The sequence below is a fragment of the Ammospiza nelsoni genome, chromosome 26 (assembly GCF_027579445.1).
Source record: "Ammospiza nelsoni isolate bAmmNel1 chromosome 26, bAmmNel1.pri, whole genome shotgun sequence".
Classification (NCBI taxonomy): Eukaryota; Metazoa; Chordata; class Aves; order Passeriformes; family Passerellidae; genus Ammospiza; species Ammospiza nelsoni.
Window position 1 is genome coordinate 6,102,382 of NC_080658.1, and position 141,647 is coordinate 6,244,028.

The 141,647-nt window shown below is 47.2% G+C and overlaps 2 protein-coding genes and 1 long non-coding RNA gene across 11 annotated transcripts; all 3 read left to right on the forward strand.

Annotated features, from left to right (window-relative positions):
* The first annotated feature begins 19,240 nt into the window (after positions 1-19,240).
* Positions 19,241-62,265, forward strand: TLK2 (tousled like kinase 2). 6 transcript variants are annotated; one of them, XM_059489128.1, is made up of 23 exons: positions 19,241-19,671; positions 21,494-21,582; positions 23,323-23,388; positions 30,024-30,095; positions 32,485-32,554; positions 33,557-33,600; positions 34,693-34,788; positions 37,381-37,548; positions 38,109-38,204; positions 41,001-41,093; positions 42,633-42,743; positions 43,858-43,994; positions 45,367-45,519; positions 49,379-49,445; positions 51,307-51,404; positions 51,782-51,863; positions 53,524-53,615; positions 54,659-54,748; positions 55,225-55,394; positions 56,814-56,952; positions 58,014-58,125; positions 59,035-59,142; positions 59,618-62,265. In XM_059489128.1, exons 2-23 carry the CDS (start codon positions 21,502-21,504, stop codon positions 59,789-59,791), a joined length of 2,319 nt encoding a protein of 772 aa, XP_059345111.1. In that variant the 5' UTR covers positions 19,241-19,671; positions 21,494-21,501; the 3' UTR covers positions 59,792-62,265. The 6 variants fall into 6 exon arrangements, with proteins under 6 accessions (XP_059345111.1, XP_059345115.1, XP_059345113.1 ...); XM_059489132.1 differs by lacking the exon at positions 30,024-30,095; XM_059489130.1 differs by lacking the exon at positions 23,323-23,388 and having other exon boundaries at positions 21,497-21,582.
* Positions 62,266-68,860: 6,595 nt separating this feature from the next.
* On the forward strand, positions 68,861-97,708 carry MRC2 (mannose receptor C type 2). Of its 3 annotated transcripts, none has more exons than XM_059489317.1 (30): positions 68,861-69,036; positions 79,832-80,230; positions 80,506-80,679; positions 80,866-81,030; positions 81,203-81,316; positions 82,005-82,148; positions 82,655-82,843; positions 83,606-83,760; positions 84,033-84,140; positions 86,480-86,595; positions 86,725-86,873; positions 86,990-87,207; positions 87,428-87,570; positions 87,990-88,092; positions 88,181-88,319; positions 88,569-88,604; positions 89,098-89,258; positions 89,575-89,642; positions 89,900-90,000; positions 90,097-90,242; positions 90,653-90,767; positions 90,845-91,008; positions 91,223-91,331; positions 91,782-92,020; positions 92,107-92,275; positions 92,437-92,586; positions 92,863-92,982; positions 93,467-93,646; positions 94,057-94,083; positions 94,929-97,708. In XM_059489317.1, exons 1-30 carry the CDS (start codon positions 68,922-68,924, stop codon positions 95,147-95,149), a joined length of 4,437 nt encoding a protein of 1,478 aa, XP_059345300.1. In that variant the 5' UTR covers positions 68,861-68,921; the 3' UTR covers positions 95,150-97,708. The 3 variants fall into 3 exon arrangements, with proteins under 3 accessions (XP_059345300.1, XP_059345301.1, XP_059345299.1); XM_059489318.1 differs by lacking the exon at positions 68,861-69,036 and adding an exon at positions 77,688-77,722; XM_059489316.1 differs by lacking the exon at positions 68,861-69,036 and having other exon boundaries at positions 79,513-80,230.
* Positions 97,709-121,953: 24,245 nt separating this feature from the next.
* LOC132084331 (uncharacterized) lies at positions 121,954-127,292 on the forward strand. Of its 2 annotated transcripts, none has more exons than XR_009420053.1 (4): positions 121,954-123,178; positions 124,191-124,360; positions 124,966-125,331; positions 125,436-127,292. It is a non-coding gene; the product is annotated as an uncharacterized LOC132084331 (long non-coding RNA). The 2 variants fall into 2 exon arrangements; XR_009420052.1 differs by having other exon boundaries at positions 124,194-124,360.
* Positions 127,293-141,647: the final 14,355 nt, after the last annotated feature.

Here is a 141,647-nt window from a genome sequence, read left to right on the forward strand (position 1 = left end):
GGTAAGCATAACTGTTCTAACACATGTAAAGGGTCTTTAACAAACCATCAAAACAGAGCAGCAAAAGGTTGAAATTTGCTAGCAATTATTACAAGGTACACAGATTAATCAGGATCCCATCTCCAGCTTTGTCGGTTTTCTAGTGCTTGAGCACAGTGTGCAAAGGCAGCTTCTGGGGTCAGTTGTCGAAGCAAATGTGGGTAGGGGTTTCCTCTGAGTAAGTCAAATAAAGGGTGTAAAAGTTCTGTAGATAGACCCAAAACAGGATGCAACCAATTCAAGGAACCTAGGAGTTTCTGGAATTCATTTAAAGTTAGGGTGTCTTTAACACTGATGGTCTGTTGAGTAATTTTCCACCCCAGATAATACCACGGGGACTCATGTTGCACCTTTCAAGTCCCACAATGAGTCCTGCATTTTTAATTGCCTGCATGACAGCTACCTGGATAGAACATAAGATGGATTGATTGTGAGCTGCAAGTAAAATCTCATCCATATAATATATATGGATGCAGCTAGAAATTTACAATGGACAGGCTGTAGGGCAAGATTGACTACCCTTTGGCATGTAGTTGTACTGTTACATGTGCTTTGTGGCAACGTGGTCTGTTGAAAGAGAAGGAAGCCAACCCACCTTGTCGTTGATGAGCATTGACTTCAATTTATTGATTAAATCAGCCACTTTATATAACAGTGTTAATTAACTTCATGCATATTGCAAAATCCAAGCTCACGATAGGTTAACAGAGAAAACTCTAACCCCTCCTTTTGTTTTACCACACCCATGATTGTTTATTGAAAACAGGACCAGCGTTCTCACTGTGATATGAAAGGTTCCCAAAACTTCCATATCTGTTCTCAGAGTAGCTATCTTTTCCCAGAGAGCCCAAGGACAGAGTGTTTTGCCTGTTATGGGAAGACTGTCTGAGAACCTTATTGTTTATAAAGTGGTGCTTGAGAGAGCCTAATTGTTTATAGAATCAAGCCTGGGAAGTGCTTTACAACTACCTTTTACTTTTCCCTCTGCTGTATACCTTCATGGCCTCTTTCTTTAAGCCATGCTAGAACCAGACTCTCCACAGTGGTCCAGTGAAATCTCTTCTTTCTGCATGATTCAAGGTAGGGACAGAAGAGGCAAACCAATGTGCATCACCAGGATGCAAAGGGATGGTGAAAAACCAGTCTTTTAGGTCTAAAATTAATGTGGGCCAGTTGAGGGGAATCATTGTGGGTGATGGAAGCCCAGGCTGCAGAGCCCCTATAGGTTCAAAAGCTGCATTTACTGCCTGTAGATCCGCCAGTAATCGCCACTTGCCATTTTACTTAGGTATACAGAATATAGGGGCATTCCAAAAAGATGGGCAGATATTGCTTAAGGACAATTGCTCTTCCACAAGCTGTTTTTAATTTAGTAGCCGTTCCTTTTGTAGGGGCCATTGGTTGATCCACACAGGGTCTTCAGTCTGCCATGTGAGTTTACATATGTCCAGTATTTGATTTTGGAATGGTTGATCAATGGCCCCTATGAAAAGAGGTTCTCCCGTGAGGTTGAGTCTATTTGTATGATTGTTCCAAATTGTCCCAGAACATCTCTTTCCCCTAGTGTGGATGGTATAGAGGCAATGAATGGGGCAATCCAGGCAGTTTGCCTATCAGAGACAAGGACAAGTTGAAGGTGAGCACTTGGTCTGGGGCGCTGCATTCCTCCTACCCCAGTTAGGGTCAATATGGGGCTGATTGTGGGCCAATTACTAGGCCATTCATGGCTTTTAATAATAGAGACATCAACTCCAATATCAACAAGCCCTTTAAAATTTTTGCCATCTATACTGCAAATCAAGGTTGGCTGAGCTGTTGTAATAGAGCTTGTCCAGAAAACCTGTGGCTGACCTGTGCTACCAAAGTTATTTGTGCCTTGTTTACCCTTGCCACTAGGGGTTTTGTTGGAAAGGGGAATAAGTTGTGCTATATATTCACCTGCAGGTATAAAGAAGGGTGGCACAGGAGTCCATAGCATAATTTGTATTTCTCCTTCATAATCCAAATCAATAACTCCACGTAGTACAAAAAGTTCCAGTTTAGTGGCAGAGGCTATTACAAAGCATGGATGTTATTACCAAGGGCTCCCCACACTCCAGTAGGAACTAAGTGCACTGAAGATATCATAAGAGTTACTAATTCTCTGGAGGCAAGGTCCAGCCCTACACTTCCTGTGGTTGCAGGCAGGAGCTTGCTTGTCAAATGTTTTGCCTTGGATTTTTTTAATTTTCTGGGGTGTGCAGACCCGTCCCCTGCCAGAAGCTTTCTGGCTGTGTAGCTTTCCCTTTTACAGGGTACTGGGAGTGGCATTCAGCAGCCTAATGCTTCCCTCTTCCACACTGAGGACATTCTCTAGGCGGTATTTTTATCCCGTCCCTTTGTTGAGGGCAATCCTTTTTAAAATGACCCATTGAACTGCATTTAAAACAACCCCCTGCCAGCGTGTCCAAAATCTGGAAGTGTGTGGCTAAAGCTGCTGCTTGAGGGTTAGTATTATAAGCAGTAGTTCCCACATTTTGGCATGTTCTAACCATATCTGCTATGTCACAAGTATGCGAGTTGCGAGCAGCGAGCAATGCCTTTCTTAGGCATATCTTCATGAACAAAGAATATCTTCGTTCACATTTGTGAAAGCAAACTGCCGCAACAGAATAACTCTGGCTTCATTATTATCAACTTGCCAGGAGAGCGTGGCTTGTAGTCTGTCCAGAAGCTACACAAACGACTCCTCCAGACCTGTAAAATCTTAACAAATGACATGTTGGAATTGATACCTGTCCCTGGGAGTCACCGCAGTGCTTGCAAAGCTAGGTGGGTGATGATATCATACACATCACACGGGTAGCCTGCCTGTGCTGTAGGGACTGCGAAAGCACCCTCCCTGGTCAGCTGCAATGACAATTGGTGGATTTCTGTCTCACAGCGTTTCCGCCTGGGGTTTCCTCTGAGTAAGTCAAATAAAGCTGTTGTACACAGCTCTCAGTAATTGGTTAGCCAGACTGCAAACTGCGCCTCTGTTAGAATAATTTTCATTATGCTTTTTTAGTCATTAGGTATGAGGACAAACACAGTCCTCATAGACTCTAGTAGCTTAGGTCATGATGGGAAGATATGCCACTTTCTTTTACTAGTGTCCTCAGTTCTCTAATTACTTTATAGTCTAGCTCTTGGTATGCCGGTGTTCTTTCAACACATATTACTGGGCAGGCTATAACAACCGCCAAGTCACCCTCCTTCATGGCGGCTTCCCTGCATTTCTGCCAGTGCTGGACTACTGCGTCACCATTTTGGGCAGGGAAAGAGCCTGCACCCATGTGTGGCACCGGAACTCCACACTGAGGCGATCAACTACACAAGGATTTCCATCAGGGTAAGGCAATGCCATGAGGCTTGGGTTAATCTGGGGGTAAGGCAATTCTGCAGAGTATGGGTTAACCTCAGGGTTGTGTACGGGATCTGGTGGCGCTGAGGGTTCAGGGAAATTAATTTCTGAAGCCGATATAATGGCTGCCATTCACACAATTTACTTTAATGGCCACCATGATTGTCCCCCATGTGGCCAGGTGCCCACAAGTTTCAACATAGCGGCCTTTGGTAGTATCAAAAGGTCTCTGCCCCACCACGTGCCGGTCTGATGAAAGGGGTCCGTTAAAGGGAAAGTCTTTAACATGACGAGACACCCAGTCCAGCAGGATGCTCAGTTTCGCATCAGCCATATTAATAGATTGCTGATGTAGGAGCCGCCATACCTGGTCCAAGCTCCTGCTTTGTTCCAGGGATATTCCACCTCCCATATTCTTTCCTCGGGTATGACGTTGAGTCTCGATCGTGGGGGTCAGTCGGCATGCGTGCCAGAATGGCCGTGCCCTACCTCTGCCGCAGGCAAGCAGGATCACAGTTCAGCCACTGGCTGGGATCCAGACCACCAGAAACGGCCGATAAATGTGGACCCAACGCCAAAGGATCGGGGCAAAGGAAAAAAGGAAGGACTCTGCTTGCTCCTTCGAGCTGCTTTATTTTTTTCCCATGCAGAAGCGGTGCCAGGGTGGCGCCACGTGGAATCAGCAGTGCAGCACAGGAGTTGTTCTTTCCCGCGGCAGGAGCAGCGCCGAAGCGTGGCAGGTGACACAATACTCGTGGGCAATGGCAGCGGTGCATGGCGGCGGCCACGGCAGTGATCTCTCCCACGGCAGGAGCAGCGCAGCTGATGCCACACGGGTGTTCTTCGTTCTCGCAGCAGAGAGCGGTGCTGGCTGCAGAGAGCTGCCCCATGAGGGTGCTGGCAGAGCACAGGTGGAGCGTGGAACCCACACGGCTCAAAGAGGGTGCAGTGGCAAAGAGTGGGGAAACAGAGACAAACAATGTCTTTTATTGGGGGGGGGGGGTGGAATCCTGGGAGGGGACTGTCTGCCTAGCTAGGAGGGGTCTGAGGGGACAAATGTAAACATAGCCTAGAGCAGGAAAGTCACAGACCAATGGCAGAAAGGAAAATTGTAACTGACAGCAAATTCTCTAGGTAAAGGGCTGTAACAAGTCGACAGACAATCTACAGGGCAGGATTTTTGAGGATAAACAGAGAAAAAATCTGGAATTATTATAACTGCCACAGCAAGACAGGCTGCAAACAACCCCAGACAGAGATGAAACATACTCCTCAAACCCCTACTGCTATAGGCAGGGAGAGACCAAATATCTTCAAACCCCCACTGCCACACAGGTATACTCACCTATGCTAGGTGAGGTGCATGCACCTTTGATTCTTGAATTCTTTCCCAAACTTTCCTGGATCCTTTTCACTGGATCCCTCCCAGACTCTTCCCAGCCGGCCCATCCCTTGACCCAGTGGGACCTGCTACCAGAGCAATAACACACACCCTGCACTGCTTTAAAGGTCCTGATTCAGGCCAGCCATTCGGTAGCAATGGGGAACAAAGTGACACGGACCCCCTTATGCATCCGAAGCAGATTGCTTTATGGTAGAAATCGCCCTTTTTCATACCTTTAATCTCCACCTGACATAACTGAAACCAAACCGAGGCCTAACAGAACTTAACAGAAAGAGGGCACCCATTGGCTGGCTCAGCTGCAGCGCTGCTGTCCACACATCCTATCACCCAATCAGCTTCCTGTGCATACACTGTCCACACATTCCTTCAGCCAGTCAGTTTCCTGCTCATACACTATCCACGTGTTCTTTCACCCAATCAGCTTCCTGGGCATACACTGCCCATGCGTTCCTCCAGCCAATCACAACCTCACTCTGAGCTGTCACTCAACTGACTCTCCTCGCTCATAGCTGCCTCTCACCCCTCCCACCGGTCCGGCCTGCAGCTGTGCCTTTCCCACAGGGCCTTGTGGTGAGCATAACCTGAGCAACTTCAGCAGTTTAAGAGTCACAACCTCATATCCCACAAAAAACCTCATGTGCTTGTGTGAGCCTGGGCCACCCTTAGGGAACTACAGTTTTCTCCTGTTAAAGTCTCTCTAGTGCCTGCCCTTTAGTTGAAGAAGAAAAAGCCTTGGCTGATATCTCTTGCCTTATTTTAGTACATGAAGCATCAAGATGTGTTACATGTGTCCTGCTGGCTGAAGCACAGTTCCCCTGTATTTTGTTTGCCAGACACTTGTATTTGGAGCTTGACATTTTCACCTCTAGAGCCACATAGATTATGAAATAACTGCTGTCTTGAACCAGAGGAGAGAGGCTGTGCTAGTTTGAAAACAAACCAATAGGAGATCTCAGGTCAGAGCTACAATTTAATAGGGAAGGTAAATAAAGGCAAGAAACACAAGCTTAACTTGACAGAGTCAGGATACAACCTGACACCCTGTTGGTCATGGCGGTGATAGTCCCATTAAATGGTGACTGCAGTCCTCTTGAGGTGATAGATGTGGTTCTGTTGAAGCAGTGATCCTGTAGAAGGGTCTGGTCTTCCTCTGAAGGTCCAGTGGTGGTTATGGAGCTCTTGTCCTCTGGGAATCCAGTAGGTAAAGATGCCTATTTGGCCTCTGCCAAGCACAAGCCTGACCCACCCCAGAAGCTCTGCAGTCACTGCTGTGTTTTCATGCTAAACTTATAAAGTCTGGTTCCCTGGCAAGGCTGAGGCCTCAGCCAAGGTCTAGGCAAAACACAGCTCAAATCCTCTGGCAGCAGCTGAGCAAGCTGAAGTCTCCTCAGCTTATCCAGGTGCAGAGTCAGGCTTAGCAAGAGCCCTGTGAGCATTAGACCTGACATGACTCATGTAACTTCCTCAGTGACAGACCTCCTCTGTGTTCCTGGATCCTCAGGCAGTTCCCTGGGGTCCTTTCCCTCTTGGTCCCTGAAGGAAGACCTCCTCCTGGGGTAGCTTTATCTCCCTGCAAGAAAAAATTATTGGGGTACACAGTCAGCATAATTAGCATGAATTAAAGTAATTTGAAAAATGCCTTATTATTTAATCATCCAAAGGCTTGTAAGCAGTGCAGGAAAATATGTTTTTAATTATAAACACAATTTATGTAAGTTGATAGACTCCCCTTTAAATTTAAACTCCTGAATGGGAGAAAATGAAGGCTTATTTGTTTGTGCTTTCAAGGCTGTATCCCAGTTGCCTGGTTTTAACTTGGACTTCAAGCAAAAACTTGCAGCCCTGTGAGCCTGGAGCCATTGAAGTTGCTCTTTGCCTTTCTTAATGCTCTTAGTTCTGCTGGAGTGTTTAAGCAGTCACTCAGCAGGGCCCATGCTGGGCAGACATGCTTTTGTTTCCTGTCCTCCCGGTGGTGTTCAGAAAACAACAAGTTAATGCCCTTGAATTGAGCCAGGCCTCCTACAGACATACTGTTTGAGCTTCCTTAACTAATCCCTGCCAGCTCCTCTCTCTCAGAAGCTGCTGTTCTCCTGCCACTCCAGGCCTTGCCTCCCACACAGCTCTGCTCAAGTACCTTGGTTCTGACTTGCAGCAGCTTCTGCCATTCCCGCTTTGTGCCTGCTGAGCAGTCTGGGTTGCTCAAGCTTTCCAGTATGTTCAAAGGAAATTTCCACATTGACTTTTACCATGCTGAAAAGACAGGTTAAGTGCCATTAGTGTTTTGGGAGTTTTTTTCCCCTCTTCCTTCTTAACAGAGTAACATTAACTCTAAAGCCTTCCTAAGCATTTCTGCTGTGGTTTTGTTCCCAGCATTCCAAGTCTTGTGGTCTGTGGCCTACAGGCAATGCCAGTGTGGCCTGATGAACCTCCCAAGCAGAAGAGATGATTTCATAGTTTGCACATGCGCTGCCCCGGCGATCTTGGAGCCAGGCATTGTTACACTTCGGAAAATCTGGTCCTCAGTCTTGCCAGAAGATGGTGAATTTCCTTGGAGATTCATAGAGTGTTTTGACTGGAAGGGAACTTTATCATCACCTGTGTGACCCCTCACATAATCCTTTCATGTAGGGGTAATGCTGTCAAGCCTGTGACTTTGATTTGAACTTGGAGCTAGTCCTTCAGAAAGACTTTGATCCAGCTGTGGTGCTGAGGGCTCCCTTCACTGGCTCCAGTGAAGGGCAAAGAAGCTTTTGCCTCCCCAGGTACATCGTTCTCAGAGCATTGTGGTTTCACAGACAGGCTATGAATTGGGAGGCCGAATGGAACAGGGGAGGTGATGTGAACAAAGGGCTGTGGGGTATTTCTGATGCTATCGCTTCAAAATGGAGTAAATTGTAAATTCCACTGCAAATCAGAGCTTTCACCTTATCATCCTGACAGCACAGCAAAGTGAGAACAGCAGTCATCCATAGTGATTTGGATTGTTATAACAATGGTCGTCAAAAAATTCTTTTGACCAGGGGTATGTGAGATCAGACACAATTATCTTCTCTCCCAAATAATTCTGCTCTACCTTCTTTGAGTATCCCACCACTATTTCTAATCTGCAGTGAGTTCTAGAGCTCTGGGATAAAACCTGATTATTTCCAATAGAAGTGTGAGCAGAGGGAACCTCCTTGAGCACACACCAGCAGCTTTTGGCACTGCATCATAACAAAAGCTGGAAGAGCTTCTTGCTGTCATTGGCATTGGGATGAACTCTGGCTTGTCCCCACTGGATTCTCTACAGGAATTGCAGCCCCAAACTGAACTTTACTGTTTTTCCTGAGCACTGCTGAAAGATGCACAGATTTTACTGCCTAGAAGTGAGGATGGGGCTGCAGGGATCAAATTATTACAGGATTTGGGGACCATCCTTCCATCTCTGTAAACACAGATGAAGGGAAACTGAGTCATGCAGTCTTTGTTCTGATCAGTCAGCAGGATCTGATGTCAGTCAGAGAAGTGCCACCATTTTTGGTTTATTGCCATATTGGGGAAAATAAATCCATGAGAGAGGATGCCACAATCAGGACCATTTTTGCTATTGTTATTATTTCTCTTCCTTGATGGGAGTGCCTGGCACACATTCTTGTGTGTGGTGTCCCTAGACACTGACTTCAACAGAAGTTCTGAATTTAACTGTGTTTCAGGGCAAGATGGAAATTACCAGGAAAATGATGATTTGGAGGAATTTTTTTGAGGACCCTCCTGCAAAGTGAGGTACTCTGGAGGAAAGGAGTTGTCAGCTCTGTGCTTAACCAGCAAAGCTCTGGAGTTTGTGCTTTTAGCTCTTGCTGAAGGCCATAAGTTCCTATGTGTGGCTGCCTGGCTGAATGGGAGCTTGTGTTGCTTAAAAAGTGGAACACATTGCAGGAAATTACCTTTGTAGGCAGCCCTGAGTGCTAATCTGAACTAAATAGGATACAGCATGTCAGAAGAGCATGAGCCAGACTTGGACACTTGGCTGGAACACAGGCAGGGAAGGGCAAGGGAATCTGAGCCATGTGTGCTTCTGCTTTTCCCTCCTGCCCAGGGATTGTATGGCATGGCAGTTTTCATGCCAGTGAAGGCTTTTATTCTTGGTCTTTGACCCACAGTGGGATGAGCAGGAAATGGCAGCGATTGGAAAGCAGTGATGGCAAAGCTCACTGGCAAGTCTTACATGTCAGCACCTGCCAGCAGCTCCCAGCCTGTTGGCAGTTTCCAGGAAAGAAGAAAATCCTGGTGGTTTGGACCCTGCTGTTCTAAGCTGTGTTAACCCTAAAAAGCCTTCACTGCAAGTACAAACATAGCATGGGATCAGCATCTTGATTTTGGGGTGGAGCGTGACTGCTGTATTCAGGTTATCTTTGGATAAGGACACTCGTAGCTCTTGTAATTTCATGTTATGTGGAAATTAGGGAGTTCTGGGGGATTGCCAAATCTTTGGAATATGAAACTTACTTTCAGCTCCTGGGAAGTGGGAAGCTGCTGTTGATAGTCCGTGGTTGCATGGGCCAGGCACACACCTCTGTGCTGTGTGTGCAACACGAGGGGATCTGCTCAGGTGTAACGAGAGAGGTGCCACCTTTCCCTGGGGTCACTGGATGTGGCTTTCCTCATTTGGAGATTAAATTGCCTGATCTCCCCTCAGACTCCTTCATTCCTGGGACCAAGCTCAAGGCATGCTGCATATCCCCCTCACCTGGGGAGCAGTACCTGGACAGGGCCACCTCACTGCACTCTGTAATTACACAGTCACATAGCTTTTTCCACATTCGGTGCCAATAGTGGATGTGAAGAGGTCAATGGAGGTTACGCAGAAAATTAAATCTTGACTTTTGCACAACTGCAAGTGACTTCTTCCCTACTGAGATGAGCCTCGTTAGGAAGATTGGAATGTATTTGCAGACATTCACAAAGAGGCTGAATATACTTAGAAAAAAGTGTGTGCAGTAACTCTGGCTTTACAATAGGATGTTGTTTGGATTTTCCTCTTACACTAATCTTAGAGCAGTTTGTCTAAATAAGGCTTTCCAAAGCCCTGTAAGGTAGAATGTTATTATGTGTAACAGCTGAGGCATGGACTCAGACCAGCAAGGAATCAGAATCATTTATTCAAAGAAACAAGATGGTTTTATAGACTGCTTCAAGACACAGTATTTCCTTATACGGTAATTCTCACTAAGCAACCTATCACCCATCACCACGTCAGCAACACGCTTTCTTAAAATCCTTCTGTGGGGTGGCCACGGCTGTTCACCCATCTGTCAGCTTCTGGCAGCTCGTCTCTGCAGGGCTCTGCCACGTGGCACCTCCTTGCCCCAAGGTCAGGCAGAGACAAGCCTCTCTGTGCTGCCATGTGCTTCTCTGTGCTCCCATGTGCTCCTGCAGGTGTGTGCCACGGCCTGCAGCTCAGCTCCATCCTGTCTCTGACCACAATTCCCTCTTTTTTTGTTTTATACAAACAAGAATCACTAAACGAAACACTCCCAACATTAGAACATTCCAACATTGGCCCACAACCCAAACCAAACAAGCTCCATTCCTCTTGTTCTCTCAGCTTCCCCACAAGCTGATGATAAAGCCAGAACAACCAAGGTTGGTTGAATCACTCTTGCAGGTACCCATCATGGACTGGAATCTATGAAAACACAAGCATAACTTTGTCCTCAGGTTATCAATGGAAAGGGTCCTTCCCATTTTCTACTTTCAAGATTCTTAGTAAGTCTGAGTGAACTTGTGATTCACAAAAATGTTGTTAGACTGCAGTTAGGTCATTCTGAATGTGATTGTAAAAATTAAGAACATGTAAGGCCTTTGTGGGGAATATAGCCCATCCCCACACTCCCTCTTTTTTGTTTTAACAACTATAACATGAACATGTTTCAACCCAGTAAAACAATGCATCTAAAAAGCAACAAGCACTACTGAGCAAAAATAAGCCAGATAATACCTTTAACTGCCTAAATGCTTTACCATCACCCACAGTCTGCCATCGCTGGAGAGTCCTGTTGCTGTTGACCTCATTTCAGAGAGACAAGACACACTCTTTTAAGATGTGAAAAAATCTACCACTTTATTTTATATATCCCTTTATATAGTTTCATAAACCCTCCCATGTCTCTCCCCTATTGGTCAGTAATTAGCTGTTACCCCATAGTAATTGGTCAGTCTTGAACAAGGTGTCTACGTGCAAGAAAGGGTTGTTTGTGAGATATTGTTTTATTCTTTTGCTGAGACGGTTGGGATTGTTGAAACAAGAAAACAGTCCTAATCTGTAGAATTCTTTTGCAGGGAAACAGGTTGGTTTTTGCTGTTACAGGTTTCTGTTTTCATGAAGAGCTGTTAGCTTTCTCACAGCTATGTCAGACCAAGGTAGGATTCAGTCTGCAAGGCCTTATACAGGCCTGCTGTTTGCCACCACAGAGACCCATTTCACAGTGAGAACCTGGAAAGCTCTCCCTGGACAAGGTTTCTAAGTTTGCCTCAAAAGGGGGTCCAGCTTTTATAAGACCAAATCAGCAAGTCAAAATGAATTGATTACATTTCTAGTGCAGAAACACTTGGGTCTGATGGTATATTTCCCTAACTAGCCAGGGCCAGGGCTAGGCCAGGGCCCAAGCCTTGACTGGAAGGGTTTCCCCAAGATATGTACAAGCAAACCTTTATTAATGTAACCAAAAGAATGCATATAAGTAACATTAAATAATTATCTCACAACTAAATGCCTTCCTAAAAACTCTATGTATTAATGCTGTCTGGATCCAGAAATATACTACCATCACCCAGTTAACCTTTAATCTAATTAACTGTCATGTTAAAACCTACAGCTTAGCGAAAATATAAAGTTAGTTTTTAACAAGAGCAAAAAAATACTTAAAAATACAGGAGCATCCATAACAAAAAGCAATTAGAACAATCCAGGGGGTCACAAGGTGGTGTGGTAAAAAAGCAGTCTTTGAGATAGGCTCCAGGATTGTGGCAACATTCTGAGTAACAAAAACAGGACAGTTTCACAGACCAGCAGCAGGAACTTTATCCCAGGCTTGCAGCCCCCTGCAGAAGGTGGCGGCCCAGTCCCCCTGGGCAACCCCTGCCTTGTGCAGGGAGCAGGGACGTGGCACTGCGCCTGCCAGTGCCACCAGGCTCCTTGGGTCCCCTTCTTACTGCCCACATGCAGAGAGCTGCTCACGTCCCACCGGCCCTGCTCTGTCACCGGCGCAGCGTTTGCCTCCATCCCCTGGCTGTGCCGTGTGCCCGCCAGCATGGCACAGCTCTGCCATGTGCCCGCCAGCATGGCACAGCCCTGCCGTGTGCCTGCCACCATGTGCTTGGCGCCTTGCGCTCACTGCCGCCGCTACAGCACCGTGCCCCTGCAGCTGCCCACGCCCTCCCGCCCTCCCGCTGCTGCTGCTGCTGCTGCTGCTGCTACACTCTTGCAGAGGGCACACAGAGAGGGAACACATACCGTGAATGGCACACAGAGAGGGAACAGGGTACCGTCAATGGCACACAGAGAGGGAACACATACCGTGAATGGCCCACCTGGCTCCAGCTGCTCACCACAACACGGCTCCACCTGATGGCACAGGGCAGAGCAAGCACTTCTAGGATACTGTCAGGGTGCCCTCGGGGATCAAATGGGTTGGGGAACCAGAAGCCATCTTCTGGTTCTCCTCCATCAGCCCCAACAGACTTATGGTCATTTGCTGGCAGTGCAGAAGGGGTCAGCACAGCTCCTGCAGTGGCACAAGTGCCCTTCATTGTCCATGCACCATGAGTGCCTTGCATACTGTCCACCACGGACGCAAAAGCTTTGTCAGTGCTGCATTGACTTGCATAACTCTGTCCCACAATGCATGCCCAAAAGTGTCCCATGTCTGAGGGTCAAAAATATTGGTGTCATCTAAAGTTGAATCCTAGTCTTTTGCCCAGAAGAAGAATCCATCCAAATCTGTGGATTCAACTTTCCTGACATGCTTTTAAAAATCTCTTCTCATGTCACTGCAACGTTCTGTTCATCCCCCATTGTTCTCAGCTGCTACCTTCAGTCTTGCAGAAAAGTTGATTGGCACCACGAGCTTCATTTCAGCTCCCAGGCTTCGTTTCAGCTCCCAGGCTTCATTTCAGCCACCTGTTAAGTTCAGTCGAGCGTTGCTACCGGTGCAACCACTAGTTGCCTATCAAGTCCCAATGTGGGATGCCATTTTTAACAACTGAGGCACAGACTCAGACCAGCAAGGAATCAGAATCATTTATTCAAAGAAACAAGATGGTTTTATAGACTGCTTCAAGACACAGTATTTCCTTATACGGTAATTCTCACTAAGCAACCTATCACCCATCACCACGTCAGCAACACGCTTTCTTAAAATCCTTCTGTGGGGTGGCCACGGCTCTTCACCCATCTGTCAGCTTCTGGCAGCTCGTCTCTGCAGGGCTCTGCCACGTGGCACCTCCTTGCCCCAAGGTCAGGCAGAGACAAGCCTCTCTGTGCTGCCATGTGCTTCTCTGTGCTCCCATGTGCTCCTGCAGGTGCGTGCCACGGCCTGCAGCTCAGCTCCATCCTGTCTCTGACCACAGTTTTGCCCATTTTATGCAGGAGAAAGAAAAGCAGGGGGCAATCCCTGTTGAGAATAAAGTCCTCTTGTATTCTGGGAATCCAAGAGTGAGCAAGGACAGGGAAGGACTTTCTGGCACGTTCAAGAGGATCATATTGTTCCAAATGCTTGCAGAACCAGCGAACGTTTCCAGTAGTGTGTGCTTTGGGATCACAGAGATCTTCCCTTCCTACCTGCAATGCTTGTTTCCCCTCAGCTGGGCCATGGCAGCTGTGCAGTTGCAGGTGGGTGCCCAATTCCAGGTGCCTGCACACAGCCACCTTCCTCCTCCAGCAGCAGGACACACATTGCCTTGGATCAGGGCTCCGGGGCTGCGCATGGCTTGCTGCTCCAGTGAAGGCAGAGTGACCTGGATGCCTTCCTACTGGGTTTGGGTATCAAAGACTCCCTAATGGGGTACCTGAAGGTGTAGAGAGAGGGAGGGGCAGGAACAACCTCAGAGATAAACTCCATTGTATAGGAGGGTGGAGACTCTGGAATGGCCTCCGGAAGGAGTCAGGCATTGATCTGTTATCTTTGAGGCGTTCAAATCTCAAATATCAGTTGTCTCCTTAAGGAAAATGAGGAAAGACACTTTTAATGTTCCTAGAGTGGCAAAGCCCTACCCTCAGTAGACAAGAATCCACACAAGGGCAACATGTTTTGAATGCCCCAAGCCTAGAAAAATCTTCACTGGCAGCTCATGCCTCATTAGGTCTAACAATATCTGCTGTGCAGACAAGGGTAGGCCTCTTCAGGATGTGATGCCTGGAGGAGACATCATCCATGGTGTTAAATCTTCAAAACCCTGTTGAGTGTTGTACTCTTGTGAGTTTTGGTTGGTTGTTTTTTTTTTTTTTTCCCGGTGCTATAAAATGTTTGGATTTGAGATCACTTATGCCAGCTTTTATGTTTTAAAGATTCAGGCTATTTGTTGTTTTTCTCCAGTCCCCAGCTGCCTGTGTCCTAGTATCACTGAGGACTCTCAGCTATTCTGTTGTGTACCTTGTATCAGTAGATTTCCAGACCTTATGGCAGTACAGAAATGCTTGGGAAAATGCAGTTAGTGTATTCCACAAGCCTGGAAAGCAGAGACAAAGAAAAGTCACCAAAAACACATTAAAAATATCAGAATCTTTACTCTTGACATTTTACCTTTTCAAAATTGAAGGCAGAAGGAACTTGTTTGATGCTCTGTTAAAATCTCTATAAAATCTTACCCAACTTTGGTCTAATCTGTCCTGTGGGTTAGCAGAGAAGCTGTGGTGGGAAGGCAAGGCTTGCCGCTGTTTTGCTGAGTGTGCTGTGCTTGTGGAGGGGAGCTCCAAGCTCCAGTGAGAAATAAGATGGCTGTGGCAGCTGAGTGGTTTTTCAAAACATGATACAAGTGCTGTGTACTAAGCATATGACTGACATCCAGGGAGGCTGAGACAAGAAGAGGAGAGCTACCACAGTAATGTAATCAGAGGCATTAACACTGGTTGATGGCAGACCTGGAAAGCAGGATGTGGACAGGAGAGATCTGGCAGAGCTGATGCTGGCAGAGAGCTGGCTTCTCCCCATGGATGAGATAATATTTGGTCAGCCATGTGCATACTCTGTTGCTCATAACAAACTCCTCTGAAAGGACCAAAGCTTAGGGGCTCTTAAAAAGTTAATGAGAAAAAGGGAAAACAGAATAGTTTCATACATCACTCAGGTGTGGGCTGGAAGGAGGAGTTTTCCTGCATGAGAGTTCTTGGAGGTCCAAATAGTTTCTTCTCTTGCTGGACCAGAATGTGAAACACTCAGAAATTGCTCCCTAACTGTAATATGATGGGAGAAATCAAGCTGAGGTCAATAGAATCTTGATTTCTAAACTTACATTGTTTTAGTTTTGACGCTTTATAAGCTTTTAGAAGTAGTATCTTAGAAGTTGATATTAGAATTTTTAATTGAATCAGAAAATTTCCTGTACAAAATGACGAACTATTTACATATTCCAGCCACTTTGAAGAGCAAACCTTTCCCTGTAAGAACAGAAATAAGCTGACCTTTTCTGACCGAAAGCACCTTCTGATAAGTTGGCTTTCCTTATTGAAAAAACAACAAAAAAACACCCAAAAAGCCAAACAAACAAACAAAAAAAAACCCCCACAAAACAAAAAATCCACTAACATAAAACAAACAAAACACCAATTCTCTGCTGAGTCCAAACCTGGGGGATCAGCTCCCAGGAGAAAATATGTCATAAAAAGTAGTCCAAGTGTGATGTGTCAACACTGATAATTATATTTTTACCTGAAAGACCTTTGCTCTTCCAGTGAGCCCAATCTCACATGTGCTGGCACATCACAGTTGGAAGTGTTGTACCAGGCTGGGCTGTGCGGTGCATCTCTGTTCAGAGCTGTGTCCTGATGAAGTGTAGGAGGAAAAAGTTCTGAGATCAGTGGGAAATTTATCCAGTAACTTCCTTCCTACTGTTATCTGACAAACTTTTCTAAAAATCCCTTGTACCTACCTGTACTCTGCTGACAGCAAGTGGGATCCTTAAAGGCTGTTCTAAAATTCCTGCTTACAGCCAGAAATACAGTTACAAGTTGTTGATTCCTTCCCTCTCTGTGCCACAAAGGGACCAGCTGCCATGTTTGGTGTGAGGTGCAATTTTGGCATCTTGGAAAGAAGTTGAAGCTGGAAGTGTTGTTCTGAGAAGCTCTTCAGAGGATGGAGGTGGAGAGGACCATATTGTGCAGCAGAGGAGTGTCAGGAAGGATATGACCACAGTGAGGGTGAGCTTCTGGACATGCAGGAGCAGAGCTGAGGTAGCACTTGGACTGCAAAACACAAGGGCTGCCTTTACAGGATGTGCTGAAGGGGATGTGCCCCAGTCCCGAATTGGGGAGTGAGAAGAGAAACTCCAGTTATTTCAGAGGAATGCAGGGCAGGAGAAGGGGAGTCACAGGGGGAGAACAGTGCAACCTGAGTTCATCTGTTCCTTATCAGATGTCACCACCTTCTGTTCTGGCCTGACCTGGCAGAGCCCAGGGCTGTTGCCATGAGCCCTCTGACAGGCCTGGAACTCAGTGGTGCATCAAGGGATGTCTAGAAAAACATTTCTGGCTGCAGTGGATTCTCCAGGAGGCTCTTCCTGGGAATTTGGTCCTGCTGGAGGGAAGGAAAAGAGGGACATTGGTCTGTGATTTTGGGGAAAATGACAGTGAGCAAACGACCATCAGGAAATGACAGAGGTTGTGGCTGCTCCATCCCTGCAAGTGTAAAAGAACGGGTTGGATGGGGCTCAGAGCAACCTGGTCTGGTGGAAGATGTCCCTGTCCGTGGTAGAGCGTGGGACAGGACCTTTGGGGACCTTTCCAACATAAACCATTCTGTGATTCTGTGACAGCAAAAGTTTCTTCTGTGGCCTACATGGAAATACTGATGGCATTGTGATACCTGGCAATGCAGTCCCTCGCAATGAATGGAGAAGGAGGAGGAAGGGCCCCATCAGGCGTTGTCAAAAGCCACAGGAAAAATTAGCCCAAAATGATCCCCTATAACCCCTAAAACACAAAGGTGGGGAACAGTACCATAGATTGGTTGCTACTGGTGTCCAATTCTGGTGTCCACTCTGAGAGGGTGAACTGCTCCCTTTGGAGTTGGAGGTGTTTCTTAGGGCAGTGGAGTCCAGAAGAGCTAGAGGGTTCAGTAAGTCAGTCCCTTTATTAGGTGTAACAGCTTCCACAACTCCTCTCCACCCAAAATCAAACTGAAATGCACTAATGAAATTTAAACCTCCTTGAACAATGTTCACTGCAAGTGGTCCTAATTAACGTTCCCCAAATGGCTGTAATTAGCTACCAGCTGATGGAATATTTACTCCAGGATTTTTTCTTTAAAAACACAACCCAATACAGACACAAACAACTATTTATTTAATTATTTATTTTACAAATTCCTACCACTAATCATGCTGAAAATGTGACTTACAGAGCAGGAGCTGAAACTGGAGTGGCTCTTGTACTGAAAGAAAAACAGATTAAAGCACAGGAAAAGCAGCTTGCACAAGCAGGCAGCACTCCCAGAGCCATTTGCTGCAGCAACTTAACAAAGTACAATAAATTAGCAATTTTAAAATAACACAATTTCCCCCATCACCTTGCAGGAGCAGTTTTTCCACGATGCTCTGCCGGCTCCTCTCCACGTCTCTTTTGCCAAACTAGTCGGCTCCAGTTCGGTCATAAATCGCTCGATGTCACGCAATGAAGGGGAGGGGACGGAGCTCCCTCTGTGTTCCCAGCCCTGGCAAATCCTTTATCGAGCTCGAAGAACCTCCGCTCCCATTGCTAATCCGCGCCTGCCTCCCCTCGGACAGGCCTGGCCACTTCCTCTCCCAACAATCCTCTCCTGCTTGTTTGCTTTTAGGAAAGCTGATTCAGCCTTGGAGCGAGCGGCTGCAACAGCCGCAGCGCTGTGGGTCCTGCTCCTGCTGCCTGCAATGAGCCGAACGAACTGCAGTGGAATTGCTTCATTCCAGCTGGAGCAAGACCTATCTTTAATCATTTTGAGGCCTCTTTTCCCGACTGTGGTGGCAGTTTGGCCTTGGAAAGGCGAGAGTGTGTCTTGGGGGCTGCTGAGGCACGCGGGTTGTGTCTCACAGATGTTATACCTGCTGGATCAGCCCTGAACCAGGGGCCCGGCCCATTCCAGGTGGTGTTCCCAGGGGGCAAGGATGGAGTGGGGATCAGCTGGGGGTGCTGAGGTGCCCTTGTACCCTTTACTCCGGGGGATGAGAGTGGTTTGGGGAGTGAGATTGCTCGTGGGTGTGTAAGATGGAGACTGGAGAGGAGGTGAAGAACTGGGGGGTGGGATGTCATACGTGCACTCCCTCTCTGGGGTATCCTGGGACAGGGGGCAGGTCAACCTCTTCTACCCTGGTGGTGGCATGTCCCTAGGCCAGCCCTGCCCCACCCCCAGGCCCTGGCTGGATCTGACCCTCTCCTTGTGCCTGTCATGCCCCAGCACCCTCTGCCCCTTGCTGCCCCGCCATCTGTGATCACCCCCTGCCCCACCTTGCTGACCCTCAGCCCTGACCTCACCCCAAGGCTGGATCCAAGACCTGCATTGTGCCTGCCCCCACATCCCTCCATGACCCCATAGTCCACCTTGACATTCTGTTGCCCCTCAGCCCTGTCTGACCACCCTCCATCCATCCTGCGGCCCCCAGGCCTGCCCTGACCCCCAGGCCCTTCTAACCCCGCCTTGTGCCTAGCACCCCAGTCCCGCAGAGCCCACGGGACTCTGAACATCTGCTTCCTGCCCACACGTCTATTACTCCCCAGTGCCCCCCAGGCCTGTCCCCATCCCAGAGCTAGATCTGAACTGCCCTTGAGCCCGCTGCCCCTTCAGCCCCCCCGAATCCCGTAACCCCATGGTCCCTCCTGAGCCCTTGCTGCTCCCCCAGACCTGTGTGACACCTGCCATGCCCCCTGCCCCCTCAGACCTGCCCTGAGCCGCAGGTCCAAATGAGGGCCAAGCCCCACCCCGGATCCCGTAGAACTCTGATCCCTGCTGCCCCCCTGCCCTGTGTGACCCCCGCCCATTCCCCCTGCTCTGACCCCCCGGCCCCACTGACCCCCCCACCTGCCGCCCCCGCCCCTCCCTCCGCCCCCTCAGGCCCCACCCCATTCAAGCCACGCCCCCTCTGACCCCCCTTCCCCCTCCCGCCGCGCAAGTCTCGCGAGACGCGGCGCGGTTTCCCCAGCGCGTGTGCCCCCATCGGCCGGGCCGGGCCCAGCGCCGCGGGGCGGGAGGGACGAGGGGCCGCACCTGCCCCGGCCCCACCGCGCCCGCCGGCCCCGTGCACCCCCCGCCCCGCCCGCCCGCCCCACCTGGCCGCCGGGTCTTTCCGCGAGGCCTTTGTCCTTCCGCCGCCGGCCCGCGCGCGCTCCGGCCCGGCCAGGCCCCTCACGCGAGGCCGGGGATCCGCGGCCTACCCCCAGCCCGGAACCTTCCCTCTCCACCCCTCGCCACCCTTCCCCTCCGCCCTTCTCAGCCTCAGTGCCCGCGGTTCAAGCCGCGGAGCCGCCCCCGGCCTCCTCTTCCCGCCCGTGCCGCCGCCGCCGCAGCAGGTTCCCTCCCTCCCTCCTCCTCCTGCTGCTGCTCCTGCCCCCGGCGGCGGCGGGATCCGCGCGGTGCCCGGGGAGCGCTGGGCCGGGCGGCGGCGGCAGGAGCGGCAGCGCCAGGTGAGACCCCCAGGGGCGGCGGGGGCAGCGTGGGGACACTTCTCGCCTCGTCCCCAACCGGCCTGAGAGTGGGTGGGGGCGGCCACGGGGAAGGCGGTGGCGGGGGCTGGTACCGCGGCCCGGGTCACGGTTGCAGGGCCGCGGCCTGAGAGCCAGGGCGGCGGCAGCGCGGCCTGGGCCCCTCGCTGGGCACCGAGCAGCGCAGGCCCCGCGGCCCGGCCCGGCCCGGCCTGGCGGGCGGGGGTGAGAGCTGGGGGCGGCGGAGGGGCTTGGTCTGCGAAGCCTCGGGATGAGGGCTGAGGCGGTGCTGGAGGGGAGGAGGAAGAGGCCGAGGCGGTGCAGCAGCTGGCAGCGGGGCAAGGCTGCTTGCTTGGCGGCTGCTGCGTCTGCGTCCCGAGTGGGTAGGAGAGGGGTGTTGGAAATCCCCTCCCAGGAGGACAGGAGGGAATGCTAGCCCTGCCTGGAGGGATGCAACGGGTCCCGGAGCAGCCCCCGGCGGGGGGAACTTGTGTCAGCCCCTTCCCCAGAGCAGCATCCCGGTGTGGGGATGCGATTCCCTGCGGATGGTCGCCCCATGATGGACGAGAACCCTGGGAGCGCTTGAACATCTTTGCGTTTGCGGCTTGTCTGTCATTTTCCTCGCTACTCAGATTTCCTGTTTTGAAAACTGGGCTGAGAGCTTTGTTGGGCTTTTAGAGCCCGTGGCAGAAATATGGTTGTTTAATAACCACTTTTAGGATCCCGTTAGTTTTTGAAGGTTGGGACTGATTTGGGAGAGGAGTTGAGAATGCCCCCGGATGGATTCACTTTGCCCCTGTGATTTGGAGCCGCAGCGTTTGGAGGAAGCAGCAGGGACAAAATGGACAGTTCATAAAAGGAACAATTGTGCACTGCCTGTTCTAGAGGGCACTTGCTGCCCTTCAAGAACTTTCCTCATCGCATATGCTCTTTACACAGCAAATCTTTATCTTCTGTTTCTGGCCTTTTTATTTTTTTCTACCTTAGTCCAGAAAATGGAACTGGAACAGACATTTCTGGAAATGAACTTGATTGGTGCAGTTGGGAAGATGTGATTCACAGTTGTAATAAATGGTGAATTTTGTCCCATTTTTTTCTCAGTTCAGGATTTGAATTATGTATTTCCTGATTTTTAACCTGTTTACACAGTTATGCAGGGTAGATTTTTAACCCTTCAAATAAGGCCACCCATAGTGTTGGGTTGCCAAGAGGTACCCCAGGTACCTTTTGGGCGTAAAAGCTGCTATTTTAGAAGGATCTGATGCTTTACCTTGTAAATTAAGAGGTTTAATTGTGTGTTATTTTCTTCTTATAATCCCATTCTGTGCTTGGAAGAAGCAAAGCTGTTATCAGTGAAATCTTGAGTTCATGGAGCTTGAGTATTTCCAGGATTGGCCAAAAATAAATTATGGGGTAAAGAATGTTGCTTTTTTTTTCTTCTAGTCATGCAGCACAGATGAAAAGCTCTGAAGCTTTTAGTCATAACACTCTGGTCCCATGTTTTCATTTTAATAAAGCATCCAGTGGGAAAATGTGTCATAATTTGTTTCTTGGATTTAGAGATCTTGAAATGGCTGGTACAACAGAGGAGAGGAAACTCCAGCAGGGTTATGGTTTAAATACTATAATATGGTGGCAAAGTCATGTTGTTACTACATGGTAATCTTGCATTTCTCTTGCAAGAAAATGCTGTCTACATGGTTGTGCTGCAGAATAGGCACTCTTAAGTTTCGTCAGTGGCACGGAGTACTAAATGTCTCTGTCTTTCCTTGCATTTCATAATCTGAGTGTTATTCTTCCATAGCAGCAGAAATGATGGAAGAATTGCATAGCCTGGACCCACGCAGGCAGGAGCTCCTGGAGGCCAGGTTCACCGGGGTTGGGGTTGCCAAGGTGAGTGTGAGTACCTGTGGTGACAGCTATGACTGCTTAGCCATCCTGCCTTGTGCTTGGATTGGGTTTTTTGATTTCTACATGGATAATTTTTCTTTGCACACAAATTCTGTGTCACTTGTTGTGTTTTGAGCTCTAACCTGTGAAGTATGTTAGAGAGGAATGAAAATGGGATCTCTGAGCAGATGTTTTGTTGTACAGAAGATTTTGGGCTCTAATTAAGTTCTTAGGAATTGTTCCATCTTATGGCATCTTGTGTGCCCAAAGCACTCCATGACAACTTTGTAGAACTGGGAATCTCATCTGGCCCTTCCTTTCTCCAATAACATCTTTGAGAGCTGAATTTGGCTGCTGATGGGATACAGTTTCAAGTGTTGTGTGTTGGATACAACACATAACCAAACTGAAACATTGAGTCCTATTCTCTGGGGTGCAGGAGCTAAAATTTTCTACCCCATCAGACAGAACATACAAAAAAATGTTTGCATGGCAGCTCTCCTGTGTCTGATCCACAACCTGCTAATAAAATCCCATCTTTATCCTCATGTACAGCTTCCACTTGGTCAGGCACTATCTAAAGCAAGGCACCCGAGTAACAACCTTGTGTCATTGCTTCGTGTCCTGCCATTAAGCTGTGACTTCTCAAGGTGCTTGGTAGTGTTAATGTCAGACTTTCTGAGCAATGAAATGGTGACAGAACTAATTTTAAACTAGGTCAGGGATAATGAGTTAATTTTTGAGGGAGATACTGAATTTTGAACATGAAGGTAAAGCAACACATTGTTAGATGATTTTCTAAAGCCATTTAAAATTGTTTTGAGATGAAACCTTGTAGATGCCGCATTTCTCTGAAAAACACAAAGTGATTCAAAACTTGAAAGAGTTTTGTTTGGATTTTCACTTTTCTTTCTGCTCTGCCTCTCAGACAGAGTTGAGTCTGGGAAGAGAGCAAAAGGAAGCCAAATGCTCAGCTGTAAGAAAGATTAACACTAGAAGTTAAGAGGTAACAATTTCAGTTGCTGAAGTAAGAGTGTGGGGATTTTTTATCTTTTTCCCTACTCTTAAGACTTCTAACATATTAAATTCTTTTTATTGCATGAAAGTTGATGGCATTTACTGTGCTGTGATCTTGTTTCATACAATGTTACAACTTTTCATGTACTTTATCACCTGTTTCTTGTCTCCTGGCCCCCGTTTTGTCACTTCAGAATCTTTAGCTGTACCAGTGCAGATAAACCCAAACATCTTACTAGAACAGCTAAAAGCATAGACACTGGTATAGCTTTAAAGCAGTACCAATGTGTTTAGCTTTCACAAAGAATGTTAGGAACTCTTCCTTTTAAAGGAATAACCTTTGAGAGATACAGGAAAGCAAATCTTAATTATGTTTCCAATATGTTTAGAGCAGAAAGTACGTGCCCTTTTCTGTAGGGGTGAATACTGAAAACTTGTTTTTAAAGCAATCCAGGGAAAAAAGCCTTATTTGTTGGAGACCTCACTTTGAGCAAAGCTGTTCTGTTACTGAGTTTTATTTTTACCTGTTGTTACAGGGTTATACGTTGTACTAGCCAGTAAACTGTTAAAGTGTATTACACTTATTGCAAACAATATATTTATTTACTTGCATTCTTGCTAATTTGTAATAGATCAGCCAACCATTGATATAAATTAGCATGACTCTACTATGTTGCAGCAAATTTTGGTTGCAATATTAATTTCAGCTACTACATTCCCTCCCAGGTTGGTGCTTCAAATTCCCTCCCTACCCCCCCAAGCCTCCGTCCGTCATGCTCCGCACTGGCATTGGTAGGTCACTGTCTTCAAGGGAATATATTGGGAAAGCTGTGATACAATTTTGTGTGATTCAGCTGAGATTTTTAGCTGGCTCCAATGAAATGTTTAACGAAAGAACCATGTAGTAAGTGAGTGCCATCTAGTGGGGCAGGGCCTGGCCCATCCTCCTGGGATGGAAGGTATCTGGTGCTGTTTATTGCATAAAAGGAAGAAGTGTCATCTCAGATGTGATTGGATGAAGGCAGCAGGCAGTTGCACTGAGCTTCCTGCCTTCCTCCCACTGGGTGTATCTTGCTGTGTATGGAGTCTTTCTTTAATGTTTAGCAGCATTTAATGTTTTTTAATGTTTAGCAGCACAGAGTATATTTTGGACCTGTATAAAATGAAAGCATTCGTATATACCTTAATACAGCTTCAGCTTCAAGCCCACAGTTCATCTGTGTTGTTAAAGAGCAGCTGTAAGTGTTTGGAGGTATGAATGAGAGCAAGCTGATCTAGAACAAGTTTTCAGGCTGGAAACTAGAAAAAAGCTTCTAGCCATCAGAGTAATGGGATTGTGGAAGAGCTTTCCAGTAACAACAGTAGAGGATAGAAATCCTAAACTGTTTTGGAAACAACTGTGTGCTTGTCACCTCCTGTGGTAGCTGAAGGCACAACCCAATGACCAAGGTCATTTGCAGCTCCAAAAGCCTCAAAATTCTGTTGCAAGTCTGTGATGAAGTTTCTTACTTAGTAGCTGAAGAATGTATCTCACTAGAAGCTTGGAGTTAATTCATTGAATCAAATTTATGAGCAAGGAATGTTTCTAGGCAACTGTTATACTCCTGTGCTTCACCCATGTCACTAGATAGCTTCATAAAGCTGGTGATGCTTTAGACGTCTATTCTTGCCATATGGTGAAGTGCCATTCTTCACTAAATTCCCAGAGCAAGTCCCTGAATTAACACATGACACTGACATTGACTGTTCCTGCTTATTTAGCTCCTGTTTATATTTACATACTGGGAAAACCTAAGTGTATATTCCCATGAGGCATTATGCTGACTAGACATTTTCCTTAGGTCAGGAGGCCCAGGAGACAAAATGTGAGTTGTTTCTCTAGATAATATTGTTTAATTTTGTCTGTTCTCATCTTCCACCTCCCTTTCTCCTATTTGAGTGCTGCCTTTAAGATATCAGGCAAGTTAACTTGAAGGGATTTGTGTCATTTCCACAGACTTCCTGGATAAGAATTTAAATTAGTAGTTGTAATGGGTGAACCTGTATTTGTACACAGCCTGTCTCAGGCTTAACCAGGGTGGATCCTCACAGCGGCACATGTATCTTCTACAAGTTTGGTTTTCAGAAGATCTCTGAACCAAGCTCTGTGTGCCACTTTTATAGTTAAACTAAAATGGCTGAAGTACTTCTAGGGAGCATAGCTGGGCTCTAGGAATCTTGTAGATCCATCTGACTGTGCCAGAGTTTAAAAAGTCGTGGTCTTGGTAGCTAGTGCTCTTTTTCCTCCTGCTCTGAGGTAATGATGCAGAATATATGCTGCCAAAGAATTGTTCATAAAGAACAGTATTTGCTTGGATTAGTTTGGTTTTTACTTATTCTCTGTAACTTTTGAAGTCTTGATCGCTTCAGCAACTCCAGTTCTGTGATGTACTCAGCAATAGTTTTAGCAGCAAGGTTACCATGTGGAGAATTTGTGTTTGAGGATAATCATATCTTCCTTGGAGGGAAGTGGTGCTGCTCAGTGGTGGTGCCCAACAGGTGTCATAGGCCATGAGAAGAACCAGTTAATAAGAGTTGTAAAACTTAGAATTGAGTTTTGCAGCTCCTGCAGAGTGTGCCAGGACTTTATGCCAGATACTTGAAAATTGTTTGGATGCTTCTGTGTGCAACATTACTTCAAATGTGTTGTCTGGCTGCTAGAGCCCAGAAATAGTTGTCAGATCTCAGTCCTATTTCTGCTCCTAAGCTGAGGGTTAGGATGAGTCGCGTGACCCTTCTGTCCAGTTTGCCATCAGTAAAATAAAAATACCATCTTTCCAATCCTAGAGAACTCTCGAAGCATAATGGAAGCCAAGCAAATCCTGCTGCAAATCTACTTGCCCATCTGATAGAGTGGGGGTTACCTGTGAACATCTGAGAGTAGATTAACTTCTCGTGGCAAAAAGACCTCAGTGATTCAGGGATTTCATTATCAGCAGTAATACTGAGCTTTTCTAAATGTCTAGCTAAGAAGTAGGTTGTAATTCTCATACTTACATGATGCTTGAAATAAGATAAGAATATGTTAATTAAACCTGACATAGTAGCACTACACCAGAGTAACTGTAGAGCCATTTGACCATTTCACTTTGGTGTAAACCTGTGTGGAGTCAGCACTAGTCTTTAGTGGAACGAAGGATTGGCTCTTTGCCTTTGAAATCCATTGATCTGCTACAGAATTCAGAGGAACTTGGTTATCCTGGCTTGAGGTAGTGAAGCATGTCTATCTCCATGTCTCCTTCATTTGGACAGCAAGAAAATTTTGCTGTGCATGTTGCTGTAAGCCTGTGTTGGAGACTCTGGCTAGGCAGCTGGAATTCCTAGAGCTCCTTTTCGGTACGAGGAATTGGAGAGCACAAAATGGAGACTGCCCAGTTTGAGTTGTGGAGTGATGGATCATTTCTGGGAAGTTGGGGAGGCTGTGGAAATGTACAAGTCATGGGAGGCAGAAATGGTAAGGGGGGCTGAGTCTGCTTGGTGTTGTTCTAGATGATCTGGTGGGAGCTATTAGCAGGATAAGTTGTTTCTTTGGAAGTCTCAGCCATTGAAGCCTCACTGTGGGCTTTCCAGGGGCTCTGGCAAAGGGAGAAATGACGAACCAGCTCCTGTGACTGGCCAGATTTTATATTCTTGCCTCTTGAGTAGGAGTCTTCAAAGTGCCTGCTGCTGTTGCATCCAATTCTTAACATGGAGGCTTTATTGTGCATAGGTAGGTCACAGACTTTGAAGCAGCAGTTGATAGGTGAATCACCAGGGAAAAAAGCATGCCAGCTTATCTTGGAGAGAAATTCCTTGTGGAGGAGGAAGTGTGTGCTGTTCTTGTGCTTGTCATTTGGGTAAACACTATAGGTACTATTAGCTTGTTTCAGATGACCCACGTATTTTGAATTTTTGCTGAGTCCCATCACCAATTGCCCTGACAGGGCACAGTGGATGAGTGGGCTAGAAGTAAGAGCAGAGAAGTGCAGTATTATCCCAAAGTGGTCTGTGCTAGAAAAATCAGATAACTTCTGGAATAAAATTCATGAGCCTTATCTGTATAAACTATTGCATGTATATTATGTGCTAATATGCACCCTGCTACTTCCCTGGCAATATACTCATGTTAATGTTCTTTGTTTACTTCAGGGTTTTTTTTCAAAATTCATGTTCATTCCTTCAATTCCTTCTGTGTCATGTCCACTTAAAAATTGTATGCTAAATTAAGTATTGAACGTTTATCCCAGGTCAGTTGCTGAGTGAAATATAAACAGTCAGGAATGCTAAAATATAAATTTGAAGCATTTTTTATAGATGCACTAACTGACTGTTAGCTGAAGGGACATACTCAGATATATGGTTTGTCGCATCCGTGCCTAAACTTGTTGCTATAACCAGCTGACACCTAATTTTACACATAACCCCATGTTATCTGGATAATCAGGAAAACTTGCTTTTCCTTTATCTTGACATATTACATGAGGAGAGGTGCAACTGAGCACGAGGCCATGTTCCTGAAACATCCTAGGTATTGCATCTTTGTTGCTTTGAGTACAGCACATTCTAGTGAATAATTTGGGTTTCCATAGCCAAAATACTTCAAAACAAGACTTTTTGCCAACTTTGCCAAGTTCAGCTCTTGTCTGTAAAGGTCTTATCCTTTAGACTAAGAAAAGTGTCAATGGAAGGTCCTCTTAAATGTGAGCAGGGGAAAAGCAAAATGATGCATTTGCTCCATTGCATGGGTCAAAACATGTCTACAAAGAATTAATTATGCATTTGTTCATAAATCAATACACGTGACAGTGAAATTGCTGGATACCTGTAGACAATGACAAGCTGTTCTGTTCCAGTTCCCTAATGAAGAAGTTGGTTCGTTTTCACCCTTTCTGCTACTGCACTGAGTTGAGTTTTACCACATCATCAGTGTAGGTTCTAGAGGAACATTTGAAATAAAGAAAAAAAAAAAGGGGTGGGGGGTTTCTGGTCAAGAATCTGACCAGCATTGAACTCCTCTTTTATTGATGTGAGACATGGTTTTGATTCCAGCTGGTAGAGCTAAAAATTTCCAATGCAGGGTAGTCAGTGCAGGTACTCGTAGTACTGGAAGTAAGAAAAACATTGTGGATTTTGTATTAGGCATTTTTCCAGCTGCTTGCATCCCAGAACTTTACATTAAGGTGCAAACTGAGTGGATTTCTTGAACAAGATAAACTTGTATTTCTGCAAAAAGTGTTAGTATAATTTTTAGCTATAAGTGGCCCCATCAGTTTATTTTCCAGGTGATCCCCAGAATACAGGGGCCTTGCAGAAGAGTTGTCCTGTGTATGCCACTGATGTTCCCCTTCAATCATAATGTTCATGGAAAGTTCAAATGTGGTGTTTTTGAAACAGCTGCTCCTGTCATTTGCTATCCATCTTCAAAATGGAGACAGCAAGATTTAAGCAAATGTGGAAACAACTTTCACTTTCATCTTTATCATGTCAGAAGCCCAGTGTGAGCCCAGCAAACACTCATTTGGAGAGAAGCTCCTGTATCTTACAAAGTTCTCACCTGGCACAGAAGGTTGATTGGTGCCTCGGATGTGTTGTTGGGGTTGGAGCTCCTGAGAGAACAGACAGATTTTGGAGAGCAGCATTTGTGCAGTTTATAAACAAGTTTTTTTCATGAGTGAAAGCATTTACTTTCTGTTGCCACTTGCCATAAGATTTTACAATTTTTTTAGCAGTGAGGCTTTCATGTGGACATAGCTAAGGTTAATGTTGGCACTTCTGTTAGGTCCTGTTGGCCCAGGAGTATTATTCCTGGAATAACCAAGAGTTGTACCTATAATATTTGTGAGCCATCACATTGGGTGGTAAGGAGCTTGTTGTTTTGCTTAAAAGAAACTATTGCTGAAGAGATGAAGTGAAACATTTTTTCTGGTCCTGAGCTATTTGTGTGATCCCTTGAAGGGATAATAGTATGGCTTAAAGAATGTAAACCTGCAATTTTTCCTTAAGGGAATCCTAAATGTTCAGCTTCTTGAGCTATTCAGGTGTTGGGTTTTTTTTTTTTTTTTTTTTTTTTTAAGCAACTGAGCATGTTGTTTTAGGAGAACTGAATTTGATATTTACACTCACAGTGAACACAGAAGGTAAATGTCTACTTTCAGCACATGCCTGCTTGGGAATTTAGGTTAGTAATAGCTAGATTATGTCACAATTTGATAGTGGTGTTTGGCCCTTAAACAGGGGAGAGAGAACTGATCTAGTAAAAAATTAGATTATCTAGAGTGGGGTTTCTCTGTGGTGTTAAGGCTTCTCCTCCACTCCACCACTTGAGGCTTCTGCTCAAGTGTATAATGAGAAGTGGCTTTGCTTTGAGGAAAGATTGATTGGTGGGAAGTGGTTACTGCAAAGTTAAAAATGCTAAAATAGAATGCATCTTGGGAAAAGATGCTCACAAGTTATTAATTGAGAAGTGGCTTTATCATGTCATTCTTCCTGTTAATACATTCCATTGTTAATTGTGAACCTTGTTTTTACGTCTTTGTCAAATTTGTCTTAATTTCTTAAGTTAGATCTGTAGGAAGATACTCTTGTGTCAGGATAAAACACAGTGACTTTGCATGATTCACTTTTTCCTTTTAAAACCGGTTTTATTAGAGATCTTAAATAATTTTCAAACTACTTGGATATGTAAAAATGCAGATGTGTATCCAGCAGAGCCTGAAAAGATGCAGCAGACTCTTGAGGTACCTGGTTACAATTTTGGTAAATCTTTTTCTGGTCTCGTGAGTTTCTGCTTTGGCCTGGTGGGAGCAGCTGCTCTATGGGCAGGTCACACATGGGTCCATAAAATAGCCAAGTGGGAAAGGTTGTGTTATGGGTGCCAGTTGTACTGCTCTTAACACAAGTTTCACTTGTTCACTTTCCTAGTGTTGAAAAAAGCATAAAATGACACATTTAAATCAATGGTAGGGCCAGCATCTGATAACAGTAATAGCTGGCTTGCCAGATGAGGATGCATCTAAATGCTTAGCTCAGGGTCAAGCAGATGCTTGCCTGGAGAGCTAAGCTTGGAACTCCTGCTACTCAACAAATTTAGGTTTTCTTCCTCAAGCCTTAGGCTTCTCAAAATACCACCTTGGCTATTTTGTGGATGTGGGTAAATAGACCAGTTAGGAAATGAACTGATGCAGAAATACTCCAAAAGTTGGATCATTATCCTGAGGAAAAAAATGTCGAACAATCCAACTGTCCTGCTGCAAATATCTTCTGAAGCATCTTAGTGCCCCATCCCCTGTCTAGGAGTTTGATCCATGGTGCTGCTGTAACTGTAGTTAGCCCAGAGATTGAGTGATTTTTAGGATGGGTCTGCCTTGTAGGGAAGTTGTTTCTAACAGTCTTTGCTTGCTTCTCACTAGGGTCCGTTAAATAGTGAGTCTTCCAACCAGAGCTTGTGCAGCGTGGGCTCTCTGAGTGATAAAGAGTTGGAGGTAAGCAGGCACAACTGCTTGGGTAGTTGGGTTTAAGGTGAACATGATCCATCTCAAAGCATGGAAGAAATTGTGAGAATCAGTGACAGTCTTAGTTTGGAGAGTGAAAGGGACCAGGGAAGTATTTAGCTTGACCCTGCAGGCTTTCAACTTCTCTGTGAAGCTCCTCCTTGAAGCTTCCCACCATTCCAGGAAGGTTTTACCTAATCCCAAACACAGCATTTGTAAAAGCTCAGTTTGGGAAACTGTGTTCAGCTCATTGGGATACATTTTTGGATACACATAAAAAGCCAGAGAGCATTAATGGAAAAGTTTGCCATATCTATCAAAAAATGTGACTTTGCCTAAGCCTGTACAAGGCAGAGCATTTTGTGCATTACTCTGTGGAAGTGTGGGGAGGTGAAAATTGATGCTTTGTCTATGGTTAGTCTCACTTCTTTAGGATTAACTATTTCAAAATGCTCATCAAAGCAGCAAAATGAATTGTCTTTGGATTTTTATTCTAAAATCTAAATCTAATTTTATCCTAAAATTCTGTGTTAGTAAACCAAAACCTCAAATGAAAGTGCATTTTCTTATGCATTTCTTATGAACTTCCCCCATAGTTACCAGGTAAGTTTTGGGTCATATTTCCCTCTATTATATGGCAGTACTGTTATGAGGGGATTTTAGGGATGCAGTATCTTAAACTCCATAAAGAGTAGTTAATAGTGAAAATCTGAGTATTCATTCTTTTAATTGTTTTTCTTTTTAATGTACTTCTGTGGAGAGATATAAATTGACCAAGCTGACGTATTCGAATCTCCCATTCCTTGCTTTTTCAGTCTGTAAGAGATAATGTTGTGTGTCATTTTTATTATGTAAGTACTTGAATGGAAAAACAACTTAAACTGATTCTCATTAATATGCTCACAGCTCCATGGAGGCTGTAATGGAGCCTGTGGTGTTACAGTCACGCCAACGCTGTTCAGGAGCTGCTCTTCACTAGACACTGAGGAGGCAATGGCTCTGACTTTTACTCATAGAGGGGCTGCAGCAGCAAGTCTCTAGGTAGTTTTGGAGTTTTCAGTACCCTCATTCTAAAAATGTACCTTGCAGACACAATAACCACCTTTGTCTTAACATGCCCTCCATCGTCTTACCAAAACATCCCTGTCTGTGAATGCCCAGCTGGTAACATGGGGCTGTAGGTGTCCAGCACCCACTGAGAACACACAGCCAGGTTTAGATTTGCCTTTTTCCTTTTTGTCCTACTAAAGGAAGGAGATTGATTTCTATGCTCAGTATGAGCAAGTCTTTTGGTAGAGATCTTTAAAGAGGGTACTTGAGATTTGGGTTTCCAAAGAGCATGAAACTTAGATTTACCATAGATTCTCTGGCCATGGCTTTCCCTCCCCCAGAGCTGTTTTGCACAGTGTTTTTCTCCCTGCCCCCAGGCTATAGTTCAGTGGTGGCTGCAGTGACTGGAGAACATACAGCTTGGGAATTATTTGGGGCAATTTTAAAATGACAGTGGTAATGAGAATGACAAGACATCTCTTTCCAGCAACCTCAATGAGCTGCTTCCAGCAGTGCTTCCCAATGTCTTCAGCAGGTTTGGCCACAGATGTGATCCTGGTGATGGGGAAAGCACCAGAGTCTCCTCCATTCTCATGTTTAGGCTTGCTAGCCTCATACAGACAGATAGGCATGACACTTCTGGAGCCCTCAGGCCTGTCAGCTGTGCTCTATGTTGTGCCTGTGCATAAATAAATTGATCATGCATAAATCCACTGATCAGCTGCCCATCAGGTCTCTGGGTGCTCACAGAAATGGCACATGCACCTGACCCATGACTTTAATGAGAGCTGGTGAGGAGCAAACAGAAGTCTAGGTGAATGGCTGCATCTGTAACAGCTTTGTCTTGCCTGCTGTCCTGGGATAGTTCTTGCAGCCATCTGCAGTGGGCTTTGAGAAGAAGCATTACCTGCAGGCAAAGTGAATTGGCTTTAGAGACTGTGATTGGACTGCAGATTTGGATGTCAGTACTTAAACCTCTCATCATTATTCCCCTTGTACCAGTACTGTGATCACCTTGAAGGGGTTTACATAGGTCTTTATAAATGTTGAGCTTGCTCTGCTAACCCTGTAAGGTCACTGGCTTGCAGCAGCTAAAATAGAAAAACTAAATTACCTTCTTGTTAACCACATTCTCTCCCTCTGCAACACATCTATGAGAAGGTAGCAACTCTTTGAGAGCAGTTGTTTCTTTAAGTACCAGCAACAGAAAGAAATTAACCAGAGAAATGAAATGGCCACTGGGGATATGGAACAGGTCATTGTGTTTGGACATTTTCTTTAAATCTTGGAATAACTGCAGTAATGTTAATTTTGAAGTATTGTTTAACAGACTCCTGAGAAAAAGCAGAATGACCAGCGGAATAGGAAGAGGAAAGCAGAAGCCTACGAGACCAGCCAAGGTAATTCATGCTGCCACCCTGCCATGGGATTGCTGCTTGCTTGGTAACTTGGGCACAATGCGCACAGGCAGTGTCCTAGGAAACTAATGGCTCTTCTCAAGGGTGTGTCAGGCAGCTTGTTATAAACTACTCCATGATGGTGTGTTCTCTTCTGGGAGCCTTGTTACCCTTATTGGCAGGAAAATACTTGGTTTACTTGCACAAACTTTTGCATTTTTATGGGACAGGCTGCCCAGAGGTTTCATATTCTGCTCCCAAGTTCTGTTTTGGTCCTGTGTCACTATGTATACAGCAGCCAGACTTCTGAATACTGTATTGCTTTCCAAGACACGTGTCTGCCTTTTTCACCATGACAAATCAGGAATAAGTTGTGCCTAAGCTGGCAGTGCTGTCCTGAGTGGAAAACCTGGTGTGTTCAATCCAAGTTCACATTTTCAAGCAAATGGGCAGAGGGGCGGATTTTGAGTTCTTTCATTCTTCAACAAGAAAGTAATGAGAATTGTGTTGACAGGACTGCTTTGATAATGTGATAGTAAGAAAAAAGGACTAGGTTTTAATGAGCTGATGTTAAGCCACTGCTAATTATCTCTCAAACTCTTACAGGAATGCTTGTGAGAGATCTAATATGCAGTAATTTAGCTGAAGGTGGAGGAGTAAAAGTACCCTTTGCTCTCTCCTTATCTTGAAGGAAATTTTGGGGAACCTATGCAACAGTCAAGACCTTCAGTGTTTTCTAAGTACTTCAGCAAGTGCAAATGCTGTTTGATTGGATCTGACGTGTTTGGAATTGAGAGTTAATTGAATTGTCAACTGTAGAGCCTCCCAAAAACAGCACAAGGGCTGTCACCCTGGGGCGGGTTTTTGTTATGCGGAAGCTTTGTTGTGATAGGTGTTGCACTGAACAGGAAAAGGAGTGTCAAAATGTAGGAGGAGATTTTTAAGATGGCATGGTAACTTCTCTAAAGTACAACTCTTATTTTAGTTCTTTGCTTTCCTTTTTAGGGAAAGGCACTCCTAGAGGACATAAAATTAGTGATTATTTTGAGGTAAGAATCTTATCGTTGACAAATCTGCCTTAATTCACATTTTGCAAAATCTGAATAGAAATTTGTGATGTGACGTGTTACTGATCTGTCATTGGGATCATGGTTTGGTGATGTCAACCTGATATGCTCAGATCTGATTAGGCAGAGGATATGAAGAAATGTATTTTTAAATTAACAGTTAGTTGAACAGTTGATAAGGCATTTTTTTCATTTAAGTGTAGGTTTAAGGTTGATTTCCATTGGAACCTTTGTCTCAGTTGAGGATATCTCTAGGTTTGCAAACAGTTTTGATAAGGATCCAGAGTTGAAAAAGAGCCCACCTGCACAAACCTGCTGATTGGAGTGGGAAGTTGTTTCCAGGGTTCCCTCTTAAGAAAAACTTCTCATGGGAGGCTGGTGCCATAGGGGCCAAACCCCTCCCCAAAACAGTGATGGACATTCTAAAATCAGTATTCTTTTCGCAGTGCGTAATATCTGAAACTTTTCTAGGTCTGCACAATCCAGAGCTGTAGCTTTTCTCTTAAGTTTATTCTTTATTTTATGGAGTAACTTAGAGTCAGAAATTAAGTGCTTATTAGTGCTTACTTCTTTCCCAGGTAAATTTTTTTATGAGCAGTACCCTGTAGGAGTTTCTGTACCAACTGGAGCAGTTCCCCAGCTCCTTACCTCTTCTGCCTCTCAACATTGACTGGCACAGGTGCTTCAGTGGAGATGAACATTTCCTACCACTCCTGTGGTGCAGATCAGACACATCAGTCTCTTCACAGGGAATGGGCTTCCTAATTCCAGAGAGTAAATAAGAGTAAATAACTGATCTATGGCCAAGCATTCAGGTTTATATCTTTTTGAGTTATGAAGGAAAATGTACTTAGTGAAAATACAAGTGTTTGTTTTAGGTACTTCAGTTATTTTGGAAGCTCTGTGAACTGTTAAGGTTTTCCTCTTAACTTATCTTCAGTTTATGTAAACTATTCCCTGAAGCCTTTGCAGCTTCATTTTTAAGGTGAATGTATTTCTTTTGTCTGTGTTAATTTTGGTTAAATGTAGTATCTCTGTGGAAATCCTGATGATGAAATCTGTTTGTGTGCCCAGTTTGCTGGGGGCAGTGGCCCAGGAACCAGTCCTGGTAGAAGTGTGCCGCCTGTCGCCAGATCCTCTCCGCAGCATTCCCTGTCCAACCCCTTGCCGGTGAGTGTTCTTGGGGACACACTTGGTGGCCTGGCATCGGTTAACTTGGTGGCCATGCTTCAGACAGGTAATACAAGGTTCTGTCTCTTGGTGAGTGGTTCTGAGAGCGAAACCATGTCTAGGACCCTGGGACAGCAGCTAGTCCAGCCATAGCTGTCATGAATATCTGAGCTTAAGTTGTACAGGATGAATGTTTCTAACATGCTGCCTGAGTACAGAGGGATGTCAGTCCTTAATAAAGGTGGAACTGACCTGTTAGTTACCCTTTATTCCATTGTAGCTCATGAACTCCATGGAGTCGGGAGTATGTTGTGTGTTTGTGCAGCACTACGGGGCTATTCCGATTTTGATTGGACCCCTTGGGTATCTTTAACAATGTGCCCACCATAATTATTTTGGGAAGGCCTTTTACTTCTGTTCGTGTGCACATGACTTGCAAGGGGCATTAGCAAAAGCTTCCAGAGACGTGTGTGTACATGCCCAGCTGGTGCTGGTTTTTGGCATGTAATTCCACTTTACTTGCAACATTTCTGTGAGGTCTGGATATGAAGAAGTAACATGTGTTTTTAAACCATTTTAGGACAGAGCAGCTAAAAAAATTGTTGCAACTAGCAAAGCAGTATTCAGAGGCTCTGTTGCCTGGGCTTTAGTGTTGGCTGGGCCCCTCTTTAAAAATGTTCAGCATTTATTGAGTGTCACAAAGACTGGAGACATTGTGGGAAAGTTGGGATTCCCAAAGCCAAATGCAAAGTCTGTAGTGATTACATTATTCTGCAGAGACCTTTGCTGAATGTACTGAACTAAACCTCAACACTAAACACTGCTCAGAATTCCATGTGTTGATAGATTTCAGAAGGTTTGTAATGCTGCTTGAAGGGAGAGCTTCATGTACACTTCTAGATACTTTTTAATGTTTCTAAAAATTAAAATAGATCTTATTAATTGAATGGACTTTCATGTTATCATTTATCAATTCACTAATACATCTCTTTAAAGAGAAGTTAATGAAAAAATAGCATCTCTGAATGTTGCAGATGTGTGAGGGATTTGGGACAATTCCAGCAGATTAGATAACCCACAATGGAACAAGTGGATTCTTCCTGTGGTTTTCTTCTTCTATGCTTTTATGTGTTGAGTAGGTAAAAGTTGAATGGAGTGTTTCTGATGAATACTGATGTTGCAGTTAGTTTCAGCCAGGCCAGTTTGTCTCTCTCCTTACACAGGTGCTTATCTGCTGCTCTTTCCTCTTCCAGCTGAACCCGTGATGTTTCTTATTCACAACAAACTATTCTGGGCCTTTACAAGATCTGTCCTCTTCTTACAAACTGAATGTCAACGCTTTGATCTAATCCCCAAAAAAAGGAGGGGATGAGTGAAAATTGGAGGACATTGAGTCTTACCCATTACAGGTGTTAGTAATGATCTTGGAACGAAGCAGAGTGTTACAATGTCTTTCACATGATACAAACCTCCTCCAGATCTGAATTTATCTGTACTGTACTGGAAAATTTCTGCAGTCAGAACTTGCAGAGGAATTGTAATGGCCTCAGGATGTAACTACTTCTCTTCAAATCTCTTGGCTGATTTGAATTGCCTCACTTCTCACTTGATTAGAATGATCTGCAGGTCTTGAGACTCTTGTGAGGCCACTCTCAGGCACAAGCATTCTTTTAGGGAAGGAAGCACACTCTTGGAATTGGTAATGTTAACCAGAAAACAGGTTGCAGTTTAGGTTTTTAAGAAAAACTGAAGCCTGACCTGATTCTTTGATTTCTCTGAGGCATTTGCCTGGCCTGGAGTTACAGCTTGGAAGGACTTGCATGATTATTACCCAGATTGCCAAGTTTTAGCAGTGATGGTGTGGCTTTGGAAGCCAGGGCATTGAGATGCTGTGTGCTGTGATCAGTGTAGCTCAGATGATTCTTCTTGTTAAACTCAGTTCCTCTACCATGGTTGGAAAACTAATCTACTACAGGACAAAGGAGCTAGCCCTTAAGAGATGTAATGGACCTTTAAAGGATTTTGGTAATGAATTAGTACTTCACTTACCTTGCAGGAGATGGGCCCCAGCTGTAATGATAAAAGTGAGCATACCCTGATGTCTGGGTCCTAGACATGGTTAGGTTGCTGCCATTTAGCACTTCTGACTCAGTTTACTTTGCCAGAATAGCAACGTATCGTGAAATTGGCTGTTTGAAAATGAGTCCTTAAGAAACATAAAAAATTATAATTGTGAATGCAGTGACCGCAATCCCAATGTAGATTTTTGGACCTGCAATCTATTTTGCTCTACTGACTCTGAAGCACATGTATTTGCAAAGGAGGAGGATGTGTTAACTGACAAGGAAGTCTGTCCTGTGTGTTCATTTGTTAGGGTTTTTTTTAATTGTTAACTTCATTTCCTTGTTGCTGTCTGCCATTGGAGCAATGACTGCAGGAGTCCTGTGTGAGTTATCAGATCCTCACCATGCTGCCTGCTCATTCCTGAGCTGCTGCTTCGCTGACAACAGTTTTGGCAGAGTCAGAGAATCGCTTCTTTTAATTAAAAAAAAAAAAAAGTAGTTCATTGTGTGTTTTTTGACTGTGTTGCAGCGGCGAATGGAGCAGCCGCTGTATGGGGTAGACGGCAGCGCAGCCAAGGAGCCGCAGGAGGAACACTCTGCTCTGCCAACACTGATGTCGGTGATGCTGGCGAAGCAGCGGCTAGAGAATGAGCAGCTGGCACAGAGGGGAGGTGGCCTCTGTTTTACTTTTGTCTCGGTGAGCAGCTCTGAAAAGATTTGAATCCTAAGGCATGTGTCTAGTTAAGGGATGGGGAATTTGAAGCTTTTCTGCCCAAGTGCAGCCTCATTTTTGCTGACCCCAGTCTGTCACCTTCTGGTAAGTTCATCTTCCTTGTGAAGAGTTCTAGGTCCCAGGCTTTGCTTATTTAATAAAATGGCATGAATTTTAAGTTTTAAGCTCAAAATCTTGCCTAGATCAAAATGATGTCATCCGAGGGGATAATGTGATAGATGCAGAAAAGCAAAAGATTGAAGTGTAGTCTTGTTGCGAGAAGTGTTTGGATTAGCCTTGCTTAATCTCAGCTGCTGTGAATTATATCAGGCTTTTAAAAGCTTTGTCTTCAGCAGGTTGGACCAGGCTTCTTGGAAGAAACTGACTCTGCTTTTATTGAGCTGTATCTCTAAAGCATCCTTAAACCTGAGCATGAAAGTGTGGTGCGGGCTAGACTGCAGCTCCAGTGTGGAGATTAATGTATCTGCACAGGCACTGGTGGTCATGCTGAGGGACATGTAACAATACACAACTTTCTTTTACAGGCCCAGCAAGGCAGCCCATCTTCTACCGGATCAGGGAACACTGAGCATTCCTGCACCTCCCAAAAACAGATTTCCATCCAGCACAAACAGTCACAGGTATAGCTCACTAGACAACATAGCTCTTGGATGTGAGGTTGAAGCTTGACGCAGCTTGTCTTCTGTGCTAGAGGGTGCTGCTGGTAGTGGGCATGATGTTTCCAGTGAGAAGAGCCAGTATTCCCAGCTCCATCTGTAACTACTGAATGAAGTTAATTGCTCTGAGCTTTGATCCTCATCCTGTATAGAAGGTTTTCAGTTGCTGCTGCTGGAGTTTGTCCAATCTGCTACTGAGGCTTTTCTGTGTCAGTGCTGTGGGCAGTTTGTCAACTGTGTGTGATTGTGCTTGGGAGAGAAGCACCTCAGCTCTGTCTGTTTCTGCTCTGTTGTATCCTCAATGTTCTTCCTCTCTCTGGAAGTGAAGGTGAGAAGGAAACCTGAGTCATAGTTGTGAATGTCTCTGTTCAGGCACTGGGTCATGGGTGCATCACGGTGCTTACAGTACAGATTGCCACAGTCTTGCTGGCAGCTCTTTGACCTCTGCAGAGTCCACTCATGGAATAGTTGTCCTGTCAAGTGTATTCCTGGTGTATTCCTGAAAGTGATTCCCAGCAACTTCACTGATGTGGAGTTAAGAAGAGGAGTAGCTCTTCTGACTGCACTGCGATCTTTTTGGTACCTTTTAAATTACTGAGATTCTTTTAGCTGTGTTATCTTCTGTTGCTTACCAGGGTGCCCAGGTTTATCTGCAATGCACCTGGTTTATCTCTTCTCCAAGCCTGCTTTTAGTCTTTGGATTTTCATCTCAGATCTCTCTGTGTCTTCCCCTTTTAAACTATCATTTCCTCACACCAGTCTCTGTCAGAGGTTATTTTGTTGCTGGGAAGGTCCATTCTCCATTAACCCTGCAGGTGGTAGAAGTTCTCTGTTCAAGGACAGCAATCTCCCCTCTGTGGGTACTCACTTGCTCAAGTCTGGGCTCTGTTTTGCTACTAGGGTCGCATTTGTTGTCTGTATTCTTAAAATGTTGGTTTGGGAAGATCCCTGTTTCCTGATAGTGCATGGAGAGGTCTGTGTGTGAGAATGATGCCACAACTCTAGAACCTGCCAGAGATTATGTCCATCTTTGCTGTTCCAAGACCCATGCTTAAAACAGTGGTCAAACAGTGGTGTCAGCTGGAGGAAAAAACAAAAAGTTTTTTTTTTTCTTCTATACTTAACACACCCACAAGGTCCATGTTCTTAGCAAGACATTATCTGAACAAGCTTTCTGCCAGTGTTCAGCTTCATGATATTCCCCACAGGTCTAGGTGGGGCATATTCGTGCAGGAAAGAATCAGGGAAGATGTTTGGTGGTGTGATGAGGTCCTGTACACATTCTTGGTTTTTCCCTCCCAAGCCTGTTAGGAGTTGATAGAGTTAAAAAATAGATACACTTTGATGATTCCCAGCTTGAATCACTTGGGACAATGCAAGAAACAAATCAGCATGATTTCCTCAGTGTTTTCAGTTAGTGCTAAGGCCTGAGTGCTCTGAGGTGGTTTGGGGTGAAGTCACATGTAAGGGTATGTATCCTGACTTTATCTGACATGGGATAAGTATGTCTCTGCCCTTGCCTAGGTGAAATAACAGTCAGTTACTAAAGAAACTTTCTGCTGTTTGGCCACCAGCTGCACCAGGTTCTCCACAGACATCCTGCATGGTACCTCCCATGGCAAAGCCTTTCCTGCAGGCAAGGAAGCATGCACCAAGTTGAGTCAGTGAGGTGACCTGCCCAGGCTGCCTCTTTGTCTCTTGGGAATTTAGACCCATTTTGCGTGATGTGCCATGTTGGCGGGAGCTCTGTTTGAGCTTTTCCATACTTGGGCATATGTTGGGAAGCCACAGTGAGCCAGGTTTGTCTCTTACTCCATGATGTTGGCTTCCAGGCAAGCTTGAAATTTGGAGAATATTTATATAACATCTCCACAGGTAAGCCTCTGCAATCTCTTCTCAGAAATGGAATAGGTGCCTGCCAACCACGACTGTGAAATCTGTGTGTACAATCCTGGAGAGTTTCCTCTGTGTTGACTTGACTGTTTTAGATTCTGTGTTCAGGTACACACTGACTCCTTCGCCTTCACCACCCTTTAATTGGAGTGCTGAATCTGAAATATTCAAAGAATATAGTGTGTGTCTTCTGTTCTTAGGTATAACTCTCACTTCACTGCTTCTCTGAAGGTATTTGAGATGTTTTGGATCCCCTAAAACTTTCCAGATAGTTTTCACTGAAGAGCTATAAAGCTCCTGTCCCCAGTGGGTTTAGTTTATCAGAAACAAAAGCTTGTGCCCAATATTCTTGTTGTCAATCTGTTACAATATTTTAAGATGAATACCTGTGTTTTCTGTCAGGACCACTTTAGAGCCTGCAGGTGTTGTCTTTGTCTGCTGGTGGCTGTGTGTGCTCATGAAGGGTCATAAAGTTGATACTCCTGCTAAGGACTGGGATTTAGTGTGGGGTTTTTTTCTTAAGCCTTTTTTCTGTGTAAGCTCTCCTACATAGAGACCACCGAAGAGTATGCAAAACTCAGCTATAAATGTAAAATTCACAGGACACAGAGAATATTTTAGGCTGTTGAGAGTTACCAGTTTGTGCTCTTCAGAGCTCTGTGCTGGCTGACTGCACCTCTTGTGCTGGAGGAGCCCACCATGCAACAACAAAATGAATAATGGAGAACATTCTTCCCCTGAATGTCAGGATGCAGGGGATCAGTTCTTCTGAGGCTTAGCAGGGGGTTACACTGGGACTTTAGTGCTGACTATTTGAAACATTATCCATTTGTCTTAAACATGGTTTATGGTGATTTTTCCCTACAGTCTGACCTCACAATGGAAAAAATATCTGCACTAGAAAACAGTAAGAACTCTGACTTGGAGAAGAAGGAGGGGAGGATAGATGACTTATTAAGAGTAAGTATTTAAAGTGGGACAACTTTTCTAAATGCTGCTATTTAAAGATACTTAGAATGCTTGTGCCAGCCAGGCTGCAGAGCAGGGGCTTGTATACCAGGTGTAGAACCAACGTTTGCCAGGTAAAACAAATCAAATGATCCCTTAGATGCAGGATAATTGTCTGGCCTGTGGACACTGTTTGGGCCTGATCAAACCTAAGCAGTACCTGGTTGTACAATGCAGAGTTGTTGTAGCTCTGGGGTTTTTGTCCTCAGCAGTGCTGTTCTCCCTTTGATCTGTTGCACACTTGTGTATTTTGCTGGTTAACCTAACAGGTTTCTCTGCAGAATTCACAGAATCATGGAATCATTAAGGTTGGAAAAGACTTTGAAGGTCATCACCAAGTCCAACCATCAGTGTAGCACCACCACCATGTTCTCACAACACCATGTCCTCAAGTGCCCCATCTGCAGTTTTTGAACACTTCCAGGGATGGTGACTCCCTTTTTCCTCCACCCAGTTACTCCCCTCTTCTAAGTCCTGAGGAGCTGACTCTGCCTTCTGTTTGGCAGCATGTTCACTAGCCTCTCAGTAGCCTGGGAAGCCATGTTCTGAAATGCTCACTGAGAACAATCAGAGACATGTATAGAGATGAGAATATCCTTTGGCCAAACCAAAATAAAAAAGCTCTTAACCCATTAGTATTCTTCAGTAAAAGATAAATACCTTCAAATCATAGGATCTTGTTTTAATGGAGGAGTTCTAATTGACTTATCTTTCATCAGCTGGGAGAGGCAGCTCTTGTAAAGTGTTGGAAAGCATTAGAAAGCACATTAAAGGGAGTAGAGGGAAGGCTTTGTGTGTGTCTGGTCTCACCTGAAAGAGCTCAGTCAGGCTCATTGGAGACATTGGGCACATGTGTGCTTGTGGGAAACAATCCATGAGGCAGGAAATAGTTGCAGTTTTTTTCAATTATTATTTTTGCTTTCACAAGACCATTAGTTGGAAGGGAAATGGTTATATTTAACTCTGTTAATGAAAGTGGTTACACATAGAGTCGTGCTGCATGCTGTGGTGGTGTGAACCAGCGGCTGCCACTGGGAGCAGTCTGTGTAGAAGGGCTGATGGAAAGTGACTCAAACAAGAATTTATCTGAAAATACAGTTTCACCATCCTTTTACTCTGCCAATATTGTGGCTAAAGTGGGAGGATAGTCCAGCAATGACTAAGCTATTTTGAGACTTTGTAGCTGTGGCAAGGTCTTAAATGCTTAACAAAAAAAAAAAACCCAAAAACTTCTGCTTGTCTTCAGTCTCTTTGTACTTTAATTCCTTACATGTAAACCAGGATGACAGAACTTCCTTGTTCTAGAGGGATGTTAAGGTGTGAGTGAGTTAAAAACATTAAAGTTTGTCTTGGATGTTTTGCTAAACAAAACCTGTTCTTTTATCTTGCTGGTTTGCTGACTTCAATCCCCATGGCTCTTCATATGTGATGCTTAGTTTGGCTCTTCTGAGTGGTTTGAAGTCACAGGCTTTGTTCTCTGTTCACTTTTAGGCCAACTGTGATTTGAGACGGCAGATAGACGAGCAGCAAAAGATGCTGGAGAAGTACAAGGAGCGGTTGAATCGATGTGTAACGATGAGCAAGAAGCTTCTTATAGAAAAGGTTAGCAGAGGACATCTCTGCAGCCACAGTTCATGTCCTTGAAAATATCTGTGTCTTCTTAGCAGTAAAAACCTGCTCCTGTTGCTTCAGTGATAAAAGATAACTGGAATTCTGTCTTGAATTACTTCTTTGCAAACAGGAATGTAATCCAGAGGCTGAAGTGGTTCACAATGTTCAGATTTGGTCACTTTCCACAGTGGCAGAGTGATCTCTTGCTTAAATGAAAGAGCTCTAAATGCAGCAGGTATTGCTTGTTGTGCAGCTCTGGGAATGCAGGAGCAGTGTCCCATTGTGCAGTGGAATTGCAGATACGCTCTGGGACACGGGCAAGCAATTTAGACCTTTCAAATGGCAAAGTTGGAGATTGTTGCTTTGTGTAACACTGCAAACAGCACACTGGGAACAGTGCCAGCTTCACCAACATGCAGCCTGGTTCATTACAGAAAGATTTCCAGCTTTCCTGATGGTTAAACAGTGTGAGGGTTTGTTTGCTCTTTCACCTGTTGGCCAGTTATACCTATTGTTTGTGGGTACTGGATGGGCAAAACTACTCGGGTGCTGGCTGAAACATGCCGTCTGTTTGAATTGATTTTGTCACAGAGTTGATTGTTCTTGGCTGAGCAGGGCTCCCCTCTCCAGAGTGGTGACCTAGCTGAGATTGTGTCACTTCTGGACATGTACAGGACAAGGACTGAGCTGGCTGATCACTGTATCTTAGTCTTAATAGTGATTCAAGGTACATTTTGTTTCTTCATCCCCTGAATAAGGGCCTGGTGAGAACTGGGCCTGCAGTCTGTCTTGGCTACTGATACAAAAAGACAATTTTAATCCTACTACCAGGCTGATCTCAGCTGATCATAGGATGGGTGAGCTGCCCAGGCAGTGATCAGGAGGGAAGAGTGAGGCTGAAATGCCACGATGGAGGTGAACAAATGCTTGGCAGTCCAGTGTGAAGCACCAGCAATAATTTGGTCAGTGATACTCAGCTGGATTTCAGATAATCAGAACTGAAATAATAGAAAGTGGAAAGAATTGGTGGTGATTTAAAATGCAGCACAGCCCTTAGCTAGTAATTTGTAGCTTGTATTTTTACATGGCTTTATTTTGCTTTCAGTCAAAGCAGGAGAAGATGGCATGCAGGGATAAGAGCATGCAGGATCGATTGAGGCTGGGGCACTTCACCACGGTGCGGCACGGCGCATCCTTCACCGAGCAGTGGACAGATGGCTATGCCTTCCAGAACCTCATCAAGTGAGGACAAACAGGATTGTCTTTAACTTCAGAGGCAGAAATGGAAAAAAACCCTAGCAGTTGTGTGTGATGTCTTGCACGTCAGAATGTGAGAATGGTGTGACTCATGCATGGAAGGATCAGATAGGAACTCCTGACAATGGGGAACTTTTTCACGCTGAAGTGAGAAATTCATTTCCACTGAAACTTCCAGAGACTTGAACTGGAGTGAAATAGTTTGAGTTGGCCTCTGGGCCAACTGTTATTACCTGTCAGAAAACCTCAGTGCACCCACCTGGCTGTGTAGTGCTTGGGGTGGAGGGGTGGACCAAAATCTCGTGTATATTGGGAGTCAGTCAATTTGATTTGCATCCTTGCATATATTAGTCAAAGAAGGCTAATTAGCTTGCACTATTTTTTTTTTCCCCTTAAGTAGAAAGTATAGAAGCTTGAAAGAGAAAATCCATACTATTTAACTTGTTTTGCCTTCTAGTAACAGTGATCAAAGGGGCTGCAGAAACCTGGAAATGAAGATCAGAGACCCTTTATGCAGGATATTAATGGAAATATCCAGTCAATTCCCACCTGGCCTAGACCTTTAAGTAGGACTTGGCAAATTAATTGCATTAGAGAGTTATGTACGATCCTTTAAAATCACACCACTTCTCTGTAGTCTGATAGGGAGGTGCAGCTCATGTTAGGCACAGATTAAGGACTGTATAATTCTTCCTTTGTTTATGGAAATCATGGAAAAATACTTCTGGAATACTTACCTGCAGTCTCAGTCCCTTTTTAAAAGTAAATGGGTATGCTTGGGTCATTTAGACTTGAAATTTCAAGAGTGCTCTTGTCATTATAAAATGTTTGAGATAGTCTTTTCATCTTGGAGGAGAGACAGTTCCTTAGTGAAATCAGGAATGATGTTGGTTATATTCCAGAGAATTTAGGATAGCTTAACTGTACTTTTGAAGTGTAAGGGTACTTTCTCGGGTAGTCCAGACTTCAGCAATAGTTTTAGCAGGAAAATCTTGAGATTTTGAACAGAGGCTTTTAGGAAAAAGTGTGTGGAAAGTTAGTGACTTGCCACGGATCCTAGGTTTCCATGGGGTTAGCAAGTCCTTTGAATGTCCTCTGCATGAATTAAACCTTTCACTTACTGGAAGATTTCTGTGAGCCAGGAAAATAATCCTGTTTTACGTAAAAATACCTTTAAAACTCTGACTCATTATATTTGTCACATTTCCCTTTTCTGTACAAAAATATTTTGTTACAAATCTTACAAGCGCAACTGATTTGAAATTCATGGGTCCAATCTGGTAAGAACAGATGCTGAAGACAACCAAGTGCACGCTCATAGTTATCTGTCATGTTTTTTCTCCTCTCTGCTTTTCAGGCAACAGGAAAGGATAAATTCCCAGCGGGAAGAAATAGAAAGACAACGAAAAATGTTAGCAAAGAGGAAGCCACCCGCGATGGGCCAGACCCCTCCAGCAAGCACCGAGCAGAAGCAGCGCAAGAGCAAGACCAATGGAGCAGAAAATGAAACGTAGGTTCTGTGGCCTTCTTGGTGTATGGCAAAGCCACATGCTTTGATTAGAGCACAAAATATCTCCTGGGAAATGTAATCTTGCCCTTGCCTCCAGGCCTCACTCCATGAATGAATGTTGTGGAATTAGCCTGGCATTCAGCAACATCTTGCTCCAGTTCTAAATAACTTTCACTGAAGTAAAATAAGGATCATTGCTGAGTCCAGACTTTGTATGAGCTTAACTTTATTTTTTTATGAGTCCAGTAATTTTTTCAGTGTTCTGTTGTGGTCAGGTTTGAAAAGTGGGCACTGATTTTAGTGTTGTATGTTCAGAATTGATATCAGTATCAGGGTATACATGGTGGTTTGTTTTTAAGGAAAACAAAATTGTACACATTTAGAAGCCTCAACTTCTGTATATTTACTGTGGAGAATTCTGAGTTAAGGGTTTTGAAACAATTTATTTGGCATGCTGAAGCAGTAAGATGCCCTCGATAGAGACAGTGCATTGAGCATTGGCCTGTTCTCCAAAACAGTTCTTCACACATAGGCAACTCAGGGAGATGGTGGAAATGTTACTCTTCTCATGTTTTGTTTTTGTTTTTTTTTCCCCTGCCTCTTTTGAAGTTACTGATGCTCCAAGACTTGATAGTCTTCTCGAGTAAGGCTGGGACGTGAAAGAACTTTAGAACATTATTTTGAGAACATTAGAACATTGAGAACTTTAGAACATTATTTTTGTGAGTTGGAAATACATTTAGTCATAGACTTAGCCCTGCCTTCTCCTAGTTGCCTTTATAGACTTAATTTTATTGCTGTAGGCTAATACCATAACCCTCATTGACACTTTTCGTTTTTCATTATTAAATCTCTTGGGCTTGACTTGACCTCAGAGTTCCAGAAGCCCTTTGAATTCTTGGTCTTAATCTTTAAAAGGACATGTGAAGCAAAAGCCCCCACTGCCTTCACAGTGTCAGCAGAGATGGCACAAGGCTGTGTGAGTCGTGATATTCAGGGTGCCCTCAGCTCCAAGGCTGTGACCCCAGAGTGGGATACAGGTGCCTGCAGATCAGGGGGTTGTGTTGGAGAGCACTGTGTGTTTTCTGCAAATAACTAAGTTGGTTGGAGACATTTCCCCGTCATTCTGGCCAAGGGAGCTTGAAAAGAACTAAATAAAACTTTAAAGTCATCCTTTTTATTGCCAGGTTTGAGCTGGGAGGAGCAAATGGAATGTCTGTACATGGATATTTTGAAATATTGCTATTCACTGTAGTAACCTTTCCCTTCCAAAGGGCAGGATGAGCTTTCCCCATTTTTGTGGGCTTCTTTTTCTCCAGCAGTCTGGTGCAGCTGTAGCATAGCTTATTCTGGAGACATGGCAGCACAGGTCCTGGTGAATCCTGGTCATGTCTGTGATGCTTCTGCTTGTGCTGTGAACCTGCCTTGGCATAATCCAGCTTTACCATGCTCTGCTAGGAAGCCTCTTGGGCTCCCAAGGCTTTTTCTCTGTTTCTTACTGGTTTGTCATTCTTCACTGATATGTTTTAGGGTGATATTTTTGTGGTTTAGAAAAGCTTCTTGTCATGTACTTGATTAAAAACTGCTTGCCAGGGTATGGATATGGTTCATGTGGAGTGTTGTAGCTTATGTGAAAACAGTGGTGCTCTTGCAAGTCAGCTGTAGCAACTGGACTGACTGACTATTTGCTTAATCATTAGTTATCCAGTAAGTGCATTTGTTGGACCATGGTGTATCAGGAAAAAAATTTTATGACCTCTGGAGGGAGGCTTTTCCCTCCAGTTTGACCTCTGGAGGGAGGCTTTTCCCTTCAATTTTTGGAACTCTTACAGAGGCTGATTTTTAGGCAATTTAAATATAAATGTTTTTAAAAGTTGAATGAGAAACAGACAGCCAAGTTCCTTTTTGATTTTTGGTTTCTCTGTGGTTTATGGTTGCTGCTGTGTCTTAAAAAGGAGAAGAAGGTCCTGTGATGCAAATTTAAACACAATCTCTTCCAAAATGAGTTTTCTAGCCTGTAAATGAGAAAAGAGTTTTCATTCAGGAAGATTATTGCGCTGGGGCTGGTTAGGGCAGCCTTCAGCTGTGCTAGAGGTAGGTGTAGGGTGTTTCTAGCATGTTTCTGTGAAACAGGGCCATGTTTGTCTCAGAGCCCCCTTGATTTTTGTTATGGTTGCTGTGACAGACAGCTATTTTGGGCATTGTTAGCCTGGTGGTGCTTGTTACATCTCTGCCCTAATGAGTAGACTGATGGTGTTTGTTATTTGTGCACAAACATGTGCAAACCTTTTTGCTCGTTTATTCAGTTTACTCTTTATTCCTTACACAGCAACAGCAACCAAAGAATCACAAAATCACAAAGACCTAAACTCTTGGGACGGTCTTTTAGATTATCTAATCTAAATAAAATTCATGCTGTGTGTGTGAATTAGAATCATAGAATCACAGAATAACCTGAGTTGGAGAGGACTCCCAGGGATCCTCAAGTTCAGCTCAGGGCTGCCAGCAGTTTTATAAGAAATGAGACCACATGTGACCATTTTTGGTACCGGTTTGTTTTTTATGTATCTTTAATTTGTAATAAGCAGTTCCTTCTGCTCAAGATTTTTTCATAGGGAAATTGGCTTATGAGTTTTTCATTAAATTTATCAGGTAACAACTGCTTTAGGCCTTGTTTCAAGTACCTGGACTCTGTGTCTTATCAACAGAGGGAAGTTGGGACATTTCAAGATGAGTGCTTGATGAGCTGAATGCTCTCACCTCTCAATTTACTGAGTAAGGTCTCCCTGCACAGCCATAGGACTCGGTCCCCCCTTGAAAGAAGTTGAGGTGTTGATGCTCTGGAGGCCTCCTGCACTAACATTGTGTGAAAGTACTGTGTAGAGCATAACTGGTGTTGCAGAAATCCTCCTGGGATATGCTTTGAACTCAGTATAGGTTTAGAAGAAGATATTTGTATGCTGTCACGTGCAGGTCTTATTTACAGAGTGAACAGATGCAATTGATAAGCATGTCATAGCTTTGTGTTCACATATGATGCTTTTACCAAATTCCTTGTTGGTAGTAATGAGATGGTTAATATAGTGATAAATTTTCTAGTCTTAAAGACCTCAGTGTGTCATTGCATTTCACTAGCGATGGGCTCTGTCACTCTTGTAGTGTAAGGCTTTGCTTTGTCCTTCGTAGCATGCTTGGCATGGAAAAGAGTTGAAAACAATTTGACCTCCCACCTAGAGCAGAAATTTTGCACATAACTTACTGTCAATAAAATAGGGATTATTTACTTTATCCCATTGCTTCTCCTAACTACATGTGAGGTTGAAAATCTGATAAAGTAAATTTCCAGGTGTTTCCCTGGAAGCCACTTGACAGAACCTGAAACAGGAAAAAGTTCTGAATCTCAGGTCATTGCTCTGTTCACTGGCTGTGTGGCCAGGTGTGCTTCTAGTCTCAGAGTGAATAGCTGGATTGAATTATCCAGCATTTATTTTAAAGAAAAAAAATTGAAAGTGAGTCAGTAAAGTGAACTTTACACAGAAAAATAAGATGTGGAATATTTGGGCTTCACTTTTCTATATTTAGATTATGGTTTAGCTGTTTTCTTTAAAAGTCAGTAGCCTATATAGCTGTTATAAGGAACTTGAATTTGAAATTAATGGATATTGTTGAGGTTTAAGGTTTTGTTCTCCTTTAGACTGATTATTAAAAAATATAGGTTGCAGAGTTTATCTAAAAAGTTTTTGTGCTGGCTGTTGATCTACTCTGTGGAGTTGTTACTTCCACTGGCAATGTGCATTCTGTAGATTGTTCACTTTGTTGTTTGGAAACCTAATGTGTTGAGTCTTCCTTTTTCATGCAGGTTAACATTAGCAGAATACCATGAACAGGAGGAAATCTTCAAACTCCGACTAGGTCATCTTAAAAAGGTAAGACCTAGTTGGAGCAAAGGCTTTTTGTGCAGTATTCTGTGAACAAGAACATTTCTCTGTAGAGGTCACTACTCGTTTCATAATCAAGAGGGTTTTGCAGTTGTAAGGATTAGCCAGAATTTTGTAATAATTTTCTGGGGGCGGTGATATTCACAGAAGATGTTCTTTGCTTCAATAAATAGCTTTCTCTGTCCTTACAGTTAGGATTTCGTGCAGAAATTCTACTTTTTTGATACATCTTCTGTCACTGTGACCTGTCTAGTGGTGGATTCTGAATGTGTATAACATGAACAGTAAGAAATGGACCAAGGGAAGAAAATTATAAAAACACAACAAAAAAATGCAAGTCATTGACTTGTTCGGTTCTTTGCAATATTGAGTAACCAGTGTTATCACTCCAATAAAATCTCTTGGGCTGTTGCAAGCCAGTCCTGTTCAGGCTGCAGCGCTGCACGTTTGTTCTTAAATACCTAGGCCTCAGTAGAAACTGTACCTGCAGGTGAGGTTATATTTAGATAAGCTGTTGGTTACCTTGAAAGTGATTGCAGTGACCTATAAATAAGTTTTCTGGAACACTTCAACAGATGAAATATTGGGAAAAAATGTAGATGTCTTCTTCCATTTCCTGGTTAGGTGTGATCTTTGCTAAGGTCGCGGAGTTTTCTTTTGGAAATGAACCAAAGAAGAAGTAAATGTCTTGCTGGAGTGCCTCTTCCTTTCTCAGGTGGTGCTTGAGCTCTGCATTTAGTTTTTTTCCTGTAACCTTGACACACAAGCTGAATGCAAGGCTTCATTAATGTGTCTGTACTCCTTGTTATTTTCTGTGGAAGAGAAAGGTTACTGCACACCCAGAATCTGCTGACAGTCTGCCCATTATGCTTTATTGACCTATGAACAAAGAGAAGTGACACAGGCAAGAGAATGCTGCTGGCATGCTGGCTCTACAGGTCCCATATTGCTCCAGGGGATTAACTGCAGGTCCATCTATCCTGGCATAACATTGCCACCCTGGAATGGAGGAATCCATTTGGAAATGGACCTTAATAGAAAATGAAGTAATGTGTTGGGATTGTGGCATTGTCTGAAGCTGTGCTTGCCCTTCTCCACTTTTGGAAACTGGCTCATTCTTTATGTCTAAAAATAGAACTAGTTGGAAAGGAAAGGAGCAGAGTCACAAGACAGATGGGTAACAGTGTCCCCTGAGTCACATACACAAATTGTACTGCTCAGGGAGCATGTTTGAATTGAGATTTGCAGCCCTGGCCACAATGATGCGAATTCTCACGTAATTTTTGAGGGCACAAGAACTTCGAGCTAGACAAACACTTTGTCTGAACTCCCACATGGCATTGAGGAACACTCTGACCTGTTTGAGCAGTTACCACTCGTAGAATATAATGTCATTCTCTCACACTTCCCATCCTGTCCAGATGCTGCCCCATCCCATATGTCATCTTGACATCCCTGCTCTAACTGCTGAGGGTTGTCTTCTTTCTCTTGTCCCACCAGAACTGAAATTCCTTCAAAAACAGCTGCATGGCACTTCTGTGGGGAAAGAGCAAGACCAGAGCAACAAGACTTCTTAATTACAGAAACTGTTATAAACAAGGAGGTGTAAAGACATGTCTCCTCCTGTCTGTGTAGGTGTGAATAGAACTGCCCGGTCAGTTTCCATTCCTGTTACTCGCCACATGACTGCAAATTGACTGTGACCACCTCTCTGATCTCCCAGACACGTTTTATGCCAATAACCTCTTCAAAAGTAGAATTCCATTTGTGTTTCCATAAGTCAGGTGGAAACACTAGCTGCAGTACCTTACAGAGTGTTGTGTTTTCCTTTCGGTTTTTCCTTGTGCAGGAAGAAGCTGAGATCCAGGCAGAACTGGAACGACTAGAGAGGGTTAGAAATCTGCACATCAGGGAATTGAAAAGGATACACAATGAAGATAATTCACAGTAAGCACATAGGATTCAGGGATAAGAACTTAAAGTAATTTTTTATTTGTTCTTTTCATAACAAGAAACAATCTTTTCATAATTTCTTACGTAATCCTTTTAAAATTGATTTTATAACTCAATAGTCACTTCATTGTGGGGTGGTAAAGGTATAGCTTTAAGTTCATGTAAGACAGGCTTCTACATTCATCAAAGTACCCCTAAATAGTCTTTCATTAGTGCAGAGTGATCAAATAGCATCAAATTTGTCAGTCATTAACACAATTATATTTCTGTCTGAAAGTGAAATCATAATTTCTTAGCTGTGCAGTAGCTGTAATTTATTGTGCAGAGGAGGTCATTGTTTCTGTCTTCTTACACTGTGTCTTTCTTACCAGATTTAAAGACCATCCAACGCTAAATGATAGATATTTGTTGCTACATCTTCTGGGTAGAGGTGGCTTCAGTGAAGTATATAAGGTAACTTGGAAATGGCAATCTGGTCTAATCTGGATCTGCAGGAAGCAGAGTTTTTACACTTGTTTTCTCAATGTTGTACAAGTTATGGAGGGAAGAAAGAAGTACAAAGCTCATGGTGCATCTGGCTTGTATTAGCCATCAGAGTTGAGATTTTCAGGTGCTCGCCTTGTCCTCAGGGGTCAAATTTCCTTGAAATGAGTGTCAAAAAGTGTTGCACCAAGTCTTCAATTTTTGTTAGGACAGAAGCAAACCACTTGTTTCTTCATATGCTGTGCACAAGTACCTGCAGTGGCTAAGCCTTACTGAGATGGCACAGCAAGTCTGAACATCTCTGTAAATAGGTGAAAATAGCTCCAATAATAAGAGCAAAGCCTGTACTTCCTGAGGGTATAAGGCTCTTGTCTCTTTTTCTTGTGCCTTCATTTCACCCTCTGAAATAGCAGACTGGGGGCAGTGTGTGTGTGTGTTTGTGTAGTTTTGGGAATTCTTAGAGCTGAGAATTCCTGGTGTCAACACTCTTAACAGCCAAGACCTGGGATACTTTGGTGCTTGTTATTTGACTATTACACTTAGAGCTATTCCACTTCTCAGTATACCCCATTTGTACTCAGAAGTTTGGAATTCATGTTGAATTTGGCTAGAATGGAAATAATTGTGCCAGTGCAAATATTGGAAACTTCATGGTGCTTTATTGTTTTGATGCAGCACAAAAATAAGAACCTAAACTAAGGGGACTAGACTGCTCAGATGGGGGGGGAAAGTGTGAGCTGTGTCTAAGTACTTTGAACTGCTTTGCTGACTAAGCAGAAAGTTTTGGTTCCACAGATGAAAGCAAGAGGGCATGAGTGTTTCCTACCTGCCTGCTCTTAAGAGTTGTAACTGTTATTAAAACAAAGAAGTCTTAGCCCTTCCTCTTGGCCAATCTATTAAGCATTAGGAATTAAGTGACAACTTTTGAGATGAACACACATTATGCCTGTTTGCTTACCACAGCATTTTGTCCTGGCCTGGAAATCATTATATTATTGTTGCTGCTCTCAGGCAAGGTAGAAGATTTCTGCATTGCTCCGTGAGTGCATTTTCAGAGGTCCATTCTTTAAGGACTGTTTAAATAATAAAGAAGTGGAGGGAAGGATAAAGCACAGGATCACACAGCTCTGCTAAATTCTTGAATTCTCCAGCTTTTACATATGCTGAAATATTATGCTTTAAGTTGGAGAGCTGAGCTACTGGTGTGAAACAAAGCATTGAAAAATCTTCTGTATTTTGAGGGTTCTTTTTTATTAACTCAAGTGTAGAAAATTAATTTTGGACTTGGGGGAATAATAGCAGGGTCTTTCCCAGTATAAAAACTTTCTATATTTTGGTAATTTAGTCTTCCTGGTCCTTTTGCAACTCTGATAGTAAAATGCCAAAATCAATGCAGTGTGAGTTAGATCCCATGGGGAAGGTCAGATCAAAGTGCAGAATATTCAGTTGTTTTCAAAGCTGCTTGAATTCATTAGTGCAACTTATCAAATGAAAATGTGGGTTTGCTTTTCCCTCACTGTTTCAATGCTGATTTCCTGGGTGGGGATATTGGTTTGTTAGAGCTTGTCTGCTTTTGCAGTATTAACTTCAGACTGTGATTCCTACTGATTTTCAGCTCTTCTCTCTGCAGGCATTTGATTTAACAGAACAGAGATACGTAGCTGTGAAAATACACCAGTTAAATAAAAACTGGAGGGATGAGAAGAAAGAAAACTATCACAAGTAAGTGAGTTTGTAAAGCAGCCAGCAACGTTCCCAATTCTTCCTGCATTTGGTTATCCAGTGCCTGTGAACAGGCTGCCAATTTTTTTCCTATCTTTGCTGCATTTCAAAAGCCACTTTCTATCCCAGTAGCTACTTGCAAAAGTTCTGGTCAGATTAGAAATACTTTAAATATGTGCATATGCACACAAAGTTTTGTATAAGCCCTGTGCTTCTGCATTTTAAAGCATCAGTGCTCTGTGAGAAAAGTGCTGAAGTGGCTTCTCTCTGAAATGTTCAAGCAGTTCCATGGGAAATAGTTTTTCCTCCCCATCTTTCAGGTACACACCTGCATTGTGCTCTCTGGAAGCCTCCCCCTTCCCTTTGTTTCCTAGAATAAGTGATAGTAATTGTGGCTTTCCACTAACTGAAGGCAGCCTGCAAGAAAGATGAAAATAAACTTATTTACAAGGGCCTGGAGTAACAGCACAAAGGAAGAATGGCTTCAGCCTGAAAGAGAGCAGGGTTAAAATAAATTAATTTCTTCTTAGGAGGAAATTCTTTACTGGAAGCTTTTTGCTGTTGGTAACTCTTGCTCCCCAATGCCATGGGTTAGATAACTCTGTAGAGTAACAGCCAAGCCTTATCCAAGATAAAGCTATGTTCTTAATTCCCCAACAAGTCACTGGGACAAATTAAGCTGAATTTGAAGCCTGGAAATCAGGCTGCTAAGCATCATGGAATTCTAGAACTTGCTGATTTTTGTATTCAGCTGTCTTGAATCTCTTAAGGATTTATGAGGCTATTCTATTTTGGCAAGCAGTACCATTAATCAAGATGAGTTATTTTGTAGCATTGCCAGGGTTGGAGCTGCACTGGAGTTTTGTGGTTCCTAAGAGCTGTTCTGTGCAGTTCCTCCTTCACTTGATTTGTCTGAAGCTGTCTGAGGAACGTGCATGGGTTTGATTGAAGCTGGATGCTGTGTGGTGTGTCTGGATTCACTATCTGGAGAAATTAGAATTAAGTCACTTGTATGACTAATGCTCAGACTTTGCTGTTTTCAGACATGCATGTAGAGAGTACAGAATTCACAAAGAACTGGATCACCCTCGAATAGTTAAACTATATGACTACTTCTCACTGGATACTGACTCGTAAGTTGTGTTGCTCTGTCCTTTCCCATTGTTTGACCAATTCACTAAAGACAAAGTATTTAAAACTTTTTCAGGAAAGTCCAGAAGGTGTCCACACCAATGTTAGACTTTACTGCAGAGATAACCAAGGTGTACTTACAGCATACACTGATTTTCTGGAGACTTCAGCTCACAAACTCATGTGGTGTATTCTGTCAGATGTGGTGCTTTACTGGTAAATCCTGCTCTTGACCCTGGGCAAATGCCACAGCTGGCACTGCTTTCAGCCTCTGGGTCTTTTATGGGAAATCTTGGACCTTTGTACTGTTGAGCATTGAGGCCTGTGCTCCTGGTAGCTTACTTTTAGAAAGGGATTCATAGGCTGAAGGACTCTTAATGTAATATATTGGCCAAATGGGTGAGTTACAGACAAGCAGTAACAGTGTTCTGGTTTATATCAGGTGCCTTAATTGCAACAACTCCTGTTTTTCTTTCAGGTTTTGTACAGTGTTAGAATACTGTGAGGGGAATGATCTGGATTTCTACCTGAAACAGCACAAGCTAATGTCGGAGAAAGAGGCACGATCCATTATCATGCAGATTGTGAATGCTTTAAAATACTTAAATGAAATCAAACCTCCCATCATACACTATGACCTTAAACCAGGTATGCTGTGCTGCCATGCTTAAGGATGCTAAGGAAATGTAATGGGTTACAGATAATATGAGGCAGTTTCCTTTGTTCAAGCAGCAGAAAGAAGACAGGGCTGTCTGGGAAAGCTAACTTGCAGCAAGAAAAAAAACGTAAAATGCACAGAACCTTTGGAAAATGTGTAAAGGATGTTTTCTGCCAGAATCGCAACGTAAAACGAGAAGTAACATGTAAAACAAGGAGATGTAACATTTTCAAGAATGAGACCTTGAACCACCAAGTGACTCTTAGTTTTCTTAATGTCCTGCTTGTATTCCACTTCAAGAGCTTGTTATCGCTTCATAAAGTCTCCCACAATTACTGGTGTGCTTCATGTTCCCATTCTTCTGGCTTATTCTTTCTGTAATCATCTGGCTGAGAATTTGATGGCAGAAGCTAATTTTGAAATGTTTGTTTTTTCATATTGTGTGTCAGCTCCCAAAGCTGAGGACGCACAGTCAGACGGCTCAGGTTTGCCTTTGAGTTAATTCAGTTACATCTGCTGGGGAGAAGATCCTCCCGAAATGGTGCTGTATATTTTCCTTTTACTGCTGGGACAGAGCCACAAGGGAGAAAATGGCAATGCTTCATTTTGCAATGATGCATATTGGCTACATACCTTTTTTCCTAATCCAGTAAACTACCCAAAGAGATGGATGAATTATCCCTAGCTGGTCTCCCTGTACTGGTGGCACCTCATCAGCATTGTGTAACTGGTTTGTGATGTGGTTTGTTGCATCAGCATGAGGAATGTGTATGGGAGATGTTGCACTGGTTGTAGTGACCCCATTTCCTCCCTGGCTGTTCCCAAGTTGTCTGGGTTCTGCCTGCAGCTGCCTAGAGCTGTGAATCATCTGCTGCCATCACACACAGTTTTGCTACTTTATTGTAGGCTTGGAGAAAAACAGTGATGATCTGACTTCTTGATGGGTTTATAAAAGACTCTTGCCTAAGCAGTAATTGTCCTTTTTGAGCTTAGAAAGTCACTGTCAGGAAGGAGAAAATTTCTGGCATGTTGAGAAGACAGGGCAAGTCAAAACTTACGGGCAGAATGAGTCATAACTGTGTATGTGTACTTCTCTCCTTAATCCTCCTTTTTGACCTGCCCTTCCAACAAGATCTTTGGGAGGGGTCAAAGCCTGGGCTTGAAGTTCATTTGGCTAACAGGGCTCAGGATCTGGAGGCTCCAAGCAATATGAGGTCACTTAGGTCATTCAGGACGAGCAGATCAGCTCTAGCACTTGGTAGTCCCTGAGTTGTCTCTGAAGTTCAGGATTTTGAGAGTTAAAACATCTGGTGCAGCTCACTGTAGGTCCTTTGTCCTTATGCAGGGCTCAATGCAATTTTATTCTTGATAAATGTGTATCCTAAGGGTTGTTTCCTTCCTCTCTCTAGGTAACATTCTTCTAGTCAATGGTACTGCATGTGGAGAAATAAAAATCACAGATTTTGGACTTTCCAAAATCATGGACGATGACAGCTACAACTCAGTTGATGGCATGGAGCTGACATCGCAGGGGGCTGGTACTTACTGGTAAGCAATGCCTGGGGCACTTGCAAGTTAAGATCAAGAGCAGTTTATAAACAGCTTTGGAAGTGTGTCAGCTCTGTGTTTGCTGCTATTAGCTTGACACACTGGAGGTTTGAGACCTGGCAACTGCTTTTCTTGTCACACGGCTCTTTTTGAGGCTGGCAGCTTTTTACTGTTCAACAGGTCAGTGTTTGAAAACCAGCTCATATTCAAAAGGCTGGTGCAAAGCTGCTAAGATAGCGAGCTCTGGAGTGAGGCTTGGCTGCTCTTTCGCAATCCAGAGTGGCTCCATCTCGCATCTTAAGCAAGAACAAGGGAAATACTGTACCTATTTGAAAATTCAGGTGCATCAGGGAGATAAAGAGTATTCTTCTGAAATTAGGAGGTGAAGATCCCTAGCTAGCTAGCTCTCGAAAAATACGTAAATCTCATGGTGTTGTCTGTTCACTTGAATGTCATGTTTTCAGCAATTCTTTATCTTCTGTGCCAAGTGTCACTGTATAACCCTTGGCTGAGAGCAGACACTTGGTGAGTGCCACCGAGTGTGACTCTTAGATGTCACCCAAGCTGCAAACTGTCACCATGGGCAACAGAAAATTTGTTGGGCCATTCTGTGTTGTACAGCTTTGTTTTGTTCCTAAAAATTAAACTAGCTGTACCCTGAGTGAAGCTGAGTGTCTTTAACTGGGGCATGGCATATGGGGTTGTGTTTCTAGAAATAGGTATTTTGGCTGTGTGCTTTTCATTGTGGAATTACTGGCCAACCCTTTCAACAGCAAATACAAGTTCTGAAGGTAAAAGAGAATGGGGCTTGTTTACGTGCTCTGGTGAAAAGAAACTGACTGTGCTGACTAGCTCAGAACACAAGCATCTGGAGAGTCCTTGGGATCACTGTTCCCAGAAGGAGTAGGCATTGGTGATCTTGGCCCAGAGGTGCACAGGAATGAAATGGGACCCTTGAGTCCCAAGCCAGTATCTGATAATAGAATTTTCTGTTCCAAAGGAAATCATAGATAATACTTGAAGCTGCTGCTCATAACTTCTTAACACTTCCTTCTAATCAGGTATTTACCACCAGAATGTTTTGTGGTTGGGAAAGAACCTCCAAAGATTTCAAATAAAGTTGATGTCTGGTCAGTGGGAGTCATCTTCTATCAGTGTCTATATGGCAGAAAGGTAAGAAGGTGTTCAATTTCTTTTCTTAGTGGTGTTTCCCAAACCTTTTGGGAGGCAACCCAGGCTTCTGTTTCCTTCTCCACAGACTTAGAATGTGCTCCCTTGTCTCCTTGCCATCAGTTCCAGGGCAGAGTGCGTGCTAATGGAAGTGGGGAGCATAGGCTGGGCTGTGTGGTGCTCTACCTTTAGCATTTCCTTCAGAAAAGACATTCTGCAGAACATCTCTTTCCACTGGGCTTGTTCCCACTGAGGCTGCTTTGGGCAGGACAGGTGTGCCATTCGTCATCTGAGGTTTTTGGTCTGGTCTTGTCTGTGACACTTTCCATGCCCTGAGTCTTTGTTGGTCTTGATGGCTGCAAGTGCTGGGGCGGGGGTGGGGAAATAGACCCACTTTAGGAGTTTTTAGGATGACTTTTTTGGAAGGGGAAAGCGTGGATCAGGAAAAGATGATTTGTCAGCTTTATGACAACAGGAAAGATAGGATGGAGAAGGGAAAGGAGTCCATGGGCTCTTGATTTCAGGAGTCTCTGGTAACTAAATGTTGTGAAAGCTGGGGCTGACACACGTGCTGCTCAGTGCTGTCAGTCAGACACATGGGACCTGCCCAGTAGAGATGAGTGGGGGAATCTCTGCTAGCTCAGATGGATGGCAATGGTCTAACAGACTCACAAGGTGTGGATGCAGGTGGAGATCCCTACTGGGCAAGCCAGGCATGTTCCAGCTTGATCCCTTTTGTTCATTTTAGCACGGGAGCAATGTGTCCTGGTCCTCTGGTATCTGCAGCACCTTCCCAGCAGCTGTGGGCTGCTTGCCTGGAAAAATGCTGATGTCATGTGATGATAAACAGTAGAGCTATGGGATTTTTATGCCTGTCACCAACCTTTAACAACATTTTCTTTCTTTTGGTAGCCCTTCGGTCACAACCAGTCACAACAGGACATCTTGCAGGAGAACACAATCCTGAAAGCTACTGAGGTGCAGTTCCCTCCAAAACCAGTAGTCACACCAGAAGCAAAGGTAAATCTGCTTGAGGTTCGGGCAGCACAGGCAGTTCCAGCCTCCTGATTTTCATGAAGCCAGCAAGAGTTCTGTGTTTAATGCTCACCTATCACACAATCATCAGTGGCTTTGCATGTCCCATCCTTGGAGGTGTTCAAGGCCAGGCTGGATGGAGCTCTGAGCAGCCTGGTCTAGTGAAAGGTGTCCCTGCCCATGGCACAGAGGTTGGAATGACATGAGCTATAAGGTCCTTCCAATCCAAACCGTTCTGTGATTCCATGATTACTGCAGCTGTCAGGCTGAGCACTGAACACTGGGTGACTCTGCCCATGCTTCTCCTGGTCCAAAATGAGATTTAGTGCGGGAGCTGGGCTGTGTCTAGGGAAGAAATTTTTGCACTGAGGTTGTCACATTGGCCCCACTCCCAAAGAATCAAAAGCTTCCTGTTTCTGTCATAGAAACTAATTCTTGCTTTGGCTTTGGGGTGCTGCAGGCGTTCATCAGGCGGTGTCTGGCCTATCGGAAGGAGGACAGGATAGATGTCCAGCAGCTGGCCTGTGACCCCTACTTGCTGCCTCACATCCGCAAATCTGTATCCACAAGCAGCCCAGCTGGAGCTGCAATTGCATCAACCTCTGGATCATCCAATAACAGCTCTTCAAACTGAGACAGAATAATAGGCCAAAAACTGCTTGAGAAACCGGCAAAAAGACTTTCAGAAACACCTTTGGAACAGAGGAATCCACAAGGGTCTCAAGAAACCTGTACCAGGTGCTTTTTTCTCTTGCTTTTTTCCATCCATAGAGCATGACAACATCAACTCTCATCAAGAAAGCCTTCAGCATCTAGGCCGAGCCATGTGGATAGGAGATGGCTTGAGGTTTATCCAGTCAGTGACCACAAAAGGGTGGCTGCTCTGAGCAAGGAGGGGAAACTCAAGAAAAAATAAAAAGACATGGTTCCATGTACTGTGAACTTCTGAACATGCAGCCTTGGGGAATCCAGGACGCCGTGTGTGCTTCATATGAAGAATGTGGACTTTGGAAAAAAGACTGGGCTAGTCCAGTGTTGATATTTAAACATTGTTCTTTTTCTTTTAATAAAGTTTAGGTAACATCTCCTTGAAAAGCTCGAAGCACCAAGGTTCAGCTGGGGATGGTATATGACTCTTTGCCCTTTGGAGGGGAAAAAAGTTGATCCTGCCTGTTCATGGCACTAGAGTTAGTGTTTTATCCCTAATTAATTTCAATTTTTTTAAAATAACAATTTTTTGGAAGAAAACAGTTTTCTGGTCTTAGTGAAACCCGTATTAGCAGGTATGTGGCAGTGTCCATTGTGCAGCTGGTGCAGCTTTCTGCTCCTTTGGGACAGCCTCTTAGGAATGATTCACCTTCTCAGGAGGGTGGCAAAGCCCTAGGAGGACAGGCCTTTGTCACTCTGTGATCAGAGTGGATCACAGCTCAGGCTGCCACAAGGTCTCAGCTGCTGCTTCATTGCTCTCCCAATGGCTGCACTGTTTTAATGTGTTGAAGTGCTGCTGTTTTTGCAGACCCAGCCCATCATGCTCACACTGCTTTCCACACTTGTGAGCCTGATCTTGGCTGGCAGGCAGAGAGCAAGTGGGGATTGAAGCATGGCTCGGGTGTCACAGGTGTGATCTGTGCCCACACAGCTCTCTATTGCTCTTGTTCATGTTAGAGTGTTCTGAAGCTGAAGCCTCGTCTGCTCCTCTCTGTTGGGTGACTTGGCAGCAAAGCTTCCTATCTCCCTCAACAGTTTTCAAACTTGCTGACTTGTGAAACTTGCTGCCATCACTGCATCCGATTTCAGGTGGCAGGGAATGAGATAATGTTCTTGAAAGGAGCAAACACCCTAATTATTGTCTCCCTCCTGTAATCTGTGTGGAGGGGTCTTTACCTTCAGCTGGATCTGCCTGCTGTGTAGTGGGAGCCTCCCACTCTGCTTCCTTTTCCCTCCCACATAGAAGGAAAACTGAAAACACAAAAAGCGCAGCAATTGAACATGTGGCAGCCAGGTTGGAGTGCTCCTAACATGTGGCAGGAGTTCTTAGCCAGAAATATTTAAAGATGCAGTGTCAGGAGCGGGGTTTGTCCCGGGGGGAAGACGAGCCCTGCACTACTGCAATTCAGGATGCTGGTTAAAAAACAAACCACCCTGTGCACACTTTCCAACCCAGTCCCTGCACCACTGTGGGCTGGGGGATCCTTTGTGGGACAGCTCCAGGATTGTACTCACAGCTGTGGCAGCCTGTGGGCTGTTTGGGTGGTTCTGTTACCCCACTGGCATCTCCTGGCAAGTGCTGTTCTCCATCATGCACTCAGAACTGCCACTTGTCTGCCTTATTGTAAGCCATCATCTGCAAATACTGTGCTTAAACCTGATCAGGAACTTGTTAACTGAGAAATGGAGCAGTCTGTTGGAGTTAAGCAACAGGCCAGGGAAGTGGAGAACTGCTGCTTTGATTTTTCTTACTATTTTTGTAGTGACTCTTGGGCTTTTAATTGGATTTACTCCCTTGCAGCTGCATTTAGGGTGGTGTCTAAACTGCTGTAGTGTTTTATACAAAGAACAAAAATACTGCATCTTTAAATCCTCAGCCATCCTCTCTTAGCCCTTTCCATGCCTGCTGCTCTAAGCCAGAAGTTAATTGTCCAGCAAGGAGCTTCAAAATGTTTATTGAGCCTCTGTCAGGAGAAATCAGGGTTGGTGCTTCATCCCATTTGCCGAAACTGGTGATTTGGTATCTGTCCACATCGGGGAGAATTCTAAAAGGGTTTTTTTCTATCCTGGTCCCATTGTTTCTTGGCCATCCAGTGTGTGCATCTCTGTGGGTGTGATTAGTTTTGTGTCAAAAGCATTTATTCCTGCTGTGCGACACCCATTCAGGGCCAGGGGACAGTGACGGCTTTTTGGGGCTGATAGCAGGGAAGAACCCTGGTAGAATTCTGGCTGCAACACTTCCCTTGTTAAGATGGGTTTCACTTCCAATAACAGACCCTATTGCCACACTGTTCATTTACTTAAAGTGTATGAAGAATTTGTAACTTAAACCAGGCCAGACTGTTTTGGCTCTACCCAACAGATGAGATATGGATATTAAAATAAGTTTTAAGAAACTGATTTGCTTGGCTTTTACTGTTTTTCTGTTCTTGGCATTGGCATGAGCTCTCTTGCAGTGGCTGCACAGAGATGACACAAGACAGGATGAGGAAAGATGGAGGAAGGGTGTATTCCATAGCTCAGAGCAGTGAGATCTCTGCATCAGAGGGGGAATTGATGAAAATTACCGAGTCAATTACTGATATTGATCTTGTCCTGGAACATAAATTAAAAAGCTGAGGTGGATTTGTCCCTCATTTCCTGTAGAATATCACCTGCTCTTTAGAAGCCATATAAGTTGAGGACACAAAAAAACACCTTTTCTCTTTATGATAATCTGTGGGTCACAACCCCCCCATCCACTCCCCAACCCATGGATGCCCAAATCTCCCCTCTCAGTCACCCACAATAACCACCCTGAGCAGTGATGAAACTCAGCTCCTTTAATTTCTTGGGGCTGGGCTTTTTCAGCTTTACAAAAATACACAACAGAAAATTCAAAAGGATGGTGGCAGCTGAAGATGTTGAGTCTGTTTGTATCTGGAGTGGGGAGTGCTGGGGCCCAACTCACTCTGTTGCTCCTCCACAGGCATGTGCTGACCATCCCCAGGCATCCCCCAGGAGCCAGGGCTGCTTCCTCAGATGAACAGTCACCAGGCCCCAGGTTACTCTGCAAACCTGACCTGACCTTCACTGTGCCTGAAGTCAAACTCAGTGAGTGCAAGTGAAACCAAACACTGAGCGAGCTTGGCTCCCTCCCTGCTGCTGCAATTGATCATTTCCAGCCCCCTGTTCCAGTTCAGATGATGTGACAAATTTGGGCCAGGAGAGGCAGCAACGATGCTCAGTAGCATCAGCAGCAGCAGCATCATTGTCCTGCAGTGGGTTAGGGACACACCTTGATGCCCTCAGGATCAAGATTCACCAAGGGGCTGCCTCGCTGGATGCTTTGCCTCCTACATTCGCATTTGGGAGTCATGCTATAAATGAGCTTCCCTCTACGAAATGGGCCAGTCCCGTTTATTTTGTGACCTGGCAAACCCACAGTGTGAGCTTTGCAACCGCTGCCACTGTCTGCCTGGGTTCTGCTGCTGGAGGATGCTGTTTTATGGGTGCTACGCAAGCTTGGCTCAAGCAGCCTTAAACTAAACCTTCCTACTCACAGCTTGGAGGAGAACAGGAGACTGGAGTGTGTGGGAGCATAATTAGGCACAACCCTGACACCCAGTGAGCCTGGACCTAAGCTTTGCTACCACATGCTGATGCATCTTTGCACCAAGACTGATTTTCCATGGCTGCACATGGCTCTCCCTGTGGTCTCTGCTTCTCCCTGGCCCCAGTGCTGCCCTCAGGGGCAGCTGGGTGCCCCCTGGCCATCACCCTGGGTAGGGGCAAAAGGCCAAACAAACGGAGAGCAGCTCGGCCTCCCCTCGCTACATTCACACCCAGGAGCAGGCTCTTGGCCACAAGGACACTATTGTCTGTTCTGGGAGCAGGCTGAGACACACCCCCATTCCATGCTGTAGCTGCATGGGGGTGTGAAGGCCAGGAGAAGCTGCTGGCATGTGCTCATGCTCATGACAGAGCTCATGCTACCACCAGCTCTGTGTGCTCTTCCCTGCTCCTCTGTGCTCCCAGCCTGGATCTCCTCCTGGGATGAGTTGCTGTAGTCTTTTTCTCCCTCCACCTTCAGCTGCAGCTTGTGTTTCACTCACTCTGTTGCTACTCATTTCCAAACACATTCAGTGAAGGGGTGGCTGAAGTGCTTTCAGCTGATTCAGGAAAGCCTGAATATAGAGGTTATCCACCATCTGCCCCACCAGTGTAGGATGAGCCTCAGCAGCCCCCAGGCTGCCCTGGCCAGGAACTGCTTTCCCATCCTCCCTGCTTGGGCTGCAGGGATGGCGCAGAGCAGTGCCACGGTCCAAATGGAGTTAAAATACTGGGATGGAGATAAAAACACAGGAATTAAGAAAAAAATGCAGGGATGCTGTGAGCAGCAGCAAGATGAAGACAGGGAGATTTAGCCTCATGTTCAGGCCAGATCTCCCATTCCCCCCTGGGCTGCCGTGGGGAACAGCAGCAGCAAAGTTACAAGGTGATTGGCTCTGCTTTGCATTCAGGGGAAGAAAAAAATGCAGAGTTCTGCTCAGCCCTGTCCTCTCCCGGCTTAAAGCTCTGGCTGTATAAGAACCATGAGCACGCGCTGCCCTGTCGGCAACCGCCTTGCTCTTGGCTCAGCTCCACATCAGGATCAGGACTCCAGACCTGCTTTGTTCAGCATTGGCTCATCCCAGCTCCTACTAATCCTGAAAATCCACACACTCACACCCAAACCCAGGAGACTGGCTGGGATTGATGCCAAAACCCCTCTAGGCTAAAGGAACTGGTGAGGGATGGAAGTGGAAGAGAACATGCCCGTGGCTATGAGGTAAGGCAGTGGCAGAGGTGGAAATGAAGCACTCAGGGCCAACTGGACCATGCTGCTCTTGCTGCAAAGGGCAAGGGAACAGGGTTAAGATCTCTGCTCTGTGGTCTTATACCCACTTCTGGCAGGAGGAAGATGCTGTTCAGGATTTACTGTTCTCCACTACTCTCCAGCTGCTTTCCCTCCCCACTCTGCAGGCCAGTTCTGCCAATTTGCTCTTGAGTCATGCAGAGCAAGTGTTTTTCTAAAAGGAAAATTTCTTGTAAATGGCTGGAATTCTCTCTCTGCCCCTTTCCAGGAGCCCTCCAGGGGAGGCTAGGCAGGAAGGAGAGGCAACAGGCTCAGAAGGCAGCCCTGCTCTTTGGGCAGCCCCCAGCCTTGTCTCGCCCCCGCAGCGGAAGCCCAGGATCTCAGCGCTGCTCTTCACAAGGCTGGAGCGCCCTGAAATTCCTCATGGCAGCTCCAAGTGAGCACATCTGGTATTAATAAATTATTTGCAACTTGAACTTGTCTGACTTTTCAGGGCTGCAGAAGACAGAGCAGCAAAGAACTCTGAGAGCTGCTGTATGGGGCACCCACAAAGGGACCTCTTTTGCAGTGCTGGGAGACAGCAAATTTGGGAAGGAGGTCAGGGGGAATGAGGCTGACCAAGCACATTAAGGGAACCTGGCAAAGCTCCATTTGCTCCTTGCAAGAGCCAAAGGAACAGTTGGGCCGGAGGCAGGGAAAGGGCCCCTCATTTTGGCCAGGATCCCTCTGCTCGCAGCTGAGTGTTGAGGGGGCTGATCCCAAACATTGGGAGGAGCACGGGACGCAAACAGGAGGTGCCCTACGACACTCCCTGCCTGGGAGTGGAGCCTCAGCCACCAGCACTGAGAACTGCTGTTGCAATGTTGAACCATAATGAGAAAACCAAACCCTCAGGAGCATCACTAATGGGGCCCTGATGACAACAAACGTGCCCGGGTCAGTGCAGGAGCTGAGTCCCTCCATGGTGTCCCCAGGCTTCTCCCCAAAGGGAAGGGTGCAAATGCAAAGCTTGGGGATGAGTCCCTTGCTGTACCCCCATGGGATTCCCCACCAGACCTCACATCCCAGTGAGAGGATACCAATCACCCTCACTGCCTGCTGTGCAAAGCCTGGAGCTTGAGAGGGAGCTGGACTGGCTGTTGCTGCCTGTCTCCAACAGAGAGAGCGACATGGCCATTCCCTGCTGCTGCTGCTCCCGGCATAAGGGAGAAGGAGCCAGCAGACACCAAGATGGCCTCTTCCCCAAGCAGTGACCTCAGTGCACAGTGCCTGCCAGGTGGGTGTTGATCTTGGCCCAACCAGCCCTATTTTGGGGCCAGAATGAGGCCAAGGCAGTGCTGAGCTTTTGTCAGAACCTGGCAGCTGCTGCTGATCCCCAAAAAAGCAAAGCCCCTGACACCAGAGTCCCCCAACAGTGGCTGCCCACATGCAAGGCTTTGCTCTCCTGGAGCCCTCAGTTCTGCAGAGAGCCATGGGCTGGGGGAACACCCTTGGAAGAGTGTAACAGAGCAGGACATGCTGCCTCCCTGGTCATACAATAAATAGACCCTTAGAACCTGCCAGCCCTCATAGGTGGCCAGACCTTCCTTCAGAAAATTCTGAAGGCTACAGATGCTGTCCAGGTCCCCAAATCATTTCCTTCTAATGCCTCTCACATAAGCAAACAACAAACGTGCCCCATGACAGCCCTAAACTTAGTTGGTCATGGGGTGCCTCACTGCCACTGAGCACCCCTGCTCCAAATCTGAGGTTTCTCCCCCACAGTTATGGTTGGGTCCCACTCCACATTGGTGACATATTTTGCAACTTGCTGAGCATCCTGACTGACCTGCTTTTTCCCATGTGCTCCTGACCTGGTCAGACCTCCAGCCAAAGGCGGGCAAGTGGCTTGGATCTATCTGCAGAAATGTTTTTCAAACCTTCTGCAGGATGACTTTCACTCGAGCCAATGCTGTTTCACCCATCCTACTGCAGTCCTGCCACCGTGACCACTCCCTACATGGGATATTGCTTTGGCCAAAACCCAGAGTTTATTTTTCCAATTAAATGACAAGATACAGATGCTTCAAGTGTGGGAACCAGCTACTGACACTGAATATCTCAAATTCTGGGTAATCCTGGGATAAGCCCATTGCTCCAAATCAATCTTCCGAGGCAAGGAGCTCTCCTGAGATTGTGGCCAGAGGTGCAGTTGGCCATCTCTTGCACTCAGCCATGTCCCCTTGTCCTTGCCTGGCAGCAACTCATTAGGGCCAGAGGGGTCAGACAGCCTGGAAACATCCCAAGGGAAAAACACATTTCCACCAGATCCACTCATCCACTCTGTTGAGTAGCGACTCAACTGGTACTAAACCGGATTAGGAAGAGAGTAGGTAAGGAGCTGTTGGCCTGTGTTGAAGAAAATAATTAAGAAGTGCTAATTATCTGCTAATCTCATGTAGCATAGGGGCCTCCAAGACACAGGATGAACCAGGCCAGGAAGCAGCAATTTTCCATGGGATCCAAAACCTTTTGACTCTGCTATGTTCCTTCTTTTGAATGAGTTCAACTTACTTGAAAGGGATGTCAGGTTTGTCCAGGATGTGTGGAGGGTCCCACTCATGGGGACTTCACAGCCCCATCATGTCCAGCCACTGGTGTCTCAGTGGGTGGCATCCCCCTGGAGTTGTCTCCAATTTTTTGGCACAGGAGAGAGGATCTGGCTGATTCCTTCCTCTCTTCTGGGCTGTCATGCTTGTTTCCTGTGGCAGCCATGGAGGCCAGCAAGGCCTTTCTCTCAGTGCTGTAGCAATTAAAAAATAATCCCTGCTTTAGAAAAACCAACAGTCCAGATGCTCATGTGCTTAATTAGCTCCCCCAGAGGGTTTGCATCCCCAAAGCCCATCCTGGCACCAGCTTGGAGGTCCTTCCTGCATCACTGGGAAACAACAGATTCCTTTATTTTCTGAAGAATAGCCAATATATGGCTGGCTCACACCCATTCCTCACCCCCTCAGGGGTTTGTGCCATCTTGGGGCCAGATCCTGCTTCCTCCTCAAGGGAGCTCTGCCATCAGCTTGGTCTCCTCAAAAGCATCATCTCCCCTCAATCTGTATGGCTGAGTCTGTGTTTCAAGGACTGACTGACTCTCCCTGCACTGCTCAAATCCCAGGAGAGTTTGAGGAGGTAAGGCTTCTACACCCTTACGGATGCTCCCACAAGAATGGGCACCATGAGCATCACCCAAATGCACCAAATGGATGTAAAAAGCCAGGAATATGCCTGCTTCCAGTGTTTTCCATGTATACTGCCTTCTTTGAGTGGCTTTTGTGGCCATGGGCAGCCCTGCTGGAGTGGAGGTGTGAAAATAAACGTTTAAAAGTTCTTTAAAAGTTTTTAAAAGCCTTTTATGTTCAGCTCTGGATGTGGAGCCTACATTGGATATTGTGGACGTTCTTTGTCTCATGCCCGAAGCAAAACACCAGAAGTTGGAGAGCTGCACCAGCACCCCATAGCTGGAGGGATTGGGCTTGTGGTGGGAGGTGTAGTGAGCCGTGTCCAACCTCAGCGTCCGCAGCTGAACTGGGAGCTGCCTAGCTCCGTACCGCAGGGATGGATGGAGGAGGATCCAGCTGGGCTGGCTGTGCTTGGAATGAGATAACTCTGCCTGGCACCCAGAGGTGCAAGCGACGTTGTGTGGCGGGAGTACAAGGCAGCCCTTGGCTCCTCTCCCCGGCCAGGTGGGGTCCCACGCTGGCGACCCGCAGCGGGACCGGCGGCACCGCGGGCATCTCCCCCACGCCCTCCGCCCCGTACCGAGGCACTGCGGCCACCCGGGGTGTGGAGAGGGCTGCGTGGGTATCTGCTGCGGGAGCCAGCCATCCCCGAGCGTCTGCAGGGATGCCCTGGCCCGGCTGGGCTTCATTCCCGGACCCCCGGCCCCAGCGATGCGCTGCAGCGGGCGGAGCCCCCCCGGGCTGGGGCCGTGCCCCGCTCTCTCGCCGCCGCTGGGCCGGACCCCGGTCTGCTGACGCAGTGTCTGAGCCCGGCGAGCCGGCTTCAGTTTTTTTTTCTTATTTTGTAACATTTCTCCCCCCCCCTTTCCCGCTCGCGTCCCTCCTCCTCCTCCTCCTCCTCCTCCTCCTTCTCCCCCTCCCCTCGCCCCGCTCCCCGTCCGCGTTCCCGGCTCGGCAGGAGCGGCAGGAGGGGCCCGAGCGGAGCGGAGCGGGCAGCGCCGGGGATGGGGCGCGGCTCGGCGGGACCGCGGCCCGTCTGCTCCGCGCTGTGCCCCCCCCTCCGCGGCCCCCTCTGCTGCCTCCTCGGGCTCCAGCTGGTGCTCGGCGCTGCGCACCCAGGTGGGACCGCGCTCTCCCTCCCTCACTGCACTTTCCCGAGTTTTCTTACGGGGGGAAAAGGGGGGGCGAGGAGCCAAACCACGGCGAGGAGCCGGAACAGGGCTGGGGACGCCCCCCCGGCCGGGCTCCCCCGGGGCGGGGGTGGCGGGACCCCGGCGGCGGCGCGCAGGGCGGGGGGGTCTGCCTCGCTCTAACGCGGATCGCATCGCTGTGGCCTATTTCCTCGCGGAATGTTTCATTTGCTTTTACTACGGTTTGTTTTACTCCATCCCTCTCCGGTCGTGGTGCCTTCCGCCGCATTTTGTTTTCTGCAGTTTGGTCGCGCCGTGTTTTCTTCCCGTCCCGCCGCGTTTTCACTCCCTTTTATCACTCTTGAGTTTAACTCCCCGCGCCAAGCGGCCACGCAGCGCCGGCCGAGGCGGCGGAAACGCTTCCGCGGCCGCTGGAGGGGCCAGGGGGGCTCCGGGCCTAGGGCGGCCCCGGCCCGCGGCGCTCCGCAGCCCCTGGCCGGCCCTTTGTCTCTCGGGGACCGCAGCTCGCCGAGCGGGAGGTTGGGAAGGGGCCGAAGGGAATTGTTGGAGCTTGCCGCCCTCTCGCATCCTGACCCACTCCCCTCTCCCGACGTGTTAATCTGATGAAAAAGATTTTCATAAAATCTTTTTTTGATCGGATCGGGGCCCGAGTGTCTATTTGCAAACTTTTTTTTTTCTTCTAGTAAGTCTTCACAATAAAGTCAACGGGTTGTATTGTAGCTTTTTTTAACCTTCTGAAGGCACTACGAGCCAGACGCTGGAGGCTCCTCTTCGTGGCCCCTGGAATTGCCGTTTGAGACCCTTTTCATCCCAATACCGTCTAGCCTAGAACTAAAGAACTGCTTTTGGGACTTCCTTGAATTATTTTGGCTCTATTCAGAAAATTTTAAGATTTGAAAAGAGCAAAATTGACTACTTTTGCCCGAAAAGAACTGTAATCCCTTGGCCTATTTTGTCAGAGCACATTTAGCAAATCCAAAGCAGCCTTGGAAGTGGCAGCATAGGAACACACTGATCCCCTCTCCCATCTCCCCTTGCCCCCCCAGGGCTTTCCCCTCTCCCCTCAGTTTCACAGTGCCTGGGGTGCCTCACTCAAGGGGCAAACATGGACTCGATGACGGTGGGCAGCAATCCCAGGCAAGCAAGGGGTCGGTTCTGGCATCAGAGGAGAAGCTGCTTGGCTGGGAGATGGAGAAAGTAGGAAGCAATGGGAAAGGAGACCCCTCACCCTGGGGCACTTGGAAGAGTGGTCAGGGTTTGCTGCTGTTTGTAGACATCTCAGCTGGACTTCTCACAGCTGAATTCCTGTTAGACCTCCCCATAATTTACTTGAGGGCCGTGAATTCCTCCTTCTGTGGGCTTTTAGGGGGTTATTTCATTTCAGCCAGGTTTTGCTACCTTTACAGGCTGACTCTGGCTGTTTCATCCCAAAAAATGTCAGTGGGCTCCAAGTCTGGCAGTTGTGAGGACAGAGGCACCTCTATCCCGGCCTGGGGCGGGAGCGGTGGCGGCCGAGCCCGTGCTGGGCCTGGGCGAGGAACAAGGCGGCTTTCAGCGGCCGCCAGGGCCACGTCACTCACGCCTCGCTGGTGCTGAGCACCCCCCAGCCCCACTGTCAGCTGCTCCTGCCCTGCATCAGTCCTGTTTCTGACCTGGTGGGTGAAGGGGGCAGAGGATGGCACCAATGGAGGTGCCACATCCAGGATCCCCCAGCACCAGCCCGGATTGCAGCTCAGAGAGGATCCTTACTGGGAGTTTTGGATCAGGATGGAATAGTCCCAGGAGTTCCTTGTTCACAAGGATGCTTTCAATGGGGGCCAGCCCAGCAGACAAGCATTGATTCCCCTGGGGAGCTCTTGCTTCTTTGAGAGGTTTGTGCCAAACCCTCACCTCCGGGATAGCCAGAAAGTTGGAGCAGAGCTCTTGGCTGGAGGTTTGGGGCTCCTTGCTGGAATATCCTTCAATTCACCCATCTGTGCAGCGTTGTGTGGGCACCTGCATGCCTTCTCAGGGAAACTGAGGCAGCAGCTGCCATCCTGCCATGGCTGCAGGCAGGACAAGGTCCTTATCTCAATGCCAGGACTTGGTGCTGGATCAACTACCCACCTATCCAGTGCTCAGTGTAGGTCCTGCCATGTCAGCTGTGGGTTAGAGAGAATGCAGAAGGGACCTGGAAAGAATTTACAGCCTGTAGAGCAAACACAGCCGCCTTTCCATTAATTTGCCCCCCATTTTCCCCTTTCATAATGGAAATAGCTTGTTGCATGGCAAATGCAGTCCCAAGAAATTATATCTCGATCTTCTTCAGACTGTTTGGGAGCAGGAAAAGGGGTCAGAGCTGGAACCTGGCAGGGCACAAGGGACAGTGGAGACCTCACCTCCCCGCCATTTGCAGCCACAGCAGCACTGGGATGTGGCAGCAGGCTTGGGGATGGGGATGACAAGAGTGAAAAGAGATTTAATTTAACCTTCCGTGCAAAACTGTTCGACTGCAAATCTGTCCTCTTCCCCTAAAGCCGCCCAGCTGGTGTGGGGACCCCAGGTGGTTTCCCATGGGGAGGTGCTCCTTGACAGCGTGTGCAAAGGCGTTTTCAGGCATTGAGGTCTTGGTGATGGTTAAAGCCACGTGGCAGATTTTTCTCTCTGGTTTCATTTTCTCTCTGGCTGGATTTTGCACCTTTCCCTGCAGGCAGAGGCACTCTCTTTAAGTATTACTTCCTTAAGTATTTTCCAAGGAAACGTTTTGCCCCAAAATCAAAGCAAATGTGTGCTGAGGGTGCTGTCGTCCCTCTGTACTAAATAATTTTTTCCAGATGATAAATCCATCACAAGAGGCTCTGGTCCCATTGACTCGGTGGGTGCTTGGAGCAGGGAAGGGAAGGCTTTGGTCCAGCTCTGCCAGAGGTCCCAGTGCTGCACGATCATCATGCTCTGCTCAGTTCCATGAATGTGGCTGGATCTTGGGTGGGAGGGGGAGTGGTTGCTGCCCTCCCACCCACTCCAACCCAGCCTAAGCCAGCATTTCCTGATCGGTTGTTTAAGCAATTTGTAAAATTTGTTTCTTCACGTGCAGTGAGGAGCAGGATTTTAATTAATCTGAACTGTGCACAGCTCGCAGAGCATCAACATTTTTCTCATTCCTAAGATTGCTTGGAGCCCAAAAGAGACCCACACAGATGCTCTTGTTCTTAAAGAGCCCATCTGTAATTTCTTAAAGATTAGAAGATGATTAGTGGATTGACTTGCAAATTCCTGGGAGCACTCTTTAGTCTGGGAGCAAAGGTTTGGTGCTTTCAGGGGGCACAGAGTATTTTCCAGTATAATTTCCATGGGGAAATTATACTACTGGGGAAGGGGCCTCTGACAGAATTTTGGACACACAGCTGGGTTGATGCTGGAACTCCCAAAAGAAATGGGGATGTCTGTCTTCCTCCACTTCTCCACTGCACTTTGTGATGTCGCAATAGGGACGCATATGGGATTTTCCATGTAAAACAGCCTTGTTTGCAGGATGGTGCATAGGTGGAATGGACAGATGGAGCTTTTCCCCATTCCTCTGTCTGAATCCCGACACGGCAGCTTGGGGCTCTGTAGTAAAGGTCCCATTACCCCGATAATGGCCTGGTCTGGAAGTGCTGGGCATGAGGCAGATAAAGGGCAGCTGGTGGGAAGTTTCATGGTAAATATAATTTTAATTTAAAAATATATATGTATGTGGGACACCAGAGACTGCCCCTGGTAGTGTGAATGTTCTTAGGTTTGGTGAATAGGGGTGTCCCTGTCCAGAGACAGTGATACCACTGCTCAGGGAAGGAACATTAGGAGTGGTGCTGGAAAAACAGTAGAGAAGAAATCTATGGATCTTTCATAATTTTGGGGGGAGTTTCTTTAGTAGTTTTGAAATATTTGATAAGTCCTCTGCCAACTGTGCTGGAAGCACCTTGTCTATGAGGTGCTTGTCTATGTCAGGGCTGTCCTGCGTGTCACATCACACCACTGGGGGTCTGGGGTGCTGGTGGCTGAGGGAATGGGGACAGTCAGAGGATCTGGGACCAGAGCAGTGCTCAGGGGTGAGTGACCACTGTGTCCTGGGAGAGAGCCTTTGCCTCTCCCACTATGTTCTTGGTGGAATCCATTGCATTCCTCCATCCTGGCTGGAGCCATTCGAAGGATAGTGCTGCCTTCATGTCCCTGCATTCCTTGGGAGTCAGAACCTCTGGATGAATGCAGCTGCTGCAGGGCTGGAGCCTGGGCCAGGTCTAGGGAGAAATTGGAGAAAATTTCCATCCTTCTGTCCTTTGCTGGGTGCTGGAGGGCAGATTTTGGGGCTCTTGTCTCCCTTGTGGCCACTGCTGTGGTGAGTCCCTTGGGCTGCCAAGGGACAAGCATCCCTTCTGGAATGCATTCATTCATCTGTGACCCAGGCAGGATGTTGGGAGAATGGGCTTCTTAATGTCTGTAGAGAGGCTGAAGTGAAGTATGGGGCCCCTTTCCAAAGCCTTTGTGAGACAACAGGAGTGAGCAGGGTGGTAGGTAGCCGTCAACATTGCAGCCAAGTAAGGAGCTCATCACGTACAGCTCCTACCATACAAACAACAGCTTCTCTCTGTCTGCTGGGCCAGCCAAGAGAAGTTTCTCAGCTCCAAGTGGACATCCAGCCTCTCCATACCCTCCATAGCCAGATTATCAGAAGCTTCACTTTCTTCTTTGCAGCCAGAGGTCCTTAATTCCCTGAGGTCTGTTTTTAAAACGAAACAACAACCACCCTCTTTTATTCTGAAGCTTGGCTTGGAGCACCCAGAGCTGCTTCTGGCCCCAGCCTAGCCTCAGGGTTGTGCTGTGCTGACTGATGCTGTGGGATGTTGGGCATCATTGCTCATTTGCTACTGTAAACCTCTAATTTAGGAGTGTCAGGGGTGGGGGTTGTGTCTCCTCTCAGCTCAGGAGCAGACAGGACTGGTGCCTTTCTTGAGCCAGACATGTCCTGGGCCTGCCAGAACGGCTGCATTTCCTTCCCTTTTTTTTTTTTTTTTTTTTTAGTCTGAAGTTCCTCTCTAAGGAGTTGCATGGAGTTACCGATGCCAGAGGCAGCTGGGGGTGAGGTAGAGCCGTGATGTCCCTCCTGCAGGCTGGGAATGCTCTCGTGTCCCATGATCGCTGGCAGCAGGGATGCTCAAGCTCTGCTGTTGGGAGCTCCCATGGGCACAGCTGATGCTTTTATCGCTGTTTCCCATTCCCAGCCCATAGAAGGATGCACAGGCTTCTTTCCTTTGGCCAAAAATTGGTGCTCTTCATGGCAGTGGCTGTGCTTTTTGCTCTTCTCCGCACCAAGACTGTAAGCATCAGCCATGCCTGCGCTGACTGCTGGAGCTGGACTTTGCTGGGAACTTCTCTCCAGCAAGGGGATTTTCCTCCAGAGGAATAATTTGTCCGGTAATATGAAATTCAAGGTGGAGTTGGGACTTTTCTGTGACCCTCAGCAGAACTGTCTGGGCATGGTCAGGGGCAGTCCTGGGGTCCTCCCCTCCCAAATGTCACTGGAAGGTGAATTGTTGGGCTGGTCTCTCCCGGTTCCAGCAGTTCCTTCTCTTCCTCAGGGCTGTGCAAGCTGGGCCCAGCTGATGCTCTGTCAGGTGAAACTCTCCTGTGTTCCATGAGCAATGATTTTTGGTTCTTTGTGGAGTCCCAAAATGGCTTGGGTTGAAAGGGTCCTTAAAGACCCAGGGGCACCTTCCACTAGTATGGACTGCTTCAAGCTCCATCCAGCCAGGCCTTGGACATTCCCAGGGGTGGGACAGTCACAGATTCTCTGGGCAACCTGTGCCAGGGCCACTCCACCCTCACAGGGAAGAATTTCTTCCCATTTAACCCTGCCCTCCTCCAGCTTAAAGCCACTGTCCTGTCACTCCAGGCCCTTGTCCAAAGTCCCTGTCCAGCTCTCCTGGAGCCCCTTTAGGCACTGGAAGGAGCTCTAAGGTCTCCCTGGAAACTTCTCCAGGCTGAACATCCCCAGCTCTTCCAGCCTGACTGTATTTTTGGTCATATTTTTCTATGTTTTTTTTAATGCCAGGGGAATTTTTCTTCTCTGCTGCTGATCTTTCCCCCATACTTGGTGCATCCCCACCATGTTTATTGTGAATGAGTTCCCAGTTCCCACAGTTTTTCACTCATCATGGCCATGTGGGTTTCAGAGCCACTGCTCACCCTTGGGCTGCAAAAATGGGCTGAAAAGATGGTGTTTTGGAGTAGGTGGCTTGGGGCTACTATGCTCTGTTTGCTGGCAGGTGAGAAACATTACATGAGGATGTTCAGGCTGAAATGGGGATTCCTTTCTTCACCTTGCAAGTGAAGGGTGGGTTTCTTGCTGTAGGACGTTACAGGTAAAACCTTTTCCTGGGCTCACAAATCCAAATGAAGGTGTTAGCAAGCACAGAGGGCTGCAGCCCCTGAGGGAGCTCATGAGTCTCAGAGTGCCAGTGGAGCCCTGTTTGCTGGCATGGCTAGGGCACCTTGTGGGCTTCAAGTTTTTGCTGCCTTTACTGGCTGGTTTGGAGCAAATCAAATCCAGCGTGTGTCTGCAGCACAGGAATCTCCAAGGGGGATCCGTCCCTGTGGCTCCAGAGGTGTTCAGCCTCCTGCACAAGCAACTTGGAGCTGTGTTTTTTGGGACATCCCACATAAAGGGGAACATTGAGTGAGAACAAGGGCAGGGAGCACCTTTCCCAGGGCAGCTGCAGGGCAGGGATGAGTTCCAGAGGTTTGCAAGGGGCTCTGGCATCACACGGTGCCATGATCACCCTCAGCAAGGAGCCAGAGAGGTGGCAGGGGCTGCCAGGGATGTGGTATCAGAGCCTGGCAGCACTGACACGTTGGGGACAGCATTGGCCTTCAGTTGTAACTGAAGCCAGAGCCCTGGAGCTGCTCCAGTCCAGGATAACTGGGACTGGGGTCCTTTTTTGAATTTGCTCCCTGCTGGTGATAGGAGGGTGACAAATGCAATGGAGCAGGGATGCTCTGGGTGTTGTGGGTGCCTGAGCTGGAATGTGTTTGGGGCTGGGTGATGCCAAGGATGCCCATCCGTGCTGTGCTGCAGGGCTTTCTCTGTCCACTGTCCTTGTGGCCTCTCTCATCCAGTGCTGCCCACAGTCCCCAAAACAGCTGAAAGTTTGTGCAGTTTTCCATATTTGCTTGAGGATGGTAAAGCTGTTGTGGAAAGGGTTGAGCTGAGTTCCTTCACTTCAGGCTTCCTGCTGGCCAAGAACTTGCTTTTTTTGAGTAAGAAGAATCTGGAGCCAGTACAGGGTGTAAAAGCTCCCTTGAGGGCTGCCTCAAAAGATGGCAGCTTCTCCATCTCTGCAGTGTTCAGCCACCAGTGCCAAGGCCAATTTCTCCTGTGGTGCTCAGGCATGAGCGCCCAGTATTTCCCACGAGGGTGAGGAGAGTGTTTCTGCTGGCAGAGCCAGTGTCCTGCTGTCAGTGACAGTTCCCCCTGTCCCCACCATCACACTGCCTTGTAGCACCAGCTGCTTTCTGTGATCCCACCAGCAGGCTGCAGGCAGCATCCCAGCGGATGCATGGCTGGAGCAAGGCACCATCCTTGATGGAATGTGTGGGATTTTGCTTTGCTTTCACAAGTCCTCCACAGAGGAGGAGGACCAGGATGCGATGGGTTAGAGCTGCTCCAAGCTGGCCCTGCTCAAAAGAGGGAGGATGCAGGAGGGAGGGACGGAGTGTGCCAATACCAGCCCTGGTTTAATTTTGGTGATTTCAGGCAGATCATGCAGCAGGATTGTGTTTTCCTTGTCCTGTACCAGAGGACAGCCCCTCTTTGGGAAGGATCTGCAGGTGTTGATGTGATTTGGTTTGCATAACTGGGGGGCGTTTGGAAAGTTCTGCATGTGTGATTTCAGGTCCACAGGTGGGTACCAAAACCTGAGGAACATCTCTGGAAGAAGTCAGCCATAGCTGTGCCATGGCTACTGAGGGGAGTGCAGGACAGCAGGTCCTGGAAAGGATGAGGACATTCCCAGTCTCTTTGGGATGCTCCTCTGGAGCCACCTCCTGCAAGGATCAGGTTTGCTCTGCAGAATACCAGCTTGGGGAAGGGAATTCATTGATCCAAACTTGCCTCCTCCCACCCAACTAAACATGTATCCTGGGGTCAGGAATGCTGAATGCTCCTTTCAGTGCCCAGGAGCTTATCCAAGCACCACTGCCAATGTCATGGATACCATGGACCCAGTCTATTCCAAATTCTGTAGAAATTAGGGAAAGAAAGGTGTATTTTTGATGAAACACCGCTTTGCTGCCTTGTGTTGAGCTCATGCAGGTCATCCCCCCCGCAGTGCACAGTGAGCAGTTTTGCTGGAAGAGCTGAGGGGGATGCCAGGGCTGAGCTGGTGCTGGAGCTTTCCCATTCCTCCATGGCCCAGCTGACCCTGGGGACACACTGCTGGCCTCTCCTGCCTTCTGTGAGCCAATGGGCTGAGCTGCTTGCGGCATGCAGGGGCTGCCCAAATCCCATAGCCTATAATTTCCTGCCTCCCGCTCTTCTCTTTTTAGAGTAAAATGGTATTTTGTGCTTCTCTGGCCCCGGGCCTGCCCCCTCCAGTCTGGATGGCTTCCTTGAATGTGGTGCCACTGCAGGACCACTGGTGAGTGTGGCCCTTGCATGGTGCTGCCAGCCCCACTGTGGCACTGAGCACCTTGACACCGATTCCCGAGCTGCTCCAGGGCTTTTCCAACCTGGTATTAAGTTTTTCTTGAAAGACAGGGCTCACAGATGTCCTGTTGCTGTTGCTGTCTGTGGTGATGCTCATAGTAGAGCAGCTTTTCTGTTCTAAGGAGCAAAGCACTAGTGTTTGGCTCCTTGCAGAGGAGCCACTGTGGTATCAGGCCCCAGGGAGGCCTCATCCTTCTCCAGTGGGTCACAGCACTGATGCTGCATCACCCAAACCCGCTTATAGACCCCCACAGCCCTGGTGCTGGAGGGGCTTCACTGCCCTCTCTTTAGGTGGGAAGGGGAAAGCAATGGTGTAGGTGTGGGAGAAGGTGTTTGGTGGGAGAAGAGTTGATCTCCCACTGTCCAGGTCGGGATCAGGCCAGTTCCAGCTGGAGAAACACCAGCACCAGCTTAAGGAGCCTGAGCTTCGGCCAGCCAGAATCAGCCCTGTCTAGATTTTTGCTTCTTTTCTCACTTGCCATGATTTTAAAAATATTTTCAGTGAAATGAAATGTTTCATTAACATGAAATAAATAAATTAATTAAATAAAATTTAATTTTATTAAATTAATTAAATATTAAATAAATATTTAAAATTAAATAAAGCCCTGCAAACAAGCTTCACGTTTGTTCATTTGACATAATCAAAAAAATGTCATCTGGGCTGGGGAAGGGGCCTCTGACAGAATTTTGGACACAAAGCTGGGTCGATGCTGGAACTCCCAGAAGAAATGGAAATGTCTGTCTTCCTCCACTTCTTTTTTCCTCTCATACACAGAGCAGAAAAGTTCTGTGAATCAAGATGTTTGTTGCTTGAATGTGCAGGAGCTGTCTGTAACAACTGAGCTGGGCCAGGGTGAGGTTGTGGGGAAATAGGAAATGAAAACCTTTTCAGCGCAAAGAATTCATACAATGGCAAAAAAACAAAGCAAACCAAAGCTAAATATAGTGGGGCCCGTGAGTTCACTTGGACTTCTGGTGAATGTTTGTGGTGGAAAAAAAGTTGGTGTTTTATAACAAAGAACAACAAAAGTGCTGATGTTGATGTGGTGCTTTAGGAGGATTCTTGCTGGGGTGTTGGGATAAGAAGAGACAGTGACAAGCCCTAAGGTGGCTTTTTAGCTTAGAAACATTCATTTGAAGAAATAAAGTGTCTTTTAAACTTGACACATCAGCTGGAGCAGCATGTCCCAGCCTAATGTCTGGGATTTACTGGTTTGTGCAGGTTTTGGGATAAAGTCACATGGTGGGGGTCAGGGAATTTTCTTGGGGAATCATGGTTGGCCTGTGGCAGCAGGCAGGACTGTGGAATGTGTGTGGAGTTAGGGTTGATCTCAGCCTGCCTTCCCTCATCGGCTGCACCTCTGTCTGCTGGCAGCAATTCCCCTCACTTGGCTTCCGCCTCCCAGTGCATGGGCTGGGATTCCAAAGGGTCCTGACATGACATTTTGTATTTGCTGGGACTGGGGCTGTGCAGGCACTTTCCTTCACAGGATGGGAGACCTTCCCCAGCAGTTCCTGTTTGCTCCATAGTTTTTAGCAGGTCCCCAGACACACATCACAGCAGTGATGGATGCGCTATTTCCTTGCTCTGTTTTTCTCCGCCTGGAGCAGATGGGTGGTGTGAAGCCATTGGCTTCTCAGCACTGGCAGCGTGGCAATGCCTGGGAATGCTGCAGCCAACTGCTGCCCATGGGAGGTCAGTTTTGAGCAGCTCTAGCAATGCAGTTAGCGTGGGTGAGCACTTTGTGCTGGGTCCCATGCCCAGGAGCCACCCTTGGTGATGCCACAGTAGATACAGACACCCACCTGTGTCACTCTGCCCGCAGCCCACCAGCGGGAATAGACATTGGGGCAAACCCTGATTCAGTGCTGAAGGGAAGTGGTGGTCCCCAGCATGCCAGGTGCTGTGCCCAGGGATGCATGCCAAAACTTGCTTTGCACAGAGCCAGAATGTCCTGTCAAGAGTCAGGGCCATGCGTGGCACATATTGAATCTCACCCCTCAATGCTTTCACCCTTTCCGTTTGTTCTCTCCCCAGACTCCAAAGTCTTTCTCATCTACAACACGGGCACGCAGGGCTGCCTGGAGACCAAGGACTCGCTGGTGCGACTGGCCAAGGGCTGCAACGCCAGTTCCACAGCCCAGCAGTGGAAATGGGTCTCCCGAAATCGCCTCTTCAATGTGGGGGTCATGCAGTGCCTGGGAGTATCATGGCATGGCACCAATGCCACAGCAGGGCTGCACCTCTTGGCCACCTATGAGTGTGACCGTGAGTCAGTCAACATGCGCTGGAGCTGCCGTGGGCTTGGGGAGCAGCTCTCGCAGCATCTAGGTGCCCGCCTGGGCAATTCCTCCCTGGACAGGGGGGACCAGGTGCATGGCTCACAGTGGAGGACGTACGGCACCGAGGAAGATCTGTGCTCCATGTCCTACTCTGGTAATGCCTCCTTGGGCACTGGTGTTTTCCTGTAACTCAAACCAACCCCAAAATGTGAGCTGAGGCTGTGGTGCTGCAGCAACTGGGTCCTGCCTGGGAAGTTCAGTCCCAGCTTGTTGGGGCTGCAGAACCAGGCAGAATCAGGGCGATGGGGAGTGGGAAGCCTCCGGGCACTGCACAGCCCCCCACACTCAGCCAACCTGCACCCCTCACCCCAAATCTCCCTCCAGCCCCCATAGACACATCCTCAAGCAAGGCCTCCTCTTTTCTCTCAGAGATTTACACCATCCAGGGCAACTCCCATGGGAAGCCCTGCACCATCCCCTTCAAGTACGACAACCAGTGGTTTCACGAGTGCACCAGCACAGGACGGGAGGATGGGCACCTCTGGTGTGCCACCACCCAGGACTATGGCAAGGATGAGCGGTGGGGCTTCTGCCCCATAAAGAGTAAGTAGGGGGACACATCCCATGGAAAAAAGCAAAAACCCCAAATCCCCTCTTAGGGACTTCCAGGCTTCTCATCTCCCCCTGTGAGCAGTCTGCAGTGCCAGAGCAGCATGTTGTTGGGGTTTATTGGGTTATTGAGGATTTTCTTGTGTCTGTGTTGGGTGCTCACCCTGCTCATCCCCACAGGCAATGACTGTGAGACCTTTTGGGACAAGGACCACCTCACAAACAGCTGCTACCAGTTCAACTTCCAGTCCACCCTGTCATGGCAGGAAGCCTGGAATAGCTGTGAGCAGCAAGGGGCCAACCTGCTGAGCATCACAGAGATCCATGAGCAGACCTACATCAACGGTGAGATTCTGGCAGCCTATCTGTGTACTCCTCATCTGGAGCAGAGCTGATGGCAATGTGGGCATTGCCACTGCCAGTTTGCTCTGCTTGCCCCACGTTTGAGGGGGTGACAAGCTGAGGACTGAGCTGGGCTGGGGGACTGAGTCTGCCCTGCTGGCTGTGTTGGCTACAGGTCTGTTGACTGGGTACAGCTCCACGCTCTGGATTGGCCTGAATGACCTGGACATCAATGGAGGCTGGCAGTGGTCGGACAACTCACCCCTCAAGTACCTCAACTGGGAGAATGGTGAGACAGGGGAGGTTGTGGTGGTGATGGGGCTTGAGGAACACCCAGTGATCACCAGAGGTGGCTCCATGGCAAGGGAGGTGGCCCAGGCTGCTGCAGGGACAGAGAGCCCCAGGGGCCTGTGTAACAGCCTGGGATCTCTGTGGAGCTGGAGCAGGGACACAGGGTGCTAAGGGGGAATTGGCCCTCTGCAAACACTCGTTGACCCTGTGGATAACGTGGATTGTCATTCCTTGTTTGGTGAGTTGCTGCATCCCTGCTTAGTGCTGGAGTGTGGCTGAGGAATGGTTCCCAGCTGCAGACACCCATCCCTAACCCTGGGGTACTCAGAGGGAAGAGGGCCCATTGATCATGCCTGGTGCCATCACCCAAAGGCATTTGGGGGAAAACAGTGATACTCTTGGAGGAGGTTTGAGGACAGGTGGGAGAAGTTCAGGTCTGGTATTTTGACCCATTGACTGCTGTTGACATTTCCAGGTAAAACAGTGACCCTTTGCGTTCTTGTTTATTGAGGCACTATAAATAATCCTGGGCACTATAAATAATCCTGGGGTCATGTCTTCGTCATGCAAAATAACAAAATAAAAGGGGTTTTAATGGTGTTGAAGCCGGGAGAGCTGCATTGGTGGCTCTGTCCTGACTCCTCCTTATCCTCAGTAGCCTGTCCCCTCCTTATCCCATTCTCCAGACCAGCCCGACAACCCCAGTGAGGAGAACTGCGGGGTGATTCGCACCGAGTCGTCCGGGGGATGGCAGAACCGCGACTGTGGCATCGCCCTCCCCTACGTCTGCAAGAAGAAGCCCAACGCCACGGCCGACCCCTTCCTGGCGGGTGAGCAGAGGGTGACCAGCACTGGGAATGGGCCAGCTCCATAACCCATCTGGTGCTCCCACCTCAGCATGATCGGGGGATGCCGCCCATATAGGTGCCCCTGGTATCCTCAGCTTGCTGGTGTCCTAAGTGTGCAGAGCAAGGCTTGAGCTCCCTAGATTTAGGAAAAGTCATCCCCAAGGAACATTTCCAAGAAGTGCTTTATGCCATTCCAGGTTGTGTGGTAAGGGAGGGATGGAGAGCAGCTTGTCCCCGTGGCCCCCAGGGGAGGGGATGCTCTCTCTCTGTCCTTATTCCTCTGCAGACAGAAGGGATTTTATTTTCTCCCTGGAGCTCTGAAGACACCATTCCTACATCTTGCACTGCCTATTATATTTTGGCCGTGGCTTTCCCACTGCGGCTTTGGCTTCGTCTGCTGAGCACCCGTAGGACTGTGGTCCTTTCCCTGCCAAGGAGAGGGCTGGATAGCTGGGCAGGAACCCTCAGGCTGCTTTGTGTCCTGCCAGACTCGTGGTCAGAGGTGAAGGTGGACTGTGAGCCCAGCTGGCAGCCCTTCCAGTCCAACTGCTACCGGCTGGTAGGAGAGAAGAAGAGCTGGCAGGAGGCAAAGAAGACCTGCCTGCGGAGTGGGGGTGATTTGGTCAGCATCCACACGCTCTCTGAGCTGGAATTTGTCACCAAGGAGATCAAGCAAGGTAAGAGGAGCTTTCTGTGCCAGCAGCCCCTTTCCTGTCTTATGGGGTCCATGGAAAAGTCCCTGGATATGCTGGAGGCTGCAGAGTTGACTTTGTGCTTGTGCAGGGAGCAGAGGTCCCAGGCTGGCAGGTGCTGTGTTCCTTGGAGGAGCCCATAATCTGGGTGCATCCTCCATCCAGCAAATGTAAAAGCTGTTCCCAGAGTAGGCAGTGCTAAGTCAAAACTACACAGCTGCAGCTGGGAATAGTGCTAGTCCCAGCTAGTTAATGTAGGAAAAGATGGAGAAAAAAATCCTGCTGGACTTGCTGGAGGAGGCCAGCAAGGAGGTATAGGAGAGTGGAGGAAGGAGAGGAAATACTACTGCCCCCAGGCTGGGAGCAGACTGGGATGTGCTGGAAAGGAATGGTTGAAAACCAGTAGTTCACTGGACCTGAGCTTGCAGTTCTGGACTTGTACTCCCATACTGCTAGCCCCTCTCCCATACTGCTAGTCCCTCTCTGAAAGCTGCAGGCAAATGTCCCTGTGTTTCCCACTCTGGGGGTCCATGTCCTTGTAATTTCCTACTCCAGGGGTCCATCCTTGCAGGCAGGAGCTGCCCTCTCCTGTCCACTGGTACAAGGAGTTCAGAGCTGAGCCCTGAGTGGGTTTTGGCAGGTGCTGGTGCAGAGACCAGTTCCATCATGAGGGCTGAGGTCATGGGGGGTCTGCACAGGGTCAGCTAGGGGGAGCGAACTTCACTCCCTCCCTTCCTGTCCCGGCAGATGTGGAGGAGCTCTGGATTGGCCTAAATGACCTCAAGCTGCAAATGAACTTTGAGTGGTCAGATGGGACACCTGTGAGGTTCACGTACTGGCACCCCTTTGAGCCTAACAATTTCCGTGACAGCCTGGAGGACTGTGTTACCATCTGGGGACCGGTGAGAGCCCGGAGGGGATGGGGGGTTATCCTGCACCTCTGCAGGGAGTACTGCAGCATGCTCATTGCTGAGGAAGGCATTCCTCAGGGAGTGTCTCCAGCTGGGTTCAGCTAGCTCATCTGAGCCATTGGGATGGGAGGAATCTATCTCATCATCGTTGGGGATTTGGTGTAGGGGAGTAAAGTCTTTGGACCCAGTGTAGAGATGAAGGGACGGGGACATTCCCCAGGCTGTCAGATGGGCTCACTGCCACTTTTTTTACCATCCTGCAGGAAGGGAGGTGGAATGACAGCCCGTGTAACCAGACCCTGCCCTCCATCTGCAAAAAGCCTGGTCGGGTGAGCCAGGAGAAGGAGGAGGATGACCACGGGTGCCGAAAGGTGAGGGGCACATGGGACAGCAGTAGTTCTGGCTGCTCCATGGTTCTGCATGGTGCTTGAGGCTTCAAGGGGACCTTTCCCTAAAACCATTTAGGGGAGCCCTGATGAGCAGCACCCAGAGCAGCTGGTGTGTGCCTGAGAACTGCTGAGCTGGAGCAGTCTGGGGCTGCTGAGCCTCTCGCTGCCATGGTAGAGGAGTCCATGGGAAGAAATTGGGACACAAAACACATGCGTCTGGGCACATTGTCCAAGACTCTTCCCCATCAGGCAGCCTTGGCTGCCAGCAGGGATGTTCATTTTATCCCCCCTTCCCTCTCTTTGTGCTAAAACACAGGAGCATGTGGGAACCTGGCAGGATGGAGGTGGCTGCCAGCCCTACGCCTTGACAAGATGGCAGGTTGCCTCCTCCGGGCAGGGCATGGGCATTTTGGGGACACTAAACCAGCAGATTCTCACTCAGCCTGTGCCCTGCCTCGGTTTCCCGAGCCGTTGCACAGGGCTGAAGCCAGCCTGTTCCCACGCTTGCTGGGAAGTGGTTTTTGTGGTTCTCTGCAAAGCCTCCAAGGACTGAGTCTGGCAGCAGCGTGGCTCTTGAACCTCTCCCAGCCTTTCAGAGCTGGCCGGCATGCTTGTGCCCTGGCTAGCAAGCAGCCGCTCCAGGCCAACTCCCAGAGGTGCTGCTGGGCTCCTCCCGTGTCCCAGCCCCATTTCAAGCAGCTGCTTGGCTGTGCCAGAGCTTGGGGGAGCACAGCAGCCAGGAGAGCTGCCATGCAGAGCCAGATTTGAGGGCAGCCAGACGTGGCTGGAAGAGCCTCCATGTCCACAGGTACTATGGATGAGACACTCAGTGGCAGAGTTCTGCTACCATGTATCTGCGTGTCCCCAAAGCGGTCCTGAGGACTCCCTGTTGAGATTTAACTCCCTCCTGGTTCTCCAGCCTCAGTCTTAGCTTGGCCTTGGGTGCCCAGCAGAGATGCACTGGGAAATGAACTGTGAGGGATAAATGAACCAATGAACCAATGCAAGGGACAAATGAACCAAGAACCATCCTTCCTCTACTTACTCATTCTCAATGAGGACTTTTGCCACTCAGAGGCAGAAGCTGGTGGAGAGGAGGCACATCTTGCTCAGGCATTCGGTTCTATCCACTCCAGCCACTGCGCTGGTTTTTCATGGTGGCCTTGCTGCTTTTTCCCCCTTTAAAAAATCTCCTTTATTTCAGGAACAGCCTTAAAAAGGAAGCAATGAAGTATAGAGGTTTGGGCAATGGAAAGGCAGATCAGGAGGGATGTGGGGGCACACTGGAGCTGAAAGCTGGAGGCAGCACTTGGGGTTGGGGATCCTGTCCTGGTCCTCTTTTAGATCACAGGGACTAGTTGTGGTGCTGTATGTGGGAGTGCACCCTTGGGGTATTAGGGGTGCTGAGGCTGGTGCTGGTTGGGGACCCATCTGGGGACCTTGCATTGTCCCAGGACAGGCCTCCTTTCTTGGTTGCTCAGTTGCATCTATGCTATTCCGGAGGGACCCAGCTTATGAGTCTGTACCTGGATTTGCCAGCTTCAGAGAAAGGCTGTAGGAGCAGGAACTTGGAGGCAAAACTGGGATTTGCGGTTGTTTTCATTTCCCAAAGCTGCTCTCCTGCTTCCTTCCCCACTGTGCTGATGACACTGCACTGATGACACATATGGCATGTGCCCCCACTGCCTTCCAATGCCCAGGGGACTCAGGAGTAGAACCCTAGTGATGCTTTCCCCTTCCAGGGGGTCCATGAGCCTGGAGCCACTTGGTTCCTTGGCTGAGCCACTTCACCCTTGTGAAGGGTGTGTGTCCCCTCTTGCAGATGAGTCCCCATGTCCCTCCTGACTCTGCCACCACCGCTGCCACCCCCAGGGCCACCCTGCTCCCTGCTCTGGCAGAAAACAGACAGTATTGTGTCTCCAACCCCGGAGAGACTCCAACATCAACAAGGCAGGGGATTAAAGCTGGCTGCGGTGGTACTTGCTTTGGACTCAGTCCTGCAGTGTAAAGAGGAGGATTGTGTTCCCCTGCCTGCTCCCTGGCCGGGGCTTGACGCGGGCAGGGAGAGCTGTTGCCCCAGCTTTGAAGCTGCCTGGGTGTTTATTTTCCCTTGTAGCCATGTCGTCTGAGGCCAGGGGCTTGTTGAAGCTCAAAGCTGAGCGGGGTCAAGCTGGGGCAGCTGGGGGCAGGAGACCTCCCAGGAGAAGGCAGAGGTGGTGGTGGGGAACTTGGGATGTTGCTCTCGTGCCCTGGGATTGCTCCCATCCTTCTGGGGAGGTCCAGGTGGGCAGTGGTGGATGTTCCCTGTCACCCGTCCCCAGGGCTGGAAGTGGCACAGCCCATCCTGCTTCTGGCTGGGTGAGGACCGTGTCCCCTACAGTGACGCCCGCAAGACATGCTCTGACTACAGCTCCACGCTGGTTACCATCACCAACAGGTCAGTGCCATGCCAGTGGTAGTGGGTTTGCCCCAAAACAAGCCCTGCAAGGAAGTGACTTCCAAGGGCTGGAGCATCATGGGCAGCTCAGTGTCTCGGTGGACGATCCCACTCTCACTGTCCCTTCAGGTTCGAGCAGGCATATGTGAGCAGTCTCATCTATGGCTGGGATGGGGAGTATTTTTGGACAGCTCTGCAGGACATCAATGAGACAGGCGCATTCCACTGGCTGAGTGGTGATGAGGTGACGTACACTCACTGGAACCGCAACCAGCCCGGTAAGGGATGGGGGTGGGATGAGGACTCCCCCTTCATGGAGGGCAGGGCTGGCACTGCCCTCCAGAACAGTCCAACTCTAAGGCTGGCATCTCCCCTGCTCTTGTGAGCACTCCAGGTTACAACAAGGGTGGCTGCGTGGCCCTGGCCACCGGCAGCTCCATGGGGCTGTGGGAGGTGAAGAACTGCAGCACCTTCAAGGCCAAGTACATCTGTCGACAGAACTTGGGCACCCCAGTCAATCCTGAACTGCCCAGTCCTTTCCCCACACCCAGCCTCACTGCCACCTGCCCCCCAGGATGGAGCTCCGACCCCAAACTACGTCACTGCTACAAGGTGAAGGGTGGTTGGGCAGGTTGGTGTGGGGATGCACATTCCTCCCCTGTGCAGGGGAATGAAGGGGCACATTTTGGAGCTTGCAAGAGGCACTCCACAACCCTGGCTGGGGCTGGATGGCACCACTGTGTCCTGGGACACGGCTGCCTGCAGGTTGGAACAGGGCTCTGCTCCTGTTCTGCTGTTGAGCCTCCCATGCTGTGGGTTTTTGCTTTCTCAGGTATTCAACTTCGAAAAGCTGCAAGAGAAGAAGACGTGGATCGCTGCACAGGAATTCTGCCGGGAGCTGGGAGCCCAGCTGCTCAGCCTAGGCAGCTATGAGGAGGAGCATTTTGTTGCCAACACCCTCAACAAGATTTTTGGGTGAGAGGCTGGGGGCATCAGCGTGTGTCCCACTGCTGGTGTGTGCTTGCCACGAGCCCACAGCCCTCCTGGTGGTCTAGCACATGTGAGTGGATGGATGGATGGACGGATGGATGGATGGATGGATGGATCTCTCTGAGCACAGACCAGTGTACAGAAGGTGCATCAGTTGGTGTGGCTAATGTGGGAGATGCACAGGAAGTTCAGTGTAATTTGGGGATGGAGCTTGGGTTTAAAGCAGCTCCAGTCCTGAGATGTCATGCCTGTTATCCCAATTCCTATCTTCAGGTATGTGGGGATGGCAGGCTTTGAAAACAAACAGAAAAAGCCTTGATTATAAATATATATTTGTAGAGAAGTATAAACCCCTCTGGTTTGAAGGAGGTTGTGTACTCACATGTGCCCCTGGGTCCCCACAGGGAGTCAGAACCGGAGCTCCATGAGCAGCACTGGTTCTGGATTGGCCTGAACCGACGGGACCCTGCTGGGGACCAGAGCTGGAGGTGGAGCGACGGCCTGGGGGTGAGTCCAGGGGGCATTTGAGTTGTGGGAGGGACGAATCTGGTGCTGGTGGAAAGGACCAACACTGCCCATCTCTCTCAACCCCCAGTTTTTCTACCACAACTTCGACCGCAGCAACTATGATGATGATGACATCCGGAGCTGCACAGTGCTGGATCTGGCCTCCCTGCAGTGGATGCCGATGCAGTGTGAAGCCCAGCTGGACTGGATCTGCAAACTGCCCAAAGGTACTGGCAAAGGGGTCCCCAAAACCATCAGCTGTGACTGACCTGGAGGAGCATGGGCTGTAGGGTGGCAGAATCCTTAGGAGGAGGGAGGGTGATTCCTAATTCAGGGACTGGGACAGGTACTGTCACTTCTGGGGGAATTCAGGAGGGGCATCCTGCCGTTGTAGCCCATGAATGGTTTGCAGAGAAGCATCCATGGGAGCATCCCAGCCTGCACCCCACTGACACCTTCTCTTGCCCTTTCTCCAGGTGCCGATGTGAAGGAGCCAGAGATCACAACCCAAGGTGTGTTAGCCACAGCCTTTTGACACGGTCACAGAATATTTTGAGTTGGAAAGGACCCACAAGGACTATTGAGTCCAGCTCCTGGCCCTGCACCCCAGCAATCCTACCCTGTGCTTGAGAGTGTTGTCCAAATACTCCTTGAGCTCTGGCAGCCGTGGAGCCATTGTTACTGTCCTGGGGAGCCTGATCAGTGCCTGACCACTCACTGAGGGAAGAACCTTTTCCTGATATCCAACCTCAACGTCTCCTGGCTCAACTTCAGGTCATGCATAGACCACCTGATGTCTTCAATGGATGTCTGCTGCAGTGTTATTAAGAGGATGGATCCTGGGCAGGGTTGTGGGAGGGAGGGGAATCCAGGCATCTCACTGCAGCTCCATTGCAGGAGAGGGACAAAAGCAGAGCAGCCCAATAGACAGAGATGTGGATGTCCTGTCAGGGTGACCATGGCAGGGGTGTCAGCTTCAGTGTAAGGTCTGGTCTGTGCCTGCAGGCAGCAAAGAGTGGGTGAAGTACCAGGAAGCCGAGTACAAGTTCTTTGAACACCACTCAACATGGCTGCAGGCAAAGCGCATCTGCAGCTGGTTCCAGGCTGAGCTGACGTCAGTGCACAGCAAGGCCGAGCTGCACTTCCTGGGCCAGAACCTGAAGAAGGTACCAAGGGGACAGGAACTTCCCAGGGCACCAGTGGCCATGGGCTCTGCTACCTTGTGGGTGCTCTTCCTTGCCTTCTTTCACCCTTTTCTGGAGGGACCATATTTGGGGGTGCTAGGCTTTGCTGGGGTCATGATGGGTTTGTGTGGTGGCTGGTCCTGATGCCTGGGGGTGGGTTTGGGGCTTAGCAAAGTGATGTTTTTTGACTTGCTTTTGCAAGCTGGGGAAGGGTGTCTGATCCCCATGGCAGCCTCAGTTGCCCCCAAAGACTCTCCAGTCCCTGAAGGGCACTGATATGTCCTCTCTGGGCGTGCAGTTCTCCAGGGGCCAGGAGCAGCACTGGTGGATTGGGCTGCACACCTACGAGAACGACGGGAGGTTCAAGTAAGTCACAGCCACTGTATCCCTGGACATCCCTACCCTACAGTGCCCATGACATCCCCATACCACTATGTCCCTGCACAGTGCTGTTCCCACATCTCAGAGTGCTGTGACTCAGCAGCTGCATCTTGGGTCTCATCCTGGGGTGCTGGGCTGGAGATTCCTCACCCAAGAGGGTAGTGGTGGAAAAAGCTCCCAGTTAGGGCATTCAAGTGGTCCCATTCACCAAGTCACTGCTCATCCTCCTGATGCTGTTCCAGGTGGTCTGATGGATCCCTCCTCAACTTTGTCTCTTGGGCACCAGGCAAGCCTCGGCCCATCAGCAAGGACAGGAAGTGTGTGTACATGACAGCCAGCCGAGGTGAGGGCAGGGCAGGGCTCCACATGGGGCTCTGAGTGGCTGGGGCACTGGTACCAGTGCAGAGGGGCTTCATGCCCAGCCTGTCCCTTCCAACAGAGGACTGGGGGGACCAGAAGTGCATGACAGCACTTCCTTACATCTGCAAGCGAAGCAACGCGACAGCTGTGAAGCCTTCCCTCTTTCCGGTACCTGCTGCCACAAGTGGGGGCTGTCCCCAAGGCTGGCTGCCCTTCCTCAGCAAGGTACCAGTGGAGGGAGAGGGGACAGCAGGATGGGAAAGGGGATGGCAGGATGGAGAGGTGACAGCTTCTTCCCAGTCTTCCACTAGCCCTGCGGAGCCACAGAGAGAGTTGCTGCAAAATGGCAGGATGGAGATGCCTGCACATGTTTTGTGGGGAGTGCTGGGGGGTGCATTTACAGGGATGCTGGGAGACATGCTATGGGATGGTGAAGGTGAGGTGTGTGCACAGGTTTGCCAGGATAGATGTGGAAGGGCAGAGGGGTTGGGGGGTGGCCTGCATGAGGGTGTGAAGGGGAGAAGGACCATTGTGGCAGAATGGGGCTGCAGAGGGTGGCTGAGTGGGGAGGGTGCAGGGCTCAGGACTGGGGTCAGCTGCATCTCCTGGCCCATCCTGTGCCCCTGCGTCTGCAGTGTTTCAGCTTCAATGGCCACAACAAAGGCGAGATAGTGAAGTGGCCAGAGGCGAAGCAGTTGTGTGAGAGCCAGGGCGCCATCCTGGCCACCATTGCCAGCCCCCTGGAGCAGGGTAGGTCTCTGCCCCACCACCCCACCAGGGTTCTATTTGCCAGTGGTGGTCCTCAGCCTCTGACCTGTCATTTGCAGCCTTCATCACTTCCATGCTGCCCAACATCTCCTTGGACCTCTGGATTGGCCTGCACGATGCCCAGGGGGAGTTCCAGTGGGTGGAGGGGGAACCGCTGCGGCACGTGAGCTGGGCACCTGGAGAGCCCTCAGGCTGCAGCTCCTCCAGCCCCAATGACAAGCTGGTGAGGGAGATTCCCCATAGCACCCCCTTCCCTCAGGAAGGTCCCACAGTGCCAGGCCCAGCCTTGGAAAAGGAAAGATTTAGTGGGCTGGGGTGGCTCTCCAAGGGCAGTGCAGGATGCAGCCCTGCAGGGTGGGGGTTTCTGGCATGGGAATCTCTGCTGTGTGGGACAACAGTGCTAGGAGCAGTGCTGACCTTGTGGTTTGGCTGTGCAGACCAACTGTGTTGTGGTGTGGCATGGCTCACCCCCCCTCTTCACGGGACGTTGGGATGACCGGAGCTGCCTGGAGGAGAAACACGGCTATGTCTGCCAGCGGAGCATAGGTAGGAGGGGGATGAGGGGACAGCCCCAGCTCTCTTGGCTGAGGAGCTGTCACTGCCACCCTGGTGCCCCATGCTGTGATGGGACTGGGGAACCTGGGGCAATGGGTTTAGCTTGAGGAGACGGACTTAACTTAGGTGGGTGGGTCTCTGATCCCAGCCTTTTGTGGGACAGCCCCAAACCTGTGCACACCAACCTGGCTCAGTGTGTCCCCACAGGGACATGCATCCTGGTGGACAGCTCCTAGGTGGGGATGGTGCTAGGATGTCACTGCTTGTTGTTCCTGAGGATGTCCCTCTGTCCTTCCCAGTTGCACCAGGATGTTGCCAGGTGCAACCAGCACAATACTGCTAGGGGCAGACTGGCCTGGGTAGGGATGGACCAAAGGGTGACCCACCTGGGATGCAGGAACATCCTCCATGCCCTCTGACCATGTCTCTTTTCTCCTCCAGACCTGGCCCTGAGCCCTGCGCAGGCACCATTCCCCCCTTCTCCTACTGGCACCCTCTTTTACCACAACAGCACTTACCGCATCCTGCAGAAACCCCTCAGGTGGCACGAGGCGCTGCTGCTTTGCGAGACCCTCAATGCCACCCTGGCAACCATCTCCAACCCTTACAGCCAGGCCTTCCTCACACAGGCCGTCAGCAGCCTGCAGGCTCCGCTCTGGATTGGGTTGGCCAATGATGAGGTGAGGGAAGGGGGCAGGCACCTGGGGCACGGGTCCCCAAAGGGATCACAGCAGCCTCCCAGCACCTCCTCCCTGTGGTGTTCCAGGGAGGCCGGAGCTACTCGTGGCTGACGGAGGAGAATCTCATCTACACCAACTGGCAGGACGGGGAGCCCCAACAGATCACTGGCTGCTCCTACATGGACACGGACGGGAGCTGGCGCACAGCTGGCTGTGACACCAGGCTGCAGGGGGGCATCTGTCAGTTCCAAACAGGTGCTGGCCAGCGGCCTGGGGTAGTCTGGGTGGGGTGTGACCAAGGGATGGAGACAGCATCCCACCAGGGACCTTCTGGAACATGTCCTTGTGGGTCTTGTGCTCTGGGACCCCAACATCCTGTGCCCCACCACACCTTTAATATACCATGTGCTTCCCAGGTCACCCCCGCACGCACAAGTGGACCTATAGTGGCAGCTGTCCCAAATCGCTGGAGGACTCGTCCTGGATCCCCTTCCGGGATCACTGCTACACCTTCCACATGGAGATCACTCTTGGGCAGAAGGATGCCATGAAGAGGTGCCAGAAAGGTATGAGGGAGCTGGGGTGGTAAAGGAGGGTGATGCTTCCTTGGAAATGGAAAAGAGTTGGATCCCCAGGATGCTTGTGGGTGCAGCAGAGCCCCCTTGTCCCTGTGCCCCTGTCCAGCCTTGGTCAGCCATCATCTCCTTGCTGTTCCCTGTTAGGGTTCCCCAGTCGTCATGTGGTTCATGGGTGGGTCCTGAACTTTGTCCTGTTGGGCACTGCTGCTCCCTAACTCTATCCTCTCAGTTCTGGGCTTCTCCGTGACAGTCTTCCCTCTGCAGTTGGCGGCACAGTGTTGTCCATCCAGGATGAAATGGAGAATGTCTTTGTGTGGGAGCATCTCCAGGCGTACGAGGGCCTTTCCAAGGGGGCCTGGCTGGGCATGACCTTCAACCCCAAAGGTACAAAGGAAGGAATGAGGTTTGAGATATTCCCTCAGGCACCTCCATGAACTCCCACCAAGTCTGTGGTGAACAGAGGAAGCCCTTGGTGGCACCAGTGAGGAGGGCTCATACCATAGTGTGACCAGGCACACTAGTGTCTCAGGCTGTGCTGGACATACTGCGTGTGCCCTCCTCTGGCTCGGTGGGATAGGAAACCCAAAGCCTTCTTCAAGGCACTGGAGCCTGCAGATTCAGGAAGGTGCGCTGTAGCCCCTGGTCCTCCTCATCACACCACCTCACCATAGAATCACAGAATCATGGGATGGTTTGGGTTGGAAGAGACCTTAAGGCCAATCCAGTCTCACCCCCTGCCATGGACAGGCCCACCTTCTACTAGACCAGGCTTCCCAGAGCCCTGTCACACTTCCTTGTACTTTCTGAACTGGAGCAAAGGTGGGGTGTCCTCTTCAGCTTCCTTAAGCCTAATTTTCCCATTTTCCAGGTGGCACCTTGGTTTGGCATGACAACAGTGCTGTGAACTACTCCAACTGGGGCCAGCACGACACGGGGCCCAGCATGCTTAGCCAGAACAGCTGCTACTGGATCCAGAGCAGCAACGGCGTGTGGCGTTTAGGCTCCTGCACAAACATAACCATGGGGGTCATTTGCAAGATCCCCCGAGGTACGGCCCCCTCTGCTGCTTGAGGCTTCTGGGCTGATGTAGGGTGAGCTAGGGGTCTGGGCAGGATGGTGCACAGCAGAACTGTCACAGTGGCAGCACCAACCACATGTTTTCAGTAATTCCAGTGCAGGGGCTTGTATGGGTTGGTGTTGGAGTTTACAGGTCTCCATTGGGCTCAGTGATGGGCTGCGCCCAATGTGTCTCATTGGCTGCGTCAGCTCCTTGGGGCGGGATGAGGCCGGTGGGACAGTGGTAGAGCAGAGCCAGAGGACCAGCCCAGCTATTCATCACCTGTTGCCCGTGTGGTGCAGCACTGGGAGCAGTGCAGAGTGTGGGTCCAGAGTTGCTGGTTGTGGGAAGATGGGAGGGTGTCGTGGGTATGCACTCACCTGTCTGTGTTGCCATTGCAGTGGAGGAGAGCAGCTTTTCCAGGGCAGGTGAGTAGCACCATCAGCCTGGGCATAGTACTGGGACTGGAAACGAGGACTGGGAGCCTGTGCCACATCCTGACTTATGTAAATAATGAAAGGAATGGGGTTTACCGGTGGGGAATGCCATTCCCAAGTGACTTTGGCCTTGACTTAGGACTTCTCAGCAGCAGGAGCCATCATTTCATGAAGGTGTGTGTCTGCCCAGCTGCTTGCCAGACTCTCCTTCCAGTGCCCACACTGCCTGGTCAGTCAGGGGGATGGCCAGCATGTTTGCTGGTAGGATCCCAAAGATCCATCCCAGGCAGCTGCTAAATGTTCATACACACCACAAAAGACCCAGGGAGTCTGCCCAGCCCCAGGAGGTCTGCCCAGAGCAAGATGTCCACAAAACACCAAAGCAGATTGGCAGAGTCACAGAATATGCTGAGCTGGAAGGGACCCACCAGGATCAAGGATCATTGAGTCCAGCTCTTTAAGTGAATGACCCATACGGAAATCAAATCCACAACCTTGGTGTTATTAGCATCATGCTTAACCAACTGAGCTAATCTCATTCCAGTCCTGTCCTGCTCTCCAGGGCAGTGGTCAGCCCCAAGACTGCCAGAGCTCAGGAAGTGTTTGGTCAGCACTCTCAGGCACAGGGCTGGATTCTTGGGGTGTCCTGTGCAGGTCCAGGAGTTGGACTTGGTGACCTTTGTGGGTTCCTTCCAACTCGGGACATTCTATGATTAAATCACCCTGTCCAGAAACACAGGTTTAGCTGGAGCCCCACCAGCCTCAGCTTCTCCTGCAGGCTGAGCAGGGAACAGGAGCCATCTGTCTGCCTCTCAACAGCCTTTTCCTCCCTGCAGCTCTGCCAGAGAACACAACAACCATCGCAGTGGTTGTGCTGTCGACACTGGCACTGTGCACCGTGCTGGGGGTCGTTGTCTTCCTGTACAAGCGCCGACAGGGCGCAGAGCGGGGCGCCTTCGAGAGCGCTCGCTACAGCCGCACCACCTCCAACCCCAGTGAATCTGCTGAGAAGAACATCCTGGTGTCAGACATGGAGATGAACGAGCAGCAAGACTAATGGCAGAGGGGACGCTGGGGATGGGGATCTGGGGAGGGGGGAGGATGGAGAGCATCATGCATGCTATCCCCATGGTGCACGGGGCAGGGGTAGCAGCAGGACTGGTGTAGCAGGGCAGGGAGAGGGGCTGGGATCAGGGTTGTGGTCCAGCCAGGTGGGCAAGAGGGAGCCAGGGTCCCTCCTGCCCGGCATGTCACTGCCATCACCTCTGGGCTTGTCCCCAGCTGCTGGGACTTTGCCTGCAGCAGCTGTGGTGGCAGTTTCAGAGCTAAAAAGTTTTGAGAGAAGTTGCTGCATAAGTTTGAGAGCTTTCCAGTGGCATGAACGGGCTCCAAGACACCTTTGCCTTTGGAGAAGGCAAGCACAGGGATTCAGGGCCCTGCAGCAGGCTCTTCCCCCAGGAACCGAGCTGGTGTCCACGAAGACATCCTCCCAGGCAAGAGGTCTCCAAAGCTGATCTACCTCCCCTCTGTGTGCAGCGGCAAGGGCCCTGCCAGCTCCCAGCCCCACCACTGTGCCGCTCCTTCCCTCTCTTCGGCTTCATCCCCGCCTCCAGCAGAAAGCAGACACACTGTTGCAGCGATCCTAGCATGGAGCCCCACAGGATCAGCGATGGAATCCTCTCCTCCCTGGCACATTCCTAGGGCTGTGTACAGCCCCAGGGACACTGTGGCAGCTCCCCTGTTCTGTAAGCCAGAGCTTGTCCCATTTTCTTTGATGTGTGTGTCCCCCAAATAACTGCACAGGAGAGCACACCAGCAAAATGCTGGCCCAGCCCCTCTGGTGGAGCGCCCTCAGTACCCCAGAGCCCGCAGGAGGAGTTGGGTGCTGGGGCAGGAGATGCTGCCAGAGATCTGGGACCACCCTCTGTGCCTTGTCAGGCAGGGATGGCCTGGGGCTGGGGTCACTTGCCGCTGGTGCCTTGTTGGGCCCAGAAGGCTGAGGATCAGTGCTCTAGAGTGGGGAGGATTTGGGAAGTTTTGGTGGTTATTTTGAAGTTGGTGGTTTGTTGGTTTTCTAAGGAAATTATGGTAGCTTTTGTTGCTATACTGTACTGAGTGCGTGCTGAATATATACATTTTTTCACACAGCTGACTGGGGTGTGTGTGGTTGCCTGTTTCCATGTAGGGTGTAGCAGAGGAGGAGGTGGAGGAGGAGGAAGGCAGTGTGTGGCTTCCTGCCTGGCTTTTGAGCTGTGCAGGGAGGAGTGGGGGTGCCCAGGGCTGAGCTATCCTCCATCAGCTGCATGCAGCAGCATCCCGGGATGAAGGATGCCTGGAGACAGCGAGAGTTGTTAGGTCTTCAATGACGATTTCCTGCTAGGAATGGGATCCAAAGAGCCCCTTGGACCTCTGAAGTGGGATGACACAGTCCTACAAAAGATGTTGCCTTTAGCCCTCTGCCTGTGATACTCGAGTTGAGGTTGGTTTTGCTGTAAGAACAGGAACAAGAAAATTTTTCTAAGTCTCCTTTTTGACACCCGTGTGCATTTTAAAATCTGTTGATGAACACTTAAGCTGGACATTAAGTGTTTAAAAAATTGTTGGGGGGTGGAATGGGGGAACCGGGTACCACTTAGTTTTTTGTTTAATTTTTGGCAACCTACGAAAACTGCCATGAAATTTCAGGGTGAGGAAGAATCTGGAGCACATAGATCTGCCCCAGCTCCATTTCTCTCTCTCAGCTTTCTCTGCCTTTATTTCATGAGTCCTTTCTAGTTTGGAGCAGTTGGTTCTGTCCATGAGCCCATGCCTTCCTGATGTGGGAGCTAGAGCCTGAAAAGCCAAGCATGAATCCCTTCTCATCCCCAGCATCTGGAATTCCTGCTGCAGGGGTGCTTGGAATAGCATCCTGAGCTGGAAGCTGTGCTGCTGGTGGGGTGGAGGTCTAGGATTAACTCCTGGATGGTCAGAAATGTTAGGAAGTCCTAAAAAATAAAGATTGAGGTTAGGATTGATGGGCAGGTGCGAGGGCAGAGCAGTGCTGAGGGTGCAGCTGGGCAGTCGGGGCTCCTTTGAAGTGATGAGACCCTGCGCAGGGTGGGAGCAGGGTAGCACAGGGCATTAATGGTGGGATGGTGGGGAGTGATAGGTGCTGGAGGAAATTCTGTAAGTGCTGGAGAGGCTGGGAAGGAGGTCCCACAGCCATGCAGGAGTTGTTAAACTTGGCTCTCACCCAGTCCAGCCTGGAAGACCTTGTTTAAGAGAGTTTTCTTTTTTCCTTTCTTCTGGATTACTTTGTAGTTTTTCATTCTCCTTTTTTTTTTTTTTTTTTTGAGAAAATAAATCTGTACAGTCTAGGAGAAATGTTGTCTGAGAAGAGTTTTGTGAGCTGTCGGCAGTGATCAGGATTACAGGGAAACACATATATGGTTACATGGTATCATCTATCACCATTAGATAATGTGAAGAATTGCTTAACAGGACCCTGTCAAATATATATATTATTTATATATACACACACACACACACACACATATATATATATGCTTTTTTTTTACTCTCTGTGGTTTGTAAGTTCCTTTTAGAAACTTGGAAATAAAACTTCCTTACCCACTTATTTTCTTCCTTTTATTTTTTTCCCCCTTCCTTTTATTTGGGAAAAGCAAAACTTGTCTTTCCCTGTGTCCCCAACAAGTAATGACTGTAAAGCTGAAATGACACTTTCCTGCCTGCAGCAGAGGAGGTTCCAAGGTGCCCAGGTGAGGGGGATGTTGTATTGATTCCTTGTGTTTTTTGGTTGCATGTCCCATGGATATGGTGTCTCTGTTCCACTGGTTGTTTTGAAGTGTTGGCTGGAGTGCTCCCACACATCAGGCTTCCCTTGCTTGCACTGGTCTCTGGGTGCTGTTTCCTCACCTCCCTCTTCTTTGGGGCTTCCACCACTCCTTTCCCTGGGGTGAGAACCAGCACTTCCCCGTTTGCCCACTGTGCCCAGGAGAGAGGCGATTTCATAATCACAGAATCACTTAATGGTGAATTTTTTTGGTTGGGAAAATCCTCTAAGCTCATCGAGTTCAACCGTTCCCCCAGCGCTGTCAAGCCTACCACTAACCCATGCTCCTACTTGCCTCATCCACACAGCTTTTAAATTTCAATGAGGTTTTGTTTGGGTTTACTGGGCCCATTTGATTTTGTCTTTGATTGGGTGAAGAGCACGGACAGGCACCTGGAGCAGAAACTCTCACGATGCTTTGAAGGAAGAAATTCTTTTTCTCTTCTGGTTTTCACCCAAGAGGTGAGAGGATCTCAGGGAGTGCTGCTCTGTTTAATTGTAAACAGCAGTAGAAATAACGCGGAGGGACACTGCACTGCAGCAGGGAAAAGGAAACTGGACTCATCTTCCTTCTGGAGTTAAACCCTCTCAGGGTGATCTGACCTGAATTCAGGTATGCGTTTTCTCTTCAAACGAATCTCAGGCAAAGCTTGTACTACTGGTGTGAAACAGTGAAGATCAGAATGTGGTTTATTTATTTATATTTTAATGCAAAAGAAATGTAGCCTTTGGGGAAAAGCACAGCTTCTAGTAACCAGAGGCTCTTTCTCACAGGCCTGAAGAATGTCTGCCTTTTATCAACTCTTTGAAATTTGAACTGAGCATGCTCATTTTAAAAGACGCTTTAGAAAATTCCATGAGGTCTGGTTCAGAATGGATTCATCCGGAGAAGGATACAAAATAGCCTCATTATTTCAATCCCCTCTAATTTCCCTGCTGAATACCAAGGTATCAGATAGAGGGAAGGCAGCACCTCCAAAGCAGGCAACTAGCACATTCTAAATTAATCTCTGGCAGGTGAGCTGCCTGTTAGCTCACAGATCAGCCCTGGATCATGGGCTAGTGTAGGGGTGTGGAAGGGAAATGTCCCTTTTATTTTCAGAAGCAGTTTATAGCATATGCAAGGGCAGCACACCACACCCAGACCCCAGGTTGGGCTTCATCTGATAAATCTGAGTCAGCCCAGGGTGTTGGCACAGCCTGAGACTCCCGTTGTGTCAGTTCTGGTGTACTCACTGGGTGTTGGCAGACCTAAATTGGGTCTGGTGAACAGTGACCTGAAGTTCCCTGTTTTGAATAAAAAGAGGAGACTAGGGCAGCTTGGTGAGCTGCAGTGTCTACATAGCACCTGATGACATGTGCACAGAATCCTGCCCTCAAAGGCTAAATCCCTCCATTTGATAGGTAAAAACAGGCCTAAGCTGTTTATGCCTTACTCAACATTTGCACGGAATACTTGTAGCCATGCACTGAGATGGCCCCAATATCCACAGTGTGTGGGAAGCACTCTAGTATATTTGGGAGTCCTACAGCACAGGCAGTGCAGAATCCATGCTCAGCTCTACTTAAGGTATGTGGTGGGTTTGTCTACAAGCTGTAGCTAGCAGAGTGTAGAGAGGGTGAGGAGCCTGCTCAGCTGAGCTGCTCTCTGCCACTCAGATCCAGCACAGTGGTGCTTGTGAAGGTCACAGTTCCGTGTTACATGTTCAGGAACATGAATGTGCTGAGGGGTTGCAGCACAACAGAGGCCAGGGTTTTGCAGAGCCACAGATGTGTCTGGGCTGTGACCAGTGGCCACTGCCTTTTTGAATCAAATTGCTCTTGGCAGCTGTTTTCATTTCACTCTGTGGTAAAAACCGCTGCTCTAAAAACAACCAGTTTGTGCAAAACTAGTCACCACAAGACCTTTCTTTCCTTATTCCCAGAAGCCAGACATAAGCCTGACTCAGAAGGTATTAATCTGTGTGGGATAAAGTAGGAATCCAATGTTCTGTGAATGCGCTGTCTGCTTAGTAAGTGATTTTTTTCAGGAATAATCAAATATGCTGGGTGCTCCTCATTTGGGATGATTACCAGTTCATGCTTAATTGTTACCTTCTAATTCACTCAGTACTCAGTTTGTAAGGTCCAATGTGAACACCGGTGAGCACAGTTCCACATATGGATCAGGTTTCCAGTGATGGACAATAACCAGTATGGACTTAACCAGCAGCATAGGGGATAATAAGTTCCTTAAAATTTACAAAATGATACCATCTCGTCACAGAGTAAAAAGAATTATAATGTATTAAGCAAAATGTTTCAAGTTAATGTAATTGAGAAAATGTGCAAATCAGGCAAGAATTCAGAAAATTCATGTACAAATCTGTGCCTTAAAAATAAGCTTAAAAGAATTTATACAGCAAATTTGTACTGAACAATTATTTGGCTGAGATGCAAATGGTTCAGGCTTTTTACTGTACAGTGCAGTGAAACATTCAGGCTCTTTCCTAGCTTCACTTCCAAATAACAGCTGTATTTTCTAGTTGCTTTCTGTGGATTCAACTCTATGTGCCAGCACTGAAGTCAAGATCTGAGCAATTGTTTTCTTTCTGCCTACACTCTCCCTCATAAAACAAAGGAAAATTCCCACTTTGTTGAGGCCATGATAGTTATTAGAGAATGTAAAATACAAGAACTTTCCTGAAAGTTCATCACACTCCAGCTGAGAGAAAACACTCTATGTGTTGTTCACAGATGTCAAACTGTGCTCTGGTCCCCTTGGCTGGAAGCTGTGGACAAGATCACATCACTTTATAAGCTCAAACTCTAATCAGAAGAAACCTCAGAAGCAAAGTATGTCAGAGTTAGAGGTGACTCCAGACGCACATCAGGGGACTACAGGAATCTCCACAGCTTGTGATTTTAAAAGTTAAAGGAGGTTAGTTATAAACACAACTTACTAGCCAACTGTTTCCAATTAGGTGAGGCAGTTTTGGGACATAATGAACAGAAATGCCATTGACTTCACTACTGGTTACCTTGACCTGTGGTCTTTGAAAGTAATTAGCTGTCAGTGTTTGGACTTTAAAAGACAACAGTAGAAGTTAAAAAAGGACTGTGACATAAACACGCTTGTTTTGGCTTTAGTTAAAGTAGGAGAAAAGTAGGAGTATAAAAAAAACAGTGAAAAGGGTACTTAATATAAAGGCTTCTTGGTGGAATTCCAAGGTCATGAGAGTTTTATATGTTTTTCTCAGAGTCAGGATCTGTAAACGAAGAATGAAGGGTAGTTTAGAATTCTTTTCGTCATCAACAAGAAAAAAAAACTAAGTGAAGTTAACAAGATGAAAAGTCATTGCTTTCTCTTAAGTTTGGAGATAGAGAACAATCACTGAGTAATTATTTTGATTGCCATTATCTGCACAGTTATCTTGCTGTTCTACTCTCTAAGGCACCTGCACAACCCCTTCCAAACTTGGTTCTGCTGCCCATCTGAGGGTACAACAGCTTCCTCAGCATTCAAAAGCTGTTTATCAAAGGCTATGATGTAGCCTTCATTTATACAGTTTGACTTACTGTGAGAAAGTACAAAGTGTAAATAAGGTTTTCTCACTACACATAAACTTCTAAGAACTGCAATGCCTCGGTGTCTTTTTGCTTAAAATGGGAATTTTGTAATCCTTACAGTAGTGTTGATAAGTTTTAATATGTGGAAAACCTTTTCAAGCCACTGGTTGCAAATCATGCAAAATCATGCAGAGTCCTGCTTGCTTAGATTATCTATTATTTACAATACAGCTGGAGAAGCAGTTTTCTTTTTGATGGGTTTGTCAAATCTATAGCATTGTTAACTCCCCAATATTATATAAGAAGTAAATTTGGTCCATTCAGTAACCACCAGACGTAGTTCTTTTGGCATAGTGGCTAGATGGGGGACAGTGTTATTTAAAAAAAGTAGGAAGGTCTATTTAGAAGAGACATGATCATTAATTGTTAAAATTTAATTCAAAACACGATTTTATATTCTAAGGAATGTGTCAGCATCAGCAAGTCACTTTTTGTCTCTCTGTGTTTGAGAATGTTTTGCACCATGCTCTGATGGAAGGCAATGTGCTGGAAGTGGAAAGGGCAAGTCCTGCTGTAGGAATTCCTCACTGCTGGAGCTAATGGGATAGAGCTTGTGAAAGTCGCAGCTGTAATCAGTCAGGCAGTTACCAGGTGTCACTGCAGCCCCAGCCAACTGCACCGAAGAGTTATCCTTTGGCCAAAACCCATGGAAGGGGAAGTGCATCCATGAAAGGAAAGGGACTCACTCCAGCTGTTTGAACTTTCCTGAGTTGTGTTACAGACACAGGACCTGAAGCCTTGCTCCACTTGTTTGGCATTTCACATTGTTGGCAGTCATTCTAAGCCTTTTAAATCGTATTTATATGTGGTGTTTTCCTGCAACTGGCACGTTTGAAAGAGAAACATCACTTTAGCAGCAGCATCACAATCTGCAACTTCATCATCAGCTCCTCACAAAATGGATCTACAAGATAACAAAATACCTGTCAGTCACTGGGAAAATGCCTATTTAAAATATGCATTCTCATTTTTCTCTTCACTACATGGACAATAGATTGTAATAGGACCTGGAAGGTGAAGGAAAAGTATCTGGTTTGGCCAAAGAAGGCAAATTCACACTCTGGAGAATATTATTATGCTAGAGTAATAAATAATTTACTATTAAGAAAGTTTTCTTACCCTTGTATTTGCATTTTATTTCAGCCTTTTAAAGAAATACAACCCCATTTACTGGTTGAGGGACAGGAGTTCCTGTTCTGTAACACAATTCAGCAGTGGTACATCAGGAACAGGGAGTTAATCTCTTTTTAGCCAATAATCATTGTCCACAAAACTTAGTTAAATATGAAGTTTACTTTGCCTAAATAGCCATTAAAAATCAGAATTAGGACAAAGAAAAATACCTCTCTAATGGAAAATAGATAAAATACCTGTGCAATGGATATTTTAACTCCAAGATCAAAGTGAAGGTTGTGAGTAGGAACTATGGAGGCAGCAGATTTACAATCACAAGGCACAGAGCAAATGTAGAGTGTGTTACACTCAGACATATGGAGTGAGTGATCCCTGACTCACCAGGTGATAGAAGTATCAATAAAAAATAAGTTCAAGCAAGTTCAAGCAAATTTCATAACTACATTTAAATTTTTTTCTTTACTTCTCATTGATTCAATTAAAAATCCTCTTGTTCATAAAATATGTTCCAGGGTAGGTATTTCTGTGGCTTAGATGTACTGCAGGATTGAAGACAATTTTATTTTCCTGGAGTAATGGTCACATTCAGGATAAGGTGTGAGGCAAAACAGAGTTTGAAGGGAGGGAAAGGGGACACAGACTGAAAGAATTTGTTGAACAACAAAGACTGCTGAAAATGTATTTTTTTAATCCGTAATACCAGCACCTCTTTAAAATTCTTGTCTGGAATGCAAGGTAAAAAAAAAAATTAAAACTGTGAATACGTTTTAGCAGGTTACTAGGAGTCTTCCAACATCCTTCTGAACTCAGCAGGGATGGGCACCTAAAAATCCAATGGCTTAATGTAGTTGTAGGTCTTGAATCCTGAGAAAAGAAACAACCCAGAAAGTTTCCTCAAAGGATAAGGCTTCAGCTGGTCTTTGTTCAGACACTGAACTTGGTGTGGCAAACAGCTTGGGGCTCCTCCTCTGTTTGATGGAGCCCTGCTCTTTGACATCACAGCTGTATGAGTAAATGCTCAATGCTCTAACCCACAGAATACAAAATCATCTTGCAAGTAAAAGCAGAGTATTTTCTTACAGAAAATATAAGAAATTAGAAATTTTCTTAGTTTGTCACGGCACCTTAAAAAGTAATCCAGCTCCTTACCCTGGTTTGCACATGTCAATGCCTCACTGCTAGCAATGCTCTGGTAAACAGGGTGGGTATGCAGAATTTCCTGATCAACTCAAAGGAAAGAAAACACCGTGACTTTGTTAGAATTAGATGAGAACAAAAGCCTTATTAAATGCAAAAAGTCTTTAAAGAGATGCCAGAATTCTTTCTAGAGGTTCCAGAAAAAGCTTGTAAGTGCTGGTACAGGCAATTTCATTTTATTGAAACGAAGAATCGGGGATCACCAGCGCATAAAACACGGAACCATTTGAATTTTAGTGCAACAAACTTTCAAAGAATTAAAGGACTAAAGCCCAACAGCCAGAACTTGTACACTGTGGGGGGTTTCTTTTTTCTTGTCATTGTTTATTGCTTTCGAAGAGAACTTCAATTAAATATCTTTACTTCACACTTGATGCCATGTAAATTTTCCTAATTTCTGAAACTTGCGTTTCCTGAATTTTTTCCTCCCTCTTTTTGATGTCTAATGTGTTTCATTTATATCTAACATCCCTCTTGACAATTCAGGAGATAGTTAATATTTAATGGAAACAACTAAATAAGAATTTTGCAAAAATTTAAGGTCTTTTGGAGTTCTAAGCTCCAAAGCTGACTTTCATTTTCCTCTGCTTTTGGCTGTCTTGAGCATCAGGAGAAAGGCAGCCAAGATCAATAAAGATTTCCCATTTTAACACTGACTAGATGTACAATTTAATATAGCTAGAAAAAGCAAAGAGAATGCTTTGTAAGAAAATAAAGTATGGAAATGCTTAAAAAAAAGACAAGTGTGGAAATACTTAAGATACAGTAAAGCTTTGGATTACATTCAATATCAAAATGACTTGTAAACAGACATGACTGGTTTGCCATTAAATTTTACCATCTATTACTTTATACTTAAAAGATTTGTTTCATTTAAGCATCTGGTACTAAGACAAATCTAGAGTTGTAAATTCTTATTAATTTTTTTTAAGTTGTTGGCTTTTGGAATTAACTTTATACACGGGGAAAGACTACCAGACCGTCAGATATTTTTATGTATTTAATGATGATTTAATAACATGCTAATAACACTCAAACTTTGGAGTACAACAGAACTTAAACTAGGACTAAAGAAAGAATGTATTCTTTTGAGATTCGTGTGGGAGAGAGTGTGTCATCTGCACTTGGTGTTTGTCATTTCCAGGTCCAATTTGAACTGAGACTCAAAGAGAGGTGCATGAATGTGACATTTGCTGATACAACCTGTGGGGTCAGATCAAAGCCCTCTGCCCCTTCCTCACAGGATGGCACATGGAGTATGAGGAAATCTCTATCCTCTCTTTGGGCTTTGGCTGATGGGAGGGGGGTAGACAGGGCTTTTTTCAAAACCCAAAGGTCTCCTATAACTGAAAGCTCTTGGTTTCACTCCCTGTTCCACATCCAAGCTGTAGAAACACGGACCTGCATCAGTGAAAGATGAAATTATGCAAACAGCTCAGTAGCAGAAGAGTACTGATGGTAAACTTTTATTAAAACAGGATCAAAGTCTCATCAATTGTCCATCACAGATGCAGCAGTTCCACCACTGAGCCACTTTTGGGACAGTGCCTCTGCTCCTTCATTTTTCCTGCGATGATTTATTGCATGGAGCGGACCAACTCAGGTATCAAAAAGTACATGTACTTCACAACTGAAGGTAAATGATTCTGTATCAAAATATTTGAATTATCAACTGATAAAAGATTGTGAAAATCCAACTCAAACCCCTGCCATGGCTCTGTGTTTTAATTCAGTATTATCTCTGAAGGGCTTGTTTGAAAGTGGTTTTGCTTTCATTCTGCCTGTTGCCGATAGCCTCCTCAGTGGAGTTTTCAGCCAGGCAATCTGTAACCTCTGGCTGCAACATTGCATTATTTGACACCAAAGCTGTCACTTCAATACTTGATTATTTTAGGAAAATTATAGCAAATCAAAATATTTAGCATTTTGAACTGTTTCTCCTGCTTGCAGTAAATGTACCACTTGTATGAACGGGCTTGTGTTACAGGAGAGGGAGTTGGACTAATTCAGAGCACATTTGACCATGTAATGCTGGGGCATTAACTAATAATTGAGGCTGCTCAGAAACCAGACTCATTCTGGCTATAATTCTGACCTGCTGCTGTATGAGTCCTATCCACCAGAGCAGATTCTACACCTAGTCCTCTCACCTGTTACTTGGTATCTCACACCTGAACCCAGAATTTCAGAGGTATTTCTAGATTACCTGGTTATGCTGTTAAAAAGATCAGATTTTCCACACTAAGGCTCCTCTATCCAGTTAAAGTTATCTTTTGCAAGGTAAGATGAACCACATATAAAAGAGCATATTTCTATATCTTAGACTGTACATCGACCTTAAAAAAACTGTGGCAAACTGATATTGGCTTTGTACTGGGGATATTTAAAATTAATCTCCCTTCTTTTGCCCAGTTTTTGGGAGTGTAAAATTCTCTGCTGAGTTCAGCTGGCACTGGCACTGCATTCTGTTTTTTGAATGGCAAATTGAAAGGTTTTAATATTATTATAATAGACGGTCAAAATGATATTTCAAGTGAGAATTTGTGGAACTGCCAAAACTAATACACCACAGAGAGGTGACTTATGTGCTTCATCTCAAAGTATTACTTCACTTTTTATTGTGAACCAATGGTTTTTCAGGAGAAAACTGTGAGGTTTCTTTGGGTTTTTTTGAGAGGTGTTGTCTTGTTTTTAATGATGTTCAGCCATAACTAAGCCCAAAATACCCACTAATTTTAAGGATACACATATAACAACAATAACAATAAAAGAAAATAATTATTCTTATCACAGTGTTATTTTAAATCGGACATTTCAAAATTAGAAGACTATAAAAGATTCACAAAAATCCAACATCTCATAGCCTGGGTTCTAATTCAAATCCCTCCCAACCTCAAGACAGTCAGGAAGTCACTAGCCTGTAGTTTCAGGATGACTGATGAAAGACTTCAGACAAACCACAAGCAGCCACTGGATCAGTTGATGTGATTTTTTTTTAGAGCAGCTCAAGTACACCCTTAACGCTCCAGTGAAAATATATTCTATGAATTTAAAAACATAAAATATGTCCTTCCAGAGAGTTTTGCAAGGTACAGAACACAGTTCCATGCAGAGTTTGACTGCCAATTAACTGGAAATTTTCATCCACTGTTTTGCAGCTTGTAACAAGCTAAGAGAGGGGAAATGGGTCCTAATTTGACATGTCCATAGGGTTGACCCTCGACTTCGTCACAAATGACAGCACAAATGGATCCTAACTCTTTCTGTGTGTATGCCTGAAATGAGTGGAATAATGAGGGATCTCTCAAGATGGAAATTGTACTCACCAAGCCAAGAAGAGCTTTCACATGGATTTGGATGCTTATCATAAGAACAAGTGCTGGAAAAAGACCTCATCAAACCCTCATTTTCACCTTTAGTTTAATTAAGTTTCCCTAATTCACTGCTGCCAAAACTACTGAAAAGAGTTAGTGATTTGTTAGTATTGGCTGTATCTCTACTCATGTAAATCAGCACTGTCAAAAAAGTCCTTATAGGCGAAATTTCTTAGTCATTCCTGGTAAAAAGAGCTCAACAACAAAAGAGAACTGATAAAGTGCTATAACAGCCAGAAGAAAGCAGTGAGGACATGACCCAATATTATAGATAGGAAATGATTTGCTCTCACCATTAGGGGATTAATATTTTGTGTATGTTAAAAGAGGTTTTATTGATGTATGGTTATGTTATTGCGGTTTGTGGTTCAGATGTCCTCTGTTTTCCCCACAGTTCCCTTTCCAACTCCCGTATTGTCACCACGGTTCGGCAGATATAGGGTGGGACGCTGAGAGGAAAGGTGGATTTGTCTTTACAAACAAGCTGTGGGTCTGCTGGTAGATAAAACCAGCACTGGGAGATAAAAGAAACAATGGGAAGGATTCCACTGATTGATGAACGGAAAAAGATTTGCTTTTACAAATAAATTTTAGGTTTGCAGATAAATGAAATTAGACATTGAAAGATGAAAAAAACAATGGAGAAGAAAACCCCCTAAAATGCCATAAGAATTAAGAATTAAAAGGAAGGGTTATACATTAGAGGGAAATCTCGGGTGTTATGAACAAAAATTCAGTTAATATTTTTTTTCTGTGAGAAAAAGTTACCACTGCTGCTGGGCTGCTGCCTTTGTTATTGTAATCACGGGTCGTTGTCGTTAATGGTTGTTTTTGTATTAGTAAAAGCCCTGGCTGGGGCGAGTTAATGGCCCTTCTCCTGAGACTGTAACAGGTGGGGACCTTCCCAAGGCTAAGTTGTACCTTTCCCAGAATAGTGGAGACACCTGGGAGGGTGGTGGGGGGGGGGGTATGCAAAGTGACTCCCAAGACCAGAATGCTTTGTGGAACCCCCGACTCCAAACCCACGGAGAAACCCCAAAAACAACGAGCCACCTAAGAGTTGAGAGACTGGAGTGATGTCTGGACGTGAGGAGCCGAGTGCTGAGCCTGCAGAGACGCGGAACACCTTCAGACCCTCTTGCCCTGACCATGGGAGTTGACCCCGGCGGTGAGACCAAGCTGACGGAACGGGAGGGGCACGATCTGACGGGAATACCCCGCCCCAAAGGCTTCCAGGGAGGACTGGATTCCCCCAGCTCTGCCCCTGGTGGATAGAGCTGTGCATATCCTCCTCCTCTGAGTCGCCCTGGGAGAGACAACGGGAGACTGCAGCCCCGCCGAGCTACCCAATCCTGAGCTGATCACTTTTAATAAAGCCATTAAACAGGAGAAGAAGTCTCCTGGCCCTTGTTTATTTCATCGGGTATCAGGCATTCCGGGAAGTCTGTACCTCTCAAGTACCTCAGCCCATGGGGAAAGAGAGAAGGGAAATGCGGCTGGGAAATTGGGATAAAAAGGAAGCTGCGTCCTTCAAAAATTGGAGAGATCCCAGGGGAATGCCCCATGGCCTCTCCCTTTATTCGAGTAAAGTAAAAGGACTCCTCTCTCTCCTTTTTGGACATAAACTTCTGGTGTTTGTGGATTAATTTTCCTAACCAGGTGAAGTAAGAGGGAACTGGGAGAACCGCAAAAGGCGGGACGCGAGTGAAGGAAAAAAAAAAAGAACAGAACCCGCGGAGGGAACCGCAAGCGAGAGAGGAACTCAAGCTCACCTGGAACGTCAGGTGAAGAGCTAGAGGATATCGGGGGTGTTAGAACGGCCAGGACCTCGCTCGTCCAGGGCCGCTGGCTGCGGGAAGCGACGGGCAGCTGCGAACGGTAGGAGGCTGCCGCCAGGTGCTGCCAATGGCCAGGGGCCGGCCCGCGGACGGGAACTGACCCGGGGCGCGGGGCCGCCACTAGCGGCTGCGAACGAAAGCTCTAGCTGAAATAAACAGAGCAGGAGACTTTTCCTCCTCTTAATGCCTTTATGAAATATGATTAGCTCAGGATTGGGCAGCTTGATGGATCTGCAGTCTCCTGTCGTTTCTCCCAGGGTGACGAGAAGGAGGATCTGCGCAGCTTTGTCCTCGCGGGGGGGGGGGGAAGAGGTGTCCAGTCCTCATGAAACGCTTTACGGTGTGGTGACCCCCTAGGATGTTGTTGCTGCTGCAACATCGCTTGGTCTGTCACCGTTTCGGGACGACTCCCTCGGTCAGGGCGAGAGGAGCTACGAAAATGTTCAGCATCTCTGCAGACTCAGCACTCCGTTCCTGACGTCCAGACATCACTCCAATCTCTCAACTCTTAGTTGGCTCGTTGTTTTTGGGGTTTTCTCAGTACGTTTGGAGCAGTAGTCCCCCACAGCATGCTGGTCCTGGCGTCACTTTGCATAGCCCTACCCCCCCCAGGTCTCTTCACTATTTTGGGGAAAAGTACACCTTTGCCTCGGGCAAGGCTCTGCTAATACAAAAGGAGCAATTAGCCACAACGACCCGTGATTACAATAACAAAACAAGCAGAACTTCAGCAGCAACAGTGATCTGGCTGATTTTTGTAACCTTTTCTCACAAAAAAAAATTAGCAGAATTTTTGTTCATAACACTAGCCGCAGTAAAAGCCCGGCGCCGCAGGTTCCCCTGTGCAGGGCTGCCGGCGGCGACTGGGACGCGCCGAGCACGGCAGCGCCCGGCAGGGCGGACCCGATTTTCGGGCCGGGGGCCGCGGGAATCCACGTGGGCGATAGCGACTCGGGGGCACCAGCGCGGGAGCAGCACGCAGGGGCGGGGGAGCCCCAGCCCGCCGCGGTCCCTGGCGCCCAGCGGCGGCAGCAGCTCCTGCTGGGTAGGCCGGGAGAGCGAGGAGCCGACACTGGCAATGTGCAGTGAAGCCCGGGCAGAAATCAAAGAATTAATGATTGGAATGTCTCCTGTTATTGTCAGCAGGGTTGCAGCTCTATGCAAACTGACATTTTCATTCCTATGGAACAGGTTATAAAAATCCAGCTTTTACTAAAGTCAAGATAAATATCCTCATTTTTGCCATTTTACTTAAATTAGAACCTTATTTCTACTGCTTCATATGCACATAAGACCTACTACCATGCTAATATGGTACCTCACCTTTCCCATTCTCCATTCTATAATGTCCTCAAATTGTGAATATAGATATAAGGATATGAGATATATAGATATGAGCCTCATCGGCTCATTTTAGCAAGAACAGTTAGTCACCTAGTTTCTCGCTAGTTCTCTGTTTGTTTGCTTTTCCTTTCTTAGAGAAAGGCGGGGATTTTTTTCTTTATTTTTTTTCCTTTTCTTTGTCTTCTCTTAGCTGAGTTAAGAAGGCGAGATTTCCTTGCAAAGATCTGTGAGTAGCTATTAAGAGGGGTGTTTTGTTGCAGAGGGCTGATAGAAAGAAATGATACTAAGAACAAGTAAAGAATCCCCAAGGGGAGGGAAAAAATGAAAGGATAACCCTAAACAGCCCCTTGGGAAGAAGACTAACCTGGTGGAGATGTGACCCCAACACCAAGAGTAAAGATAAGGTTGTGCAGTATTGTGTGATAAAGTGGACTAAGAGGGAGACTGGGTCCAACCAGGTGTACTGGCCGAAGTGAGCAGAAAAAAGAGTGGATGTGTCTGGTTTTAAACGTCCATATGAAAATTAAAGAACAATGCCAGTACAGATCAGGGAGAAGGGACTTCTCACTGAACAACCCTTCTAGCTCTAGCTTCTCAGTCCTGAATCTCAAAACAAAGCTACTCTGCACCCCACTCTGTCCAAACTAAAAGTCCTGAATTCGAGAAAAATACTGGCATGGTGTATGCTTTGTTTTCCTCCTTCCTTTTGCCTCCTCCTAGCTTTTCCGCTTTCTCTGTGACCTCTAACTTTTAATTAAGTGTAGCACAGACTCCGTAGTGATACCTGCAGACTCAAATTTAACACTAACAAGTGCCACTTCTCTTTCAAGTTAAGAGAAGAGCTTGGGTGTCAAAACCTTTCCCTCTTTCAGTTTGAGATACTATCATGATGAACTCTGTTTCGAAATCACTGTCAACACTGCAGAGAGGTCTGGAGCTTTTCTTATCATGTGTGCCTGATCCCCAAGAGACTGTGAGCTGCCTTCCACAGAAACAGGGACCACAAGTACCTCCCCTCAGTTAAGGGGCAAGAGTTGCCCCTTGACAAAACACAACAGTTTTTCTACTGTCACCTACACTTCCCCTTCCCCTCCTCTCCTAATGTAAGGGGTGAGGGATGCCATATGTGCTATGCACTAGCAGTTTTCCTCAATAAATCCTCCCAATCCTCTCCTTCATGCTAATCAAGACCCTGGGGAAGACAGGACAGCAAAAGGTGCTCAGTTTTGTGCCCTCCTGCCCTTGTAGGGTAAGAGGCAGGAGGCAAGAATCCAGCGTGGTCTCTCCTTTCCTTTAGGACAGCACTGTCTATTCCTACCCCAAAGGCACAGAGGGTGCTACTATTCTCTTTTCCAGGACCCCACTGGGAGTGGCATGCTGGGAGGTTAAACAGTTAAATATTGCCCAGAGGGTAACAGGCAGTAGATGTGGTTCATCTCATGTCAAGACTGGCCTGGCCTTTCTTTATAGTAGCATGTTTTAACTAATTGTGGGCATAATTAACTGATTAAGTGGTATGAGGAAAGACAAAAAGGTGAAGAAGACTGTGACACAATGTCCCACCCATATTACCCTTTCCTGTCCCATCCTCACCATGATGTAATCCCAGAGGGAGAGTGTCACAGACATATTTTATGAAAAATCCTTTTGCCAGGATTTTTTCTCCTGAGAAGCTGAGAGGCCTCAGAAACTAAATGTAAACAATGATTATCTGCTGCTGTGGAATGCAACAGGTGCATCTTTGATTGGCCTCATGTGGTTGTTTTTAATTAATGGCCAATCACAGTCCAGCTGTCTTGGACTCTGGTCAATCACAAGATTTTATTATCATTCCATTCCTTTTTATTCCTTTCAAGCCTTCTGATGAAATTCTTTCTTCTATTCTTTTAGTATAGTTTTAATATATATCATAAAAGAATAAATCAGCCTTCTGAAACATGGAGTCAAGATTCTCGTCTCTTCCCTGATCCTGGGACCCCTGTGAACACCATCACAGGAGAGACTCACCAAGAAGTCAGGGCCAGGAGAGCTCTGGGGGAGGGCTGTGCATGTGTGCCAGTGTGTGTGCCCGTCTGTTCTGGGGCCTGGGACTCTGCACGTATGTGTCAGTGTGCACGGCTCTGTGCTTGTGAGGGTGCACAGGCTCTAGATGTGAGCATGGCCCTGTACCCAAATCTGCGTTTCCCTTCTTGGTGACTGCTTTGTGCTGAACTGAGGGTGGTAGAACTGACTACACTCAGGCCATGTTTCAGTAATGGTAACCTGTCTTGTGGCTGGGTAGGTGTTTGACCTCTTTTACATTAAATGACTAAAAGGCATCAGAGATATGGGTCTGGCCCAGTGAATATTAGAGAAGATCAGGAAGAAAGCAAATGTCAAATACTGATTAGACAAGAGCAATGGCAACCACCAAGCACAAATTAAAAGGAATAAAGTGATGGTACAATTGAAACTACAGATGTAAAATCCAGAACCCGGAGCTGGTACACGTGTATGGTTTTTGGAAGGAGGTGGCTGCTTCCTTTTAAAATCTAATTAATGTAGATAATAATCACTAACATGAAAAACAAGGAATTCATTTCCTACATTCCTAGATGGAAGGTCTCTAAGGAAAGCACAGTGGGAAGCTAGGTGCAGAATCAGATGGTGTTAAACTTTCCTGAAACAGATCATGAAAGAGGTGTGAGCTCTCTAGAAGTGCTAATTCGGAGGGAGATACAGCAAAAGATCTTGACCACCTGTGGGAAGTGAAGATTTCATGGTACTTGTAACTGTCACAAAATAAAAGGCAGCACCATGGAAATGTTCCATGAGGGGCAATTGATTTTGCCTTCCCAATTTTCTGCTCTATGTTTCTAATTGAATACTTTTTCTTCAAATAGTGAATCTAATCAATCCTCAAGGCAAAACATTTATTTTGTCTCACTCTTGACAAACAAGTGGGGTTTTTTTGCATTTTGCCTCTGTAATTAAAATCCAAGCACCAATAGTGACATGATATATAGAAATTAATAATTATTTCCCCTGTAAATACACTGTGCAGTATTTCTGTCATGGAAGAGTAATCCTTATTTCAAGACAGAGATGGCTCTATTCCACTGATTAGAGACAAGAAATGCTGTGTAGATTTGGGGCAGGGTGAGGGAGAGAGGAGCTGAAGGGGTGTTAGAGGGAGAACAGCTGACAGGAGGGATTTTTGTACATGTGCACATACAGAATTCACATTGAATGTAAATTGGATGTTGAATGTAAATTCAAACTTGATAAAATTTACTGATGGTGTTTCTGAGAACTGCCATACTCCTTTTGAAAATTTTAAGTAGGAAGAGGCAGGACCAGCTAGCCTACAAATGGAAGCAGCATCACCCTTAACTGTGAATTTGTCTGACACAGGACTCTGAGCAAAACACCTCAGATTTTTGTCTAGGTGGTTTGGAGATGGTGGTGTGTCTCTCTCATGGGTCTCATGGGAGAGGCTATAACAGGGGTTTTGTATTCTTTTTGCTATGTTGTTCTATGCTTTAGTGTGCTTATGAGGGTTCCTCAGATTGTTCTTTTTACTGTTGTCTCTTTCCCTCTAGCTCTCTGCATTGTTTTCTTCTCAAGCCATGATGATGTTCTTCAGGCTTTCATTGAGTGTCAGCCAATCTCAGCCGAAGTAAAAGGCTTTGTGTTCATGTGTATTTTACAACATAGTGGAAAATCAACCATCTAGAAAATAGTTTGCTGGTGAATGCTTCTGTCACAGTATTCTGGGAAATAATTTTCTTTTATGTGTAATGCTAGAAGGCATGCAGAATCAGAATATACACTGTTTACAGCAAATAATTTGAGAAAGACAATTCTACCAGATTGTGCATCTTCTCTAGGTAATAGGATGGACTCTGGCACATTGAATTATTTATTTATATGAGTAGAAATGCTGAAAAGGGCACCTAACCATATGTTTTAGGTCCTTTTGGCATCACTAGGAATACATCACAAATAATACCTTAAAATTAAAGCAGTATAATATGATATCAAACACCTCAAGAAAGAAACAAAAATGTTACTCTAAATAATCTAGCAATTATGCACACTTGGAATTCATCCTAGTTTTAAAATGTGGAGGAAGGAATGAGCCTTGCAACTTCTCCTTGTGTGGAATGTGTAGGCAGGAAGTTGTGAGTTACAAAATGAGAGTTGAATACAGGTATCAGTTCGAATTCAAAGCTTCAAAACCAAACTCTGTGCATGGGATTCACATGCAAACTTTGTTACTTGGCTGCCAGTATCAGAAAGCTGTAATGTGTAGAAGTGGGAATTCAGATTCCTACCAGGCATTCAGAGAAAAGCCAAGACATTGGAAAGACTCTGAAGAAGGCAATTCCTATTTGCAGTTTGCTAAAATGCCTAGTTTTAATATCTTACTTAGTTTAGCTTGCAGAGTGAAGTCCTATCCGTGGTTTGAACTCCCTTGAGTCAGGGAAACTTGAGAGTAACCGTGAAAGAACAGAATTTGTGCATTAGAATCCAAGAATAGCATTTTGCAATCTTACCAAGAAGTCCTTTTCCAGTTGTGGAGCTTCTGTCAGGAAGCAATCTTCAGATGTTTGCTGTCGTATAGGACATGAAATAACATGACGTGGAGACACATATCTCCCAAAGTAAAAAAGAGAGCTTTTAATTTCTGACTCCAACATTATAGATTTACAAAAGTGACGGTGGATTGGAGGGTGAAAGTGCCACCTCTCCAATGACACTGGAAAAAACAGCAGTCCATCAAATTTCTCGTCCTCCATAAAAGAATGCAAAACAATAAGTTATTTACATAAAGTGTGTGAGAAAGTTTGTTACAAGAATGTAAACATCAGAAGGCTTAGAAAAACTTAGAAAAACAGGGTGACAGTTTGCAGCTTTAGGAGATGGACTCCCACTTTCAGTCATGGGTGCCATGGAAGTTGACAGGACTGACGGGTATCACTGGCCTTGGTGTCTAAGGGGCCGTGTCTCAGCTGTCCCAAAGATATTCGGGCTTTCCTTGTTGGAGAAAAGAGCTGCACTGAAAGGCCAGGGGCCTGTGGCTGAAAGTGGGATTCTGCCTCCTAGAACTGTGAAAGAATGAGAATTTCTCCCAGAAGAAAGCTGCCAGGAGCTATGGCTCTGTCTGACCTTGGACTCATGGGGGCCACCTGATCTGCCTACAGGAGGCTGGGTTGCCCAGTTGCATTTAGTTGTGGGAGGTAATGGTTAGGATGGTGGCTAGGGTAGTGGTCAGGGGTAGTGGTTAAGAGCAGCGGTTAGGGTAGTTCTAAGGTCAGTGGTTAGAGTAGTCTGGGGTAATGGTTAGCAGTAGTGGTTAGGGCAGGTTAAAATGACAACTTTTCTTCTTTATATAAAAACTGATTTCCAAATACAACTCCATATGTACTGCTTTATATGAAGGATCTTAGAGAATAAGAAATTCCAAATACAGATATATAGGGTTTGAAAATGAAAATAGAACATTTGTATGTATAAATTAAATAATAAAGGGCTTGAAAACAGGAGAAAATATGATCCCTATGAAGGCAAGAGAAATCGATCTGTGTATTCAAAGCTTTTTTGTGTCACTGAAACGCCATCTGAGATCTTGGCTGGGACTTACACCGCTGCTGTCACCTGTTGATAAGCACGAGGAATTACGCACATCCACTATTTTTAATGGCTCCGTAGTGACACCTGCAGACTAAAAACGGCATCGCAACTAAAATGTGCGGATGCGCAGTGACGCGACGGTGGCTGTGCGTTTGCCGTGGCTTTTTACACTTACGCTGCTGTCCAGTAGGGAACATCCAGTCCGGTGAGTCAGAGCGCTTCGGTGGCGCTTTCAGCGGCTGCTGCTGCCTCGCAACCGGCCCTGGTGCGTGTGCAGTTCTCAGGAGCAGCTTGGGAGCTCCAGGCACAGGTCCCAGCTGCTGTGGTAGCTCTTTGAGGAGATCATCCATTTCCTAGTGTCAGTAGGGCGATGTAAATAGATATCTAAGTAGAAATAGACAAGTCTGATACTGAAGAGTCAAAATACACAAGTCGAAACAGTCTAAATATATATTTTTAATAAATAACTTATATATGAGTGTCCTGGTTTATATATAAGTGTCCACCCATTAGGGGTGGAATGTCCTGGGGTGACGTTATGATGCTTGTATCCCCATTCATCTGTTCTGTGCCTTTAAGACTGTCTCTGAGGAGTGAAAGTTTTGTTTGGGTTTCTCTTATCAGGGACACAGAGACAGGCAGTACACATGGCTGCTTTCGCTTTTTGCTTTTGGCTTTTCTGCTTTTGCTTGCTTGCTTGCTGTCTCTCTGCTCTCGCTTTTGCTTCTGCTTATTAGCTAGTTTAGCTAAACAGTCCAAATTCCTTCCTGGACTGTTTCTCCTCTCCTGTTTCTGTGACCATCTCGAACCTGCTCCGGACTGGGACCTGGGAACACCGATGGTTTGCACCGTTTGGCTGCAGCAGCTGCCCCAGCGCCGGAGGGACTGAGAGCAGAGCAACCACCCCTGAAAGAAACTTTCTGATTTTGCCATCTTTCTCAGAGCGGTGTCATCTGGTATTGTTCATTTTGTGTGCTGGGGGGTGCTGTGCCTGTTAAATAAACAGGTTCTTTCCACCTCTCTCTGAGGAATTCTTCCCGAACTGGTTGGGGCGAGGGGCCGTGTGGGTTTTGCTTTCTGGAGGGGCCCTCCTTTGCAGATTCTTTAACAAATTTGCCCTAAACCAGGACAAATATTGGTGCCCATCCTGGGGGCTCAAGAGAGTGGAAAAACCCTGTTTTGACTGCATTTAGGTTGCTATTACTCTGTGTTCGTTTAAATCAGCTAATAGCCATGCTTTTTGAATTCATAATGTCTATAGGGGTGAAGGTTTGCATGCATTTCTGGTCCCTAGGGTTTTTTGAGATTTTAATACCTCTATGATCCCTAGGTTTATTTTCTTATCCAGAATTAGCTTTAGTATTGTTCCTAATACGTAGTTTTTACATCAGAGGGGGGAATAGCGATCCTGCTGGGCTTAGTGGCAATGATTTGCAAGAAGTTTATAAGCATGCTAGGATCTGCTCCAGGTATGAATGGTTCATGGCTGTGGTTATGTATCCAGTTTGTTGGAGGAGGAGCAGGAGGGAATGAGGTTTTTCAGCCCCTGCTTTCCTTCTTCTCCTATGAATCAGTTGCATCACTATGAAGGATGTTCAGTTTCCCCTCAATGTTAAAGAAACCATCTTCCTGGTATTCAATCTGGTAACCTTCCTCTATACAGCCTGCTGCTTCTCTAGAATGAGGGCTGAGATTTCTAGACGGGCTGATGAGACCCCTGACTCAGGAGTAGACCCCGGTGTGGAAAATCCTAAGTGGTGTGGAAAATGGGAGGATATGGGCCAAATCCTGAAGGAATTCTCTGACCCTATAGTCTGGGATTTTCCCCATGAACAAATTCAGAACCCAGCTGAGGTGGGGAAATACCTGAAAGAGAAGTACCAGGACGAGCCTAAGGAGAGGAAGGTCATTGCAGTGAGCTGGGCCCTGGCATATGCTTATCGCACACTACTAGATACTGTTGGGCAGCAGAGAGAGGCAGGGGGGCAGGGAGATAAATCAGCAACTATCCTGGTGACTCAGGCTGCGGCCAACAGCCCAGGCTTGAAGCCAGCATCTAAACCCATGGCTGTTGCTACTAGCACTAGAAGTGGGAAATGCACGGACAAGACCCATCGAACAGTGGATGATGATGATGATGATGATGATGAAGGAGAAGGAACCTCAATGCCTCCTGACATAAAATCAGGAGTCAAAGCAGCAGGTGCAAGATCAGATGCATTGAGTCCTTTTCCCTGAAGGACCTTCGTGGCCTACGGAAGGATTACACTCAAAGGTCTGATGAATCCATAATTAGTTGGCTGGTCCGTCTCTGAGACGCTGCAGACGAGGCTACAATTCTGGACGGCACTGAAGCCAGGCATTTGGGATCCCTGTCACAGCATCCTGTCATAGACCAAGGAATGATGAGGGGGGCTAACTCTCACAGCCTCTGGGAACGGGTCCTGAGAAGTGTAGCAGAAAGATACCTGTGTGCAGACAATCTCTATATGCAGCAAACTCAGTGGAAGACAATAGAGCAAGGGATCCAACGCCTGAGAGAAATGGCAGTGGCAGAGATTATCTTCACAGATGATATAACAACTACATGGAACCCAGACTTGGTACCATGCACGTCTGTGATGTGGCAAAAACTTGTACGACTTGGGCCACATGAATATGCTTCTGCCTTAGCCATCATGAAGAGGGATGAGAGGGATGAGACTGTGCTTGACATGGCAAGGAAGCTCTGAGCATATGCAGATGCTGTACGTGGCCCGACACATGCCAGAATCGCAGCAGTAGAAACACGTCTGCAGAACTTAGAGGATAAGATAGAGGAGAATCATAAGAAGCTTAGAGAGGAGAGTAAAGAAGACCTTCTCCAAATTTCAGCAGTACAGATCCGAGGTTCTGGTATCCAAGGCAGACGTTTCCCAGATGGTGAGAGAAGGTACACCCCACAAACTGAGCTGTAGTTTTACCTGCGTGATTGTGGGGAAAACATGAGAAGGTGGGATAGGAAACCTACCGCTGTTCTGGCACGATGGGTGCGTGAACTGAAGGAAGCCACCAGAAGGAAAGCAGCTCCACTTGCCGAATGGCCAGGTATGATGATGATGATATGTCTGATCCCCTCGAAGGAACATCCAAAACATACACCCTGGGAAAGAAAGATAACCAGGCTTAGAGGGGCCCTGCCTCTAGCCAGGTAGAGGCCAGGGAAAATCGTGTTTTCTGGTCTGTGTGGATTCGTTTGCCTGGCACATCGGAGCCACAAGAGTACAAAGCTTTGGTCGATACTGGTGCGCAATGCACATTAATCCCATCAAGACATGTGGGGACAGAGTCTGTTTCTATTGCTGGTGTGACAGGGGGATCCCAGGATTTCACTTTGGTGGAAGCTGATGTGAGCCTAATGGGAAATGAGTGGAAGAAGCATCCTATTGTGACTGGCCCAGAGGCCCCATGTATTTTGGGCATAGACTACCTTTGAAGTGGGTATTTCAAAGACCCAAAAGGACTCAGATGGACATTTGGAATAGCTGCTGTAGAGACGGAGGGCATCCAGCAATTGAAAACACCTTGCCTGGGTTGTCTGAGAATCCATCTGCAGTAGGATGCCTGACAGGAGAAGAGCAACGAGTGCCAATTGCCACTTCCATAGTGCATCGACAACAGTATAGGACTACTCGAGATGCTGTGATCCCCATCCATAAGATGATCCGAGAGCTGGAGAGCCAAGGGGTGGTCAGCAAGACCCACTTACCCTTCAACAGCCCCATTTGGCCTCTGCGTAAATCTGAAGGAGAATGGAGATTGACTGTGGACTACCGTGCCTTGAATGAAGTGACTCCACCACTGAGTGCTGCCGTGCCAGACATATTAGAGCTCCAGTATGAGCTTGAGTCCAAGGCAGCGAAGGGTATGCCACTATAGACATTGCCAATGCATTTTTCTCCATTCCTCTGGCAGCAGAATGCAGGCCTCAGTTTGCTTTCACATGGAGGGGAGTGCAGTACACCTGGAACTGACTGCCCCAGGGGTGGAAGCACAGCCCCACCATGTGCCATGGACTGATCCAGGCTGCACTGGAAAAGGGTGAGGCTCCAGAACACCTGCAATATATTGATGACCTCATTGTGTGGGGGAACACAGCTGCGGAAATGTTTGAGAAAGGGAAGGAAATCATCCAGATCCTCCTGGGAGCTGGTTTCGCCATTAAAAAGTCAAGGTAAAGGGACCAGCTCGTGAGATTCAATTCCTGGGAGTGAAGTGGCAAGATGGACGGCGTCAGATTCCTACAGATGTCATCAACAAGATCACAGCAATGTCTCCACCCACCAATAAGAAAGAGACACAAGCTTTCCTGGGTGCAATAGGTTTTTGGAGGATGCATATTCCTGAGTACAGTCAGATTGTGAGCCCTCTTTACCTGGTCACCTGCAAGAAGAACAATTTCCAGTGGGGCCCTGAGCAGCAACAAGCCTTTGTCCAGATCAAACAGGAGATTGTTCATGCAGTAGCCCTTGGCCCGGTCAGGACAGGACCAGAGGTAAGGAACATGCTCTACTCTGCAGCTGGGAACCATGGCTTGTCCTGGAGCCTTTGGCAGAAGGTGCCTGAGGAGACTGGGATTTTGGAGTCGAAGCTACAGAGGGTCTGAAGCTAACTACACTCCAAGAGAGAAGGAAATCTTGGCTGCCTATGAAGGAGTCCAGGCTGCCTCGGAGGTAATAGGCACTGAAGCACAACTCCTCCTGGCACCCCGACTACCAGTACTGGGGTGGATGTTCAAAGGCAAGGTTCCTTCCACTCACCATGCCATCAGTGCTACATGGAGCAAGTGGATTGCTGTTATCACTCAGCGCACCCGTATACGTAAACTGAATCGTCCTGGGATTTTGGAGGTAATTACAAATTGGCCCGAAGGTGAGAATTTTGGTGTCACAGATGAAGAGGAACAAGAACCAGTGACACGGGCTGAAGAGGCTCCTCCCTATAACCAACTGCCCCCAGAGGAAACACGCTACGCTCTTTTCACTGACGGTTCCTGTCGCATCATAGGGATGAACCGGAAGTGGAAAGCAGCCGTATGGAGCCCCACATGACAGGTTGCACAAGCTACCAAAGGAGAAGGTGGATCAAGCCAACTTGCTGAACTCAAAGCTGTTCAACTGGCCCTAGACATTGCTGAGAGAGAGAAGTGGCCAAAGCTCTACCTCTACACTGATTCATGGATGGTAGACAATGCTCTGTGGGGATGGCTGGAGAGGTGGGAAAAGGCTAACTGGCAACGTAGAGGGAAACCAATTTGGGCTGCTGATGAGTGGAAAGACATTGCTACCAGGGTAGGGAGGCTACCTGTGAAAGTCTGCCATGTAGATGCCTATGTACCCAAGAGTAGGGCCAATGAGGAGCACCAAAACAATGAGCAGGTAGACCAAGCTGCAAAGATAGGGGTGTCCAAAATAGACCTAGATTGGGAACATAAGGGAGAGTTATTCCTAGCTCGATGGGCCCATGATGCCTCAGCCATCAGGGCCGAGATGCCACCTATAAGTGGGCACGAGACCGAGGGGTGGATTTAACCATGGACAGTATTGCTCAGGTTATCCATGACTGTGAGACGTGTGCTGCCATCAAGCAGGCCAAGCGAGTGAAGCCCCTCTGGTACGGTGGGCGGTGGTCCAAGTACAAGTATGGGGAGGCCTGGCAGATTGACTACATCACACTGCCCCAGACACGCCAGGGCAAGCACTATGTGCTGACCATGGTGGAAGCCACCACTGGATGGTTGGAAACCTACCCCGTGTCTCATGCTACAGCCCGGAACACCATCCTGGGCCTTGAAAAGCAAGTTCTGTGGAGACATGGTACCTCTGAGAGGATCGAGTCAGACAACGGGACTCATTTCAAGAACAGCCTTATCAACACCTGGGCTAGGGAACATGGCATTGAGTGGGTGTACCATATCCCCTACCATGCACCAGCTGAAGGAAAAGTGGAGAGGTACAATGGACTACTAAAAACCCAGTTGAAAGCTTTGGGTGGGGGATCTTTCAAGAATTGGGAGCAGCATTTAGCAAAGGCCACCTGGTTAGTTAACACCCGAGGTTCCACCAATCGAGCAGGTCCTGCCCAGTCTGAGTCCCTCAATGTAATAGAAGGAGACAAAGTCCCAGTGGTACATATCAGAGGTTTGTTAGGGAAGACTGTGTGGATCAATTCTGCCTCGAGTACAGACAAACCTATTCGTGGGGTTGTCTTTGCTCAGGGACCAGGTTGCACATGGTGGATAATGCAAAGAGATGGAACAACACGATGTGTACCTCAGGGAGATCTGATTGTGGGGTAAGAATGATATGCAATATCACTGTTCATTGGATGTTACTGCCATTGTATGTACATTAAACCATACAGACGAGATAGAAGGAAGTGTGTAAGTGTTGAAGGTCTGGGCAAGTGGAAGATGGAGAAGGAAATGTGTAAGTGTCGAAGGTCTGAGCAAGTGATAGATGGAGCTTTAAGTGACTAAAGTGAAAAGGGGGAATCCTGCAGCTCGGTAATATAGGGTCTGGATTCAGTAGTCCAGTGTGGGGATGTGATGAAGGCATGATGGGTATTGATGGGTATTGCTTGTAAATTTTGGGGGAACAGATGGAAATTTTCTATGAATAATGCATGATGTGTGGTAGTATGTTGATGATATGGGGATAAGGGGTGGAATGTCCTGGGTTGACGTTATGATGCTTGTATCCCCATTCATCTGTTCTGTGCCTTTAAGACTGACCCTGAAGAGTGGAAGTTTTGTTTGGGTTTCTCTTATCAGGGACACAGAGACAGGCAGTACACATGGCTGCTTTCGCTTTTTGCTTTTGGCTTTTCTGCTTTTGCTTGCTTGCTTGCTGTCTCTCTGCTCTCGCTTTTGCTTCTGCTTATTAGCTAGTTTAGCTAAACAGTCCAAATTCCTTCCTGGACTGTTTCTCCTCTCCTGTTTCTGTGACCATCTCGAACCTGCTCCGGACTGGGACTGGGAACACCGATGGTTTGCACCGTTTGGCTGCAGCAGCTGCCCCAGCGCCGGAGGGACTGAGAGCAGAGCAACCACCCCTGAAAGAGACTTTCTGATTTTGCCATCTTTCTCAGAGCGGTGTCATCTGGTATTGTTCATTTTGTGTGCTGGGGGGTGCTGTACCTGTTAAATAAACAGGTTCTTTCCACTTCTCTCCGAGGAATTCTTCCCAAACCGGTTGGGGGGGAGGGGCCGTGTGGGTTTGCTTTCTGGAGGGGCCCTCCTTTGCAGATTCTTTAACAAATTTGCCCTAAACCAGGACAATAAGTTAAACAGATACATGCCAATAGATCTCTACGTATAAATAGGTATTCTATAGAGTAAGTGCACATAGTCGGAATAGATGAGTATATATAAATTATATATGTATTTATAATTTTTCTATATTTTATATATAGTATATTCTAATATTTTTGTATCTTATTTATATTACATTTATTTATATGTTTATATGTATATAAAATAATTATAGGAATATATAAAAATGTTTTGGGGAAAGGTTTTGGTTTCTGGCTACATAAATCCAGGTAGATTTGGCTTTCCCAGAAGACCCAAACTGTGAAGTTTCTTTCAGATACTGCCTGAGATTTATGCAGCCAGAAACCAAAAGCCCTCACATTGTCATGGAGAAAAAGAAAAGCAAAAATCACTGGAACAGGATTCAATAAAAGTTCAAACACACAGTTTTTCTTGCACAAAACTCAGCTGAACTGGCTGCGATACCACATTGGTGGTTCACTGGATTCTCTGGGTTATTATTAAGTCTTGCCAAATGTTTTTGATTAGGTTAAACTGCAGTGAATTTGTAACAAAAAAACTGAAACCATGAAGCACAATAAGCTGTGCTGCAAAACCTGCTGGACTTCGTGAGTCCCTGCCTGTACCTGTTCATGTGTTCGACACTTGCTGTGGTGTCAGAGCTGTGCTTCCTGTCAGAGTGGGGGGGATGGCAGATCCAAAGAGATGAACACCATGGAGGCATTTGGAAGCAGGTGGAGAGTACCAAGGCAGAACAGCTTAGTGGTTCCAGGTAGAAAATAAAGCCCTCATAGCTAAAGATGTCTGATCACAAAAATCTTCCTTTTTTTCCCCTATGACAGCAGCTGTCTTCAATCATTCCTGCTGTTTGCAGAGAGTAAAAAATCACCCTGGGGATTTGCTTCTGGGAACAGCGATCCATTTCCTAATGGGAGTCAACTGAGTGTCTGTGAGAAATGATTATGCTGCAGATGGAGTGATAGGATGTAGTGTCTGTAGTGAATATTTTCAGGTGAGTCTCCTGATGTGCCTGTTCTAACACTGTGCTGGCACCAAGTGACCTCATTCTGATGTGAATGGTCTTAAAATGTTTGCTGGAAATACAATAAAATGCATGTGGGAAGCTTTGTGTTCTTCTTTTCATACAGGTTTTTATGCACTCGGAAACATATTTTGGGGTCTAGCCATGAATTCAGTGAATTGTCTCAGAGACCTTTTTGTTGACTTAGAAGTAACTTTTAAACCTCAGATCCACACGGTTTGTAGTATTTTACAGTATCAGAGTAAGACCCAATGCTTTACCTTACTCAGTGATGCAGCTGCCACAAGGGCTGACATGTCATGTGTTTTCCTCTCTCGGAGGAGGCTTTACCATGTAGGTTCTACTGAGGTTGTGAGTTGCAATCCAGAGCATATTCAGACTCTTAGTGCTTGGGGCTGTGGTTTCTGGTGTGCAGAACACACTCCAATGTGTCTAACTTGGGTTTGGATGTACATTTCCAGAATTACTCAGACTGGGAAAAGGCCAAAAGGGTGGTGGGAAGGACATACTCCCAGGACTGGACACCCTCAAGGCAAGGGATGATTTTTCAATACTTCTTGTCTTTTGTTTCCCAGCCCAGGGATAACTTGGTGTTCCCTGAATTGGATGTGTACTTAGGGTGCCCGAAGGATCATCTTAGGCATAGCACTGGAAAAGTCAAGAATAATCAAAAGATAAGAGCACCAAGTGGGAAGAAGCTGGAAGGACAATTTTTAGATTTGACCTTGGGTTCCAGTTCTCATGGTGGGTCTGTGGTGTCAAAGTACACCTGTACTCTGTGGTGCTGGGGTACCTGTTTGTTCATGTTTTGAGCTTGGAAGACACACTGGACATGAAATTCCAGGGAAGCTGCACTTGCAGTAGTGGCTGGAGCAAGAAGAAGTAGAAGCTGTTTGCTATCTGCTTGTTCTCCACCTTCAGCTCTGTTTCCTGGGTCCCAGGTAATCACACATCACCTTTCCCATGCTTTTTCCAAGGTCTTTGCTGAAGTGTTTCTAAATATGGCAGTGAGATTTTCCATAGCTGGAATTCATTTCTGTTTCAGGAATTGTCTCATTGTACAGTCTGTGGCATAACAGTTTCCATGCAAGGATAATTGCAGTGGAAGAAGGCAGTTGAAGCCAAGAGCCTGGACTAGGATGCCCCAGGCCCCTGCCAAGCGCAGGTTACAAAACAGCAAAAAAAAGTCAACAAAAACAAAACATGTCAACAGACTGGGAGTAGCACAGAAGATACACAAAAGATAACGACCAGTAATGACCATTAATGATCATCAACTCCAAACATCACCCCTGGCGATGGAGTTGGAGACACCTGGTCTGGAAAAGACTGATAAGAACACCAAGGAATGAGCAACAAATTAGCATCAGTGGGAAGACATCCGTAACCCGTAAGAAACCAAATACTAAGACCTGCGTAACTTGGGAACAATGAACATTGAACGAATTAATTTCTATGCGTTTTGACTGTATAAAGTCTAGGAAAACAATCTAGTAAAATTCATATGTCATGGAATTATTTTCTCTACACACCTGGGCAATGTGTGGCTGAAATGATTTCTGTTGCACGTCCTGGCCAGAACAACATCCTGGCCAGAATAAAGTGTGAAAAATGCATGTCTTTTATGAATGGCTTTTCACAAATATTAAAATGAATATTATATGTGTTGTGTCAGAAAGTAATGCTGTATTAATTCTCTTTAGTACAGTGTTAAATATAGTTTTAGGTTATAAAAAATGTTAAAATAGAAACGATGCTATGTAGGATACTTTTTTTAAAGAAAGGACTCGCAGCGAGATAGCAGCCACAGGACACCTGAATCTTGCAAAAAGAATTTATTGCCCTCTTATCAGAAGAAATAAACTTCTTCCCACCTCGAAGGCGCTGTTAGGATTTGGAGGAAGAAGTTGACGATGGCCAGACAGAATCCTGTATTTGAATGGAATTTATGCATCATGTATGAACTGTATGACTATGCAACAAGCTATTGCTTTTAAGGGTTAATCCTCTGTTAACGGGTGTCCTTTTTCAGGCTCGTGCTGTCCAGAAAAAGGTACCCCGACGTCTGTAACTCTTTGTATTTATTGTCTCATATTCTCCTAATTCAAATTGTCCAAATTATTATTACTCTAACTGTGTTACTATTTTTTTATTACCATTTTATTACTATTAAACTTCTAAAATTTTAAAAACAAGTAATTAGCATTTTTCACAGAACCAATCCCTGATGGCTCTAAAGGTGGATGTCCACCCTGGAGCCCACTGGCATTGGCACTGGCGGACATGACAGATTGTTCTGGCACCTTCTCAAGGCTGGCCCAATTAGAAATGGTCGTTACAACTCTATGATAACAGATTTAAGAAGAAACCGCAATCAAGTTGTGACACAGTTTTAATTTGGACTAGAGAAAAGCAGGAGCGAGAACATGTGAGGAGAACCACCTGCAGGCTCCACGGGCAGTGCAGACTGAGGCTGAGGAGATGCTCCAGGCTCCAGAGCCGAGATTCCTCTGCAGGCAGTGGAGAGACCATGGTGGGGCAGCAGTGTGGCTGCAGCCTGCAGGGATGCACGGGGAAGCAGAGATTCGCCTGCATGCTGTGGAGGAGCCCTGCACCAGAGCAGTTGGATGCCTGCAGGAGGCTGTGATCCTGTGGGAGACCTGTGGAGAGAGGGGCCCTGCTCCCAGGCTGGAGCAGCCTGTCCTTGCAGGACTGCACCTGTGGAAGAGTGACCCATGCCGCAGCAGCTCTGGGAGGAACGTTGCCTGTGGGACAGACTGATGCTGCAGAAGTTTGCAGTGAGCTGCTGTTGGTGGGATGGAGCCACATTGGAGAAGTTCCTGGAGAACTGTCTCCCATGGGAGGAACCCTGTGGTGCAGCAGGGTGATAGATCTGCTCTCTGAGAGCAGGGGAATAACCCCCATTCCCTGTCTCCTTGTGCTGCTGGTGTAGGCAATAGTGCTGGGAAGGAGGGAGGGGTGAGGGGAAGGTGTTTTTAAGGGCTTTTTTTACTTCTCCTTATCCTGCTCTGATTGTGCTAGTAATAAATTCATTTAATATTATTAAGTCAAGCCTGTTTTTCACTCGATGGTATTTGATGAGTGTTTTCTCCTGGTCCTTAACTCATGAACCTTCGTTAAATTTTCTCCCCTCTGTCCAGCTGCAGAGAGGAGTGAGTGAGCAGCTTTGGGAGTGACTGGCATCTGGCTGGGGTCAACCCACAACAATCTCAAACTGAATTTGGCCAATTCCATAAAGGAGAACAGAAACTGCTTTTACAGGAGGAACAAGGACAAACTTTATTTTTACTGAATACAGGGGGAAACATTGCCACAAGGGATGAGGAAAACCCTGAGATGCCTCCTCTGGGTGTCCAGAGCTTGTGCTTGCCTCCAGCACCCTCTGGCCTTCCCTCAGCAGGGGCAGCAAGAAAATAACAGCCAAGGAAAAAGCATCCAAGGAAATAACAACAACCAATGAAACAGCATCCAAGGAGAGCCTCAGCTAAAATGGGTAGTGAAGAATTGCTGGCATCCCATTAACTTCTTGAAAGTCTTCCACCTTAGTTCTTCACACTATGTCTCTTGCTGGGATGCTTATCTCTGCGATGCATAGGAATCCCTGAGGCGTGGAACCCATGGCAATTCAGACTTCCTGAACAGAGAATAGCACGGGGAACAGCTTGGGGAAGCATATGGAACGGACTGGGAACAGAGGCAAGTCACAAGGGAGCTATCTGCCCTTTTCTGTTCTACATGCTGTGCCTCCTTGTTATACTTCCTCCCACTCTGTGGCAGTTTTACACAGAACCTGAAAAAATCAGGAAGGGAAGACAGGGTTAAAGAGAGAAGGCAGCTGGTGATGGAGGCTGTGGGCAACCGGGCTGCCTGTGCTCTGCCCTGTGTGGGCAGCAGCCGCTGGAGGAGTTGGGAAGGGGCATTTCCAACGCTGCAAAGCAATGGAGTGAGCGAGGTGAATGGGGACAAAAAGGCATCTGGCCATCCCATGCCCAGAGCTCCCAGCTCCCGCTCCGTGAGCAGGGAGGGAGGTATGGCCAGGGAGGGCTGCAGCAGGTGCCAGCACCTCTCCCTGCTCGGGGCTGTGCCAGCCGGGCCCAAGGAAGATGGGGAGCCCCAGCAGGGATGGCAATGGCTGGCAATGCAGAGAATGAGCCCTGCATGCAAAAGGCAAGTGGAGAGGATGGGAGTGAGTTCTTCAGCAGCCACTGTGGGGAGGGAGCGGGGAGAAATAGGGCAGAGCCATCAGCAGAGGAGACTGTTCTGGGAACACAGAGGCATTGCTGGTGCTCACAGAAACTCGGGAGCACACCGGGGCCCAGGACATCCATCCCAGCGCCGGCGTGGCAAGGGCTGGTTGGGCTGGGAGCCCCCGGTCGTGCCCAGCGCTGCCGCTCAGGAGCCGCTCGCCCGGGGCTGCCCCAAACGCGACGTGTTGGAAACACAGCCGGGAGAGTCCTGGGCAGCGGCTCCTGCACGGCTGCGGGGCCCCAGGAGGAGCTGCTCTGCCCGGGAAAGACTCTTGGTGGCACAGCAGTGGCAGGGGCAGGGAGCAGTTACCTTGTCAGACACAAATTCCTGGTGTCGCGGGGTTGGGAGTCAAGTTCACAACGTCGAGAGCGCTTCTGGGGAAGGAAAATGGGAGATTTGCAACATGAGTTTTCCTGTAATATTCTGCCAAACAGGAGAGGGCAAAAGCTCTCATGGCTGTGTGGCTGAAGGCAGGAGAGCAAAGCAAAGCTGGGGAGATGTAAGGTTTTCTGTGTTGCTGTTCTGGTGGCCTGGAAAGGCCCAGGGATGGCCTTGGAGAGCCGACGCTTCAAAGGACGAGGAGAGACTTCTGATCTTGTCTCGGTCTTGGTGTTTATTAATTGTTTATCTAAAAGATTTTCTTTCAGCCCGACAGAGGTCTGCACAGCAAGTCAGCCATGGGCACACTGCGAGCCCCCGGGGCGGTCACTTATCTTTATACCCTAAGTTACGTGTGCAATATTTATCATTTCTCCCCAATACCTTCTACCCTTATTAACCAGTGCACTTTTAGTAATGACCAATCCCAAAGTGCCACCACCACCACAGAAGATGGAGGCCAAGAAGAAGAAGAAGAAGGACAGGACACGCCCCAATTCCTCCATCTTACTTCTTTAGACCCCCCTGTACCAAAATCCTAAACCCTGTGTTTTACACTTTAACTAACTTATCCCTTCACCATTCACCCAGTGAATTCCTCCCAGTCCTCATACAGGTCTCATCTCCTGTGTAGGATCAAAATCCTGCCACCAGACACTTCTGGCAACATTCCAGGATTCCCGAGCCCCCCAAGGGTGGTCTCGGCCTCTCTGCACCTCCATCCTGAGGTGCTGAGATCCCACAGGGAGAGCTGGGACAGAAGGCAGGACAAGCTTCCCTCAGGCAGGCTGGACCCTGCTGAGCTGGCTGCTGTGGATGCTGCCACAAGCTCCAGGCTTGGAACAACATCTCCTGTGGTAGCCAGCACATGCAGGGCCATCTGCAGTGGCACATGAGGCTTGTCACCTGGGCACTCCAGCCACAAGGCAGACAGCTCTGTGTCAAACAAGAAATTGGCTTATGTGGAAGATGCACTTAAGGATCAGGAAGACGAAGATGAAGAAAAGCAGCAAAACCGCAAACATGATCGCGTACACCACAACTTCCAGTTTGCGCTGTGAGCAAAGGAAGATCATGAGGGTATGAGGATTGATCCTTCCATTCTCCTTTGCCCAGAATGACACGTGCAGCAGTGCCCAGCAGCTCTCCTACCTTCTGTGTGAGTCCCTTGCCATTCCCCGAGTCCATATGAATGATCATGTTCTCTTGCAGATGACACCGGGCCATGGGATCATAGGCTCCCTGGTTCTCTTGCTCTCAGTGAGCAGCTTTAGAAGCAGCCTGGTCTTCATGACCATCCTGGCACAGGTGTGCTTGAGCTGGGGCAGGCTGCAGTCCCTGTTCAGGGCTCGCTCCATGTGGGCCATGAATGCTCGCAGGCCTTTGTGTGCCTCCTGCAGCGGCCGGTGATGATCAACGTTGGTTTCCCGTCCTTTTGGAACTGGCGCAAGGTCTGGACTTTGGGGCCTCACAGGTTTGTTGAGGAACATGGAGTCTTCCTCCTGTGTGGTGCCAGTCATCATCAGGAGGTGCCTGCCTATAGAGGAATGCTTCTCTTCAGCTGTGGCTCTTCCTCTCCTGCTCGCAGCAGGGCGGCTCCCAATCAACAGGTCAGAGAGAAAATCCAGATTCTTGTTTAGATCCTTGTCAGATCTGGACCTTCGCTCCACTTTCACAGGTTGCGAAACCTGGTAGAAAAGATTATTATATCCAACCCCGTACTGACTGTCCTTCTTGTGCCATTTGTGTCTCTTGATGTAGTACTTGCTGGCAGCTGGACCTTCCTCCTCATCTCTGTGTGTTGTGCAGACACGAAGGTATTGTCACCACGTTTTAATCCACCAGCTAACGCTGAATGCTTTGATCCTTGCTGGTATAAATGTGACTCCATCTTCTCTTGATGCCAGCTTGAGGGTGTCTTTTTCACCATATTGCTTTTGGCAGTCTTGATGCTTTCAGCCTTGTGCAGCTTCTTATTGACCTTGGCCCTCAGGTTATGAGCCCTTGTTTTGCCTTTATGCCGCAAGAGATGCTGAGGGGGATGTGAATTTGTTCTGGAAGCACCCGGGCTGCTGGCATCACCCTCAGTACTCAGGGTCAGGGCAACAACAAGCGTTACACTTTCATCATCTCCCTCTGAAGGCTCCTTGGGCTTGAGGCTCAACACTGGGATGGTGTACAGCTCTCTGCCTTGTTCCATGTCCATATCCATTATTTCTCCTCGAGTCTGTATAAGAGTTGTGTGAGCTGGAGAACAGCAAGAGACCAGATCAGCAGCTGGGCACAAACACAGGCTCAGAGGTTACCCCAAGCAGCAGGAGCTCATCTCAAGGCCAGGGAGCACAAGAGCAGAGTGGAGGATGTGTCATGGTGAGGAGAAGAACCCTTCAGTCCCTTGGGGCAGAGCAGAGAGCTGGCTCTTTCCTGGTGTCTCCTGGGGCTCTCTTAGGATGGGACGGAAACATCGCAGGGGAATGGGATTGCTGTCAGAGACGTTCCCACAGCTCCAGATGAGCAGGCTTGGCTTGCTCTGCAGGAGCCAATAAAGAGGCAGAGACCCCAGAGGAAAGATCAGCACTGCAAGGGGGGCACACACTGGCAGGGGAGGAATGCCCAGGGACTCCTTTGCTTCAGGGCCATTGCCAAGAGCAGCAGCTGAAGCTGTCAGAGCATGAAAAACTTCCTCAAGGGCACCAGAGCTGTGGGACTGTGCTGTGGGAAACCTGGGGCTGAGGCAGTGAGAGAAGCGAGCTCCCTGGTGCCCTTGCAAACCTGGCTGTCTCTGTTTGCAGAAGGGCAGCCTGGCCCTGCTGTGCACAGCATGTGCTGTGCCCTGTGCCCAGCTAGAGCAGGACGGGGCTTTGCTGCCCCCGCACAGGCCAACCGGGGCATGACGGTGCTTGGTGTTCACCCTGCAGAGCACATCAGGGGCCCTGCCCTTTGCCCTGCAGTGGGCACTGGGGTGGCACAGAAACCAGGCTGTTAGGGCAATTTGGGGGCCTTTATGGGCAGACCTTGCCTTCCAGCACCAGGGAAGGGCACAGGGCATTCCTGCTTTCCTTGCCTGGGGCCATGGTGTGGGTAGGAAATGGGCAGGTTTGGTGGGCCCAGTGCGCTGTTCCTTCTCCAGACAGTATGTGACACACAAGATATGTACAATCACCAGGAACCTTCCATCCCAAGGTGTTGTGTCCAAAGCCTGTACTGCAAGGGCAGATCAGCACCCCCCAGCACGGGGCAGTGCTGCAGCCTCTGCCCAGGCTCAGGAGAAGGAGCACATTTGAGCTCCCCCAGGCCCTCTGGACACCCACTGCACTGCGGGGCGCTGGTGCTGCACAGCTTCTGGCACAGGAACTGGATGGTCCTGCAGGGGCTCTCGGGCCGGGGACGCTCCTGGCACAGGAAGCAGGCCGCCTCCTTGGCTGCTGCCAATGTCACAATGGTCCTTCTTATGACACTCTAGCAATGCTCTTGTTACCGGGATGGTGCTTGGCATCAGAGCTCGCAGCAAAGCGCAGTTCAGGCCATGCTGTCACCAAATGACTCTGTCTCAGAGCCATCAATCTGCAGCAGGATGGAATGGATGGGCTTGGAAGGGGCCTTAAAGCCTGTCCAGTTTCACCCCTGCCATGGCAGGGACACCTTCCACTATCCCAGGCTGCTCCAAGCCCCGTCCACCCTGGCCTTGGACACTGCCAGGGATCCAGGGGCTGCCCCAGCTGCTCTGGGCACCCTGTGCCAGGGCCTGCCCACCCTCCCAGGGAAGGATTTCTCCTGAACACGAGATCTAAGCCTGCCCTGTGTCACTGTGAAGCCATTCCCATCTGTATTGCGTTTGTGTCGCCAGCTTTTGGTACTGGATGTTGGTGGTGGGGACATCTAGCAGTGAAAGTTGTTGTGGGGGACTTGGAGCAGTTTCTGTGAGAAGGTGCCTGAACCTTCCCCCATGTCCAGCACTGCCTTTGCCAGTGGTCTCCATGGTGGACATCTCTCTGGCTAAGGCTAAGGCTTTTTAAAATGGTTGTAACATACTAGAGTTAAGATATTTAAGAAGGCAAGGGTTATAACTTGTGTGGAACAAAAGACAGAGACAGGAGTGGGAAATGTTAGAGGAACAGCTCTGCAGACACCAGGGTCAGTGGAGCAGGGACAGGATCTGCTCAAGGCACCAGAGCTGAGATTCCCCTGCAGCCCAGGGTGAAGGCCATGGTGAGGCTCCTGTTCCCCTGAAGCCTATGGAAATTCACAGGGACGCAGAGATCCACCTGTAGCCCCTGGAGGACCCATTCTGGAGCAGGGGGATGCATGTCGGAGGCTGTGGGAGGCCTGTGCTCAAACAGACTTGTCTTAGCTAAGAGAAGCTGAATTGCTGGTAGTTCAATACTTCCTTGGTGCCTTGAAAGGAAGAAGGAAGAGGAACAGAGAGGGAATGCAGGTGTCTCCCACAGTGTGATTCAATGTGAAGGACTTGTGGGAGATGGAGAAGAATTTAAAGAAGATTGCCCTTGACCTCTTGTTCTGATGAAGAAACTGCTGAGACTTTACTTCAGTGTTCTTTCTTTGACTGTTGTTCTCATTTCCCTGGATATTTCTTCTCCTGTTATTTCCTTGCTGTTACTTGAGAGGGATGGTCCCAGAGAAGCAGGAAAAGTGAGGGAATGCTATCACTCCAGGATGGGTGCCTGTGCCTAGTGACTGTGGAGCACCCAAGAGCCAGCACATATCTCTCTCTGCAGAGGCAACCCAAGCTTGGGACACCCAGAGGAGGCATCTCAGGGTTTTCCTCAGCCCTTATGGCAACGTTTCCCCTTGCATTCAGGATAAAGTTTGTTCTTGTTCCTCCTTGTATTGCTGATGTCTTTGTAAAAGCACTTTCTGTTCTCCCACATGGAATTGGCCAAATTCAGTTCCAACTGAGCCTTTCCTTTTCTACCTTTCTCCCTGCATGCCCCAACAACATCCTCGCCATCTTCCTGTGGTGCTGCCCTTCTTCCACAGCTGTAAATTCTGTGTTTTCCCTGAGTCCCAGGCAGAGCTTCCTGCTGTGCTTCCCCACCAGTTCATCTTTGGGCACATGGGCACGGGCATCCTGCGTGTGGCTTCAAGGATTTCTCCCTGCACAATGTGCAGCCTCCCCGGACTCCTCTGCCCCTCAGCACAGCGTCCCCAGGGAGCCTCTCAAACAGCGTGGCTGGACTGACTCCCCGTAGGCTGCCCCTCCAGCCTGGATGGAGCTAGTCCACACCGTGATTGTCCCGGCCCCAGAGGCCCAGAGCCACCACCTGTTGTGTAGAGGGAGCTGGGAAGGTGAGATGGGCCAGGAGGGGATTCCCCTGCTGTACCCCCAGCAGGGACCTGTTTCCATTCCCCCTGCTTTTTGGGTCCCCTCCTTCTGCCTGCTGTCACACCCTTGGTGATCCTCAGCTTCTTGGCAGGTGTCTGTCTGGGACATTTGTCCAATGGGTGCTTCAGAGTGGCTCCAGCAGTCCCTCTTCCTCTCCTAAACCCTGACACTCCTTATCTTTACACTTCCCCCTTCAGCTCTGCCACTGGGCTGAGCAGAGCATGCACCTGGTCCTACTTCACCCAGGTGTTATTTCTGCCAGCCCCAGTGCCAGTGCCTGGCTCCAGCACTCCCTGTAGAGTTTTCCCATTCCAACGAGGCCTTCCGGGATAGCTCATTGGATATCAAAGAAAGAGGCTTTGCAATAGTGCTTCTAAAACTTGCCAAGGCCCCTAAAACTTTCCAGGGTCAACATTTTTCTGTTCCAAACATTTCCTGTGAGAACAAGAGCTCTGGTGGTGGGTGTGTAGAAGTCCATCCGAAAATCCTTCATTTTTTGCCTCACAATTGTCATGAGAAAAGACTACCAAAGGGTTAAAACTGCTGAGCCGGTTGGGAAAGAAAGTCTCCTGCTTATCTAGTGTGTTCACAAGTGATGTTTGCAGAACACGCCATGCTGTACTCGAAGGGGGCATGCTGCCCTTTTCTGGACAATTGAACTGGACTTTCTTCCAAACTTCTGAGCTGGCTGGACTGAGCTCTGGGGTGGCTCCCCCCCGCTCCATGAGAAGACCCCTCTTGCCTGTCTTCAACCACCGTGACAGACCAACTGAGATGAGAATCCTCTCATCAAGGAACCAAGAACCCCTCTGGCACCCTATTGTCACCCCCATGGCACCCCCATGGCACCCCCCTGGCAACCTCCGTCCAGAGACTGGGACTGCACTCCCTCCCAACTCAGGGAGGGGGAAAACTTAACGTACATGTGAGCATTCGGCCATGAAAACAATGGACTTCTCCCCTCCATGGAAACCTAATTTCAGTTACCTTCCCCCAACCAAGAACAGTATATATATTGGGGTTCGGCCCGACTGTCCTTCAAGTACTCCCCAAGATGTGTACCAGCGAGTTTCGGCGGCGGGACCCCGAAGACATCACGTTTTGGTAGCTATACCCCATTCCCTGACCTTCTTTCCTCCCTTTTTCCTTGTCTTACCCTTCTCTTCCCCGGATCCCTTAACCAAACGCATATTTAGCTGTGGTTATAATCAATAAATTGCACCTTGTTGATTTGTTACTGCAAAACCCCTGTGCCTTGTGTTGGTTATTTTTGCACCCAAAAATCATTCTTCACCCGTTTATTTCGGGCGGACCTTCACATAATTGGCGTCACGGACAAGGATTCCAGCAGCCAGTGAGATTTTGCAGGTTTTGTGTAGTTTGTCTCGCAGACTACACACGCCAAAGCCAAATCTCACGCTCGATTGAGCACACAGGCTCCGGAATTGACACAAAAGATTTTTCGGTGCAAAAGCAGGAAAATTGTTACTGTCACTTCTGCTACTGACTTTATCAGCATGGACACTGACACTGATACTTCTCCTGATCCTGATATTGATGCTGTTACTGATATTGATACTGATATTGATACTGTTGTTGTTGTTGTTGTATTTGAATTGAATCTGAACCTGTTACTGTTGTTTTTTGAGCTGAATTTGAACCTGTTACTCTTTTTTACTGCTGTATTTTGTGTACCTGGACTGTCTAAAAGGGAAGGGACAGACTTGAAGTAATTAAGCAGTGCCTTTTAGACAGATATTGTCCCTTCACCTACACAGGGAGCGAGGGGCGGCGCAGCGAAGGCTGAGTGGCTTTTCCCTGTTCTAGGTTTCTAGTCCCCTCACAGAGAAAACATTTGTGTGTGTGTGAGTGTGTGTGTCCGGACTGTCTGGAAAGGAAGGGACAATTTGAAGCAATTAAAACAGTGCCCTCCAGACAGATTTGGTTTCTTCAGCTATCTAGGGAGACAGAGTGGAACAAAAGTCTCTATGATTGTGTAGCTTGAGTTCGCAAATCAGCTCCCTGGTATAGTCCTAGTCCCTTCACACAAAATGAGTGAAAATCTCAATCCTAAAGCAAAAGCTGACTTTTACACGCTGCTTGCTAAATACCATGCTAAACCGTCATCCGGCGGAGAAACTTGGGCAGAGAAAATTGGTTTAATTTGGAAAATGTCATTGATAGAATATGTTCTCTGCAACATGAATCAAAATTTAAAATGGGTAAAAATAAAAACATTCTTTGCTCAGTTCTTGGAGCATGTCTTACTGCAGCCATAGAAAACCGCTGTAAACGGAGAATTGAGGAAATGGTAATTATAGATTCCCTTCAAAATTTGGTTGAAATTTTGCAAAAACAGTTAAATGAGGACAGAAATGAAATTTACATGCTGCGAGCTGCTCTTAGGGAAGAACACACCAAAGCCATACACAAAATCAACTCCTCTACAGAGGAGGAAGAAAAAGTAACACCTTGCATTAAAAAGATTTATCCTTACAAAGAACTCGAGGCAGCAAAACAAAAAGAATCTGAAATAGCTAAAAATTGTGGGGAAAATTGTTGTCCTCATTTGAGACCTTTTATTAAAACTGAATATAATTACATTAATGATGAAGACATGGATCCCCACATAACAACCAAACAAACACCATTCAGCGCTACCGAATTAGCTAAATTGAAAAAGGAATTTGGTCGCCTCCCCCACGAATCAGAAACAGAATATGTGTTCCGTGTGTCCCTCACTGGCGGAGACCAGATTAAGTTAACTGAACAAGAAGCCAGTGGTTACTGGGGGCACGGTGTTTTCCTAACAACAGGAGATAAGCGTGATGCCTGGTCTCTAACACAACGTGCAGCCTATTGGGCCGGGGGAATAAATCCCCTGGAAAGGGGTGATCCCTTAGCAATTGCCACTACCCCTGACCAAATCCTAGAAAGTGTACAAAAAGCTGCATGTTTGCAAATGATTCATGAGAAAAAATTAATTCCTGGTTTTGAATCCCCAATGCAATTGCCTGTGAAGCCTGAAATTATGACCCCTTTAATTCGTGGGCTTCCAGAAACATTGAAATCAACCGCAATCACTATTCAGAAAACAATTATGGCTCTAAGCCCAATAGATAGATTAGAAAGACTTCTTAACAACTCCACTGATCAGTCTGAGTCCACTGACACTGCACCTTCACCCTACACACCAACACAGGCTCCCACAACACCATCTGACACATCTAATAGTAATCGCAAGACTTGGACATGGGGTGAGGTAGCAGTTGATTTAATAAACTATTGTAGACAGTATGGGCCTGTAAAAACCCTGGAAGAAAAATCCCAAAAAACAAAAGGTGTCCGATTTATGGGAACCCCTAACACTGAAAACGTAGAACCAAGAAAACAGATTTCCAACAGACAACGCTGGTGGATGCTGGGGATAAAGAAAGGGGTTTCCCAGGACATAATGGATGGTTTACCACTTGAAAAATTGCAGAAAATCATAACTAACTGGAATTTTAGGAGATCAAATACCCAGCCCAGTGCACCAATCCCCCTCCCTCACCAGAAATTAACAAACACTCCTACCAGTACACAGTTCAGTACACACAATACATCTCAGCCTCTCCCACAGAACACAGCCAGTGAGCCAAAATTAACTCTTTCTCAGCTTCTTTCACAGAACTTGGACAGTGAAACCCTGGCTGCGTGTCTCCTGAAAAGCGCCAGCAGTAAGCCGGAAGTAACTCTTTCGCAACTTCTTTCACAGAATCTAAGCAACGTAACTGCCCACCCGCCCGTGCCCCAAATCACAAACAGCGAATCTTCACCAACAGAGCTTTCGGGAAACTAATATCTCCACCGCTTACAGGTGAGCGAAGGGGTGGAGATTTGGTTTATTTATGAAGGCTCACAAAAAATAAATCAGGAGACATGTTAATTACAGCAATCACAGGTCCTAAAAAAGTTCTGATAACCTACATTGTAGATACGGGAGCCCAGATCTCTGCACTGACACATAGAGATGCCCAGAAGTGTGGAGTTGTTCCAACAAAAAAGCAATGCTGCGTTCTTAATGCTTTAGGAACCATAGAACCCATGAACGTTGCTTTAGTCAAAATAACACTCCCTGGAGAAGAAAATCAATTGATTGTCAAAATGGTAATTGGAGACATACCAAATAATCTGCTAGGGATGGATGTCCTCTCAGGAAGACAGTGGGAAGACACTGAGGGTTTCCTGTGGTCTTTTGGCACTCCACAACTTAACATTAGACTGCTTCAGACCGCATCCGCACTGCCTTACAGTAAAACAATCAATGTGAAACAGTATCCCTTGCCTTCTGGAGCTAGAGAAGGCATCAAACCAGTTATTCAGGAATTGCGTGATCAAGGAATAATTGTTTAACACACACTCCCCATACAATTCGCCCATGTGGCCAGTCCGAAAGCCTAACGGGAAGTGGAGGCTTACGGTTGATTACCGTAGGCTGAAGGCCAACACTGACCCTCTGACTGCAGCAGTGCCAAATTTAGCTGAACTGATAATATCAATACAAGAAAAGGCTCACACAATCATGGCAACCATAGATGTCAAAGACATGTTCTTCATGATACCTATACAGCCAGAGGACATGGATCGCTTTGCATTCACATGGGAGGGACAACAGTACACATTCACCAGACTCCCTCAGGGATACAAACACTCTCCAACACTAGCACATCATGCTTTAGCAAAAGAATTAGAAAAAATACCTAAACCTGACACTGTAGCTGTGTACCAATACATTGATGATATTTTGGTAGGAGGAGAGGAAATTAAAGAGGTGGGGGATCTCCAGCAGAATATAATCTCTTATCTGGAGAGCCTTGATTTAAAGATCCCCTCAGAGAAAATCCAAAAGCCTTCTCAGGAAGTGAAATTCCTGGGAATTTGGTGGCGATCTGGCAGCACATGCATCCCACCTGATACTTTAACTTCTCTAGAGCAGATGAAAATGCCTGAAAACAAAAAAGACCTCCAGCAAGCCTTAGGACTGTTAGTATTCTGGAGGAAACACATCCCAGATTTCTCAATCATTGCTAGGCCCCTTTACAATTTACTGAGGAAAGGAATCAAATGGGATTGGACTCCTTCTCAGGAGGAAGCACTGCAGTTATTGATTTTTGAAGGCACTGCACATCAGGCATTGGGGCCCATCCATCCTAAAGACCCTTTCCAAGTGGAATGGGGATTTGCCTCCTCAGGGCTATCAATACACATCTGGCAGCGAGGTCCCGAAGGCCCAACAAGGCCTGTCAGCTTCTTTTCCTGTGGTTTTAAAGATGCTGAAAAAAGATACACTACCTGGGAAAAAGGATTGTTTGTTGTTAGCTTAGCTCTCATTGAAGTAGAAAAAATCACACGGCAGCAAGCTATCATCTTGAGAGGTCCCTTCAAGGTAATTAAAGCTGTCACAAATGGGACCCCTCCACCTGACGGCATAGCTCAAAAGTCGTCAGTCAGGAAATGGTATGCTCAAATAGAGTATTACTGCAATAGCTTTTCTGTCACAGAAGGTGCTGCAAAATTCTTAGCAATACAAGATACTGAGAGCCTAGATAGTAGCCAAGACAAACCTACTTCTGTAATAAAAATAGCACCACCATTCTCACCTGAAATAGCAGCAAACTGTTGGTTTACAGATGCTTCCTCAAAGCGGGAAGGAAAAATTTGGAAATATAAGGCGGCTGCCTTACATATTTCATCTGGTGAAAAGATTATCACAGAAGGGGAGGGCAGCGCTCAGGTAGGAGAACTCATAGCCCTCTGGAGTGTCTTCCAGCGTGAGGCACAGAACACTTCTGTTTACATCTATACTGATTCATATGCGGTATACAAAGGCTGCACTGAGTGGCTCCCTTTCTGGCAAAAGAATGGCTGGGAAGTTAACAGAATCCCAGTGTGGCAGAAAGATAAGTGGAAAGAAATCCTAGAAATCGCCAGTAAAGGAAACTTTCTGGTTGGTTGGGTAGCTTCTCATCAAACAGACGGGAATCAAGCAGGTGAATGGAACAACAAAGTTGATGAACTAGCAAGGCTTAGCCCCCTGAAAAAAGAAACTATTTCAAAGGATTGGAATCAACTGTTAGAATGGTTGCATGTAAAAAGGCAGCACACAGGTGCCAAAGATCTATACCAGGAAGCACACGCCCGCGGCTGGCCAGTCACCAGGGAAATGTGTAAAACATGCATATCGGCCTGCGAACAGTGCCGCAAGCGACTGGAAAGGCATCCTTTAGAGGCTGACCCTCTGCATTTGAGAAAAGGTAAAGGCTTGTGGGATGCGTGGCAGATAGATTATATTGGTCCTTTTAAGAAATCAGGAGGTAAATATTTTGTGTTAGTAGGAGTGGAAATTGTATCTGGGTTAGTACAAGCTGATGCTTTTAAAAGGGCCACAGGTGAAAATACAGTTAAAGCTTTGCAGGGGTGGTTTGGAACTTTTCCAAAGCCGCAAGAAATTCAGTCTGACAACGGGTCTCACTTTACTGCCAAGGTGATTCAGGATTGGGCCAAAGCCGAAGGCATAAAGTGGACTTTTCACACTCCTTACTACCCTCAGGCAAACGGGATCGTAGAAAGGACAAATGGCCTTTTAAAGTGGTTCCTTAAGCCCCACAAAGCAAGCTGGGACTGTCGACTGTGGGAGGCTGTTAAAGGGGTAAATAGCAGGTGGGGAGTGAATGGCTGCCCCAAAGTCACTGCCTTTTACCCCACACCTCCAAGCATCATCCCTTCGCTGGAAGGTCCCGACGATGCAAACAATCCATCACATTACCCTGGACAACCTGTCTTAGTGGACCTCTCCTCGGTGGGCGAAGTACCACTTGTGCTGAAAACCCCTCTGAATAAATATGCATGGGTAGCCTCTGATGCTCTTGGAAAAGAGCACCGCATACACACACGCTGGATAATCCCCTCATTTTAAACTCCTTTCTGCCTCTCAGTGGCAGGATTTTTTGTTTTTCTTGCTTTTACAGGTGAACCCCGAGGGACATGAGAGTCGTCTGAAAACATGATAACCTTGCTAATACTTTTCTGCATTTTACCGCAATTTCATGGACAACCACCTGGTGAGCAGCTGTGGCTTGAAGCCATTGTTCAACACACCAGTGCCCTTGGAACCTATCCTAAGGGCCGTTACCCAAGCCTGGCAACCCTAGTGCAGCATAACTCCAAGGTGTACCACCCGAATGAGTGGAGGTGGGACCAGAATGAGTTGATGAGAACCCTTAT

What these genes read in the sequence shown, in the direction of transcription:
- MRC2 (XM_059489316.1), top strand. Translation starts at nt 79,513, where the DNA reads ATGCAGTTAGCGTGGGTGAGCACTTTGTGCTGGGTCCCATGCCCAGGA. An exon ending in CACCAAGGAGATCAAGCAAG is followed by an intron (nt 82,844 to 83,605) that starts GTAAGAGGAGCT and finishes CTGTCCCGGCAG; the next exon opens with ATGTGGAGGAGCTCTGGATT. An exon ending in CATCTGTCAGTTCCAAACAG is followed by an intron (nt 92,276 to 92,436) that starts GTGCTGGCCAGC and finishes TGTGCTTCCCAG; the next exon opens with GTCACCCCCGCACGCACAAG.
- TLK2 (XM_059489128.1), top strand. Translation starts at nt 21,502, where the DNA reads ATGATGGAAGAATTGCATAGCCTGGACCCACGCAGGCAGGAGCTCCTG. An exon ending in CCGGGGTTGGGGTTGCCAAG is followed by an intron (nt 21,583 to 23,322) that starts GTGAGTGTGAGT and finishes ATTCCCTCCCAG; the next exon opens with GTTGGTGCTTCAAATTCCCT. An exon ending in CCCTGTCCAACCCCTTGCCG is followed by an intron (nt 34,789 to 37,380) that starts GTGAGTGTTCTT and finishes ACTGTGTTGCAG; the next exon opens with CGGCGAATGGAGCAGCCGCT.